At 40.9% G+C, this 144,179-nt stretch overlaps 1 protein-coding gene and 2 pseudogenes across 4 annotated transcripts; 2 read left to right on the top strand and 1 right to left on the bottom strand.

Annotated features, from left to right (window-relative positions):
- The first annotated feature begins 11,155 nt into the window (after positions 1–11,155).
- LOC148162154 (uncharacterized) lies at positions 11,156–23,691 on the top strand (annotated as a pseudogene).
- Positions 23,692–44,563: 20,872 nt separating this feature from the next.
- On the bottom strand, positions 44,564–143,010 carry IDE (insulin degrading enzyme). 4 transcript variants are annotated; one of them, XM_028098436.2, is made up of 25 exons: positions 142,859–143,010; positions 113,009–113,193; positions 111,794–112,001; positions 107,105–107,274; positions 96,824–96,946; positions 91,739–91,851; positions 90,858–91,020; positions 89,888–89,980; positions 89,382–89,473; positions 88,124–88,204; positions 86,194–86,297; positions 80,074–80,176; positions 77,729–77,851; positions 69,216–69,298; positions 65,789–65,933; positions 63,162–63,272; positions 62,114–62,234; positions 58,680–58,771; positions 57,124–57,235; positions 54,351–54,518; positions 52,672–52,944; positions 51,587–51,648; positions 48,277–48,349; positions 47,549–47,616; positions 44,564–46,895 (listed from the first exon to the last, which is right to left on the bottom strand). In XM_028098436.2, exons 1-25 carry the CDS (start codon positions 142,954–142,956, stop codon positions 46,800–46,802), a joined length of 3,060 nt encoding a protein of 1,019 aa, XP_027954237.1. In that variant the 5' UTR covers positions 142,957–143,010; the 3' UTR covers positions 44,564–46,799. The 4 variants fall into 4 exon arrangements, with proteins under 4 accessions (XP_027954237.1, XP_027954239.1, XP_027954238.2 ...); XM_028098438.2 differs by lacking the exon at positions 65,789–65,933 and adding an exon at positions 65,151–65,295; XM_028098437.2 differs by lacking the exon at positions 142,859–143,010 and adding an exon at positions 142,319–142,552.
- On the top strand, positions 134,709–134,939 carry LOC114205159 (small nuclear ribonucleoprotein G pseudogene; annotated as a pseudogene).
- Positions 143,011–144,179: the final 1,169 nt, after the last annotated feature.

The following is a 144,179-nucleotide window of genomic DNA, read 5'->3' as shown; positions in this document are numbered from 1 at the left end:
AAGGAGAAATACAATTCATAAAGCTATCATTCATTGATTGCTTGTCATGTACAAGGCACTTCACTAAGCAATTCACATGTATTACCTCATTAAATCTTTACAAAGTCCTGAAAACTAAATATAATTATGATTATACCCATTTTATATGAGGAAATGGGGCTGAGTGAGGTATAGTAACTCAGCCAAGGCCAACAAAGTAGTAAACAGAGGCATCAAGATTAGAACACAAGTCTAAGAGTCTACACTGTGGGTAGATTTTATACACAGTATTCATTTGCCTTTCATTCTTTGTGAAGGACCAACTCCAGGCCAGGCTCTGTATGTGGACTGGCTGTGATACACAGAAGAATATAGGGGGGCCCTGCTCCCAGAGAGCTATTTCTTGGGCTCCAACTAGAATTGTTGATCCTTTCCTTTAGGTTGTTACACATGCTACCAAAAGTGTCATATAGAGAATGCTCTCCTTAACATGCCATGTTTCCCAGGATCTAGTATAAATTTCCTAAGTTTTCAACATAAAGGTACCAAAAAGGAAGTCTTTTTGTACCCTACTCTCTCCTCCTAGTACTTCGCTTTCTTTGGTTACTGACAAATCTGACCCTTCCTGTAGAATACAATCATTGTCTAAAAATGCAAAGGAAAGAAATGGCCAAATTCTACATAGTTTTGTTTTTTTTATCAAAGAATACTTCATTTTGTCAACTTAGAAACAGTCTAAGAAGGTCCCCAAGGTACCATGGATTCAAAAACACCACATGCACAATATAAATATATCATCTCTTTTTTATAAAAATAAATTATTATAACTGTAATATATGCTATTCCTTTTAAAAATCCAAACACAAAACAACAAAATAAAAAGTTAAAGTCTGCCCTGGCCTCTCCTATTTTCCTCCCTAATTTCCTCAATATCATGTGCCTGTTGTAAAAACTTCAATTGATATAAAAGTATATCCTCAGTTCCATTTTCCACATGTAACTAACCTCTATTACTTTGTTTGTTTTGCCTCTATTAAATAGTTTTTGATATTTCCATCATCTCTTTAAAATAACTCACAGGGGGCCCCTGGGTGGCTCAGTTGGTTAAGTGTCTGCCTTGGGCTCAGGTCATGATCCCAGAGTCCTGGGATTGAGCCCGCATCGGGCTCCCTGCTTAGCGAGAAATCTGCTTCTCCCTTTCCATCTGCCTGCTGCTCCGCCTGCTTGTGAGCTCTCTCTCTAATAAATAAAATCTAAAATAAAATAAAATAATAAAATAAAAATAACTCACAGGAGCCTAAATAAATAAATAAAAATGAAAATAATTCACAGGAGTCTTTGGGATTAATAACTAGGCATTGCAGAGCATGCTTCAGGTACCACTAATTGTGTACGAGCCAAGAAGGGCCACACTTCACTTCAGCCTTAGGGGATTTGGTTTCTTTTGTTGTTGTTGTTTTATTTTTTTATTTTAATTCCAGTAAACATACAGTGTTATATTAGTTTCAGGTGCATAATACAGTGATTCAACACTTCTATACATTTTGTTTTGGAGTCTGGGCCCCAGTAAAGGATTCCAATTGAAGAAATGTCCAATTCCTGCAATCTGAACACAGTTGATCTCAACTATAGGGTGATTTTTAGCAAATGAAATATCACCTTCATTTGAATAACAGTGATACATGGGAATAAAGAATTATGTTGCTGGGGGAAATGCAATTAGGACTCTCAAAACAAGATGCCATGGATTTCTTATCAAGTCTCCTTACCAAGGCAAAATACCTTTGGTAAAATATATTTATTGTGGCTTTCACTTTATAAAATTAATACATTCCCCTTGTAAGAATGTTAACATTATGGAAATATGTAATAGAAAATAAAAATCATCTCACTCTCCAGCCCCCAGAAATGACAGCAGTTAATAGTTTGGAGTACATTCTTCCAGGATTTTTTTTTTTATATATACATAATAGAGCAAACGATTTTTTTAAATTTCCTTAATTTCCTAAATATTATGTGCTTGCTGTAAAAAAAATTCATGGATATAGAAGTATATCAAAATTTAAAGCAAAAATTTCCACCCTTCCACATCCTAATTCATAAAGTTAATTTGGTATGTACTTTATTTTCCAGACCTTTTTCTACTTAGATACAAAGACATCTATATATTTTGGGTTTTTTGAAGACATAATGAGCTTATTCTGTAACATACTTTTTTCATCAACAATATATCTTGGACTTATTTCTATGCCTGCTCATGTAGGTCTGTCTTGGCTGTTTAATAGTTGCACGGTGTTCTATGGTATTGGATACATCAGGTTCTATTGATTCAATCCATTTTGGTTGTTTCCTTTTCACACATTTGTGCAAGCATATATCAAGTCTAGCAGTGGTTACCGGGATGCACTCTGGAATCTAAACTGCCTGGGTTGAAAATACCACTTCCAACTCCACCATTTTGTAATCTCAATCAAGTTGCCAAATTTTTTGTGCTTCCATTTCCCCAGCTGTAAAATGGGAATCATACCACATCTTGCATCATAGGGTGTATTGTAAGAATTAAATGACACAGAATATATAAAGTGCTTAGCTCATTACTTGGCACACCTAAATACTCATTAAACATTGGCTCCTAATTTTTATTATCAATAAAAATAATAAATAGTTCCTATTATGATTATCATCACTTTTCAAGAAAGCAAAAACAGGGTAAATTGAGAAAGTAGTAATTAGAAAATTAGATAGAATTAAGAAAATTCTATCATTACCACCTTGAGAGAGGTCAGTTAATGGAAGTACATTTTCATATGTGAAGAATTTTACATTAAACTATTTACATGAGAAAATCCAAACAATTTATATTTTAAATAAGAGTGAACAGGCCTTCTGAGGCCCAAAAGGAAAAAGATTAACTGCTAATTAGAAAAACATCAATCCCTTACCTGAAAGTTTTAATAGCTTCCTTTGTTCTTTTATCCTACTGTGTTATCTGGCCCTAAGCAGAGTCTGGAGGGAAGGCAGGGCCATGAGAGTCCTGGCAGAGCCTCCACTTGGGCCTCCTAGAGACTAGCAGCACCTCAGGACAGGGCCTGCATCTGGATCATTTTAATATTATGAATATTTTCTCGCTACGGATTTATAGCTTGTACTTATAGTTTCTATAAGGAAGCTTATAGCTTGGGAAACTCTTATAGCTTGGAAACTGAGGCTCCGAGACTGTATCATATAGGATTTCTGGTTCACATCTTTCAGAATCCAAGGCTGGCTGACTGAAGGGAAGGGGGTTTTTAGGCAGGGATATTGGGAGCTCAGAGGGTGGGAGGGGTGGCTGGAGAGCCCGGACCAAAGGCAGACAGGATCCTGCCAGTGACAAGGGACATAGGCAGGAACCAAGTCTAAGAGCAGGAAGGTCTGGGCTGGGCTATGCCAAGCTTTTCAACACTCAGCTCAGATTCTAATTCCAGAATCTGGAACCATCTGACTGCCAAGTGATTGAGAATGGGTACTTAGGCCAGCAGCTATAGCATCACTTGGGAGCTTGTTAGAAATGCAGAATCTCAGTCCGCACCCTGGATTTCCTGTATCAAGATCTGTATCTCAACAAACGGCCCAGATCTGTGTGTGCCACAATTTGGGAAGCACTGGGCAGAGCCCCTAAAGAACATCTCATCCCTGATCAACTTCCCCATGGGAAAAGATGATTTCTCAACAGGAAACTTGGGGTGCTGCTCACAGAAGGATGAGGAATGGACTCTAGGAAATCCATAAGAGGCACCCCTGGAATTCCATCACAGACTAGTCTCCACACATTGACACCTCCTATCCATCCTCAGGGCATGTGGACAGATAGTTCCTGGTGACAGTAGGTTAGGGTTTTTTACTCTAGCTTGGCTTTCTTGGGGGCTGCTGACATCTGAGAGATCTGAGAGAGGCCTCTGCTCTAACACCCTTGATCTTTTTAAACTGATGAATGTTAAAACCTTTGTCCCACTCTTACACAACTTTTTGGACAAAGATGGACTGTTAAACCAGCAGCTGCTTTCTCCTTTTCTCTGTAGTGCCTCTTTCACAGGGAGCAGCTATAGATTTATTGCTATATTAAGAGAATGAGGAAGATTAAAGTTTTGTAAGGCCTTGAATCCAGGTGCCAAAGGGACAAAACAAGCACTGGGCTTTGCTGGCACAAAGGCTCTGAACAGTAAAAGCAAGATCTGAATGGCAAAGAAGACCACTTTCACATCCTTTCATCTGGTGTTGCCTTAACAAGGGGCTTTTATAAGGGAGGCCCTCTTTGGAGATTTTCTCCCCCTCCTTTTCCCCAGGCCTCTACTGCAAGAGCAGAGCAAACTCACCACAGTCTGTCAGGAGTAGGGCATGTGGACCGCTATCCTTGGTCCTGAACTAACGTTATAAATGCAGCAGTAATTCACAACCTGGCTGCAAATTTGAGTCAACGGGGGAAGCTTGATAATTCTACCGATTGCAAAGCCCCACCCCCAGATGTTCTGACTCAGTAGGTCTCTGCATCAAACAAAACAAAACAAACAAAAACCAAGAGCACAGGTGAATCTGATACTCATCCCATAGATTACAGCCTGGAAATCACTTTTGTAGGATAGGCTTATTGCTTCTAAGCCTATACAGTGGGTCTCTGTTGTTTATTTCCTGTTAGTTTCATTCCCCAATCTTCCGAAAATGTACCCGGGTTCTTATTAGGAGAGCCATTCCCCTCCATTCTCAGGTTTGGGCCAGGCTGGCCCAGCTCTAGGGCATCTAACTTATCTCAACTTCCTGACCACAGTTACTGCTGTAAGATGACACAGTGTGAACCAAGGATGGAGTTGGAAGGTGTGAGGTGAGGCCCTTCATTTTAATAGGGCCAACTCAGAGGCAGGTAGAGCTGAGAGATAAAAGGAGGCCAGGTTCAAATGACCTTGTTTGAGCCTCTGAATCAAGAGGTTTTGTAGTCACACATTCCCCTGGACTTTTAGATAGGTGAACCAATACATTCTCTTTGTTGTTTAAACCAGTTTGGGTTGGGTTTCTGTTACTTGCAATCAAATCTGACTACCTTTCTGGGGACTCCGGGGTCTCTTACACAGCCCCTCCTAAAAATTCTCTTCTACAAATTCTGAACCAAGCAAGAGAAGAGGCAGTGTGGAAGAGAAGAGCTGGGGCCAGAGTGAGAACAAGGAAAAGAAGCTGAGGGGTTGCCAGGAAGGAATGGCTCTAATTTGTTTTCAAATAATCACTGTTTTCAAATAATCAGCTAACAAGAATGAAACCTCAACCAACCATGGCCAAAAGATCACTTGACTGAAGAAGAGTCAAAAGCATGGATAGGTCCAGGGGACCGGGCAAGACAAATATTGATACACCACCAGCAGAATGTCCTAGGTTCCTAGGTTGAGTGTCACCAAAGTGTTAACAGATTTCCTTTGTTTTTATTTTCTCTCTAAAAAACAGGTATTTTTTATTTATGCTACATGGTTTCCATGGCTGATTTCACTGCAGCTTTTTGTGTGACATTTACAATGTTTGTCCTCTCTGAGGAGCTGGGCAATGTGAACCCCTCCATCAGCACATTGAATTCAATTTGCTCCCACCTATGGCACTGCAGGGTAGTGAATGTGTATGATATTTACACTCCCAGGAGCATTAGATCCATAAAAAAAAAAAATACTGAAGGATCAAAAGGACTTCAGGACTGGAGGTAATGACCCCCAGTGGTATAATTCCAGAGCATCATTTCTCCAAGTAGGAGGCACTTATGGGAGTAGGGAAGCATGACAAAAATGCCTGTACCCTTTCCATGTGGTTTTGAGAGTATCCCTGCCTGGCTAGGGTAAGAAAAAAATTCCAATTAGTGGATGCTGAAGTGGGTTAATATTTGCATTACAGGAGAAGGGAGAATTGCCTGGCAGAGGTACTGGGACAGAGGTAATTAGACAAGAAGCAAGGGCCCAGATGAGAGACCTCTAGGGAGATCTGAAAAGCCAGGGTAAAACAAAAGAAAGGTATTTTTAGGCATGCAAGATTGGATTGCGAACAAGCAGATCTAGGCACCTGGGGATGGTCATTAGAAATGGCTTGAAAGCCAGTGAGTCTAAGCAGGAAAGTGTTAAGGCAAAGTTATGGTGTTTGAATGACTGTCAAGAGAGGTGCAATTTTTAACAAATTCTGAGGATCAGATGCCTCTGAGCTATATGCAAAGCCCAGGAAAATAATCTGTCCCTTTTTGGACAAGGGTTGCCCCTCTAATGTGGTGCAAAGTCATTAGATAATGAATATCTTTATTATACTGACCTTTTAAGATGTTGTAGCTGTAAGTCTGGAGCAGAGAGGGAGACACAGTGGATTCTGGGGGCTGCTTTTTGTCTGATTCTCGGCTTGGGAAGTTGTTATGAGAGCTTACCTTTGATTATTTGTTAAACTATACATTGCTGTTATTTGGACTTTGCCATATATTTCAAAATAAAACAGTAAAAAATTATTCAAGTGCTAAGAGAGAAATAGTCTGAGTCATTGAGAGAGACTGAGGATCAGGGAAGAGGGAGCATCCTCCCAGGAGATGTTATTATATGGCCACTAGAAATAGTGTCTGAAAGTTTTTATATGAAAAAATACTAATTATATGGTGTTAAATAAGGAGGCTACATATCTGCAGGTATATCTATAAAAATATAAAACATGTATATGTACAGGGAAAAGATTGGTGCTACCACCACACCACTTGCCACTATTCCCTAAAACTAAGGAAGGTTGCTTTGGTAGGGTACTGGCTTGTTCCGGCACAATAAATATAGTGTAATAGTTAAGAGCATGCTTAAACTTTAGAGATCCCACTTATTAGTTGGGTCCCTTGGACAAACTGCTTACCCTCTATTATATTAGCCATTATAATAATGCTGTTGGGGAAATGGGTTCGGGGCAAAATGTTTAGACAGTCCACTTAAAATCTCCCTACCCTGCCACCATGGCTTAGGGAGAGCTGATTTATTAGGCCCACTCCAGCCCAACATTGAGGAGGTTTTCACAGTCTGAACCTTTTTCCTTATTTCATATGAAGCTAGAGATGATTGTGAAGGGTTCCGAACCCCCTTGAGATCATGGCTTGTTGCTCTCATCTCTTTTTTTGTTTTGTAATGATGTTATTTGGTCCTATGGGGGAAGTTGAGAGGGGTGAATTGGGGCTTATGCCATGCCTGGGACATTAAGATGTACCTCACTGGAGCCTGCCTACCCAGCTCCCTGTCCCACAGGCATCAGGACTGGTTGGCAGGGAGCAAATTCCATTGACTTTAATCCTACTTAGGGAGACAATCTTTGGCAATACTAGAAATCAAAACATTTCTCTTGGTAGATCACCAGTATAGAAATATTTTGGACCTATCAAATTTTTTTAAAGATTTTATTTATTTATTTGAGAGCAAGAGAGAGCATGAGCAGGGGTAGGGGATGGCAGATGGAGAGGGAGAGGCAGAATCCCCACTGAGCAGAGAGCTGGATGTGGGGCTCCATCCCAGGACCCTAGGATCATGACCTGAGCCAAAGGCAGATGCTTAACTGACTAAGCCACCCAAACCTCCTGGACCTATCAAATTTTTAAAACCAATTTTTTTTCTCTCGACCTTGATAATTAATATGATCCATGGTTGTCTTTTGGAAGTAAAGAACATTTATGATGAGATTTAGCAAAGGAAAATTCCCAGAGCATGGGCCAAAATGCCTTTCATGTTTCCTCATTCCATCCTAGGTTAGAGGAACACAATGAGAACTTTAAAAGTATTGTAAAATACCACCCTTGAAAGTTGTTTTGGAGATTTGCTGAGAACAGAGCAGCAGTCTGGGACTTGGGTTCTAGTTCTGTAGCCAATCATCTGTGGAATTTGGGACATACTCAAGGCCTGGCTTTCCACTTTAGAATGGGTTTGTTCTATTCCTCAATCTTCCAGATATAAGAAATCAAGGTTTACTCAAGTCACACCAGGTCAAATGTGCATGTGCAGATACTGAGTGGGAAGGTGGAGAGATCACAAAGAAGCCAAGCACGGGAAGTGAGGTAAAGCAGGGCTTCATAGGAACATTTTCTGTCTCTCCTGGGGGCAGTGTGAGTGTGTCTCTAGGAGGGTTTCTGCTTCTCCCTGTGTTCTGCCCTTCTTTTCTCTCGGAGCCCCTCATCTTCTAGTTTGAGTGCCCCACAACTAACTATAATGCTTTCAGTCTCTTAAGTGAACTCCAGAACAGGATATTTGATTGACTGTTTTGTGTCCATCAGGGCAAGGATATAATAAGGTATAAAATATTAGCTGGTCTTTGAAATGGCTGTTTGAGTAGAGTATCCACCCCTAGTCCAGTGGACTGTGGTTGGGGGTAGATGGGTGAAGACCCTGGATGAGGTTTGGTTGGCACAGGCAATTAATTCTATCTTGTTCTGAAATAATATAAGCCTAATCTGACAAGGATCATATGACATAATGGTGAAATTGCTTTAGAAATTGTCAAGTGTAGGGGCGCCTGGGTGGCTCAGATGGTTAAGCGCCCAACTCTTGGTTTTGGCTCAGGTCATGATCTCAGAGCTGTAAGATCAAGCCCTGCATGAGACTCTGCACCCAGCATGGAGTCTGCTTGAGATTCTCCCTCAGCCCCTCTCCCCCGCTTGTGCTTGCTCTCTCTCATTCTCTCTATAATAAACAAATAAATCTTTAAAAAAAGAAATTGTCAAGTGTAAATTTAAGATATTCTAATTATAATTCAAAATTATTAAGGTACTTAAAACAGAACAAAGAATAAGTCAGGAGATGACTTGAGGGAGCTCCCAATGGCCAAATCTGGTATAGTTTGAGCAATAATAATGGTGGCAAATATAGTAACTTTACAGTGGAGAAATCTGGCAGATAGCACTTAACAGCTCAGGTGAATATCACTAGTAATACGATGTATTGGCATCATATGCCTCCTGATATGTGACGAGAAGGATACTAATTAAATTCTGTGGTATTCTTTTTTAAAAAAGAAATGTATAACCTGAATGTAACCATGAGGAAACATCAAATAAACTCAAATTGAAAGATACCCTATAAATCACTGGACAGGGCTTTTCAAAAGTATCAAAGTCATGAAAGACAAAAAAAGTCTGAGAAATTCTTCAAGACTGGAGAAAATTAGGAGACATGAAAACTAAATGCAATGTATAATCCTGAATTTGATCCTGGGCCAGAAAAATATAATTCAAGAGATCATCCGAAACACTTGAATAAGGTCAGATTACGAATAGTGTTGTGTCAATACTAATTTCCTGGTTTTGATCATTGTTTTGTGGTTATAGATGATGTTAGCATATGGGTGAACTGTAGAAGGGTATGCAGGAATTCTTGTACTACTTATACAATTTTATTTTTTAAAGATTTTTTTATCTGCTTAGACCTTGTATCCATTGTGAAGCAGAATTCACCAAGTGTTGGATTATTCACCCACTAATCCAAGAATGAAGCAAACTGAATTGAGTCAACTTCTGAAGAAGATAAAACTTGAAGAAGTTACTGGGAGCTGCTATTTTATATTATGACTGCTTTTTAAAATTTTGTTCATGGATCTGATAAAATCTAGATCTCTAATATTTTTAAGCCCAAGCCCCTTGGACACTGCAGCTCTTTTCAGTTTTTGCTTATACACAACTCATTCTTTGCAGCTAATTAAGCTGAAGAAGCCTGGGAATAAAGTTTGAAACAAGGTTAAAAAATAAATAAATAAAAAATTTTTAAATCAATCTCTACACCCAGTGTGGGGCTCAAACTCACAACCCCAAGATCAAGAGTTGCACGTTCCACTGACTGAGCCAGCTAGGTACCCCTACAATTTTATTTCTTAAGCCTGAAATTATTTCAAAATTCAAAAATGTTCAAAATTCCAAAAAAAAAGTTGTCTTTTGTGTAAAAAAGTGATACATACACTCACATTCTTGAATCTACATAGAATACGTCTTAAAGAAAATGCAAACAATTGGTAAGCTTAGTTGCCACTGGGGTGGGGAACTGGGAACCTGACAGGGTTGGAAGAAAGACTCTTTACAATATACATTCATCTTTTGGTATTGTTTGAGATTTTAAAAACTATTATGTGTGCACTGTCTTTAAAATATCATTAAACTACCAAAATCAGTTTGTCCTGTGAAATCTGGACTTTCATCAAAGCTTAGTAGGGCCAGATATGCCCTTTTCAAGATACTTCTTACCCACTGTCCCTTTCTGTCTAAGAACATAAGCCGAGGGTGCCTGGGTGGCTCAGTCGTTAGGCGTCTGCCTTCGGCTCAGGTCATGATCCCAGGGTCCTGGGATCGAGCCCCACATCGGGCTCCCTGCTCCGTGGGAAGCCTGCTTCTCCCTCTCCCACTCCCCCTGTTTGTGTTCCTTCTCTCGCTGTGTCTCTCTCTGTAAAATAAATAAATAAAATCTTTAAAAAAAAAGAACATAAGCCGATGTGATGAGATTTCTTCCCAAACCCATATCCCCACAGAAACTGAGGAGATACAGAGCAAGGGGGGAAAAAAGCAAAGAAAGAAACAAAGAATATTTATATGCAACTATTTGAAATTCTTTAGGTCACTCTCCGATTTCTGTTTATGCTCCATGAAGGCTTGAAAAAATGCTAAATATATAACTTAATTCTGCATTAAAGAGTATGAGTTTTACTACTAGAACCAAGTAAAAAGCCCCCTTTAGTGTTAGGCAACATCTGGATAACTAGGACTAATATAAAATGTAAAAGTCTATTTTTTTGTTTGTTTTAAAATTTGTTGGTAAAGCCTTCTTGAGAGAAGTTTGACTACAGGTATTAAAAACTTTAAAATGTGCAGAAATGAGATTTCCAATTAGGACAGTATGAAGAAGTAGGCAAATCTTCCCTCCCAAAACACAAGAATAAAACTGGACAAAATTATCAAAATCCAATCATGCCAAGGTTGTGGAGACCATTCAAAGGCAAACAACAAATTGAGAGATATTTATTCCTAAGAAACTGCAAGAACTTTGTCTAAGAATACCAGAGTCTGCTTCCAGCCCACCACCCAGCTCGGCAGCTGCGGTTGTCTCAACCAGGGCAGGAGGGCTTGGCTGCAAGTAGGGGCACACTGGGGTTGGTAGGGAAAGTGGAAAGTCCATGCCTGATAACATCGTCAATGAAAGCAGCAAGCTCTGTAGAAAATGAAATTAGAAAATTCACAGCTTCACCAGTGTGCGGCTGTGGTCCCCCTTTGGGGCGAGGGCTGGGTCAGCCAGAAATCTCATAGGTCTCTGTACGGAAATGATAGAGCAATAAAAGTCCTAAATAAGACCTCTACATCTCTCTGGTTGGCTGGGAAACTACACACATGTTCAGGAAAACAAGAGAGGACCCAGGGAAATGGAAAAGCCCCAGGACCCTGAGATCATGACCTGAGGGGAAGGCAGACGCTTATTAACTGACTGAGCCACCCAGGTGCCCCAGCATGTGATTCTTGATCTCGGGGTCGTGTGCTCAAGCCCCACAGTGGGGCTAAATATTAAAACAAAAAAACAAAAAACAAAACAAACAAACAAAAAACGCATTTAAAAGAAGCATTCAGGAAAAAAAATCAGAATCTCTAGGTGTTATAATATATTAAATGTTCTTTAGCTTTTGAAAAAAAAAAAGGAGACATACAGAGAAAAAGGAAAATGTGCTCCACACAAAGAAAAAAAAAGCTCTCAATAGAAACTCTGAATAAGCCCAAATGTTGATATTAGCAGATAAAGATTTCAAAGCAAGAATTTTAAATATACTCAAAGTATTAAAGGAAACCATTTAAAGAATTAAAAAAAAATTTTTTTAAGATTTATTTGACAGAGAGAGAGACAGCGAGAGAGGGAACACAAGCAGGGGGAGTGGGAGAGGGAGAAGCAGGCTTTGATCCCAGGACCCTGGGACCATGACCTGAGCCGAAGGCTGCGGATGCTTAACGCCTGAGCCACCCAGGAGCCCCAGGAATTAAAAGAAAATATAATGACAGTAATTCAGGGAATAATGAATACCAATCAAAAATATTAACTAGAGGGCGCCTGGGTGGCTCAGATGGTTAAGCGTCTGCCTTCGGCTCAGGTCATGATCCCAGGGTCCTGGGATCGAGTCCCGCATCGGGCTCCCTGCTCCTTGGGAGCCTGCTTCTCCCTCTGCTTCTCTCTCTCTCTCTCCCTCTCTCTCTCTCCTCCTCTGTCTCTCATGAATAAATAACTAAAATCTTAAAAAAAAAAGAATACTTTAAAAAAATATTAACTAGATTAAAACAGAACAAATGGAAATTCTAGAGTTGAAAATAAAATAACCAAAATGAAAATTTTGGTTCAATGGATACGGTTCAACAACATATTTGAGAGTGCAGAAGGATCAGTGAACCAAAAGATAGATCAATAAAAACTCCCCAATCTGATGAACAAAGATGGGGAGGAATAAAGAAATATGAATGGAGCCTCAAAGATTTGTGGGAAAAACTTCAAACAAACCAACGTATGTGTAATGAGACTCCCAGCAGGAGAGGAGAGAAAGACATAACAAATATTTGAAGAAATAATGGCCAAAATCACTCCAAAGTTTATGAAAAGCTCAACAACCCCCAAAATAAACACACAAAAAATCCATATCTAGACACATCATAGTCAAATTGCTCAAAGCCAAAACAAAGAGAAAATGTTGAAAGTAACAAGAGAAAAAAGACTGTGTACAGATGAACCACAATACATCATCAGAAACAAGGCCAAAAGGCAGTGAAGTGCCATAAAGTACTAAAAAGAAGTCAACAAATAGAGATTCAGCAAAATTACTCTTTAAAAATGAAAACAAAAGGAAGACATTCCCAAAGAGAGAACATCGGAGAGAATCTGTTGTTAATAGACCTGCATTTTAAGAAATACTAAAGGAAGTCCTTCAGGCTGATGGGAAATCACACAGGTAGTAACTTGAATTCACAAGAGGAAATGAAGAGTTCCCAAAATGTAAGTATATGGGCAAATTTAAAAGAACGTATAAATATAAATGCTTCTCTGTTCTCCTCTTCTTACAAAATAAGATTACATAATTTAAAAAACCATTGAATTATACACTTTGAACATGTAAACTTTATGGAACATAAATTATACATCAATAAAATTATCCAAGAAATAAAAAAATATGTAAAAATGCATAAATAAAATATACATATGTATATTTATATACATAAAATGTATATTTTATTTATACATATATTGTTGGATTCATAATATATAGAGATGTATTAAAAATGACAATAGCACAAAGGAGGGGGAGGAAATGGAGCTTTACCGGAATAAAGTTTCTTTTTTTTCTTTTTAAAGATTTATTTATTTATTTGACAGAGAGAGGGAGAGAGTGAGAGAGCACAAGCAGGGGGAGCGGGAGAGGGAGAAGCAGGCTCCCCGCGGAGCAGGGAGCCCAATGCCAACTCCATCCCAGGACCCCGGGATCATGACCTGAGCCAAAGGCAAACACTTAACCGACTGAGCTACCCAGGCACCCCTCGAATAAAGTTTCTATATTTTGCCAGAATTAAGTCAGTATTGATTGTAAGTAGACTGTGATACATAAGATGTGTATTGTAGTTGTTGGCATTATTGACATTTTGGGCCAGATAATTTTTCCTTTGTGGTAGGCTGTTCTTTGCATTGTAGGATATTTAGCATCATCCCTGCCTCTTCGTGCTAGTAGCATTCTCTCATCCCCCTCCACCCAGCTGTGACAAATTAAAAGGTTTCTAGATATTTCCAAATGTCCAGGTTGAGGGAGGAAACCACCCCTAGTTGGGAACCACTGTCCTAGAGCAACCACTGAGAAAATAATCCAAAGAAATAGATTTTAAAAATTGACAGGAAAAAAAAGTCAACAGAAGAATTAAAATGATATGATACACCAAAAATATTTAATACAAAAGTCAGAAAATGAGCAAAAGACATAATATATACAAAAAACAAATAGTAAAGTGGCTGATTATAAATTCAACTATATTAATACTTACATTAAATATGAATAGACTCAACAGCCCAATCAAAAGACAAATTCTCAGACTGGATTACAAAAAAGCAAGATCAACTATGTACTCCATCAAGAGACACACTGTAGTTTTAAAGACACAAATAATTTTAAAGTAAAAGGATGGAAGAAGATATACCATGCAAACAGTATCCAAAAGAGAACTGGAACAGCTGTATTAATGCCAAACAAAATGAACTCTATGAAATAATACTAGAAACAAAGGGAGACATATCATAAAAGGGTCACTACATCGAGAAGACAGAATGATTGTAATTGTCTATGCATCTAATAATAGAGACTCAAAATACATGGGGAAAAAAGGTGACAATTGAAATGAGAACTAGAACAACTAGACAGGACATCAGGAAGGATATACAGACAGCACATTCCAACTCGATCTGGCAATTATAGACTACTCCACCCAATGATAGCAGGATATACATTCTTTTCAAGCACAGTTAGAACATTCTCCAGGATAAAAACAACAGAATAAAAAAGGCAAGCCTCAAAAAATACGAAAGGATTGAAATCACAGGGAGGTTTTTTGACCACAACGGAATGAAGTTAGAAAGCTAACACAGTAGAAAATTTAGCAATTCCACAGATAGTTGGAAATTAAACAATGCACTTTTAAATAACTCACAAGGGAAAACTTTCTCCTAAAGGGTCGCTGCATCTGTAACAGGTGCCCTGGCTAGTGAGCCATTGATCCAGGATTCACATGGAGGTCTGGCCCAGCCCAGAGACCAGAGCCTTGAGCACTTAAGTTCCCTATGGAGGGTTAGGTCTTAATATTTGAGCGAAAATCCCCTAACAAGATTCTGTTTTTCCTCCTATTCCCCGTAAGATTGGCTTATTAATGACCAAAAAAAAAAAAAAAAAACCCAAAAAACAAAAAACCTGTGAGGGCGCTTGGGAACCTCTGCTTTCCAGGGAAATTCAGGATTGTTTTTTTCCCAAAGAGAAAGCTAGAAAGGGCAGAAAAGAATGTAATGTCATATTTAATGGAATGTTCCAATTCACAAGAAATAATATTATTCTATTAGAGTCTAGCTTTCAAAACGCCTCATATCAGAGAATGAATTATTTAGCTACGTGTTCAAACCATACTTCAGAAGGACCCATTCATAATACATCACAATATTCTCAAACTGCAAATGTGGGTCACCTTGGCATTTTCCTTGCCCTGCTTTTCACTGCAGCTACTTCCCAAATCGGTGCACTAAGTGTCAGCACTACATGTCCTCATTCAGAGTGGGAGGCATAGGCCCCCATTCGGCATATTTACGGAGTCAGGCCATAACCATCTTCCCCACTAACCCCTTGATTAGACCCCAGCAGGTCAACGTCAATATAGGATTCAGGAGGCAGTTTTGCACCTGCTCAGGGGCTCGGGCTTTGGAGTTAGATGCACTGGGTTTGAGTCCTGACGTTTCTGCTATGTGCCCCCACGGAGCATATCACTAACGTCTTTGAGCCCATTTGCTGTCATCCGCAAAAGAGGGATGAAATCTACCTTCTCCGGCTGAGGCGGTGAGGAGAATGGGAGGATGTGTGTCAAGGGCTTAGAAGAGGGCCTGGTATATATAAATGATTAGTAAGTGCTATGCCTCCTATGTGGCAGAATTGGGATCAGGACTTTGATTTCTGGATTTCCAGTCCAGCGGCTGGAGCTCCTAGTCTTCTCCCCACCCCCATCCCAACCTGCTCCTCCTGTTACCACCCCCACCCCCCCGCCACCGTTAATCTCCGCCTTTCAGTTGCTCAGTCCCCAAATCTTGAAGCCTTTTTCTTTCACTCCCCACAGCTGATCCATCAGCAAATCCCGCTGGCTCTCCTCCCGAAACACATCCAGAATCCAACCCCATCTCACCACACTGCTGGCCCCGCCCGGCCCAAGCCAAATCTAAGGCGCCATCATCCTTCGCCTCCTGGCGGGTCTCGCCGCTTTGCCCCGCCTCCCTTGCGGACCAGCAAGCAGGGGGCGCCTATGAGAACGTGACGTCACGTTCTGCTTTGGCTCAAAGCTCTCAGAAGAAAACAGTTTGATAGTTCCGGAACCTGTGGCCAGGGTGCCTCCCGAGGCAATGTTGGTTCCTTGACCCAGAAAGAATGGGAGAGACTACAGGTCCAGGGAGGAAGCTGGATTTGATCCTGAGCCCTGGGCCACCCGCTACTTTCAGGGCCGCGAGATCAGCACTTACTTCCCGCAGGCTTAAAGGCCAGGAGTGAGCGCGGGGCTTATCTTTCTTCTTAATCGTCTGCTCCTCCAGCTCTAGTGTCCTCTGCAGCAGCCGCCCTGCTCTGCGCAACACCAAAGACTAGAAAACGGGAAACCAGCTTCACCGGTCTCCTAGGAACCAACAGGCCGATTTAATCAAAGCCCACAGCATACAATCGTGCCCTAAAGGACTGGCTTCACCTGTTTCATGGGCTGTTGCTTTTTTTTTTAACAGCAACATTGAGGTGTATTTGGCATATAAAAAAGTTGTACATATTTAATATACAACTTGATGAGTGTGGGCCTATGGGGACACCCACAAAACCGTCACCACAATCAAGGTGATAGACATACCATCACCTTGTGTCCCTTTGTTTTGTTTTTGTGAAAAGAACTCTTTTTTTTAAAAAAAGATTTTATTTATTTATTTGACAGAGACACAGCGAGAGAGGGGACACAAGCAGGCTCCCCGTGGAGCAGGGAGCCCGATGCGGGGCTCGATTCCAGGACCCTGGGATCATGACCTGAGCGGAAGGCAAACGCTCAACAACTGAGCCACCCAAGGGCCCCCTTGTGATAAGAACTCTTAACATGGGATCTTCCATCTTAACAAATTTTTAAGTGCATAACAGTCTTGGGGACTATAGGCACTATAAGCCGTATGGCACAGCTCTGGAACTGATTCATCTTGCAGAAGTGAAACCTTATTACCAATTGAATGACAACTCCTCATTCCCCACCTCGCCCGCCTCACCCTCTGGTAAATGCCACTGTACTCTCTGCTTCTATCAGTTTGACTATGTTTTGGGTACCTCACTAAGTGGAGTCATTCAGGATTTGTCCTATGACTGGCTTTTTTTTTTAAGTAATAGTTTTTATTTATTTTAGTTTTTTAAGTAGGCTCTATGCCAGTGTGGGCTTGAATTTATGACCCTGAGATTGAGAGTTGCAGGCTCTACTGACTGAGCCAGCCAGGCGCCCCAATGACTGGCTTATTTCACGTAGCATAATGTCCACAGGTTCATCTGTGGAATCCCAAAGAGGTGTCTGTGCTTCCATGTTCATTGCAGCACTATTCACAATAACCAACTTACGGAGTCCATTTAAATGTCCATCAGTAGATGAATAAAGAAAACATGGGATATACATACAGTGGACTATTATTCAGCCTTAAAAAGAAGGAAATACCATGGGCTTTTTTTTTTTTTCTTAAAGATTTACTTATTTGAGACAGAGAGCATGAACAGGAGGAGAAAGGGAGAGGAAGAGAGAATCCAAAGCAGACTCTGTGCTCAGCATGGAGCCTGGTGCGGGGCTTTATCTCACAACCCTGAGATCGTGACCTGAGCTAAAACCAAGCATTGGATAGTTAACCAACTGTGACACCCAGGCACCCCTTATAGCCATGGGCTTCTGAGAGGAGAGCAAGCTACTGTGGAGCAGGAAGGACAGGCAGGCTAACAAGTAGGGCACAGAAAGACTGGAACATTCATCTCAATGGTGGGGCAGGAGGGGGTGGTGAGGACAGGGTTATTTTTGAGTTGGAGGAGAGATGGTATAAAGGAACAAAGAGAAGGAGAGTGTTAGGAGCCCAGATGAGAAATCAGAGGACTAAGGATTTTAGAAGTTCTCTCTGCTCTAAAAAATTGATGAACCTTGTAACTAGTTTTCCTCATATTTTAGTTATTGCAACATAACCAATCACCCCAAACTCAATGGCTTCAAACAGTAAGAATTTATCTTTGCCCACAAGTCTACAGGTCATTTGGGTAGTTCATTTGTTCTTGACTGGGCTCATTTCTGCAACAGTTATCAGCTGTGAGATCTGCTGATTGTGGCTGAATTTTCTCCTATGTTTGGGCAGGTTTGCAGGCTGATTTAGGATGGACCACGAGCCTTGCGACTGGTTTAGGATGGGCTGCCTCCCATGTGCTCCATTATCCTCTCTGGAAGGTGGTGAAAGACACCCGAGAGAGAGAGAGAGAGAGAGAGAGAGAGAGAGAGAGAGAATACAAGTATGTAAGGGCTTTGCAGACGTAGGCTTGAAATTGACAGACCTGTCACTTCCACCACATTCTATTGGCCAAAGCAACTTGTGAGGCCAAACTCAGAGTCATTATGGAAGGACACTACCCAAGGGGTGGATACGGAGAGGTGAAAACTGGGGGCCATAATCAATCTACCATACCATACCAGCCCCAATTTCAAGTCCGCTACCCCATTGTCAAAGAGGCCCAAAAACCAGCACAATGAGTGATTAAGACTTTGGGATGCACCAGACTTGAATTCACGTCTACTTTTTTGTCTGTGTTTGGGCAAGTTGCTTAACCAATCTGGCCTTAGCTTCCTCATCTGTAAAATGAGAATAATAATCTCTCTCCCTCAGGGCTATGAATATGAAATGATGTGAATGATGAAAAAACTCTGCCTGGCCTGTAACAAGTGCTCAAGGATTGGTAGCAGGTGTTAGAATATGCAAGACTTAAAGCCTGGCTCTGGAGTAGTGGGGGATCCCAGGGGAAACCTCTTTCCCCAGACTTTAAGTGAGATGTGGAGGATGAGCAGGAGCCTGAAGAGAGAAGATAAGGGGGTGGAGCTGGGAGGGTTGGTGTGGTGCAAACCTCTGGGTAGGGCCTCAGGAGGCACTTGGAAAGTCACGAGGGCCCTGTGGTCCCAACATCTGCAGACATCTGTCAACACTCGAAGCAAACACAGCTGACTCTCTCCAGGAACAGGGAAGAAGCGATTCCTTAATTGATCCGGTCAGCTCAACTGCTCCAGGAAGTTGGTCTTTTGTTGTCTTCACCTAACAGTGAAGGGGTTAAGGCCTCTCACTTGACTTGGTTTCTGCACACCTGTGTGTGTTTGTGTGTGAGAGGCAGAGACATATACTCCCGGAGAAGAAAAGAACTTCATTTAACAACAAAGCTAAAAAGAACCAAGAGACCATTTGGTTTACCCTCCTCATTTAATGGATGAGCAACCTGAGGCCATGGAGGCCAAATGGCTCGTCCTAGTTCACACAGCCTGTCCATGGGCTTGGACTAGAAGCTAGCTGTCCTGCTTCCCTTGATACCAACTTCAGGTTCTGGTTTCCAGAACCACCCTCAAGTTGAACAATTGCTTGAAGGAATCACAGAACCATTGAAAGCTATTATACTCATAGATACAGTTTATTTCAGGGAAAGGGTACAAATCAAAATTATCCAAAAGAAGAGACACATAGGGTAGAGTCTGAGAGGGTTCCAAGTGTCCTCAGAATGCATTCCCTTCCAGGTATGGATATCGATGTGTGGCAATATGCACAGAGACTGGCCAACCAGGGAAGCTCACCCACACTTCCGTGTCCGAAGTTTTTATGGGGAGCTCATTACATAAGTATGAGTGACTAATTGCCCATGAGATGTGAGCTCAGACTCGAGCCCCACGCCACTCCCTGGAGGTCAGGTTCATATCACCTGGCCTAAGCAGCCTACCATGAGTCACCTCGGCATAAACTTTCAATCGGGGTGGTTAAGGGGCCTACCATGAATAACCCTTGGGAAATTCCAAGGGTTTAAAGGTTACCTCCCAAGAACGAAGAAGAAAGCCAGACCTCTTTGGCCAAGGCCAAATTCCTTATACACACCCTTCATCTGCTTACCGTCTTATAAAGGAAGTTACAGTTAATGTAATACCTTTACTGAGAGCATACCGGGTGCCAGACCCTGTACACATACTTTGTCTAATTGCCATAATAATTCCGCAAAGTTGGTATTAGGCCCATTTCACAGATAAGAAAATTGAAGCTCATGAAGTCCAAAGTTTTAGAGCTGGAAAGTAACAGATCTGACCGAGGTGACACAGCATACTCTTTGGGCTATTGGGCCCATGCTGCGAACTTTCTTCATTCATTCATTCTACATTTATTCAAGCCTACTAAGTGCTGAAGAATTAGCAAAGAACAAAACAAAAATCCTACTCTCTTAAAGTTGATGTTCAATTGGGAGAGACAGACAATAAGCAAATAAATGTGTAAAATGTATAGTATTTTGGATGGTGATATTGCCATTGAAACAATTTAAAGCAATGTACATACTTTGGACCTTAATTCAAACATATCAACTAGAATAAGACATTTCTGAGACAACTGAGAAATTTGAATATGGGTTAACATTGTATGATACTATTAATTTTGTTAGATTTGATAATGGCATGGTGACTGTTCCCCAAAAAAGTACTTATCTATTAAAGATGCAGAGTGAAGTATTTATGGACAAAATAAGATTGCAAAAATGATGCTAATTATTGATGCTGAATAATAGATACATGAGGAAAGGCCTTTATACTATTCTAATTTTGTGTGTTTGAAAATTTTGTTGTTAGAAAGTTGTTGTTTTTTTTTTAAGTGATGGATAAGGGTGGCAGATACAGTGGATGAAGGGTATTGTGAGACCAAATATGTAAATCAGGGAAGGCTTCACCAAGAAGGGGACAGTGGAGCAAAGACTTGAAGGAGATGGGGAAGAGATCCATGTGGATCTCTGGGAAAGAACATTCCAGGCAGAAATGGAAGCTAGTGTAGAGCGAGAGTGTGCCTGGCAGGGCATGTACAAGGAATAAGAAGTCAATGGTGGGAAAGGGATGATCAATGGGTGAAATAGCAGGAGATGGCATCAGAGAGTCACAGGCATGAGTGGGGAGGAAAGGAACTGCATACAAGACCATAGCCAACAAAGAATCCATACCCAAACTATATAAAAATACTTAGAAACCAATAAGAAAAATGTAGGCAACCCAATAGAAAAATGGGCAGAAGACTTGAACAAGCACTTCACAGAAAAGGAAATGGCCAAGGAGCATATGAAAAGGTGCTCTACTTTCTTAATCACCAGGGAAATGCAAATTAAAACCACAATGCTACACCACCACACACCCACAGAAAAGTTAAAATTAAAAGGCAGGCAACACTAGGAATTAGTACTGATGCATGTGTAAGTTGGTACAAATTGCGGTGCATACTGAAACTAAAGATACGCATACCTTTTAAGCAATCAGTTCCATTCCTAGGTGTATGTCCAACAGAACCATGTAAATGTTCACCAAAGACTGGAACAAGAACGTTCAGAAAAGCACCATTCTTAACATCTGACAACTGAGAACAACCCAAATGCCCAGTAACAGCAAAATGGGTAAACCCTGGGCAACTCTACAGCATTTAGAATAACAAAGTAAACCATATGGATGAATCTCACAAAAACGGTGAGCAAAGGAAACAGACACAAAGAATACTGTGATTCCACTTATGTAAAGTTCAAAAACAAGCAAAACTAATCTATGCTGTCGGAAGACAGATCATTGGTCACCACTGTGGAGAAAGGCACTGGAAAGGAGGATGGGGTTTTGGGGATGAACTGGTGATGTCCTGTTTCCTGATCTGGATGCTAGTTAAGTACGTGCGTTTGATGTGTGGACAGCCACCAAGTCACACACTGATGATGTGTGCACTTTTCTGAATATTATGCTTCAATAAAATGTTTTTTTAAAAATCATGCAGGGACATCTTGGTTTCCCCCTCCACGGTGAGCAATGACAGGTTCTCCACGCAGACACCCCTCTCCCCCATCCCACGCTGAATAAGAGCAACACCGAGCACGGGGATTCTTGACTGAAAAAGAAGACATGCCTTCTCAGCTCACAGCTGCAACCTCTAGGGTTCTGGGGATGCTGAAACTGGCATGGCAAGTTCTCTGGCTCCTGGGTGAGGATCTACTCCAAAGAAACAGGGCAAAACTGTAAACAAGAAATGAAAATATGAGGACAGTCTCTTCCCCTCAGCATTAAGAATGTTGATAAGGGGCCTTACTGTATCTTACCCAACAGAACATTCTTACACAGGATCACGATGCCAGTTAAGTTGTGGTATCATTTTGAGATCATTTAAAGAAAAAAGTTTGGATATTTTAAACAGACATTATAAGCCCTTTAAAAGCCAAAATTAGTACAGCTTTTCAATCTAGAAACAAAAAGGCACTGAAGCATCCTGCAGGTTTTAATTTCTAATAAGACAAATATCGATAGTCATAACCCATATAAACAAAAAGCTCTTTGGGGTTCTCAATAATTTTGAGAGAGTAAAAGGTCTCACTTGGGACCAGAAAGTGATAAGACCACTGTAGATAATCCCCACCCAACCTTGTTGATCGGTCCGTTTCTTCCTATGACCTCAGACTGAGGTATTGTTTTTGTGATTCCAACAACCAAATAAATCCCTAGGTGGGCCTAGGTTATCATTCCTTCTAGCTCAGGAAGCTGTTTTTCAGTGACCTGAAGGACTTTGACCAAAGTTAGCTTGCTTCTGCCTTGGCACTTTGGTCTATTTTGGTTGTTGGGTTCCTCTCCCCCACCCCCACCCCGCTCTATTCTTTTTTCTTTTTCTCATTTTTTTAACTTTTACTTTTATCTTTTTTTATTGTTTTTCACTCAATTATATTTTAGTTTGTTGATATTTGCTTTTTGTCTGGCATTGTGTTTTGATTCTGTTACAAAGATCAGTTCCTCGGGTGAACTTTGAACCGATTTTCTTTTGAGGTGATTTGGGCCAAGCCTCTCCCCAGCTTTTCCCAAATGTAAGCCCACCTGAGGACCCCTTGACTCCAAGCGCCGCAGCAAGGCCAACACGCTGCGGGCCCTCTCGGCCGCCTCTGCTGAGGACAGACTCACTCGGACTGACGACCGTCTCCTCCAGGCCACTGGCAAGCGGGACTCAGCTGGGGGGACGCTGGCCCAGCACCTCCTGACCGGGAAAGCGATGGCCGTGAACATCACTGAGGAGACGCCACGGAACCCGTCCAGCCTCCAGAGACTCCCCGCCCAGCAGGCACCGTGAAGGCGCGGATCACCCGCCCTCGGGGAAAAACTGGAAGCGCGGAGGCTGAGGGAGCTCCCGGGCTCGTGAGGAAGGCGCTGGCGGAGGAGGGGTTCGAGTCCCTAGTGGCTCAGGGCAGCGGGAAGGGGAAGAGGCTGAGGCAAGTTCCATCAGACTGTGTCCTCTGTGCCAACCGTCCCCAGAGGCGTGCTGTCCACGGAGACCTGAAGGCAGAAACCCCGCTCTTGGAAGCTGACAGGAACACCACGATTGCAAACTCTGGCTTCAGCAACAAATCCGCCTTTTCCAACAGGCTGGACCCCGTCTGCGGCAGTCCCCCTGTGCCGCCCCCAGCTCTCCCAGGGGAGAACCGAGGGAGGCCTCCTACACGCTCTGGTCAGCACATTCCTGTCTTTTGAGGGACAGAACGTCAAGGAGCTGTGGGGGCCGGCGCCGAGCAGAAGGTATCACATTCCACTGCCGTCCACGGCATGTTGGAAATCTGCTGGAGAAATTGCCCATCCCCATCCCAGTAAGAGAGGCAGGTGGAGGATACTGGGAGGGCTCCATGCATTGCTGTGGGTCATGACTCCGAGGACCTGAAGGCCTCCGTGGAGCCCGTCTGTGCCACAAGGACCCCTGGCGGACTGGAGGCGGCCGGCCGCGGGTTGCACACGGAAGGAGAGCTCCAGGACTCGCTCCCAGGCCGGAAGGGCAACGAGGCAATGGCCACATACCTGCTCCCGGCTTCTAGGAGACCCGAGGGCCGCGGCCCGCCTGAAGCCTGAGCCTTCAGCTGATCCGCCCCCCACCCCAGGGCCAGCACCGGGTCTCTGCGCACCGCAGGCTGCTACCCCAGGACCGCTCGGAGGAGCCACGCAGCTCCCGAGGACGACCAGGGACAGCGCAGCCCGCGTGCCTGCCAGCCCTCTAGCGGCCTGAGGGGAGGACCGCCGTGTCCCCGCTGCCCTCCCCAGCCTCTCCGCCAGCACAAAGCCGAGCAGGAATTCCTCCCTTTGGGAGAGAACCAGCCTCGGCCAGGCCTCCAGGCAGAGCGGCAAAGACACGCTAAGCCAGCAGCCCTGCCCCCGCCCCCCCCCCCCCCCCCCGCTTCTGCCACCGTCCGCCGGGCCCCCGAACCAGGAACCCGAGGCCTGGTCAGACCTCTGGGCTGCGCCCTGGCAGAGTCCTGGCGAGGAGCCACCGCCCGGCACGCCACCCCCCCCACCCCCCCCAGCAGGTCCCTGGGGCCTCCCCTCTCCCCACCCTGTCCCCGGGGGGAGGAGCCCCGCGTGTCCACAGGGAGCGCCTCCCGCCGGCGGCCCGGCAGGTGCCAGACCCGGAGATTCCGCCCTCGGGGAGACCCCGGCCTCTCCCTGCGGCGACGGCCGCTGCCCGCAGGGCCCCTGGGAGCGTCTTCGGGCAGCTCCAGTTCGAATCCCCAGGCAGAATCTTCGTCCGACGGCTGCCGGCAGGAAGCTGAATGACCCTGCGAGCGAAGGCCGAGGGACGGACACCCGCGCTCCGGGGCGGCCGCGGAGCCCCTGACGCCGAGGGAAGGAAGCGCCGGCGGCCGCGCTGCAGGTGGACGGAGGTGACGGCGCTGCCCGAGAGGACGGAGGTGACAGCCCCGCGGGGCCCCGAGCTGCGGCGGGAGGCGGCCGCCGCTCCACCCAACAGCGGCCCGGCGCCTCCGCGACCGCCGGGGACGGGAGGGGACGGCCACACCGCCGCCGGCGACACCGCTCCTGCCGGCCCTGTAGGGGGACAGACACAGTGCCAGGGAGAGCACACGAGGCTGCGGGAGCCCCGCTGGGCCGCCCCGTCGCCACCCTCCCCGCGTTTAGCGGCGCCTCCAGCAGCCAGGGCCGCGGGAAGCTCCCCGGTGCAAAGGGAAGGCTCCCCTGTGCGGGCTGGAGGCTGGCGGGCCAGCCGCCACCTTTCCTCCCGGCTCCACCGCGAGCTGCGGGGGTTCCTGCCGGTGGCCGGGGCTGGAGCCTTCTCAGGGCCCCCCAGGCCCACTTCCACTCCCACCCGGTTCTCCCCGTCTTCCCTCCCAGCAGACCACCCGCCGGTCCTGCCCCGACCTCAGGCCCCGGGGCGGGTTCTGGGGCTGCAGAGGTGTGGCTGGGGGGCTCTGGCCACCTTCCACCCCCAGCCCTCTGCCCTCCCTCCTTCCCCAGAGCCCGGCACTTCTCCACAAGGTGCTGTGAAAGGGGAGCTTGACCCCTTCCTCCAGCCTGCGCCATCACCTCCCCCACTTCCCTCCAGGGCTTGGAGTGCGGAGGGGACTGCCTGCAGAGCTCCTCTGGGGTCCACTGGGCTACTCGTCTCCCTAGTGACAGGGACACTGAGCATTCTCCACTCTAAGAGAGACTCTGAAAGCACCCACTGCCCATCACCCTCTTCCCCTTGGTTTGCACTGATCTGGACACTCCCTAGGTCCACGGCAGTGACCCTGTCTCAGCCCCCTGCTACCTCAGTGTGTCTCCCTAGCTGTCGCTTCCGGACAATGTGGTCCATCCTTGGGCTGGGGGACAAGCGGGGCAAAGTGTCTCCGTGTCTGCTAGCCTCGCTGCTGGCGTGGGAACGGGTGGTTACGGGAGCAGGCGGGTGGGGGCCGCTGCATCCCTCAATTACTTCTCTGCGGTTTCTGTTCTTGAGAAGTAAGGCTCAGATCGAGGGCTCCTCTTCCCTCTACTGCCTATTCCTGCCGTGTAGGACTGTCGGGATGCTCCAGGGGGTCCAGGAGGGCTTGGCTTGGCTCCCGAAGGGGGTGGGGCCAGGGGCACCCCAGCCAGAGCCCCGCCCCCGCCCAGCATCCAACCTGCGCTTAATTTTTCCTCAGGATCAAACACGAAGTAAAAAGAATGTTTGGGTGGGGGAAGGGAACCTTTAGGCCTCTATACGACTTTTAATCTGAGAGGACCGGAGAGACATTGGACTTCTCACAGAGAAGTGACATAAGCTGACTGATTTGTTGTTGGGGTTTTTTTAGGGGGCAGGGGAGAGGCAGAGGGAGAGAGAAAATCTTAAGCAAGCTCCAGGCCCAGCGCAGAGCCCATCGCGGGGCTCGATCTCACAATCCTGAGATCATAACCTGAGCTGAAATTAAGAGTCATTCGCTTAACCGACTGAGCCACCCAGGTGCTCCAAGCTGATTGATGTTTTAACAGAATCCTTGTGTTTGGTAGTGTTTAGGGGACCGGGGCAGAAGTAGGGAAACACCAGGAAATATTGCCATCATCCAGGGGAGTGGTGATGGTGGACGGGACCAGGGTCATGGAAGCGGAGGTGAGGAGGAGCGCGTCCCTGTGGCCGGCAGCTTGCACCTGTGGAATTGGCCGGCAGGGCCTGATTTCTGAGGGGCCTCCGGCCCAGCTCTCTCTGCCTCCCAGGCCCAGGATGGCCTTCTGTCCTCTTCTATCTTTTCTCCCAGACCCCCTCTTCCAGCTAATATCAGAAGATCCAAGCATAGGGGCCAAAAGAAGTCATCTAAGATGCAAATTAATAAGTATAGAAAGGAGAGGTAACACAGAGGAAGAGAAGGCCTTCAGTTCATGGGATCCATTGTAAGCAACAGAAACCAACTCAGATTGATCTCGACAGGAAAGGAATTTCTGATAATGTTATTGGGTAGATCACCACATTGCCAAAGTGCACGGAGAGCCAGGTTCCATGGAACACAGGATCAGTGCCCACGACCCCTGGCACAGCTCATCGAGGGTGGGCATCCCCAGCAGCAGCAGCAGCAGCAGCAGCAAGCTAAAGGCCCTACAGCTTGCACCATCCACCTCTCCAGCACTGCACCCTGCATCCATCCCGCCCCAGCCCCACTGCCAAGACTGCTCTAGGAACTCAGTCCAAGTAGAGGCTCCCAGTCCCTACCTCTTTGAGTCACAGGCTCCTGCTCCCAAGTCCATGCAAGTCACTTGACCATGTGATAGCTGCCAGGGAATCTGGGGAAGCAAGCGTTTGTCATTGTCATCTCCCATGGGGGGGCAGCCTCTGCATCCCACTATGACTAGTAAGGCTGGGGACACACCAAACATACAAGGGATTGCAGATGCTAAGCAGACTTAAAGGAATACACACACAATTGTCCAGAAGATAAAGTTTATCAGATGGGGACCAGCAAACGTCACAGGATTATAAAATTACCAGACTGATTTCCTTCTGTGGCTCTCATCCACACTACCAGAAGGAAAATCCGAGAGAAAAATTAATTTAATTAATTAATTCCCTGAGGGAACCACCTTAAATGAAAACACTTGTTCAGATATTTGTTTAAATATTGTCAACAGCATATAAAATTTTACAAAACAATATTTGTGATAGAACACTCACTCAAATCCTGACAATGTCATTTGACCCACCCCCTCGCTCCTACTCTTACTAGAGCTGAGTAGACCCTTGGAACTCCCAGGTACTCCAGCAAAGCACCTTTTCAACTCCAATTAGTTTGAGGTAAGTTTCTGTTACTTATACGCAAGAGAATCTGGAATAAACAAACTATATTTAAATAAAATTGGCACTTACCATTGATTCTATTTGTTTGGACTACAGACATAAATGGACTTAAGTACTTTTAAGTCCTATCAGAAGGAAATGGGGAATAAAAATGGAAATGATTATAGATTTATTTTTGTAACCCTCCATCTGTGAGAGCTTTGGTAAATTTTATTTACAATTTTTTCTTAGTTTTTAAGGTTTAGTTTTTCTTAAAGTGGGACAAAAGCATGTTTAACAAAAAAAGAAGAGGTTCTACTGTCTTCTGAAAACATTTTAAGTTCCAAGCAAGACAGGTTCTATTTGTTCCTGGAAAGAAACAAACTTTGACATAGATTTTATGTCAATATGTAAAAGAATAGCTTTTAAAAACTATAATATATGAGGGGAAAGGAGTAGGGGAGATTCAATCTGTGATTAAGTAATAGGATAAAATTAAGGCTCAACTAAGCACACACACACAGTAAAATAGTAAATAGTAAAATAATGACTTTGCTCTAAGCATTCTAGGACACTAGACGAAGCTTAAATAATGCATTAAAACGTAAGAATTTTGAGACACTTTCCATTAATCAGAAAATGAACATGGATATCTACCTCCACTCCCTCCTATAGGAAAGGGGTTGGAGTAAAAGCTTGAGCCACAAGGATAAAGAGAAGTGGCAGAGACAAGAGGGAAGCAAGTCTGCAGATGTAGGCGGAGTGACCCTTTAGCAAATGTGAGTGAGCCCAAGCCCAAGCCCCCGGGGTGGGGGGGCAGAGCTGCTGTGAGCAAGCTTCTTCCTGCCTTGGGCCCCTCTCAAGCTCGGAACTGTAGGCATCAGGGACCCTGGGGGCGGGGGCAGCATGTGGGTGAAAAGTCCGGGGAGTCCCTGGAAGTGTGAATACAGAGTGGTTAGAAGCCCCTATGCGCTCCCCACTGGCAGAAGATTGAAGGTTTACTCTCTGGAGATGTTCATCCAACAACCCTCTGGACTTCAGGGCCCCAGGCCCCACATGCAGGCAGTAAGCTGTGCTGAAAAACAGGGGACAAAGTGGGCGTCTGCACACCAGACAGTGGGACCCCTTGGCCCCCTTGTCCACTGGGCTCCCTGAATCCTGCTGGCTAATTTAGGGTGCAGCTTTCAGACTGCCTTTACTTTCTTCTCTCTGATTATATTTATGTTTTGAATTCTTTACAACGACATGTATTATTTATGTATATAAGCAAACGTTCAGGAGGTGAATTATTTCCAACTTCGATATACCAGGCACCAAAGAATGTGTTCATTTGTTTCAACAATGAAAAGACATCTGCAACAGCAGCTAAATTGGGTGACCATCTGATTAACTCGATAATAATCCACTATTATTCACCAAGATCCATCCGCCCTTTGCATAAATATAATTGAGCAATCCTTTAAAGAGGAAGAAATTGGCATTAAGATAGCACAAGTAATAAATGGCTGACCAGAATTCAAGCCCATCTGTCTGGCTCCAAAGTCTAAGCCCACATCCAGCACCTTAAGACCTCAGTGCCTCTGTAAATCACGTCAAGTTGCCACCCACAAATCTGGACTGGCAGACTCATTACTGGGAATTAGTTTTTCTCATTTTTATGGTAAAAAGAATACATTTTAAAAATTCAACCTCTTTCCCCAATATTAAATAGATTGCAAGATAGGTACCCAAAATAAGATCCAGTCCTGCAGTAATTGAATGATTTCTGGTGGAAATCCACAGGGTGACTGGCTTTCCAAACGGCGGTTTCGTAACGTAGTACAATATCCTTAACCGCCACAATGCTCAGGAGGCTGGTCCATCCCCGCCTCCGCTCGCCCAAGGCCGACGCCCGGATGTGGATGTCTTCGTGGCCCCAGCTCTGAGCCCCAGGTCCCAGGACTGGGAACGCAGGGCAGCCAAATGTGGCAGAGCTGTAAGAGGTGTTGAAGCGCCAGGAGAGACATTGCACAACAGAAAATTCATTTGCAAGTTGCCCACGGAGAGTGAAAAGACCTTAGACTCTGGGCAGAACTGCAGGTGGTTGGTACAGAACGTGAAGAGTATAAGCCAAGGTGAAAGACCACTGCGGGAGTGGATGTGGTCGCGGAGAACGCCCGGAATTCTGACAGTGATGCTTGACATTTCATGACTGGTTCCTGACTGTTCCTCTGTTGATGACAGCAGGTCATCTAAAACAACCTCACAGAAAGAGGGACGATCCATTCCTTCACAAAGGGATGGAGAGCCTTCCGAGGCCAGAGTGCAGTGGCCCAGCGCAGGGCGAGGAAAACGATCAGGGATAAAAGGGGCATTACATAAAGAAAAGAGAGTCAATTCACTAAGAAGACATAATAATCTTTAATAATCAACAACAGAGCACCAAAATATGAGCGAAGATTTGGTAGAACTGCCAGGAGAAATAAACCAATCCACTGTTAAAGTTGGAGACTCCAACACTCCTCTATCAGAAATGGACAGATCGAGCAGGCAGAAAAGCAGTGAGGATAGAGTTGAACTGAACCGCACTATCGACCAAAGGGATCTGTTGACATTTATAGAATACTTCATCCAACCAGTGCAGAATACACATTGTTCTCAAGCTCATGTGGAACATTCACCAAGATAGAACACATTCTTGGGCATAAAACACATGTTAACAAATTTACAAGAATAGAAATCAAACAAAGTATGCTCTTAGAACACAATGCAATTAAACTGGAAACCAATAACAGAAAGATAGCTGGAAAAACCCCCCAAATAGTACAGAATTAAGCAACATACTTCTAAATAACACATGGGTAAAAGAAGAGGTCTCAAAAGAAATTCAAAAATGTTTTTAACTAAATGAAAATGAAAATACCACTTATCAAAATCTGTGGGATGCAGCAAAAGCAGTGATTGGAGGGATATTTATAGAACTGAATGCATATATTAGAAAAGAAAAAAGATCTAAAATCTATCATCTAAGTCCCATCTTAATAAACTAGAAAAGAAGAGCAAATTAAATCCAAAGTAAATGGAAGAAAAGAAATTTTTAAAAATTGGAGCAGAGATTTCTCTGCTTCTTCAGTGAAATTGAAGACAGGAAATTAATAGAGAAAATCAAAGAAACCAAAAGCTGGTTCTTTAAAATGATCAGTAAAATCAATAAACCTCTAGCCAAGCTACTGGCTCTTTTCCAAGAAAAAGAGAGAGAGGACACAAATGACTAATAGAAATGAAAAATAGGTCATTACTACTGACCCCACAGACATTAAAAGGATAACAGAGGAATGTTATGAACAACTCTGTGCCCACAAATCTTGTTGATCTTTTTAAAGGACCAGATTTTGGATTTGTTCATTTTTTTCTATTTTTCTATTCTCATTTCATTTATCTCTGTAATCTTTACTATTTCCTTCCTTCTGTTACTTTTGGGTTTAATTTGTTCTTCATTTTCTAATTGTTTAAGGCGTATAGTTAGGTGATTGATTTAAGATCTTTCTTCTTTGTTAATATATGCATTTACAGCTATTAATCCCCCCTCAGCATTGCTGTGCTGTACCCCATAATTTTTGGTATATTGTATTTTCATTTTCATTTGTCTCATAGTATTTTCTAATTTCCCATTGTGATTTCTTTTTCAACCCATTGGTTGCTGAAGCATATGTTGTTCAATTTCCACATATTTGTGAATTTTCCACTTTTTCTTCTGTTAGTGATTTTCAGTTTCATTCCATTGCTGTCAGAAAAGATATTCTGTATGATGTCAGCCTTTTAAAATTTTTTAAGATTTGACCTGTGAATTAACAGATGGTCTATTCTGGAGAATGTTCTTTTTGTACTTGAGACAAATGTATATTCTGCTATTGTTGGGTGAAATGTTCTGTATATATCCCTTAGGTCTAATCGGTTTATAGTCCTCTCTTTCCTTATTGATCTTCTGTCTGGTTGTTCTATCCATTATTGAAAATGGGATATTAAAATATCTAACTGTCATTGTAGTTGGATATTCCCCTTTAGTTCTGTCCATTTTTAGTTCATATATTTTGGGGCTATACTATTAGATGTGTATATGTTTAAAATTGTTACACATTCTTTGTCAGAGAGAGAGTGCGCACAAGCAGGGGGAGCGGCAGGCAGAGGGAGAAGTAGGCTTCCCGCTGAGCAGGGAGCCCAGTGTGGGACTCAATCCCAGGACCCTGGGATCATGACCTGAACCGAAGGCAAACGCCCAACCGACTGAGCCACCCAGGTATCCTTTGTTACACATTCTTGATGAACTAAAATTTTAACAATTTGAATTAATCAATTTTGTCTTATAATAAAATAGCAAACCCAGCTCTCTTTTGGTTACTATTTGCATGGAATATCTTTTCCATCCATTAACTGTCATGCTCTTCGTGTCTTTGAATCCAAAATAAGTCTCTTGTAGACAATATAGGGTTAGATTATACATATTATAAAAATATGTACAAAATCTACCTGAGGAAAACTACAAAACTTTGATGAAAGAAATCAAAGAAGTTCTAAATAAATGGAAAGCTAGTCCATATTCATGGACAAGAAGACTCATATTGTTAAAATATCAGTTCTTCCCAACTTGATCTGTAGATGCCTCACAATCCCAATCAAAATCCTAGCAAGTTACTTTGTAAATATCAACAGACTGATTCTAAAGGGTCCTGGGATCAAGCTTCATGTCAAGCTCCCTGCTCAGAATGAAATGACAATCTATAGACCAGGAGAAAATATTTGCAAAACACTCATCTGGTAAAGGACTTGTAACCAAATTATACAAAGAACTCTTTCTCTCTTTTTTTTAAAATATTTTTTTATTCATTTATTTGACACAGGGAGCGAGCAAGAATGAGACAGAGAGAGAGAGCGAGACAGAGAGCAAGCACAAGCAGGGGGAAATGGCAGGCAGAGGGAGAAGCAGGCTCCCCACTGAGCAAGGAGCCTGATGCGGGGCTCGATCCCAGGACCCTGAGATCATGACCTGAGCCGAAGGCAGCCACCTAACCGACTGAGCCACCCAGGCGCCCCTATACAACGAACTCTTAAAACTCAATAATAAGGAAACAAATAACCCTATTAAAAAGTGGACAAAGGGGCGCCTGGGTGGCTCAGTCGTTAAGCATCTGCCTTCCGCTTGGGTCATGATCCCAGGGTGCTGGGATTGAGCCTTGCATCAGGCTCTCAGCAGGGAGCCTGCTTCTCCCTCTCCCACTCCCCCTGCTTGTGTTCCCTCTCTCGCTGTGTCTATCTCTGTCAAATGAATAAAATCTTAAAAAAAAAAAAAGTGGACAAAACATTTGAACAGACACCAAAGATGGCAAATAGCAGATCAAAATATTCTCAACATCAAATGTCATTAGGGAATTACAAATTAAAACAATGAGATACCACCATACATCTTACTAGGATGACTAAAATCCGAACACTGACAATACCAAATGCTGGCCTGAAACTAGAGTCAAAGGAACTCTCATTCATTGCTGGTGGGAATGTGAAATAGTACAGTCACTTTGGAAGATAGATTGGTAGTTGCTTACAGAGCTAAACATAGTTTTACCAGATGATCCTGCCATCATACTCCTTGGTAATTCCCCAGATGAAAACTCATTCCACACAGAAACCTGCACGTGCACATTTAGAGCAGTCTTATTCGTAATTCCCCAAATTTAGAAGCAACAAAGTTGTCCTTTAGTAGGTGAATAAACTGTGGTATATCCAACAATGGAATATTATTCAGCAATAGAAAGAAATGAACTATCAAGCTAAAAAAAGACTTGGAAGAAAAGTAAATGTATATTGTTAGGTGAAAGAAACCATTCTGAAGACCACGTACTGTATTATTCTTACTATGACACTCTGGAAAAGGCAAAACTATAGAGACAGAAAATGATCAGTGGTTGACAGAGGTTCCAGGGGAGGGACAGATGAATAGGTAGAACAGTATTTTTAGGGTAGCGAAACTACTCTGTTTGGTTCTGTAATGATAGACACATGTGTTTGTACCAAAACTCTTTGTACAAAGGATATACAACACAAAAGAGCAAGCCCTAATGTTAACTATGGACTTTAGTTAATATTAATGACTCAATATCGATTCATCAATTATAATAAATGTACCACAGTAATGTGAGAAGTTAATAATAAAGTAAATTGTGTTGGGGGGTAGGATGGGGGAAAATGGGATATTTTAGAATCTGTACTTTCTGCCCGGGTTTTCTATGAACCTAAAACTACTCCCCCTAAAATAAAATCTGTTAATTTAAAAAAAAGTAGGTGGATTTTTGACAAAAAGAGAGAAACCTCTAGGAAAGCTTTAGGCAGAAGAGCAGCATGGTCAGATAGAGGTTTTGGAGAAAGCTGCCCGCAGGCTGTCAGGGCAAGGGGGACTGTGTACCAAGTCTGGCATCAAAGAGTAATGCATGGTCCACACAGACGATGGAGACATTCTCACGTAGGCTAATGAGGAAGGGAAAGAGGATCTGGGTTTGAGAAATATTTACAAGGCCAAACAGGCGAGATGTGGCTGGCTGTGAATGAAAGGAACGAGGGAAAGGACAGGACAGAGCTCGGTTTTCCAGCCTGGGTGAACAGGTGGGTAACAGTTCTGTCAAAGGAGACACAAAGTTCCCTAATCTCAGATAACACCCTGTGTCCATCCCTTTGTCCTCACAGATTGAAATAGGTCCTTACTGTGTGTGTATTTGTCCCATGGCAGCCTGCCCCTCTGGACTGAGAACGCAGGGGCAGAACCACGTCAGGTCCGCAGGCCCTCGCAGCCCCGGCGCTGGCGCCGAGTCAGCACGCCATAAATAGTTGTCAAAATATAGAAAGAGAATGCGAAAGGGAACATGAAGGAAAAAAGACACCAATTTAACGAGTTCCTTTCTGGACACGGTGAGTCTGATATGACTGCACAAAAACCCAGGCGTGGATAATCAGGAGGCAGCAGGAATCGTGGGGGGCAGAATAGGTTTGGAAATAAAGATGTGGAAGTTTCCAGCAAGTGATAAAAGCATGGAAATGAGGGGGCGCCTGGGTGGCTCAGTCAGTTAAGCGTCTGACTTCAGCTCAGGTCATGGTCTCAGGGTCCTGGGATCAAGTTCTGCGTGGACTTTGACGGGCTCCCTGTTCAGCAGGGAGTCTGCTTCTCCCTCTCCCTGTCTCTCCTCTTGCTTATGCTCGCTCACTCTCAAATAAATAAAGTCTTTTCGTTTAAAAAAAGCATGAAAGTGAGAAGAGCGTCAGGAGCGAACCCTAATGAAAGTCAACATTTAAAGGAATTTAGGGGAGCACCTGTGTGGCTCAGTCGGTTAAGCGTCCCACTCTTGATTTCAGCTCAGGCCATGATCTCAGGTTCGTGAGAGTGAGCCATGCATCAGGCTCCACGCTGGGCATGGAGCCTGCTTAAGATTCTCTCTCCCTCCCTCTCTCTCCCTCCCCCAACCACCCCTCCCCCGCTCATGTGTTCTCTAAAAAAAATAAATAAAGGGATTTACTTCCTCCTACTTCATAGTCTATTGCCTTTGCCTTCTAGAAGTGCACCAATCCCCACCCCTTGGGCTGCTCTCAGAGCTGACATGACACAACTCAGGAACACACTAGTGACTTAGTGTGCACCCTGAAGAAACCACAGGCTTTGTCAAGCAGTGTGACGGGACATCCTGGACTTTCCAGCATCAGTCTGTTGAAATCACCCTATAACCAGGTGATATGTCAAACTATGCATTTAGAAACTCAGATAATGTTCTTCAAGGAAGGATCCAGGCTCCTCCTGCCTGTCCTCCTTACTTATACTGTCTTTGTCCTCATACTTGTCATCCCATGGACAGTTTGTGTCTCCAGGGAAAAGGGGGCAGGAGGAAGGGGGAAGAAGGGGTAAAGAAATTCCTTGTACTAAGTCTTTGCCATTTTTTCTGGACAGGAAGCCCTCCCGGTGGTTTCTACCTACATCTCATTGGTCATCTGTGTCTACCAGAGGGCAGAAATCGAGCCTGTAGCTTTTACAGCTTCTATGATAGAGCTTAGAGATGGGAGAGATGAAAGCTGAAAACTGCCAATCAAGTATTTCAGACTTAGGAATAAATGTAAGTTACATTATTATATCTGTATATTTCCTAAAATCCTGTGAGCGTATCTTAAGCTAATTTACTCATACTGATGTCAATTTCTATTTGCATGGTTTTCGGAGTGATCATATTTCCAAAATGTCCCCTCTATATATTCCCACCTTTTTTATTTTCAGTCTTAATGTCAGTTTATATGGTCTATTTTATCAAAGTGAACTCAGAAAGGATAGAAAATATTTCCAGATGCTAGCCCAGGTAGTTGGGGGAATAAAATATATTTTTAGCCACATGTTATTTTTTAAATTTGTTCCTGGAATTTTCCCCAGTGGTGGCAAGAATATCTGTGGTTGGCAAGCAACAGTGCCATGGATAATTTTACCTATCTTCCCACATGTTTGCCCTGCTTGGTACATGACATAAATTGGAGTTGGTACAGATGTAAAGTCAGAGAATGGGTTGTTTTTTTTTTCAAGCATCTGTTTTGTGGTTGAAGATTTTATTTATTTATTTGACAGAAAGTGAGCGCGTGTGAGAGCAGGGGGAGCGGGAGAAGCAGGCTCCCCACTGAGCAGGGAGCCTGAGGTGGAACTCGATCCCAGCACCCTGAGCCGAAGGCAGACACTTAAGGACTGAGCCACTCAGGTGCCCCAGAGAATGGATTTTGTTTGTATGGAGCCTTTTCCACAGAGAAGTGCTTTGTCTCCATCTGGTGGACAACCTCATCTCTGCAATATCAGCGGTGGTCCTCAGGCCTGGCTGCACCTGACGATCACCAGTGGTGCTTGGAAACAATCTGGATGCCCAGGCCCCTCCCCAGACCCTTTCAATCAGGTCTGAGAAAGGATCCAGGCAGCAGTACTTTTTAAGGATATGTAGGTGGGGTCTCTCTGGCTGACTCATTAGGTAGAGCATGTGACTCTTGATCTCAGGGTCATAAGTTCAAGTTCCATGTTGGGTGTAGAGATTAGAAGAAAAATAAAATCTGGGGCACCCTGCCTTTGGCTCGGGTCATGATCTCAGGGTCCTGGAATCGAGCCCCAAGCAGGGGTCATTGCTCAGCAGGGGAGTTTGCTTCTCCCCTTCCACCTGCTCATGCTCTCTCTTGCTCACTCTCTCTCTTTCAAATAAATAAATAAAATCTTTTTAAAAAATTAAAAAAAATAATGATATGTAGGTACTTTCAATGTGCAACTAAAGAGCAGGAGAAGCTCTAAATTGGTGAATTTTGGACAATCATTCGTCAAGTAAGATTTCCATAAAGGAAGAAGAGCAATCTATTCAGGTAAATTCTACAATTATCCTGAGGTTTTTCCCTACCTTCCAAGAGGGGAAATTGGCAAGTGTTGCTAAGAATATAAGAAATCTAAATTACTTCCTGCGTGACTCTGTGTAAGAGGCTGGATGTGCTGGGCGCCTGGGTGGCTCAGTTGGTTAAGCGACTGCCTTCGGCTCAGGTCGTGGTCCTGGAGTCCCGGGATCGGGTCCCGCATCGGGCTCCCTGCTCGGCAGGGGGTCTGCTTCTCCCTCTGACCCTCTCCCCTCTCATGCTGTCTCTCTATCTCATTTTCTCTCTCAAATAAATAAATAAAATCTTTAAAAAAAAAAAAGAGGCTGGATGTGCTGAGCAAACACACACACACACACGCGCGCACACACACACACACACACACACAAAGATCAGACTGGTTCCTGGTAGTTTCAATCTGATTTGGATGTTATGTATTTGCTGAAAACTTTCTTACATATTTTATTTCATTCTCTCAAGAACTCGTTAAAATGAGTAATTTTTCTTCCCACAAGTGATAATACTCCCCTGAGAACACAGAGCCCTAGAGTATCCTAGGTGCCCCCTCAGACCCTGCTTTTCCTTTCATCTTTTCGCTTAAATCTTACATTGCCAGAATCAGCTTCCTTTTCAGCTTGTGATCTTTGAAAAAGCTTCTCAAACTAATTCCCATTGACAATGGCTCAGCCTTCCTCATGCTACATGCATTACTGATATACAATTCAGTTATTGAAAAGAGGAAGTTCTGGGGCATCTGGCTGGCTCAGTCAGAAGAGCATGAGACTCTTCCCAGTGATTCTTATGAACAGACACGTTTGAGAAGCCCTGGACTAAATGAGTCCCAAGTTCTCTTCTTAAAGGTGTAATGTTTCTAATCCCTGGCTTTGCTGAATCATTGCGGGGATCTTTACAAATACCACCGCCAGGACCCCATCTGTAGAGACTGGGATGTGTGTAACTGGTCATTCTAATGTGCATCCAGAGTTGAGGGTCACTGTTTGTCGCCCATCATTCACAGTCTCAAGCCTATTTGAGGAGAGTTGCACCCTCTGAGATCAAGGGGAAAACTCTTGACCCCAAGTTACCACCAGGACGTGGATGTTGGGAGACATTGGTAGTGTTGTGGCTTCTAAGGTATACCTGATTCTTAGCCTTTATTGAGAGAAGCTTCTAGCACACTAGGAACCAACCTCTAAATGCTTTTTTAGCATCTTTCAGCCTGTAGTAATCACTTTTTGATTTTATTTGATCGAGCTATTTAATCATTTCGATTGCATCTATGACATAGCAATTTCACTCCTAGGTACACCTACAGAAATGCACGCAAGTGTGTACCCAAAGACATGTTTAAAGAATGTTTGTACCCATGTATAAGTATCCCCAAACTGGAAACCTAAATGTCCTCCAATAGAATGGATAAGTAAATTATGATATCTTCATACAATGGAATACTGTATTACAATAAAAGTGGGGGGGAACGATGGCTACACATAACAGATGCACAAACGTGACCAATGTAATATTGTACAAAGTCAGACACAGTGCATTATTAAATTTTTTTATTTCTGTATATAAAGCTCAAAGCGAGCAAAACTAATCCATGCTGTTAGAAGTCAAAATAGTTGTTACTTTAGGTAATAGTGACTGCCAAGGGGAAAGAAGGGATAATGATTTATTTATTAATTGTCCTGACTTGTCATTACATAGGTGTGTTCACTTTGTGATAATTCACTGAACTGTACACAATTTTGTGCAATTCAATAAAAAAGTTAAAAACAAATCAGGATATTCAAAATTATTTTGTAAAAATTAAGTCTCCCTTGTATTTTTCACCTTTGTGGGAGAGTTTTAATTGATGAGAGGTAACGGGCAGTGCTCCTCAAACTTCATTGTACATATGACTTACCTGGGCTTCTTGTTAAGAGGCAGATTTGCTCCAGTATTCTAGGGTAGGACCCAAGATCCTTACATTTTTAGCAAATTCCCAGGTTATGCCCATATTTTGAGTAGCAAGGACCTAGGGCAGTGCTTACCAAAACATTTTCCACAAATAGTAATATTTTCAATTGTTAATAGATGTAACCATCGGGAGGGATAGACAACTTTAGGAGATAATGCCAAACAGTTTCTCCAAAGTGGTTGCACCAACTTACACTTTACCAGCCAGGTATGAGTGTTGCAGCTGCTTACCATCACTTGGTATTGTTAGTCTTTCCATTTGGGCCATTCTGATGGGTGTGGAAGGTGCATGCACTGCAGCTTTAATTTTTATTGCTTCTCTTGCTCTTAACTTCAGTTGCACATTGAAAGTACCTAGTTATTTTTTTTAAAGATTTTATTTTTAAGTATTCTAATCTCTCCACCGAACGTGGAACTTGAACTCACGACCCTAAGATGAAGAGTCACATGTTCTATCTACTGAGTCAGGCAGAGACCCCACCTACATATAAAATAAAAAGTTTTTTAGAACCAAAGGACCAAACTGACCAAGCTTTTTAACTAACCCTTAATTAGGTTAGGCTATGCTAGCTCAAGCCTTAGGTTCAGAAAGCCATAATGAAGGCTCACATTTATGCAAGTTTAGCCTCTTTGGCCGTGAAACAATCTAAGCAAAGCCCAAATTTCCTTAATGAGTTCCATGTTTTGGGAAATTAGGGACTTTACTGTGTGTGTGAAACTTTGAGACAGAGTTCAGATACTGGTTCAAAACTGGTCCTAGTCACCTGTAATAAATTAAAGGCTTTAACGAATCAGATTAGCCAGTAAAATTCATCTAGTCATCATTCTGGTCACTTTTGGGGATTTGGCCAAGGGTGACATACTGACAGCCTCTTTGCCTTACAAAATACACAGAGGGGTGCCTGGGGGGCTCAGCTGGTTAAGCATCTGACTCTTGATTTTTGGCTCAGGTCATGATCTCCAGGTGTGAGATAGAGCCCTGCATGGGGCTCCACACTGGGCATGGAGCCTGCTTGGTATTCTCTCCCTCGTTCCCTCCCTCTCTAAAAAAAAAAAAAAATACAGAGGAAGGGAAATGACCATCTTTTTTGGGGGAGGGGTGGGTGGGGAGAGGGAGGAAGAGAATCTTAAGCAGGCTCCATGCCCAGCACAGAGCTCCACAGGGGCTTGATCTCACAACCCTGAGATCATGACCTGAGCAGAAATCAAGAGTCTGATGCTAAACTGACTGAGCCACCCAAGCGCCCTGGGAAACGGCCATCTTGATTAAACTGTGATTCTTATATATAAGTCCTTTGTCTGATTTAAGTGTTGCAGGTATTTTCTCCAAATCAGCAGCTTTTTTTCTTTATGGGTATCTTTTATTTTTTTTAAGATTTTATTTATTTATTTAGAGAGAGAGAGAGAGAACACAAGCAGGGGAAGCAGCAGAGGGAGAGGGAGAAAGAAACTCCACATTGAGTGGGGAGCCCGATGCGGGGCTCGATCCCAGGACCCTGAGATCATGACCTGAGCCGAAGGCAGACACTTAACCGACTGGGCCACCCAGGCGCCCCTATGGGTATATTCTAAACACTAGATATTTTTAAACTTGAAAAATTTGATGGTGCCTTTTGCACTCTAAGAAACTTTTGTCTACCAAACTTCAAAAATATTTCCTCCTAAAAATTTTATAGTTTTAGTTTTTGTTTAAATCTTTTTTGAGTTTTGTATATACTGTAGGGTTAGAGTTGAAGTTCAATTTTTTTTTCCCCACAAGGCTATCTATTTATTTTTGAACCATTTGTTGAAAAGACTGTTTTTCCCCCATTGAATTACCATAGCATTTTTGTCAAAAGTCAATTAAAATCAACCCGGGGATCTACTTGTGGACCCTCTATTCTCTTCCATTGGTCTGTATCTATCCTTAGGCCAATACCACACTATCTTGATTACTATAGTGTTTGTTTGTTTTTTTTAAGATTTATTTATTTGTGGGGGGAAGGGCAGAAGGAAAGGGAGAGAATCTCAAGCAGACTCGCCACTGAGTGCAGAGCCTGAAGCAGGTTTCAATCCCATGGCCCTGAGATCATGACCTGAGCCAAAATCAAGAGTTGGACACTTAACTGACTGAGCCACCCAGGAGCCTCTTTACTATAGTTTTATATAAGATTTGCTATCAGAGTAACTTCTCTCTTTTCAAGAATTATTTGAACTATTCAAGATTCTTTGTATGTCCATGTAAATTTCAAAATCAATTTGTAAATATTTGCCAAAAAATCCTGCAGGGGATTTTGATAAGCATCACTTAGAATCAACAGGGGAGAACAGATACCTTAAAAGCACTGTCTTCCAATCCCTGGATATGACACAACTATCCTTTCATTCAGGTCTTTAAAACTTTCAGTAATGTTTTGAGGTTTTCAGTATACAGGGTTTTTCACATTTAAAAAGATTTATCCTGGGGCGCCTGGGTGGCTCAGTCGTTGAGCGTCTGCCTTCAGCTCAGGTCATGATCCCAGGGTCCTGGGATAGAGCCCTGCGTCGGGCTCCCTGCTCGGCTGGAAGCCTGCTTCTCCCTCTCCCCCAGCTTGTGTTCCTGCTCTCTCTCTCTGTCAAATAAATAAATAAAATCTTAAAAAAAAAAATAAAATAAAAAATAAAAAGATTTACCCCTACTTAATTTTTGGTGTTATGGAAAATTATATTTGAATTTCATTGACAGTATACAGAGATGCAATTGATTTAATGTTGATTTATCTCCTGCAACCTTGTTAATTATTAGTAGTAGCATTTATTTTTTAGTTCTTAGGATTTTCTTTGTATGTGCTCATGTCATTTGTGAATAGACAGTTGTACTTCACCCTTTCTAATCTCCTACACTGACTAGGGCCTCAAATACAAGTCTGAATAGTGGTAAAGGCATACATCCTCATTTCAGTGTAGATCTTGGGGGGGGAAGTGTTCAACAGTATATCCTTAAATATGTTACCACTAGGTATTTTATAAATTTCCTTTATTATGTTGAAAAAGTTCCCTTCTATTCATTTGCTGAGAGCTTTTATGAACCTTGTAAAATGCTTTTAGTGAACTTTGTAAAGTGATCACGTGGTTTCTCAATTTTGTTATTATGGTAAATACTACTAATTGATTTTCAATTATACCAACCTTGCATTCCTGAGAAAACCCCACTTTGTCATCAGCTAAGTTTTATACATTGCTGGATTCAAATTGCTAATATTTTGTTAACAGAGTTCCCTCCTGTTTTCTAAAATATTACATAAGATGGTCTAATTTCATACTTAAATGTATGATAGAATTTACCAGTGAAGCCATCTGGGTCTAGAATTTTCTTTGTGGGAAGAACAGTAATTCAATTTCTTAAACAGATACAGGAATATTCAAACTCTATTTCTTTTCATGTCTGTTTTGGTAATTTGTGTCTTTCAATAAAGTTATCTATCTCATTTGTCAAATTTACCAGTATATTGTATCTAAACAAAGACAAAGGGGACAAAGGCTGGTCCTTCCTTTGGGTGAGGCCAAATTCCTTACCACACATGGCCTTTGTTATTAGGAGAGCCTTGATGACGAATGTAGGGGTAAGGAGTCATGCAGTCTGCGGCCGACCTAAAAGAGGAAAAGAGCAGTATGTAGCAGACATAAAACCAGTGAAGACATATGGGAATTTATTATACTACTTTCACAACTTTTTTATAGATGTAAAATTTTTGAAAAAGGTTAAGTGATATATTCATATTCTATAACCCAGCAATTTAAAGAACCAGAAAATCACACACATATTCAGCACAAGGAGCTTTATCACGCATCAAAGTTTGAAAACAACCTAAACATCCAAGAGGATCTGATAAACAAACGACAGTACATGACACCAAACACCCAACAACAAAAACAAAATCACATTTTTTCCTCAAGAGTATCTATGTGGAAAAATTTCAGTATAGACGATTGAAGGAAAAGGTTGCAACACTGAATATAGGACCCCATCCTATTTGCACAGGAAAAAGACTGCAAAACAACCCCGTGATCTAAATGTGGTTGTCTCTGAGTGCTGGTGTCACAGGTGAACTGGACTCTTCCTCGGACTCCTTTCCTCAATTTCTTAAAGGATCCGAGACTCTCATCACTCCAGCGGCACCAGAAAGGAGAGCCTGCATTTACTTAAGGGTTTAGTAGGCCAGGTGGCATGGTCTGGATTAACCCGAGCACAGGGAAGTTCTAACTGGCCACGAGACAGCGCAGCAGAGCAGAAACCACCACGGACTGGACAGATGCCTCCACTGTGAGATCTGGTCTCACTCCCTCCGAGACAGGCAAAGGTTGGGAGACTAAGACGGTACGTGTGAAAATGATGAAGTTTCATACAAATGCAAAAGCAAATGCTTTTCTACTTTGTTCCATGAGTACATTCATGGACTTGGTAGCTTTTATTGTAGGAAACTCACATGGAACAATGAAGCCTTGAGTTCAAAGATCAGAGTGGAGACTTCAATCTGTGCTCCCTGCATGGTCCTGGGCCAAAGGTTTAGCCTTTCTGAGCCTATTCCCACCCTTGAAAAACTGGCATGATGAAGGTAATTTGTAATCACTGTCCTTCTGTATCAAAAGATTTTTGTGGAAGAAGTCTGTGAGGGCGGTCTGCAATCTATGAAGTACTTTGTGAGGTTAATGTTCTTTTAGGGCATGAGTGGTCAACATGCTGTAATATTTTTGAAGAGTTGGCCTTGGGTGAGAACAGCATTTCAGGACACCAACGGGCGCTGACACAAGAAACCTCGGGGCGGACAATGTTCAGGTTGACAAGGACAATCAACTTCATTTGACAGGCAGCACTGAATACCTGGGATCCAGAGCCGACTGGTCAAAGGCCCTGTCAGGGAAAGTTGAGGAGGGCAGGAACCACCCCTACAAAGGGGAGGTGAGCATGTGAGAACCCTTTGTTTGTGAGAATCCAGAGACCTAAACATCCTGCGAAGCTGTGTTAGAGAATATGGTGAGGAGCTCACATGATACCCCCATGCACCGTGTGAGGGGAACACTGCCCCACACCCTAAAACCTGGGGCCGCCCTGGGCCTCTGGAGAGGGCTGCTGCATCATCCCTGAGCACAGTGCTGACTGTGTGGGCTGCACCATTGTCTAGGCTGCAAAGTGAGGAATGAGCACATTTCCTCTTGAAATGCCCACGTGAGCCAGCTGACAACCACATCAGTAGAAAGCTGATCTTGGCAGGGCGTCAGAGGCCAGCGATTGGACAAGATATCTGCCTAACCTGCTGCTGGACATGTGGCAAGAAGATGCAAAACTAGCTGTAGAGGAAATATTTTTGTTTTTCTCTACCCTTTTTATTTCTCTCCCTGGAATGCCAAGGACAAATCTTTCTGGGTTTGGGGTCAGTGACAATACGCACAGCAAGGAGCTCAGCCTCACACCAAGATCCCTTTGACAAAAGCGATCTACTCTTATGAGTGTGAAATCGATACATTTATTTGACTAAATCAGTCACCCAGATACACTCAAAAAAATTTTTTTTTTCCAAAAAACCAATTCACTGCTTTCTGTATTAGGAATAATGAAAGCAAGAAATATTGTCAAATCGGGATGTTGAGAGGTAGGCTGACCACTAAATCTGTAAAAATAATACAAATACAAACACCAGAGGTTATATTCAGGCAATTTATTGTAAACAGGATTACCCTAGCACTCCACCATACTGGCTGTGTCACATGCTCTCCCTTCCACATCAACTAGGCAAAAAGACTTTTTTAAAAAGTCGTTAAGTAATAACTTAGTTTGTTTCCCACAAATCTCATTTATTAAGCACTGAGTACAGCAGTATTCGGGATAGTCTGTTATTGCTCATGGACTGCAGCTTGGACCCATTTCGATGAATCCATTAGTATGCCTGAGTGATCCAACAGCAGCTCGAGATCCAATGTGGCAACCGGACAATGCTGGAACACCTTGCACAACAATCCAGGTTCCTGGAAGACTACATGAGATTCCTTTCAGATTTCTTCATGTGACTTTCTCATAAAAATGACACTGTTAAATTTCACCCATTTTTTTTTAAAAAGAGCTAAAAATTACTCCATAGCACATAATTCTCCACAGAAAAGGTAGGTGGATTATTTACTCTTACAGTGGTGGATTTAAACACTCAGGGCTAATTTTAGATCCCTCTTGTATATATTTGCAGTTTGATGAAAAGCTGCATAGTCTACAAATGCATAAAACCAGAAGGAAGTGATGGCTCACGCACCTTCTGATGGACAAAGACAGGCTTCCCACAAGGAAACTCCTGCAGGTAGGGGTAAAAAGACAGGTACAGCACCACGTTTATCTGACAGTGGAAATGGAGCCCTGCTTTCGAAAGCAGCCTCCACAGGTATGATTCTATCATTCTTGCCCCAAATGTAGATTATCTGGGAAATGGCAAATGTGAAAACCTAAGGTGTGAAAAGACATGACTCTACAGAAAGAAGTCCTGGCCAATCACTCCCGTGGAGGTAAGATGTCATCGGAGAATGCCATCCTGTTCTTTGCCTGAGTTAGTGGATGATGGGGCCACGTACGGACTGTTACTAGTGCCTGGGTGTAGAAGGATATTCACAATTTCTCTTGAAGCAAGGTTGAACAACAGTAAATATTTCAAAACAGCTGTTAAATCTACAGTAACAATTCATCTAAAATAGTATCTCATGAAAAAAATAGTTTTTAAAAGTCCACTCCAGTCTTCATCTGTGTTTGTATGTTTATATTTATATATTCAAAAAATAACTTAACACTTAAGGCAATATTAGACTGGTAGCAAAAAGGGATTTTAGAGTCTTCTGGAGATCACACTATTTAAGAATCAAGGCTTTATTTTTTTGTACCTTCAAAAAGGTGGCTTTGTACTTGTTGTCTTTTAAATTCATAATGGGGCAAATATTTCGGTTCATACACTGACTGCCGTATCATGGCAGTAAAAAGTTACAAGTGTTTATAATAGCTGATGTTGGAAAAGCATGTCACACACTCAGTGGGATCTGAAGTTGACCCTATTTGTACTCATTAAATAAATACAATAAATGTTATTGATGGGAAAAGGTAAAACTGATGGAACACTGCAAACCAATTATGAACAAGAATGTCAAAATAATTCAATCAGAAAGAAACAAATCACAGTAATCCTGAGAAATTCAGTTTGGGACAAAATTGATGCAAGGTAAGTCTGTATTTCTAACATTGTAAATAAGTAGGGTGTTCTAGGTTTTCCAGCATTTTACTAGTTTGAATAAAAAACATGTTCAAATTTTATAAAAAGATTAAAACCATGCCTTATGTAATCAGCAATTTCACCAATAAAAGAAAATTATTTTAGCTTTGTTCATTATCTGCCCAATGTTAATGTTCTCCATTGATTTACATGAAACCACCAAGTAGAAAGCAAATTTGAGGATCAGTTTTTAAAAAGGTATCACACCTTTCTAAAGGTTTTAAAGCCTTTTCTGTCAACTTAGGAGGCTTTTAGGGAAAAAAAAAACAACTAACACATTGTCTTCTGACAAGTGACTATTTTACAGAATAGGGAAGGGAAGATTCTACAGGAATATCATTCATCATTTTAAGTACTGTTATAGAAGGGAAATTTCTCTTAGTAATGAAAAGAAAAATTTTTAAAATATTTAAGAGGCATGTATTTAAAAATATTCTACATCTATAAGATTTTGTAATTTAATTACTTTGGATTTTTAATATTTCTACATAATGACATTTGACAAACTCCTTTTTTTTTTTCCTGTTTGTCTCTTGAATAGTGAACCAAAAACTATTAAAGTGGCCGAGGTTGTTTTCCTAGCCCCTGGAAGACTCAGGGATGCATGCTCCTGCACTTTCCCACCCTTGAGGAATCTTCAGAGTTTTGCAGCCATGAAGTTAATATGTGGTTTCACAAGGGGAAACAGTGGCAAACCACGCTTGAACTCAGTCATGTTCTGAATCACTTCAGGCTGCAAAGAAAAAAAGTTCTCTTAGTGTTTATAGTCTAAAAAAGCAGACTTAACTAGGACTTTTTTTTTTTTATATACACACTAGTTTCTACCGCACCCACTATGATCTGATCTTCCTCGATCACTAGGGCTGGAGGGTCTATGCAAACCTACGGTGAGCGTCCCCAGTGGGACCCAGGGCCAGAAAGAAGACGCTTGGCTTCCCTCTGGGCACACAAGGCTCGGACACAAGAGCCGGCACGCAAGTCTCCAGCAGGACGCAGGGGCTGGCGTACCTACTCAGCAAGGGCCTGGTCACACTGCCAGTTTCCTCCTCCTACCAGTAAATGCCAACCCCTCCAGATGATTGAAATATGATGGCACCATGGAAGGGTCTAGGTACTGACATGGCTGGAGATAACTCTCTGGAGAGCAACATAACTGTTCAAACTAGAAGCAAAGGCAAACAAGGTCAGAGGCCCAGTCTGTCTGCAGATGACAAAGGAATGACCCCTGGAAGCTGTCAGAATGGCGACCCGGCCTTTAAGGGGAATGCAGAGGCTCAAACGCCTGGTGACCTGAAACCTCTAGTCTTAGGTGTCCTGATGAAAAAGCTCCTTCCAAGTAGGAAGTCCTCTAACCATGTAATCTAACATGACATTTGCCTTTCTTACTTGTGGCAAGGCTGGTGCTTGTGACAAATTTATATCATTTTGACATGGGAACTCTCCAACCACAGGACCTAGAAGAAAATGAAAGGTTTACTGCTTACTTAATAAATACTGGCATACAAGAGCAACTCGAAAAAAAAAATTTGAAACCGGACTTGGCTCATTAAGAAACTGTACCAGGCCCATGTCCTCTCAGGCTTCCTGCTCCCTAAGACCTTGACTGCTTGTCCTACTTACTATCCAGACTGTCCCCAGTGATGGTTCATGATGTTACTGTGGCTATAAAGCCTTGCCCACAGCAACTCTGGGGCCCATATCTGGCCTCACCGGACCCTGAGACTCTGACCACCAGGAAGGATCCAGTAAAACAACTAAGAAGGCCAGGGTAGCTAATGGTTGTGGGGTAAACCTTGGCCACTCAGGAGACAGAAGATGGGGAGGACTGAGCGGATAAAATGCATGCAGTGGTCCCACACAGCTTCTTCAAAGATATCCTGTGTTTTCCTGAAAAGCTATGACCAGCTTGGCCACCTACTGCTGGCTCTCTCCTTCACTGCGTCATTTCCCTTTGCCCCTTATTTTTGCTTTGATAGTGCAGACCCTGCCTCCAGTTAGTCCCCTTCTCCACCTCTTTACTCTCTGATGCTCTATTAAGGGATGTGCCTATGGCAAAGGACAACCATCATGTGCCTAAAAATATACTTTAAAAAAAGTCAACATTCAATACTTACAAGAATCCATTTCTCTGGCAAGAACATGGACAGAGACCTTATGTCTCCTTGGGGCATCTACTGCCAACATTTCCTAGGGAGAAAGTACAGCAGGTGACCCTTCTTTCCCACTAAAGAACTTAAAATGAAGTACTCTTACGAATATGAAGAATCAGCTCTCACATAGCCAGAAACAGAAAAGATGTTTCCCCCCACTTAAGAGTATTTTCTTTAGGGGCGCCTGGGTGGCTCAGTTGTTAAGCGTCTGCCTTTGGCTCAGGTCACAATCCCAGGGTCCTGGGATTGATGACTCCCTGTTAGGCAGGAAGCCTGCTTCTCCCTCTCCCACTCCCCCTGCTTGTGTTCCGGCTCTCGCTATCTCTCTCTGTCAAATAAGTAAAATCTTAAAAAAAAAAAAAAGGAGTATTTCCTTTAAACTCTACAAAGATTAGGTACAGTAGGCAAGAATTATTATTAACCCCATTTTGCAAATGAGAAAATGGAGTCCACAGAGATTAAGTGATATACTCAAACTCCTGTAGTTAGTAAGTACCTGGGCTGGAAATGAAAACCTAGCCTAGTACTCACTGGGGTGTGATGCAGGGCTATATCTACTGATCTTAATGACTCCAGAGGCAATGGCCTGAGCTTAGTCAAGGGACGAGCACAACCTGCTCCTCTAAGAACCATCTTAGATTCTGCACCAGGGCACTACCATGGTTCCTCATCTACCAAAAGAGAAAGGAAACACATTTCTCGAGTCTCACCTTGCATCAGGCCCTCTCCTGCATTAGCACACTTGATTCTCTGTAAGCTAAGTGTCACGATGGTCTGATTTTAGAAACACAGACTCTGAGACACAGGGCGGTATGATGACGTGCTTCACATAGCTCACAGTGACGGTATGAGAGAAGCAAGCTGGTTCTCTCCACTCCACCAGGCTGCTTTGAAGGACTGCCCTAGGTCATACCATGAACACCAGGACTGGTGAGTTGGTAGATCCTGTGGGAAAGTGTCTCTTGACCTTTTCCTTAATGCTGGACCATTATCTATCTTTTCCAAAGGGAAAAGCAAGTTGTGATGAAGCTTTCCCTGATTACAGCCTCAGAGGGAGAGGTCATGGACAAAGCCACAGCAGCTCACTCACTGTTTACGGAACAGTTATGACAAGTCCTGTGCAGCTGCAGTGGAAACCCTGCTGCCGGTGCACAGCAAACACGGCCGTGGCTCCTTCCTGTGGCTCCCTCCCACTGGCAGGACGGCCCAGATTCGCCCACAGGCCTGCCCTGGTCCCTTCAGCCTCTTTTAGGAGCTTGGCCCACGTTTGCCTCCAGTAACACACAGTACCTCACCTAAGATTGTCTCACCTACTGAGTAAAAAGTTTGCTTCCAAAGATCTATTCACCATCCCTTTTCACCCAAACCTTCATTGCCCTCTTATCAACCTTTATCAGTAGAGCGTTAACACCCTCTTCAGTTTCAGACTAGTCTCAATTTCCCGACCAACACTAGACAATCTCCATCTATCTTTCTATCTTCCTTCCTTCCTTCTAAGATTTTATTTATTTATTTATTTGAGAGAGAGAGAGAGAGAGAGAGAGAGAGAGAGAGTGCGAGCCCAAGAGCAGGGTGAGGGGCAGAGGGAGAAGCAGACTCCCCACGGAGCAGGGAGCCTGACAATGTGGGGATGCCATCCCAGGACCCCGGGATCATGACCTGAGCAGAAGGCAGACGCTTAATGGACTGAGCCACTCAGGTGCCCTAATATCCATCTTTTTAAACACAAACCAACCAATAAACAAATTGCATTTTCTTGCAAACTGTATTCTAACGAACACTGGAGTCCCAGGAGATACTTAAAGGTATTTGTGGCGAGGAGAAAAAAAAAAAGAAAAGAAAAAGGATGCATGATGAATCAATTTAGGAAGTTTAGAGTCAGGGGAGCCTGGGTGGCTCAGTCGGTGAAGAGTCCGACTCTTGGATTTCGGCTCAGGTCATGATCTCAGACTTGTGAGATCAAGCCCACGTTGAGCCCTGTGCTCAGTTGCTTGGGATTTTTCTCTCTCTCCCTCTGGCCCTCCCCCGGCTCACACACACTCTCTCTCTCTCTCTCTCCAGTAAATAAATAAATAAAATCTTTAAAAAAAAAAAAGTTTTGTTAGTCAAAATTAAATGCTAGGCTAAAGAAATCTTTATTATGGGGTTTCTTAGAACTTTTAAAATGCTAACACACTCTGTGATTCTCCAAAAACAAGAATAAAGAGTGTAGTCTTTCCCAAACTTACATGGTCATGAAACCCTTTTTGTAGGGGCCCCTACTAATATCTTGCAGAACATTAGTGTACCATGGAACACAGCAAGGGAAACGATGTTCTAGACTTAGCTTAAGCTTGGTAATTAAACTCTCATTTTTTAAGACAAGAAAGACTCAGTCTTTTAACTGCTACTCTTACAAATTCAGTAATTAGGTACTACTTGTAATTTCAAATGAATAATAGAATTTGTGGAGGGAAAGAGAAAAATCTTCACTGCTTGTGGAAATGGTAGAGTAAGTTATATTAGGACATCACTCTTTTTAAACACCCCCAACTATTAATGCCTTAAATGAATGCCTTAGAAACCAAAGAGAGCTGAACATGATCACCCTTTCTTATAAGCCACTGGGAACAGAAACCTAACTTCACAAAGCAAACAGTCTGAAGCAATAAATAAACACAACCAAAACTTATTTTATAATATCAACGAGGAAAACATATTGATTTAAAGCATTCTGATTAAAACACTTAAAACACTCAGGCTGAGAATTACTACTGAAGAGCTAACAGCAACAGAGACCATTTATTTTGTATTTTTTTTTAAAGATTTTATTTATTTGACAGAGAGAGAGAGCGCAAGAGCAGGAACACAAGCAGGGGGAGTGGGAGAGGGAGAAGCAGGCTTCCTGCTGAGCAGGGAGCCCGATGTGGGACTCGATCCCAGGACCCTGGGATCATGACCTGAGCTGAAGGCAGACGCTTAACGACTGAGCCACCCAGGCGCCCAACAGAGACCATCTATTAAATGCTAAGCGCACCTCATTTCAATTAACACTCCTATTAATCTCTATTTTGTAAATAAGGAAACTGAAGCTCAGAAGCTCTAGGCCCCGGGTCTTCATTCAGAAGCCACACATGCTCCTGCTGCTGCTTCACGGGTAAAAGAGCTTCAGAGAAGGTCAGCTGACCGAAGCTGCAGCTCTAAGCAGGGCAGTAGGTTCAAAGCAGTAACATACAACATGGCACAAATAACAGTTGCTTATGAGTCAAAATCTAAACATGTAAGTTCAACTTACCTTGTAGAATTTGATGATATCTTCCTTGGTAAGTGTCTTTAAATATGCAACTTCTGTATTGTCTGAAAAAGCAATCAAACAATAATTTACTAATATTCCATCTTAAGTAGCCCAGAATACTACATTAAATGACAGTATGCTTCACTCCAGTGCTCTTAGGTATCCCTATTTTTAAGCGATCACCTGCTTCTGCAAGTAGTAAGGGGATAAATAACAATGAAGAGTAAGAAGATATCCTGGCTCTCTACTTAGGAGCTACTGGATCTGTAGCCTGGTCACATCAACTTTTCTGAGCCTCAGTTTCCTCATCTGGAAATTGGGGATAATAACTACTTAAAGGGGCAGTCGTGAGAACAAAGGAAAATGATGAATGACGGTAACACGATGCTACCTCCATGGCAAAGGCTCAAGAAATGGGAGGTACCATTACCAATGGCTAAAACAATGACAGGTAAGGAAACAGAGACCCAAAAAAAGGTGTCTTGGCCAAGATCTTCAGCTTGCTGGTATCAGAATGAGAATACAACCCAACCCCCCTGACTTCCAGGGCAGCTTAGTGCCCCACACTGTTAATATCTGCTGTAGAAGAACGAAGCCGATGAGTGGGAGACTTCAGGGAGCACGGCAGTCCCAAATGTAAAGACACTGACACACTTTTGGAGATCCCTGCAGGCAAATGTTTAAACCCCTGTGCCTCAGGGCAGCACTTATCTCAGAAGAGTTCAATCTGCATATTTTCCTTTTTCTTTTTTTAGTGTTATGGGAAATAGATAACTATGTATCTGTGCTCAGCACCTCAGGGGCACACTAATTGAACACAAAAAAGTGAAATTAGATTTATTATTACTGCATTATTATGAGATACAGGTAGATCCAGCTCTAGTTTTAGAGAAAAAAAGATAGTTTCTAATAAAAACTGTTACTACGTTAAAAAATGGTTCTTTAGAAGCGCTATGCTCCACACCCCCACCAAATTAGCACTGGAACATCACCTACAAGACGAGTACCATTTTGTAGAACAGCTTCCATGTCCTCAAACATTACACTTATATGCCATAAATGTCGGGGCCCTAATTTTGCCTTACCTCTGTCAAAATTGTATTGCTGAGAGATGATTTCCCCCCAATATTTAGCACACTCTGCGGATAGTTTCTTTGGTTTGTCTAGTCGACGAATTGCTAGTGCTTGAATGTGTTTCTGAAAAGCCTCTTCTGTCATGTCCTCTATGGACTTCTCCATGGTGATTAGGAAAGCTTCCACTCTGCTCTCTAGGTAGTGAGGTGGCTTTTCTGACTGGATGATGAATCGTAAGCCCTGAATGCCGTTGGCTCGACGAGGCCCACTGAAGACGATGTAGCCTGAAACACAAACACCAGCCAGTCAGGACCCTGGCATTTGAGCTTGGGTCACTTTTAATCCTTCAAAACTTCTATCAGAGCAGTAAAATCTTTCAGGTTTATTTTTTCCACCTCTGAAGAAATATAAACAACTAGGATATCCTAAGTTCCTAAGGATAGAGCAAAAGAGCTCTCTGAAGAACAGTTAGAAAGTTGGGAGAGAATTCTTTCTTCCTAAAGAAAAAGAAAAAACCCTCTTCATTATTCAATCTCACATACCATCCTCACTGTGTGCTAATCATCCTCAATCTATGTTAAAGTCATTCCCATCCCTAGGATAGACTGAACTCATTTTCCTCCCCTAACCATGATTCCACCTGTTTCCTTTCACATCCAAGTTCCTTATGTGAATCCATTCCTGGACCAACTCTATTCAGACTAAAAATTTCAAGAGACCAAGTAACAGAAGGTCCCACTTCCGTTGTCATCTTGTGAGTTCACGCACAACCACTCTTCCACGTCTTTCTCAAACTGGGCTTGTGGCTTGTGTAACTCGGCTGCTCTGCTCTGAACCACATCTCTGACAGCTGTGGTGTCTTTGGGTCCCACTTTTGAGGAAGTCACTATCTTCAGCATGACCTTCAGACTGAAGACTCTTAGCAACATTGACCACACTGCACGGTAACTCTTCCTTTATAGTTTGTTCATGGTCTGTCTCCCCTGCCATAATGTCAGCTCAGAGAGGGCACAGACTTCACTTCTGTTCACTGCTGATCAGACAGTGAGCTCCTTGAAGGGAAGGGCCATCCATAGCTTATCCATTTTCCTTGACCAGCATCTAGTGTGGTGGTTGTTTAAAAAATGAAAATACTCGGAAAGACTCACCCAAATCCTCCTTCATTGGTTCTTCCCAGTCATTACTGGGGCTTCGCTGTTTTCTCATTGATTAAACCTGCCAGGATCTCCAGGACTTTTAATGGTGCCTAAAACTCTGCCTGAAACATTTTCTCAACAAACACTTACTGAGTAGCTTCTATATGCCCCAGGCTTGGGATAAAAAGATGGATAAGAGATAATACCTGCCCTCAGAGAACCCAAAGTTTCATGAATCTAAGCTTCTCTACATGGCTTGCCTTCCATAATAAATAATCTGCCGTTAGCATCCTCTCTCCCTACCCAAAATGTCCTTTATTGACGTGTATGTACTGTAAACGCAAGGTCTTCTCAAGAACTGCTTTAATGTCCATAAGATGTTAGTTGCATATTTTTTAGAAGCAGATTCCCCATAAACAAAGTTTTCACAAGCCTTTCTCAATACAGCAAGGCTGCAGCACCATGCAAGGGCACTGTCCATGTGGAGCATGTTTTCTGAGGACAACGGCTGCTCAAAGTCTACGGTATCCCGCTAGTACCCGCCTCCCTCTCACCCAGCTGCTCCTTGGTGCGCAGGGTGTTGAAGCAAGGTTCAGAGATGATTTGACAGAAGAGCTCTAGAAACATATTCTCTGAGGTGCTCTGCATGTCTGTCTGGTAGTATATCTCGATGCCACAGTTATTGTGAACTTCATTCCTCTGCTGATACACAAACCATCCTCCTAGGAAGTTTCAAAAAGAGAACAGGTTCAAGAACTTACTTGGGGTTTAATAAAGCCAATGTTTTGTCTGGCTTTTTAAAGTTGTTCTATTTGGTTGGTGTTTTTCGGCAATTCCAAACTGCAATTAATTTATTAAGAATGTGAAACTCAACTAACTTACCTAAGGGAATCCTTAGGTAAATATAGCGATTTGAACTTGGCAGGCCCCTCAATAAACATTCATCAAATTTAAGGGACAAAGAACTTACAAAAGACCCACTTTATGGCTGAGTATTAACTATTAATTAAGATCCACAGTTAATACAATATACAAGTTAGTGTATGTACTACATTAGAAGTAGCTAATACAGATAAGAACCTCAACGGAAATACCACTTATGTTTTAATAAACATGCAAAAACAATTCTTTCAAAATTACTAGTCGTGCCTTTATTATTTATTATTATTATCACTGCATTTCTATTCAGTATTTTATTCTCAATATCAACACCCACACTAAAGATCATTTCACAAATTCACACAAATGTGTACAATGCTTGGAGATGACTTAGCCTGACAGCTCCCGATCGAGAGAGGAAACTAGGAACCTGAGAAGCGGGGGACGCATCTACGGACCCCACACTGGAATGGTGGAAAACGGCGAAGACTAAAACTCAGACGTGTTGTCAAATACCTCCTCAGAGTTACGAAGAGATGATCATGCTTTAGGATTAAATAACTTTACTTCATGAGCCATCAGTGAGCATATATAGTGTTGAGTACTCAGTATAAGACTCCCAAAGAAAATTTCTCAGAGTAGTAATGATATGTTTGTTCACTTACAGATGGTGATTTAGACATCAACAGTGAAGGGAGGCACCAAGCTGGAGTCGTATTTCACCGATTTCATTTTTCCGACCAGATCCAAGTTTGACCAACAGTCACACTTTCTGATCGTATACTGGCAGCACAAAGTTTCCTCTCATCACAAGTCACTACTGTGACTTACCCCCTCCTAATTTCTAGCCTTTTCACATATATCCCAAACAGTCTCCTCCTTCACAATGCCTGAAAATTGTCTTTTTAAATTATAAATATTGTCTTCTGGAGAGTTAACTGAAGGACTGTGTAAGACAGTCACACCTGGTCAACTGGCTAAATTAGAATGATTTCCTAACACCTAGCATTTGGAGAATGGGATGTGAACTGAGCTATTTCCAAGCATGAAACAACTGGGGAGTGCACTTGGAAAACAAAAGAGATAAAGCCCTAGAAGAGGAGAGAGAAAGCAGGAGGTGTGATAAAAAGAGGTGTGAAAGACTGATTTCAATTTGAAAAGCGGTTTCTGGACTGGCCTCCCTTTGCCCAATGCCCAAGTGCTATGGTTTCTGAGTGGCAGATCCTGATTCTTCTTGTCTGCCCCGCGGCTGTGAGAGAGAACAGACCAGCATAGGTTTGACACGAACTGTTACCAGGTCTGTGATGATGCAGAAGAGTAGAGCTGTGTTCAAGGTATCTCTGAGTGTTCAACAACAATATCCTGAGGTAACACCATGTTGGAGTAGCTTTAGCAGCTTCTCAAAGGAGCCAGACACAGCCCCCGACCTTAAGAATTGTATAGTCCAACAACAGAGATGGAGAGGCACCTCAATCCCAATGCAAGAGAAGTACTCAGTAGCTTCAACAAGGAAAACTTCAGAAAACCTGTGCTGGGAGGTCTGAAGAGGAGGACTACTTCCAGCTGGGAGTTTTGGGAAAAGTTTAGTGGAATGGGTGGCTTGTAAGATGGGGCCTGGAAGGAAGAATAGAGTATAGATGTCTATAAGGAAGAGAGAAGGAAAGGGAGCACAATTTCAGGCAGATGAAATAGTGTGAGTGAGTGTGTGTGTGTGTGTGCACAGAGGGGGCTGGCTCAGAGCACAGATCACACATGCATGAGGAACAGCCAACAATCACATTTAGCTAAAAACAACAATAAAAAGAACACAAAAAAATCAATGCTTCTCATCCTTGGTCTAATTTACTACCTATTATATAATTTTGAACAATAACTGAAAATAATGCTTAATGAGTTTTTCTATGAAAAGAAACCATTGTTAATACAAAAGTAATCCAACACTGCAAACTCCAGTACATTAATTATTACCCATTCTTTTATGCTAATTCCTTATGAAATATGCATGTAACGAATACATGGTGTTGTCTGCACCTGTGAGTTCCCTAAAACTATTTCTGCCAAAGACTCCTATGGGCTTCCAATTCAGTATGATGATTCTAGTGTCCATTTTTCATAAATAGATTTTATTTCATGCTTCACAGTCAACATTTCTTTAGCTCTGTACCTTTTTTACTTCCTAACTCTTCTACATTCAACTACCAGTCAATCCCGATGTCATTCTCTTCAAAATAATTGCCTACCTCCAATTTCACCTCTTTGGCCTTCCTACAGAGAATTTTCTGGCAGAATTACTTCTCTTTAACCATACTTCTATAAATAGTAGAGGATCCCAGTAGATCTTTACCATAAAACTATACGTTATCATCCAAGTGACTTCAACCCACCTGTAATCACCCACAACATTATGTCAAAGTAGTCTGTTACCAAAGTTAAGACATTCCAACTTACTGTCAGGGAGCTGAACTTCTCTATACCGAACCAGCTGACTTGGAAGGAGAGGTTTTGTATGAGCATGTTCAATGAGGGTGTCTTCAACCATCTGCATAATTCCTAGTGCAGCCTGTGGGAAAAGGGCATAGCACACTTACAAAACTACAACTGTTATCTTGTCTGTGAAAATAAAAATAGTATACTGGCTGGTGGCCCATGCAATATGAAAACAACATGCTTGTGAAATACACTAGTTTATCATAAAAGTGGATTTTTAAGCCTTAAATATATTTGATCCTATTCAAATGGATAAAAATTGTATTTGTCAACTGGCAATACAGTCAATATGGTAGAGGTGAAGAAAAACAGAGACCCAGACCAGCATCGACAATGATCTCAATGCTGCAGGAAAAGGTACTGCCAAAGCTGGAGACGTACTGGTGATGGAAAGTTGGTCCCAAGTGAATGACCCTGACAACAGACACTTGGGGTTATAGCAAAGCAAAGGAAGTGAGTGAGCATAGGCTTTTTAAAAAAATAAAACTGGGGTGCCTAGATGGCTCAGTCGGTTGAGCGTCCAACTCTTGGTTTCAGCTCAGGTCATGATCTCAGGGTTGTGAGATCAAGCCCCGCATTGGGCTCTGTGCTCAGCAGTGAGTCTGCTTGAGATTCTCTCTCTCCCCCTGTGCCCCCACCTCCACTTGTGTGCACTATCTCTTAAATAAATAAATGAAATTTTTAATAAATAAATCTGACCTTAGTAAAAAAGTCCTGTCTCTGCCACTTATTAGCATCTGACCTTGGGCATACTGTTTTGGAGGCAGTATAGCAGAGTAGTAGGGAAAGTGTGGGGTCTTTTTTTTTTTTAAGATTTTATTTATTTGTCAGAGAAAGAGAGAGAGAGAGAGAGCAAGCACAAGCAGGGGGGAGTGGTAGAGGGAGAAGCAGGCCTCCCGCTGAGCAGGGAGCCCGATGTGGGGCTCGATCCCAGGACCCTGGGATCATGACCTGAGCCGAAGGCAGACGCTTAACTGACTGAGCCACCCAGGCATCCCGAGAATGTGGGGGCTTGAGAGACGCTGCCAGAATTCCAGAATGGGAATTCTAGAAAGCCTTCCATGTGCTAAACATTTGGCATGTACCATTTAATTTAATCTTTAAACTCTAATTTACAGATGAAAAAAACTGAGTACTGAGAGGTTAACACATTTCTCGCAAGAATAAGTCTCTAGTATGTGGCAGAGTCAGGATTTAAATGCAGGCTGATTCCACACCATGTGCCCTTATCCACTACACAGTCCTGCTGTCCTACACAGAGAAGGGATAATTATTTCCATTTCCTCCTGTGATTGCACAAAGCAGGCAAGAGCAGAGGAGGCAGCCATGAAAGTAGGTCCGCAGTTAGCCACCATCATTCTATTCCCTCATACGCTGTCCTATCTTCCTCCATAGAGCAGAGAAGTCAACACTAATGTGCTTATAATCACACTGTGGTGGTACACAGTCTTAGGCCAGGGTAAAGAAAATCTCTTTACACTGATCCATAAAAGTCTGCTAAAACCCCAACCACGCACCTGCTTTGTTATGTTTCCATGGAGAAGGGCTTCAATGTGCAGCCGTGACAGGAGCTGAGGTATGAAGGCCTTAAGGCGAGGAAGGGTGACATCTATAAAGGTGTAAAAAATAGTGAGCTCTCTCTACCTATGAGTTTTCAAAGGAAACCAACCTGAGCTAATTGAAGACTTAAAGAAGAATTACAAAAACAGTACAGAGTTCCATATACCCTTTACCCAGTTTCCCCGAGGATTAGTATCTTTCCATAGCACAACGGCCAAAACTAAGAAATTAACACTGCTACAATACTAGTCACTATTTGATTTTAGTTTTTCCTAATATTCCTTTTCTGTTCTGCGATTTAACCCATGATTCCACCTTGCATTTAGTTATGTGTCCTTAGTGCTGTAGGTTTCCTCTAATCTATGACAGTTTCCATCTTTCCTTGTCTTTTATGACCCTAAAATTTTTGAAGAGTACTGTTCAGTTACTTTATGGAATGCCCTGTGAGTCTGTCCAGTGTTTTCCCATGACTAAACTGAGCTTAACTACTCAACTACTAGGAAGAATACCACAGAGGTAACGTGATCAATGCATCACATCAGGGGAACATGATGTTGATATACTGCTGTCCTGGTGATGTTAACACTGACCACTTGGTTATAGTGGTGTCTGCCAGATGTCTTTACTGTAAGTGCACTGTTTTTATCTTTCAGTTATAACAGAGTAACTCATTCTACAAGCAATTAGGTAAAGCCATCTGCCCATCAAGACTGACTTTTCCTATTGTGATTAATAAATATTTATTTGGGAGAAAATATATTTTGAGACTATACAAATATCCTGTTTTCCCTTACTCATTAATTTTAGCATCCAATGGTGCACAATGCCTGTATCAATTAGTATTATGGCACCATAATAGTGATTTTTCTGTTCCCCTCTTTCCTTTTCCGTGAATTGATTTGATTTTTCTATAAGAAAGAGTTGTTCCTTCTCCATTAGGACATCATACTAGTAACTGCTGCCATGGATGCTAAAAACAGTAACAAAAATTCAAAGAGAGACAAGGGAAGGGAATTAACCTTACTTACTTACTCTGGGTCTGTCATTTTATATGTGTTATCTTATAAACCTCAAAGTATGCACTACTATCACAATTTTAAAGATGAGAGAACCAAAGTGAAGGAAATTTAAGTTTCTTTCCAAAGGCATCAAGCTAGTAAGTTGCAGAGCTGGCACCTGATCCCTGGTTTGACTAATCTTGAAGTGCATGCTTGCTCTCCAGACCCCATGAGCTCTCTGTAGATCTCTACCACACCTACTCTCTTCACCTGTACTGAAATGACCTGTTTACCTTCAGGTGTGGCCGCTAGACTGGAACTCCTTGATCCAAGAAACCCCATCTATAATTGATCACTGTTTATCTCAAGCAACTGAAGTCTAGGGCCTGGTGCACAGCAGGCGGTCAGTAAATGCTGTTGAACCAAACTGGACTCTGAGGTTCCTGCTACCCTGGTACCTGGACAGCCGACTGACTGGCAGCCACGAGGGAGCCAGCCTCTCACATTGAAGTGTTGCCACATTAAGCCACCTTGACATTACTGGATTATTCTATGTGTATATACATACACCACAGTAGAAGAATTATTTATTTGAGCAGAGAATGTAAACCAAAAAAGCGCTTTCTCTATAAAAAACACATTTTAGATTTCATATGCCTATGATATACTTTATAGAGCTATTTTGCTTAAAATTTATATACCAACTGACCCAGAATCTAACGAAGGGAAAAAATGCAAAACTTTTGCTTTTTGATTATGCTGAGTACAGGTTCAAGTTTTAAAATAGTTTTTAAACCAATTATGTGATTTAAAAAAAAAAGGTAAAATTCTCGCTGTTAACTACACATGACTCAAACATTTTGCAAAGTCTATTAACTGTCTGGATTAAAAATGCATTAGTTCTGGGGCACCTGGGTGGCTCAGTTGTTAAGCATCTGCCTTCGGTTCAGGTCATGATCCCAAGTCCTGGGATTGAGCCCCACATCGGGCTCCCTGCTCTGCAGGAAGCCTGCCTCTCCCTCTCCCACTCCCCCTGCTAGTGTTCCCTCTCTCACTGTGTCTCTCTGTCAAATAAATAAAATCTTTAAAAGAAAAACGTATTAGTTCTAGCTAATGAATTTTATAATCTATATGCCTACCCAATGTCTGAGGCAACCAAGAAAATGATTGTCAATACTCTGCTCGATTTGTCACTGAAGACAGCAAAAGTATTATACTTACATAGTAAGCATAAGGACTTGTCATAAAATGTCATTAAAAATTCAATAGTATTCTTTTACTGCTGAGCATGTGGGGGAAAAGATTAGTTGGTAAAGTAATGCTGAGAAGGGAGAAAGATAAAACAATAAAGGGTACTATCAGTCTACATTCTTTCTAATAAAACAATCCTGAAGTAATTTCATTCCATTCAGTAGGCATTCATTAGATGCATACTGAGGACATACTGTACACTGGATAACAAATAAAGAGAATAAAAAGAAGCCATAATCACTGCCCTCACGGAATTTAGGATTTTCAAGAAAACTTCTGAAAACTAGATTTAAGATTTTAGAAAAAAGCAACAAAGGATGACTCTTTAAGCTTTACACGTTTTCCACTTTTTAACTGAACAAATCCAAAGATGCCTGAGCATGCTTCACTATATGATAAGACTTTCATCCTCTTCTGAAACCTTCAATATTAACAAGGTAAGTGTTTTGGTCAAAACCTTTAGTCACCCACAGAAATCTATGAACAGCAATAACTACCTGCTATGGGTCCAGGTTGAAAGCAGCAAATGTGGCTACACTGCCTGAATACCAAAGCCACTTTGAAGGCCACCACTGTTTTTATATTTGAAAAAAAAAAAAGTATGCACAGCAGGCTTTTTTTTTTTAAGATTTTATTTATTTATTTGAAAGAGACAGACAGCGAGAGAGGGAACACAAGCAGGGGGAGTGGTAGAGGGAGAAGCAGGCCTCCCGCTGAGCAGGAGCCCGATGTGGGGCTCGATCCCAGGACCCTGGGATCATGACCTGAGCCGAAGGCAGATGCTTTTTTTTTTTTTTTTAAAGATTTTATTTATTTGAGAGAGAGAGAATGAGAGATAGAGAGCACGAGAGGGAAGAGGGTCAGAGGGAGAAGCAGACTCCCCGCTGAGCAGGGAGCCCGATGCGGGACTCGATCCCGGGACTCCAGGATCATGACCTGAGCCGAAGGCAGTTGCTTAACCAACTGAGCCACCCAGGCGCCCCCCGAAGGCAGATGCTTAACAACTGAGCCACCCAGGCGCCCCAAAGCACAGCCGGCTTTAGTAAAACTACAAGTTATTAGAAAGCATAAACACTAGATATCAGGATAAATTAAAATGATTTTAGAAAAAAATGAAGAGTGTTATAGAAAATGAGCCTTACCATCCAGGGCTTCTTTTAATTCATCTTTAGTCCAGGCCACTTCAGTCATCAGCAGGCGGAGGTAGTACATGGCGTGCTGGTGAGGTTGCTCAGCTCGGAAATTGTTAAGAGATCGCATATACTAGTGAAGGGAGACACAGGTTCATTAATTTTATAAGTCCTTTTAAAATCATTTAAAAAGATCAACTATAATCAAACTTCATTCTGCATAAATCCTGTGTTAGCGGGATGCAGGAATACCTGTTTCTTTCTCCTTTTTGAAGTGAGGTAATTTAGAATGGGGCTTACTCTAATAGTCTCTGATTCTTAAATTAAAGGGCATGCTTTTTCTTTGGGCTGCTGCTTTATCCCCAGCGTCTGACATGTATTCTAAGTGTCCTCACTATGGGACATCTTTCACTCCTCAGAAAGCCATCTCCAGTTTTGAGGGCCTGCATCTCTTGGTATCCTTTGATTCTGTACCATAAGGCCATTCCCAAAGTCTTTATAAGCAAGTGGCTGTCCACTTACATATACAAAATATTGCATCTTCATCTGAAAACTACATTTGAAAATGGTAATTTTTCTTCTGGTATACAATTAAGGTCACAGTTTGGCTTTTAAAACTGCTATCCCTCCCATATTTCCATTATCAGGCCAACTGTGAGTTGAGTTTAAGTGGAAGACACGTCAAGCCTAAATAGTCTGCCCTACTGTGACAAGGTTCTCATGGCAGGCAGACCTCAGTCACAGAATCATGTGTCCTTCTGAAGTGGAGGGTGGATAAAACTTTCAAGGGGTCCCTCACAGCTACTAGGTCTACCTCAGGCTTCTCTCTGAAAGTCAGTGCTGCAACCTGCCCAGCTCTCGAGGGTCAGGTGTCCCCAAGTCACCCAGGGTCACTCTCTGAGGAGAGCACAGGACTTAGCAAAGACAGGGTGAGAGGACTGCCAGAGGGGTAGTAGTGCTTCTCCTCTTCTCCTCTCAAGAATGTTCACAATAAGGCAAAGTTACCACCTTATGTTTATGAACAGCAACAAGATTACAAAAATGAGTTCAGAAAACTTACTGCCTCTTTGATAATTTCAAATCTTTTTTCATCAATCTCAAAGGTAGCCATTTTCTCAATAATCTTCTTTAGCAAAATCGGCTGCTTGTCATTGTAACCTTTCACCGAGAGCTACAAAGAAGAGTTCAGGGTATTAGAAGTCCAAAAATATCACGAAAAAACCCTCCAAATAAACACCTTAAGCTTGATTTTTAAACACTGAGAAAATCCCAAAGCCAGGTATATTAAAATAAAAGTGAAGAAGAAATTCAACTGATTCATCTTCTCGTAAATATAATTTAACTCAGGAAGAGAACATTAACCATCCTTATTTACTAATAACCCAAAAGCCTAATTTTGCTATTCCTAAACAAAGTCAACAACAGGAAAACTCACCTGATGCCAGATTACAGCAGAACATACCACATCATCAAAATTCAAGCTCTCATTAAATCAAAATTAACTACAGACTGTGTTTTAAGTTTTATCTTCCAAAAATAACTTCTAAGGAATGGCAGGTTTAAGGTTTTTATAGACGTGGTAAGAAGGTGAAAATTACCAGAGTATCATCTAGCCAACTGTTAGGTATGTCTCAAAATTGTTTCTATTTAAATATTTTTTAAAATTCCTCTTTGGCAAAGTCAGGCAGATCCAATTTTGTGTGTGGGTGTGTATATTTTTGTGGCATTTTGCCATTTTTGTCATTCAATGTTGCCCAAAAAGGATCCACACATCTCATCATTGCTTGTTTGAGGAATTCGGATGTATCAAAGCCAATGGCACAACAGATGTACTGTGAAGACACACTGTCTGTACTATCAGGATTTTTGTCTCGGGACAATTTACTTTAATAGTCTCCAAAACCTAACACTGGGAAAAGCAGGGAATGCCTATTATTATATTTCCACACAGTGGCACCCACAGCAATAGAGGACACACTGCAACTAGAATACTCAAGAAAGCCTCTACCTTATACAAAATGATAGGTAAGAACCTCAGGTCATTATTGGCCATGGACAGCACATCATGTACCATGGGAACTAGACTGACAACTAGCAGAAAGCTCATTCTGTCATAAATTAAAAATTACCTATTTTAATGGTAATAAGCTACTAAAACTCAATAGCAAAAAATAAACAACAGATTATTACTTTTCTATTTGGAGTTTATTTTGATCTCTGAGCTTCAAATTTCCCTAGACGCTGAAAATGGTTAGTTATGTACACACACATTAAATGAAAACTACTGGAAATTTCACTTGTGGGGAAAAAAAAAAAGGCACTGCAAAATAAAATTTTAAAACCCTAAAACCTTTTGTATAAGAATTCACAAAGAGGAGTACAGAGTACACAGCACATGCTCTCATTTTAGTTGTTACTAAAATGTACAATATTTTTTCAAGAAAAGTGAAGATGAATGTGTGCCATAGAAGGGATGTTAATTTGGAAATGAGATAAAAGTTTGGAAACACATCAGAAATAGTTTCAGGAGAAAAAAATCTAGTTATTTCTTGGGATGTTTTTAGTAATGCTTATTTTAAAACACACTTAAAAGTAGTTAATGGTGCATGCTACAAAATAAATTAAATGAAAACATCAAATATATTTGAACACAGGAGCTTTCTACTGCTGTCAGCAAAAATAAAGGAAGCTTATATAGGAGAAAAATTCAAGCACCACAACAGTTAACTACAGTTATTTTTCACTTACAGATGTTAATACAGTCAAGCACATGGAAAGAACAACATGTTTTCAGAATATGTTACACATTTCAAGCAGAGGAACATGCAGATAAATGTAGCACACATACATGTTCACAAATTGCACTAAACTCTACTGAATCATTCATTAGTGGAACGCCTACTAATTTGAGCTTTTCAATCATCAAAAAGGTGCAAGGAAGAAACCATCAACCTTCCTGTTTAAAAAATGCAGAAGTTAATAGTTTTCCCAAGCTCAACATAATGCTTAAAAGGTGTGGCACCTTTTCTTTGGTTTTCATTTTACTTACAAGTATTGCATTCATTCCTGATGCAATGCCATAGCTCAAACCTGAGAGGCGTGCTGCATATGTATACTCTTTTAAATCATCCTTCAATAACCTGATAAACAGGTATGTCATGTTGCAATGGAGAGGATCAGCATAAATGTAGCGACTAACAAAAAGAAAAACAAAAGAAATGCTTTGATACCTCAAGCAGTGGCATGGTAATGAAGAAACATGACCGAAGAGTATGGATATGCAGCCTCATGATCTGATTTTCTAGGGAAACAGAATCAGCCAACCTTGTTTTACAATGCCAGGAAGACATCGTTCTGTTGTCAAAGACCAAGATTTCACATAGAGAATGGGTGAGATTTAAACCTCAATCAGGGTCCCATTTTGTTTGAGGAGAAAAATATGACAATCTGATGAAAGATGTTAAAAAAAAACAAAAACAGAAATCAAGGAAAATTTGCATAATGTGAATGTAATCACTGAATACTTAGAATAAGAGCTAACTGAAAAATTAAATGATGAGAAAATATGATTAGCCATAAATATTTTTTTAAAAGAAATTAAACTCATACCCTCAATCAAAAATGCTTCCATCAAATCAATATAAAAAAATGTTGATGAGTGGAAGGCTCTAAGACGTGGGTACTTACATACATCCCATAGATGGTATTTTGGAGGTCATAGCTCAAGCCTGCTAGCTCTGCTGCATATGCATACTCGTTGAGTGAGTCTTTGAGGAGCTCAAGGTACAAATAGGCCATGTTACAGTGCAAGGGGTCCACATAAGCAAATGGGCTGGAAGAAAATGTTGACAGTAAAATAACTGATTTATTACTTCCCAATGTGATGTGGCCTTTTGAGATGGATCAAGAAACTGAACATCAGTTAATACCATTTCCTGAAGATATGGTTTGAATTCTTGAGTCTGTTCTTCTCGGGAGGCAAAAAACCACAAGATATCTGAAAAAGAAGCCCAAAGTACGCCACATGTGCTGGTAGTGGTGAGGAAGGAGAAGCAACTGTTTGCCCCAGATGGTGTGTGGCCAGACTGACAAGTTAGAAATTCAGGGCTGGGGAGCCTGGGTGGCTCAGTCAGTTAAGCATCTGCCTTTGGCTCAGGTCATGATCGCAGGGTCCTGGGATCGAGTCCCGTGTCGGGCTCCCCCACTGAGCAGGGAGCCTGCTTCTCCCTCTGCCTCTGCCTACTTGTGCTCTATCTCTCTGTCAAATAAATAGATAAAATCTTAAAAAAAAAAAACAACGCAGGGCAGGTAAGGAGTGGGAACAGGCTAAAAGGCATGCCTGCGTTGAGACTAAAAGGAGGAGGCATGGTCAGGCACCTGGCAGGCTCAGTTAGAAGAGTACAAGACTCCTGATGTTGGGGTCGTGAGCTCCAGTCCCACACTGGGTGCAGAGATTATTTAAAATGAAAAACTAAGTTAAAAAAAAAAAAAGGAGGCATGGCCGACAGAGCTCATCTAACATTTGCATGTCTTCCTCCCTCTAAGTAAGCCATACCCTGGGTGGACCTAAGTATGAGACTGAGAAGTTTGTGAGCTGTAATTTTTGACCTTAAACAAGAAAAACGGAGACCTGTGAAATGTTAGCTCATCTCTGAGTTTCCCCCCAAACCAATAAAGCTATAGCACTGTCAGTAAAATAATTGATAATTCCTACCGTATAACTGCAGAGAGAGCTACGAAAAAATACTAAAATAAAAAAAAACAATACTTAAGGGACGCCTGAGTGGCTCAGTTAAACGTCTGCCTTTGGCTTGGGTCATGATCCTGGGATCCCGGGATCAAGTCCCGCATCGGGCTCCCTGCTCAGTGGGAAGCCTGCTTCTCCCTCTGCCTGCCACTTCCCCTGCTGGTGCTCTATCTGACCAATAAATCAATAAAATCTTAAAAAAAAAAAAAACTTAAGTGAAAAAGAGCAACCAAAATGAGGAAACAATCAGAGAGTACAAGAACTAAATAGGACCACAGAGATCACCTAACTTAATCATTTCTTGACTAAGAAACACAGCTTTCCGCGTGTAACCTGGGCTAGTAGTGGCAGAATTCAGATTCAAATGCAAGTCGAATGACCTACTCATTGGATTATATGACCTCACTTACCTTTATGACAAACAAGTAAGAGTCATTCACTCAACAAATGTGTATCACGCGCTTACTACTATAATACACGGAAGCAGGTATGGTTCAGAAGAGCCTAGTGCTAGGCCCTTCTCTAGGTACTGGGAATAAAATCAGGTAAAGTCACTGACCTGATAGAGTTTAATAGTCTAGTTGGAGGAGAGAATAAATTTTAATATATCAAGTGGGGATAGTGCTTTGAAAAAAATTAAGCAGGGTAAGAGGAACAGGAGTGAAGGTGGTGGTAGTAAGAGAAGATTGCTAATTTACATAAGATAGATAATCAATGCCTCTCTCATAAGGTGACATCTGGGCCTAGACCTGAAGGAAGCAAAGGAGCAAGCTCTGGGGATATCTGGGTGGGACTGGTTGAGGAAATAGCCAGTGCAAAGGACCCAAGGCCAGGTGCCTGCTTGGCTTGTTTGGCAGCAAATTAAAGTTTCACTCTATCTGGGAGCTCAGAGCCATATGGCTGAAGCTTAGAATGCAATTCCAAGAAGTGTCCTAAAATGCTGCATGCACAGCAGCTGTGCTGGTGAGCTGTAAGAGAGAACATGATTCAACCGCAATGCTTACATTCTGGTTCATTTGTTAATTAAAAAAAATTTTATTTTGTATTCAAGTGCTATATGCTTAAATATGGATCAGAGTTTTTAAAACTGTAACTAAGTATGCATAATATAATCCTATTTCTGAAAATACTAAAAGGGTGTACACACACAAAATGTCTTAAAGAATATACAAGAAACCTAACAGTGTGAGCTCTAGGAATAGCAGAACACGGAGAGAGGGACTTTTGGGAAGTAGATGTTTTTAGTTCTAAGAACTGCGCTGGGTAGTGTAGAGAATGCAAAAATATCAAATGGTTTCTCAAAAGGTAGAGAAATTCATAATCACAGAAGTCAAATGGGAAAATGGTGACAAGCTGCTTGGAATGTTATAAATATCACTCTGAATATCAAAAAATAAAACCAGCTTTGTAATACTCTCTACCAACAATAAGCCACAGCCAGACAGTTCATGTTTAACGTGAAAAGCAAACAATCTCAGCACAGCTCCAGATTAAGTCCATGAATCTCATGCTATAAAACACAATGTTTACATCCCCCTATAAGCTCATCCGTACGTGTTAGTGAAATACTAATTTTCTACTTAGAGTTTCTTTTTCCCTATTCCAAAACATTTAAAATGCATTTAGTTTTAGTTTCATGTCAAGTCAATCAATAAAAATTAGTGAACATTATTATATGATGCTAGGTTTATTTCATAAACACACACCACTGAATTTTAAATAAAAATTATGAAGTATAAACTCAAAGTAAAATCTGAACTGGATGATATACTTTACTATACAAATAAATAAAAGGAGACAGAGATGAACTGCAGATTTATATTGAGAAATCATTCCAACAGTAGTATTCATAAACGTTACTAAACATGTTCTTCCTTTTTAATTAAATCATTTTTAAGTGACCACGCCAAGAACAGAGAAAACAATATCTAAGGGCTTCAGATGTTTAAAGGCTGGAAAAGACTCAAAACCATTTAGTAACTACTACCTCCTCCTCTGGGCAAGTTTCAGAATACAAAACCGAAACTACAACAGAAAACACCCTCAATTATTTAATCTTTCCTGAATGAAATTTCTGCATGAGTCTATAGCCTCCCCAGACTCCAAAGTCCTGAAGGCTAGGAAGGTCCTCCTAATGGCTAACATAACTCATGTCAGTTAAAGGGTGTACTCATCAATGCGAAGGAAGAATTGACAACCTTGACTTTTACAATATCCCTTACCAGCAGCAGCCTTCCCTGGTCCAGGCTACATAACTCTAGTTCCTTTCATTTCTACACATGGGTCATCCCGGAAGCTAAGACAACTTTTAGGAATGGGATCATTGATTTTTAAAAGAAACTTTGTAGCCAGATTCATTTTACATACCTGAAAAATTCAAAGTTGAGACAAGCCTTTGGCAAGAAAAACTTATCATCCTGTTTGAACCAGAGTTTGCTCATAGCTGTATCCTGTGATGGAGAAACAATCTGGTTAATAAAATATGGGCACATTTGGCAAAAAGCTCAATCAAACCACTCTTCAAGAGGAGTAGGAGAGGCAATGTTGAGAGTTTCATGGCCTTGAGGCATACTCAGAGGGTCTCCAGGTGGGAAGGTAAAGAGAGAAAACTGCTGATTCTGGTAGCAGAGAAAAATCACCCTTCTGTCTCCCCTGGGTGAGGGATATGGGGGACACAGCAGAGGAAGAGATAGACTGGAGAAGCCAATACCAACTGTCCTATCCCCGTCCTTCTGAACACTGAGAGGCAGATGCAGGAGTCCTTAGCGGGGTGCGGCAGCCAGCCTCCAAGGGGGGCTATAGCAATCCCTACCTGTTGGCATTCACATCCCTGTATAGTCATCTCTCCCACAATGAACCAGGATTGGTCTATGTGAGCAAGACTATGACAGAAGCGATGGCATGGTACCTCTGAGATTAGATTCTAAAAGACATTACGGATTCCATCTTGATCACCCACTTTCTCTCTTGAATCACTCACTTTGGAGGAAGCCAGCTTCCATGTCAAACAACTCTATTTATGTGGAGAAGAGCTAAGGCCTGCCAACAATCACACAACTGAATTTAGAAGAAAATGCTTCAGCTCTAATTGAGCCTTCAGAGGCTGAAGCCCCAGCCAACAGTTTGACTATAATAAGAGACCCTGAGCCAGAATTACCCAACTAAGCCACTTCCAGATTCCTGACCCTCAGAAACTGCATGGAGATAAATGTTTTCAGTTCCTAAATTTTGGAGGAATTTGTTATGTGGTAATAGATAACACAGCCAGAGATGAACAAATAAGCCACTACTTTAACTCTCCACTTCACTCATACTGTATTAAAAACTCTTGAAACTCTGACAAGAGATATAAATGTTCTCCTTAGTTTACTTTGAGAAGACCTATTTAAAACAAACTACAAAAAATAGGAGAGGTAAACAAGCTTTCTCTTTGAATAACCTAACCTCTAATTCATTAAAATGTCAGTTTTTTCTTCTCAAACTTTTAATTTATATTCTAGTCAACGTACAGTGCAATATTCGTTTCAGGAGAATTCAGAGATTCATCACTTACATACAACACCCAGTGCTCATCATAACAAGTGTCCTCTTAAGCCCCATCACTCGCCGAGCCCATCCCCACCCACCTCCCTCCATCAACCCTGTTTGTTCCCTGTCTTTAAGAATCTCTTATGGTTTCCCTCTCTCTTTTTAATTTTTATCTCCTCCCTCCCCCATATGTTCACCTGTTTTGTTTCTTAAATTCCACATATGAGTGAAACCATATGGTATTTGTCTTTCTCTAACTTATTTCGCTTAGCATAATACACTCTAGCTCCATCCACGGGGTTGCAAATGACAAGATTTCATTCTTTTTGATGGGTGAGTAATATTTCATTGTATATATGTGCCACATATCCTTCATCCATTCATCAGTTAATGAACATCTGGGCTCTCTCCATTGTTTGGCTACTGTTGATAATGCTACTATAAACACTGGGATGCATGTATCCCTTCAAACATGTATTTTTATAACCTTTGGGTAAATAGCCAGTAGTGCAATTGCTGGATTATAGGGTAGTTCTACTTTTAACTTTTTGAGGAACCTCCATACTGTTTTCCAGAGCAGCTGCACCAGTTTGCATTCCCACCAACAGTATAAGGGAGTTCCCCTTTCTCCACATCCTCGCCAACATCTGTTGTTTCTTGTGTTGTTAATGTTAGCCATTCCCACAGGTGTGAGGTGTTATCTCATCGTGGTTTTGATCTGTATTTCCCTGATGATGAGTGAGGTAGAGCATCTTTTCATGTGCCTCTTAACCACCCGTATGTCTTCTTTGGAAAAATGTCTATGTCTTCTGCCCATTTCTTAACTGGATTATTTGTTTTTTAGGTGTTGAGTTAGTTTGGTAAGTTCTTTACAGATTTTGGATACTAACCTTTCATCAGATATGTCATTTGCAAATATCTTCTCCCATTCCATAGGCTGCCTTTTAGTTTTGTTGATCGTTTCCTTCGCTGTGCAGAAGCTTTTTATCCTGATGAAGTCCCAATAGTTCATTTTTGCTTTTGTTTCCCTTGCCTCCTGAGATGTGTCTAGCAAGAAGTTGCTGCAGCCGAGGTCAAAGAGGTTGCTGCCTGTGTTCTCCTTTAGGATTTTGATGGTTTCCTGTCTCACATTTAGGTCTTTCATCCATTTTGAGTTTATTTTTATGTAAGAGAGCAGCAGTCCAGTTTTCCCAGCACCATTTATTGAAGAGCCTTTTTTCCATTGGATATTCTTTCCTGCTTTGTTAAAGATTATTTGACCATATAGTTGTAGGTCCATTCCTGGGTTTTCTATTCTATTCCATTGACCTATGTGTCTGTTTTTGTGCCAGTATCACACTGTCTTGATGATCACAGTTTTGTAATACAGCTTGATGTCCAGAATTGTGATGCCTCCAGCTTTGCTTTTCTTTTTCAGGGTTGCTTTGGATATTTGGGGTCTTCTGTGGTTCCATACAATTTTAGGATTGCTTGTTCTAGTTGTGTGAAAAGTGCTGGTGGTGTTTTGATAGGGATTGCATTAAATGTGTAGACTGCTTTGGGTAGTCTAGACATTTTAACAATGTCTGTTCTTCCAATCCATGAGCATAGGATGTTTTCCCATTTCTTTATGCCCTCTTCAATTTCTTTCATAAATGTTTGGTAGTTTTCTGAATACAGAACTTTTATTTCTTTGGTTAGGTTTATTCCTAGGTATCTTATGGTTTTTGGTGCAACTGTAAATGGGATCAATTCCTTGATTTCTTTTCCTGCTGCTTCATTACTGGTGTACAGAAATGCAATAGATTTCTGTACGCTGATCGTATATCCTGTGACTTTGCTGAATTCATGTATTAGTTCTAGCAATTTTTTTGGTGGAGTCTTTGGGTTTTCTACATAGAGTATCATGTCATCTGCAAATATTGCAAGTTTGACTTCTTCCCTGCCAATTTGGATGCCTTATATTTTTGATGTCTTGATTGTTGAGGCTAAGACTTCCAGTACTATGTTAAATAGTCTTGTTCCTGACCTTAGAGGAAATGCTCTCAGTTCTTCCCCACTGAGAAGAGCTGTGGGTATCCCCACTGACACCAGCTGTGGGTCTTTCGTATATGGCTTTTATGATGTTGAGGTATGTTCCATCTATACCTACTTTGCTGAGGGTTTTTATAAAGAATGGATGCTGTATTTTGTCAAATGCTTTCTATGCATCTACTGAGAGGATCATATGGTTCTTATCCTTTATTAAGCTAATGTATCGCATTGATTTATTTGTGTATACTGAACCACCCCTGCAGCCAAGTAATAAATCCCACTTGATCGTGGTGAATGATTCTTTTAATGTACTGTTGGCTTCAATTTGCTAGTATCTTGAGAATTTTTGCATCCATGTTCATCAGGGATATTGGTGTGTAATTCTCCTTTTTAGTGGGGTCTTTGTCTGGTTTTGGGATCAAGGTAATGCTAGCAGTGTAGGAGTTCGGAAGTTTTCCTTCCATTTCTATTTTTTGGAACAGTTTAAGAACAGGTGTTAACTCTTCTTTAAATGTCTGGTAGAACTCCCCTAGAAAGCCATCTGGCCCTGGACTTTTGTTTGTTGGGAGATTTTTTGATCACTGATTTAATATCTTTGTTGGTTATGGGTCTGTTCAGATTGTCTATTTCTTCCTGTTTCAGTTTTGGTAGTTTGTATGTTTCTAGGAATTTATCCATTTTGTCCAGATTGCCTAGTTTTTTGGCATATAATTTTTCATAATATTCTCTTATGATTATTTGTATTTCTGTGGTGTTGGTTGTGATCTCTTCTCCTTCATTCATGGTTTTATTTATTTAGGTCCTTTCTCTTTTCTTTTAAAAGAAGTCTGGCTAAGGGTTTATCAATTTTATTAATTCTTTCAAAGAACCAGCTCTTGGTTTCATTGATCCATTCTGGTTTTTTTTGTTTGTTTCTGTATCATTTATTTCCACTCTAATCCTTATTATTTTCTTTCTGTTGGCTTCAGGCTTTATTTGCTGCTCCTTTAGGTGTAAGGTTAGCTTGTGTATTTGAGACTTTTTTGCTTCTTGAGGAAGGCCTGTATTGCAAATATACTTCCCTCTTAGGACTGCCTTTGCTGCATCCCCAAAATTTTGGACTATCGTGTTTTCATTTTCATTTGCTTCTGAGTACTTTTTTATTTCTTCTTTAATTTCCTGGTTAACCCATTCATTCTTTTAGCAGGATGTTAACCTCCATGTATTTGTGGTCTTTACAAATTTTTTTCTTGTGGCTGACTTCAAGTTTCATAGCATTGTGGCCTGAAAATATGCATGGAATGATCTCGATCATTTTGTACTTGTTGAGGGCTGATTTGTGTGTGACCCAGTATGTGATCTATTCTAGAGGATGTTCCACGTACACTCGAAAAGAATGTGTATTCTGCTGCTTTAGGATGAAATGTTCTGAATATATCTGTTAAGTCCATCAGGTCCAGTGTGTCATTCAAAGCCATTATTTCCTTGATTTTCTGCTTAGAAAATTTTCTGCTTTTCTGTCCATTAATTTAAGTGGGGTGTTAAAGTCCCCTACTATCATTGTATTATCAATGACTTTGTTATTAATTGATTTATATATTTGGGTGCTAAGCTGGGGGCATAAATATTTACAATTGTTAGATCTTATTGATGGATAGATCTCTTAATTATGATATAATGCCTTTCATCTCATTGTTACAGCCTTTGTTTTAAAAATCTAGTTTGTCTGACATAGGGGTGCCTGGGTGGCTCAGTCATTAAGCGTCTGCCTTCGGCTCAGGTCGTGGTCTCAGGGTCCTGGGAGTGGGCCCTACACTGGGCTCCCTGCTCAGCGGAGAGTCTGCTTCTCCCTCTCCCACTCTTCCTGCTTGTGTTCCCTCTCTTGCTGTGTCTCCTCCGTCAAATAAATAAATAAAATCTTTAAAAAAAAAAAATCTAGTTTGTCTGACATAAGTATGGATACTCTGGCTTTCTTCTGACATACATTCACATCCCCTCACTTTCAATCTGCAGGTATCTTTAGGTCTAAAATGAGTCTCTTGTAGGCAGCATATAGATGGGTCTTGCTTTTTTTTTTATCCATTCTGATACCCTATGTCTTTTGATTGGAGTATTTAGTCTGTTTATATTCAGAGTAATTATTGAAAGCTATGAATTTAGTGCCATTATATTACCTGTCAAGTCGCTGTTCCTATAGACTGTCTCTGTTCCTTCCTAGTCTTTGTTACTTTGGGTCTCTCTTTCCTGCTCAAAGGGTCCCCTTTAATATTCCTTGCAGGGCTGGTTTAGTGGTCACGAATTCCTTTAGTTTTTGTTTTTCTGGGAAACTCTTTATCTCTTCTTCCATTCTGAATGACAACCTTGCTGGATAAAGTATTCTTAGCCGCATAATTTTCCCATTCAGCACGCTGAATATATCTTGCCATTCCCTTCTGGCCTGCCAAGTTTCTGCGGACAAATCTGCTGTGAACCTGATTCCCTTGTAGGTTAAGGACTTTTTCCCCTTTCTGCTTTCAGGATTCTTTCCTTGTCTGTGTATTTTGTGAATTTGACTATGATATGTCTAGGTGATGCCTGGTCTTTGTTGAATTTAATGGGAGTTCTCTGGGCTTCTTGGATTTCAATATCTGTGCCCTCCCCTAGATCAGGAAAGTTTTCAGTTAATTTGCTCAAGTAAACTTTCTGCTCCTTTTTCTTTCTCATCACCTTCTGGGACTCCTATGATAAGAATGTTACTATGTTTTAAAAAGCTGCTGAGTTCCCTAAGTCTACCTTCATGATCCAATACCTTTCCCTCTTCTTTTCAGCTTCATTTTTTCCCATAATTCTATCTTCTATATCACTGATTAATTTCTCTTTGTTCATCCTCATTGTTATGGCATCCATTAGGGTTTGCATCTCAGTTATAGCATTTTAATTTCGGTCTGACTAGATTCCAGTTATTTTATCTCTACAGTAAGGGATTCTCTAGTGTCTTCTATGCTTTTTTCAAACCCAGGTAGTATTCTTATAATCATTGTTTTAAATTCTAGTGTAGAGGTACCTGGGTGGCTCGGTTGGTTGGGTGTCTGCCTTCAGCTCAGGTCATAATCCCGGAGTCCCAGGATGGAGCCCCACATCCAGTTCCCCGCTCAGCTGGGAGTTTGCTCTCCCTCTGCCCCCTCCCCCCCCGCTAATGTACTCTCTCTTTCTCAAATAAAAACATCTTTTAAAAATAAATAAAAGTAAATAAATAAATTCTAGTTCAGACATCTTACTTATATCTGTATTGGTTAAATCCCTGGCTGTTACTTCTACTTCCTGTTCTTTCTTTTGGGGTGAATTCCGTCTCGTCATTTTGTCGAGAAAAAACAAAACAAAACAACAACAAAAAATTAGATCCTAGGTGTGTTTGGGTCTGCTTGTCAAAAGAAGCTAGATCCTATTTCCCTTAGAGCTAAAGCTCTGCAGCACTTTATGATCAGTAGACTTGGTACATGCAAGGGGTTTGTGCTGGTCTGGGGGAAGGGCCTGCTGCACTGATTCTCAGGCCTATTTGCCTTGTAGAGATGGGGGGTGTAAGTGGCTCCAATCTCTACTTGGTGGTACTATTTAGCTCACTGAGGTCAGTCAGTGTTGAGGGGGTGGGGGTGGGGGGGACAAACGGGGGATATAGCTCCACTCTGCTCTCTCATCCCTGCAGTGGAAAGCTTGTGCCCACCACTATTCAAGGAGCCCTTACAGAAGAGCAAACAATCACCCCTCTTGTGCCTCAGCTTCCATCAAATCCCTGCCTTCACCCTGTCTGTGTCCAAGCTGTTTTATCTCAGGGCGCAGCTGGGTTTCTAAACTCCAAATTTTAGGGACTCCCACAGCACCACCCTGCGCTGATCCTCCGGGAAGGATGTCTCCCCACTTTTGCTGCTTGCAGCCAGTCCCAGGAAAGTGGTCATAGGACTGTGAAGTGGTTCAAAGTTTATGGCAAAGCAGAACCAAAAGCAGGCACTAAGACTCCCTGCCCTCAGCTGGTGTCCCCGCTCCTATGCCTGGGAACAGTACAGCACACTGGTGCCACCCTTTCTTCTGTCCGTGGAGAGGTCTTGCTGCCACTCCTAAATGCACTCCAAACAGGGGAACTGTTTACCCCTGCGACCCAGGGGATCCTCAGACTATACTGCCCACTCCCAGGTATCCACCCTTCCTCCCCACAGAAGCACCACTAAGCCAGGCATGACCCTGGCAGTAGGAGACTTCTAAAACTTCAGATTTTGTGTTCTGCTGCTTATAATACCTTGCAGTAGTCTCTGTAAGTAGGGCTCCCTCCCTTCCGCAGCCCCGGCAGTTCTTATCTCCCCCAAATCAACTCTCCACAGCTCCAACCTTCCACAATTCTACTTGTAGACTTGCAGTTTTGTTCTCTCAGTGCTCAGATTGATTTCTTGGGTGTTCAGAATGATTTGATATTTATCTAGCTGTGTTCGAGGAATGAGGCAAGCTTAGGTCCCCCTATTCCTCCGCCATCTTAACTCCTCCCTTAAAATGTCATTTTTAAAGAAAAATGGTCGTCTAGTTAATAATATAGTTGCTTGAGATAAATTTCAAGTTTCTAAACACTACGTCATCTCATTGAGTTGATCTGAATGTTAGGTCCTTTGAAGAAAATAAAAAAAGATGTATGTCTACAATGGTGAGTTTAGAAAGAGAATTTAGGAAAGAGGATGTGCAGTAATAATTTGATCCATTTTTCTACACAATTTACTCAAGGTGTAAATAATGACACGAAAAGAACATTCTGAAAAAGGAAAAGAAAAAGCTCCATTTCTCCTCTGTATCGTTCCAATTTTAGTATGTGCTGTCGAAGCGAGCACAAAAGCTCCATTTCTCAATCACCGTTCTCAATGGCTTATTAACTTCCTAACTTCCTTGTTCTCATCAACTTCCTAAAGCCACTCTAACAAACTGAGAATTATTTTAAGGGCAAGAAATCCAAGCGCTTCCCTTGGATATGCTTTCTTCCAGGGTTTAGAAATTCTCTTTATCTCTAACTTTCATGATGCAGCACAAATCAACTTCCTTAGTCTTCAGTGAATATGGAAAGTAGGCTGATAACTTTCAGATCTGTGGTTGTAGCCCAGAATTAATTTTTTTTTCTGTGAAGAAAACAATACCCTAGATTCTAAACTGTTTAGTAGTTTGTCTGCTTTAACTTTTCTAGCCTTTTAATATTCCTTGCAGCTATTCTTTCTACAAGTTTCTGGTAACTCTTAGGATGTGAGCCCCCAAAACCAACACAGTACCAAATGAAGAAATCATCTCTCCAGTCCCTTCCGTGTAATAGGTGTATCCCCTAAATTTAAAAATCACCGATTCTAATATGTTACCTTAATAAGAGAAGGGTACGGTGTTGCTTCTTTTTCTAATGATAAAATCTCAAAATTCGTAGGAATAAATTCATTCTTCGTTGGAAGTTTAAATTTACCATTGAGGTCAGCATTTTGCCATTTCTGGATGAATAATGAAAAACACAAAAGCAATTAAAGTTGGATTCAGAAGTTTAAAATAGTCCTTTTGCTTAATATCTAGGCAAATATTAAGAGGATAAATGTCACACAGCTTTTCTTTTCCACTCCCAAGATCCACTGATGGCTTTTTGTGAAACTTGAGTTGGTCTCTCTGTTACTAATGAAGATTTTGTACTTATTCATCTTTCCTCTTTACATATTTCCAAAATGACCAGCTGAGGTTAAGGGGCAATCTGCGACTACAGAAACCTGAGAGACTACTTGGTCCATATGAAGATCACATTGGCTCTAGCTCCTTAAAGAAGGAAGAATAATATGTACAGGGATATATTCCTGCAACTGGTTGTTTACAGAAGAATTAAACTTTCAGCTGCACTAAATTACTTCCATGTATGGCCTGAAAGCTAGACTAGAGGGGCTTCCTTCACTTCAGTACTGCTCCTTAAGGCCTGGTCCACAACTGTCCCAGATGACCACATGAACTTCCAAGTGAACCAGTAATTCAAGGTCAAGAACAAAGAGTAGTCTTAAGCCTGCACTGTGCAACAGGGTTGATACAACCTGCAGACTGGATGTGCTTGATGGGCTAGTTCCAAAAGCTAAGTGGGACAGATCACAGGTCAGTGATTGTTGGACTCTTACTTATAAGACTTCATTATTTAATAAAAAAAAAAAAAAGCAGCCATGTGCCAATAATCTAGGGTTCAGTAATTTGGTCTCCAGATGATCTAGCACAGCCTTGCAACTTCTGCAGTTCTATTTTGGTCCCTGACTTTATATTTTTTGGCACTGGGATGGTGGGGATGTTGGCCACATTATTTATGAGTAGCAGCTTAGGTCTCCCGAATGGCTAAATAGTAGGGACTAGGAAATACGTAGTAAATAATTTCACTGCTAAACTCCCAGATAAATTTGGGTTGTTTTGTTTTTAATTAAGTCAGCTCTACCCCCAATATGGGGCTTGAACTCACAACCCTGAGATCAAGTCTTATGCTCTACCAACTGAGCCAGCCAGGTACGCCCCAGATAAATTTGTTTAAAAAAAAAAAATCCCATTCAGGAGGTGCCTGGGTGGCTCAGTCAGTTAAGCATCCAACTCTTGGTTTAGGCTCAGGTCATGATCTCAGGATTGTGAGATCGAGCCCCACGTCAGGTTCTTTCCCTCTCCCTCTCTCCCCACCCACTCCTCCCTCCACTTGTACACTCTTCTCTCTCTCTCTCTCTAAAATAAATAAATAAATAAATAAAATCTTTTAAAAAAAATTCCCATTCGGGGCAGGTTTGTTGTCATCAGAGGTTGGTGAACAGGGGTTCTCTTTTGTTTTAGGATTAATTCATGGGAGATCAGTATTCCTCACAGTTTAGCTAGATGGATATTTTCATACACGAAAGGGCTCGTGATCTCCTTCTGTGCTGTGAATAGGTCAGAGAAGTACCAGCAATGATTTTCTTAAACTATTTCTTCTTTTTTCTGTATTACACGGGTACACTTAAGAAATGTCCATTACTCAAGTTTAACTAGACTCTAGTCAGAGCAAGGCTTTCTGGTGTCTTCCCATGAATAAAGGATACAATCTCAAAGATATAGTGACAATGAAAATCAAAAAAGAAAAAATACTAAACAAGTAGATAAGACTCAAAAACAAAATCTGGACTACTGATGAATGGGGTAACATACTATCTAAACACACCTGTTTTGAAACAAATTCTAATTCCCTTACACAGACAAAAGGAGCAATGAGACAATATGAGGCATAAAATACAGCATCTCCTAAAGTGAAGACAGTGTGAATCTCAGAGACTGTTCCCACCTGTATATACAGCACGACCGTGAGGCCTTTGGAGCCCTTGTATCTGTCTTTCATGCTCTCTACTTCCATCTCTTCTTGCCTGTTTTGGTGCCTTTGCTTCTCTGTGTACTTTGGACTTCAGTGATCTTTGACTGCATGAAGCTGGGAGTCTGGGAGTCTGCTTTCAGCCCTGCTGATCTAACAGACACATGAGAAGGTGGCCACAGTGCCATTTCTTCATGCAAAAACCTAAGCTCTAGCTCTCCATCTCCTTGTTCACTTTGCTCAGGACAGTACAGACAGCCGTGGGCCATCCCTCTCCATACTCTGGGCCGTGAGTTGGTTAATGTAGAGAGCTCATGCTCTTGTGTGTCCCTCACACATCAAGTTTATTCACAGATGAGCAAATCCTACCTTAATGACTTCATCTGGTATAGCTTCTTGCTTGTACTGGGTTCCGTACCACTCTTCTGTGCAGTCAGTTTTTCCTTCAAAGGACTTGGAAACTATTGCAACCCTAAAGGTAAGTGGAAAAAACAGACACCATAAACTCACACTGGATACATGCATTTATAGAACATTACTCATGAAAATATAAATAATATCCAAGAACATGGTGGGCCTCTAAGACCCAGTAAATCCACTAACACTTAGTCAAAATAGGCAACCAAGTATAGAGGTTTCTGCTTGTGGTCTCTGTTACCCTTTGGTTGGAGCCCTTCATTTTTAATGTGAAAAACTGCATGCAGGACTCTTGTGGGTAATGCTACTGACTAAAATTTTAAAATAAGAGTAGCTAGGGAAAAAAATGGAACAAAGTCAGTTGTAAAATAGTCTTTAAAAAAGCAAAACAAAGTACTCCATCCAGGAACAGCCAAGGCCCAGGGTTAACAAAAATGGTTACCCACCCCCCCACCGCCCCAAACCTTGTTGGCTCATCCAGAGATCCAAAAAACCAAAAACACGCTATTATTATTTGCTAAGTTTGTGCTCTATGGTTTTTTTCCTGACAGAGACTACCATCAAATACATCTAGTACATGTACATTGGCCTTCATGCTTCTAGAGGTAAAGGAAACAAGACCAAGAAACACCTCTCTATCTTCTAATTTGCCAGTTTTTTAACTGTGTGTGTGTGAGAGACAGTGCTATTCTTTAATTCTATCTACAAAGAATTGGCTGCTGATATGGTATTCCTGATCTGGCCTAGCTGCCTCTGACCACTTAAGAATATATTCCATAGAAACAGAGGGAGGAATCATAGGGCTTAATGGATGGAAGAGTTATGTTATCGTGTCTAGAAGAAGTGATCCATGTTGGCATTTTGAGAATTCCTTTTGCAGGGTATATATACATGGCGTGTGTATAGAACTCACGCGGCCACATGAAGGATATATAATGTTTGTTAAGGACATTCATTCAATACATGACAGAGCCTGCTAAGACTCAGCCCAAGAAAGTGCTTCTACTCTTGCTGACTTCCTACAAAACGAATGGACTGATTCTCAAGGAGAACTCTGAAAACTGTGTTAGGATGTAAAATAACCTGGCAGACAGATGGTATTCCCATCTTCTCTTCCATGAGGTGCCTGATTTTGGACAAGTTTGTTACATAGGGGGCTTTGGTCTCCCTGAATGATGGCCCACACATGAGAATAATGTACAAACTACTGATGACTGTGAACACTGAAGCATTCATGTGGCAGTGGACACGACCCCTGAAACAAGAGCACCTTAAACTCTGTCCTGAGAGAGAAAATGAATAAACTCAGGGAAGGCTGCCAGGTGCTTTGGAGGATGACCTAGGACACAGAAAGCAACAGACACTGGAGGCTGTTCAGTAATGCTCAGGTTAAAAAGGGGGAGGAGAGAGGCGATTGGTTAGGTACAACCCTAAAGGATTTAGACAGCTGTATACCAAAGTAAAGTGGATGGGTAACATTTGAAGTGTTACGCTAGTAAATATGAAATAAACATAGTTCCCTCAAACAAGGCAAACATCAAATACTGGCCTGACAAAGAGGGATACCTTTGCAGAACAAGAACTAGTATACCACTGAGGAATTTAAAACTGAAACATACAGTGAAAGACTATTTAAAAATAAATTATAAAAGGTAAGCAAGGGGAATAACAGAAGAGACAGAGTATATACACATCAGACCTACATAGAAATCTACAAACCAGAGTGTGAAAGCACAAGAGACTTAAGTTAGGAAAAAAAGAAGAGAAGGCACAATAATCTAAGTATGCCACGGAGAGCCGCAATATATTTAACTGCAGACAGCTGAGAAAAACTAGCACAGGTACTGTTACATCCTTAGACTATCTGCTGGAAATCTAATTATGCTTAAAAATAGTCTTGAAGAGTTTTTTTAAGTGTGTGTGTGTGACAATGCTATTCTTTAATTCTATCTACAAAGAACTGGCTGCTGATATGGTACTAACATGGTCCTTAGAAAGAAGACAGAAAAAGAACTTTTCTTTGTATACCGAAACTTGCAACAGTGAAACAGTGGGCTAGACTGAATGCCCACCACTGGCTTCAAGTCAGCCATTTAGAAATGTTCAGAGGAAATGAACAGCTGTTGAAGCTCTACAGGACTCATTCAGAAACATAAGTATCCTGACTATAGACATTAAAAGGGAATACAGCTCCCCAGATATGAATTCTCATGAGATTTTTGCAAATAATCCCTGAGAGAGCAAAGGTGGAAAGACATCCAAGAATGAGGAGAGGCTTCACAGGTAATTGTGATGAATTCAAACAATTAATAGAGAGGGTACAGATCTGGCCATCAGAAACTTGGATTCTGGTCAATACTCTGACTTATTTTCTTCGAGATCTTGCCAAAATCACAGTTAAGATCTAAATTAGGCAAGTCTCTGGGCTTCAGTTTCATTACTTTTAAATAAGGATTCTAAGTAGATGAACTCTATCCTTCCACTAGAAGAATTCTACAATATCATGATATCAAATCATATTTTCAAAAGACATGCGTCAAAGAAGAAAGAAGGTACAAAAAAAATCTATTGATGAGACCCAAAGCCAAACTTAAAAGAATTGTGACAGGAAGGTCACAGTGCTGAAGAAATTGAGGTTCATGAAAAATGCTAAAAAAACACTTTTTAAAAGGGTTTCTTAAAGAAAGAAGGAATCAAGGAAGATTAGGCTAAAAGCTTAGAGAAGTCAACCAACTTTTACTGAGCCCTTGGTAACTTGAATCTGAAAAAAACATTCTTACCTGGAAGGACCTCATAATCCAACAGGACACACGACCTAAAGCAAAATGTGATACACATTTTGGTCTCAGGTTGGCAGATGACAGGACCACTGACCTCTTATTTATATTGTTTTTAGAAAAAACATGAGTCGGGGTGCCTGGGTGGCTCAGTCCATTAAGCAGTTGCCTGCGGCTCAGGTTGTGATCCCAGGGTCCTGGGATCGAGCCCCACCGTCGGGCTCTCTGCTCAGGGAGGAGCCTGCTTCTCCCTCTCTCTGCCCCTCCCCCCACTTGTGCTCGCTCTCTCCCTCAAATAAATAAATAAAATCTTTTAAAAAAGAAAAAAACATGGGTCTTTAAACTGCAAAGATGAACCAAACAACAGAAAAAAAGGGGGTTGAAACCCAGGCCAGGATTAATGAGTGAGCCAACCAAGTCAATGAATTCACATCTCCAACGCAGATCATTCACATTCTCTGATGCTTAGGCAACCAACAAATCCCAGGTAGGATCACTGCCCACCAACTTTTAGAAACACTGGAGGACAGGAGAAGAGGCAGAAGATGGAGATGGACAAATGCTCTAATTTTCAGAAAGGGAAAGGAGTGGAGTCTAAAAAAGCATAAGCCAGTGGTTTAGGCACTGACCTCTCACAAAAGTCTAGTCAACTGTCAGACTACCAAACATTTAGACAAGAAGACAATTATCCTAGGACCTGCATGGATTCAGCAAGAACTCCTCCTGAACAAAGATTTACTTATGACTTAAGCAGGGGATGTGGCCAAGACTCTATAGCTGTATCTGTAGATTTAATTTGGCAAAACGGAAATCCTGTCACATGGTACAACACAGATGAACCTTAAAGACATTATGCTAAGTGAAATAAAGATACATTGTATGAGTCCACTGATATTAGGTATGTAAGTAGTCAAATTCATGAAAACAAAGTAGAATGGTGGTTACCAGGGGATGGGAAGAGGGAGAAAAGAGGACTTGTTTAATGGGCACAGTTTCAATTTTATAAGGTGAATAAGTTCTGGAGATCTGCTTCACAACAACATTAATATATTTAACAATATGAATATAATACTGAACTGTACACTTAGAAATGGTTAAAACTGTAAATTTTATATTATGTGTTTTTTTTACCACACAAAAAAGACATCCACAGAAATGTGTGGGCCTATTTCTGGACTCTGTTCTATTCTAATGATTTCTTTTTGATCCTCAGGCCAATGAACATCATAATTAACATAGCTTTATAGTTAGCCTCCAAATCCAACAGTTTGAGTCCTCCAACTTTCGTTTTTATGTTCAAGAGTGTTACAGCTGGGCACCTGGGTGGCTCAGTCGGTTAAGCATCAACTCTTGATTTCAGCTCAGGTCATTATCTCAGGGTCCTGGGGTCGAGCCCCCTGTCAGGCTCCAGGCTCAGCATGGAGTCTGCTCGAGATTCTCTCTCTCTCCCAATGCCCTCCCCCCCCACACTTGCTCTTACTCTCTCTACAATAAATAAATAAATCTAAAAAAAAAAAGTGTGTTATGGATAATCCAGGTCCTTTGTATGCCCATAGGTATTTTGGAATCAGTTTACCAATTACTAAAAGGAAAAACGGCTACTAGGATTTTGACTGTGATTACACAGAGTCTATGAATCAGATTGGAGAGAATTTAATAGCAAGTCTCCTAACAAGGTCTTTAATTTCTTTTGGCACTGTTTTGTAGTTTTGTGTGTTGAAGTCTTGCTTATCTTTGATTAAATTCATTCCTAGTTATTTTACATTTTTGCTGCTATTGTAAATATTTTTTCTTTCAATTTTCAAATAATTACAAATTCATAGGAAGTTACAAAAATAATAGAGGGAGGTCCCATGTATTCTTCACCCAGTTGCCTCAATGGTTAATTAACTCTTACATTAATTATAGTAAAATACCCAAACTAGGAAAATGGCATTGATAGAATGTGTACGTAGAGTTAGTTCTATGTCATTTTATCATATTTATCACCAATAAACTACCAATAATACTTCTTTTAATCTTCCCATCGTTTGTTGCTAGTACATGTCTGGAAAAGTACAATGGTAACTAGGAAAAAGACTTTGGTGGAATAGTTCCTTCAGAAGGATTTTTCTTCTTCAAAAACTTCTACCAGATTGTTTATTTTATTCATAAAATGATTGTTCCAAAAAACATATTTAGTCAATCTCCAAGTTCCCAGGAGAATTTTGGAAATACGTGCTGGACAGAGGAGAAAAATAAAAAAATGCAAAATATGTGCCCCTTAAATATATTCCTAGTATTATTTCACTTTGGAAAAATTGGATGAAATTCAATTTTGAGGCAGAAATATCATGGGATAGTTCATCAGCTCTTTAGGGCTGAACCTCCTCTAATAAGAATATCTCTGTCACTATAAGAGCTCCTTCAACTTTTCATCTCTTGGTTAATCACTGGTCAGTGAGAAGGATTCTGAGACTGTAATACTTCTACTTAAGAAAAAAGAGGGTGTCCCTCACTTGTTTAGGATTATGAAGCCAGATTTGTAATCTGACACCTCGGGTATTTGAGTTAGGATGAAGTCAGGTTAAGATGATCTATTATTACATTTTAGTCATGATAATGAAATTATGATTATTTTTTTAAGACTGATTTATTTTAGAGAGAGAGAATGGGAGAAAAAGAGTGAGAGAGAAGGAGAATCCTCAAGCAGACTCCCTTCTGAGCATGAAGCCCAATGCAGGGCTCAATACCAGGACCCTGAGATCATGACCTGAGCCAAAATCAGGAGTCAGATGCCCAACCGACTAAGCTAACGAGGCACCTCTTGTTTTGTTTTTTAAAAAAGTCTTCATGTGGGCGCCTAGGTGGCTCAGTCATTAAGCGTCTGCCTTCGGCTCAGGTCATGATCCCAGGGTCCTGGGACCGAGTCCCGCATCGGGCTCCCTGCTCGGCGGGAAGCCTGCTCCTTCCTCTCCCACTTCCCCTGCTTGTGTTCCCTCTCTCACAATGTCTCCGTCAAATAAAATCTTAAAAAAAAAAATTAAAAAATAAAAAAGTCTTCATGTTTTAGAGATCCTGCCTCAAAATCATCTAGAGTGGAGGGAGGATGAGTGAGGAGAGGGGTGGTTAAAGATAAGGCTGGTCACGTACTGATTTGCTGATGTTTGGTATTGCTTCATTATACTATTCTTTCTACTTTAATTATGTGAGATAACAAGTTTAAAAGCCTTTTATTCACAATTCCAAATTTCCAGCTTCTAATCATTATTGAAAATTTAGTATGTAGCAGTAAAATCTATGTAGAGTGACTCACCGGACATTTTCTGGTCTGAGTTTATCGAGAACCATCTCTATTAAGTCAGGTCTAAATTCTTCCAGTAAATATTCAGCCGTGAGCACTTCTTCTAGGGGATAATACTTATTGAAAGGAAAATCGATAGATAAATAAAATATGCAAGGCTACTATAGAGTCTAACTTATTAAAGCAAACAAATCTCTAACGCATTAAATCCATTATTTTACACACACACCCCACATCCTCCTTCAATTAAATTTTACTCCACTGGAAAAATTTTTTTCTTTCTTACCACACTTGAAGCAGTTTCCTGTTGTACAATGTTTTGCAGTTAATCCCCAAATACATTTACATGATAGAGAGCAAAATCACATTTTTTTTTTTCAGGGAAAAGTGTAATATTTCTGGCTAAAAACTGAATACTTGTTAATGAAGAAAACTTGATAGTGAAATGCTGACACCTATAGGATTCTTAATATAAAGTACATACATTTTTATAAACAGAATTTCCTCTCAAATTTCTATGAATGAAATCAGAAAAGCATTTAGAAAGTTGTTGTGGGGGTAATGGCTTTTATTTTTGGGTAGGGAAGAAAAATAATGTCGAAGATGCTTTTTATTAGTAAAAGCAACCTCCAATACACTGAGACAGACTGATTCATTCATTCAACAAATATTTAACGCGTATCTACTCTGTGCCAGGCAAGACAGATCATGTCCCTGCTCCCTAAGGAGCTTATATTTTTATTTTTGCATACAATAATACATTTAGTAATAACAGTAATTCATTTGGGGATTAAGACTCAAGGCTGAACTAAAATACTAAACAACAATGAACATGTAAGTTAGGAGAGGGAGTGACCAGAGTTTTAAAGTTTTTTGTTTTTTGTTTTTAATTCCAGTATGGTTAACACAGTGTTATATTAGTTTCAGATGTACAAATACAGTGATTCAACAATTCTATATTACTCAGTGTTCATCAAGATAAGTGCACTCTTAAAAAAAAAAAAAAGATAAGTGCACTCTTAATCCCCTTCACTTATTTTACCCAAGGAGCTTATACTGTAATTGGGAGGGAGGTAGACAGTAAACAAATAGTGTCATTATAGTGATAGGTGCTATGAATTAAAAAGGGGCGGGGCACGACTGGGAGGTCAGGGAAGGTCTCTGTGAGGAAGAAACACCTAAGTGGAAAACCAAATGGTAAGAACCTAGTCATGCAAAGACAAGAGAGAAGAGAGTTCCAGGTAAGGAAAACAGCAAATGTAAAAGGTACTAAGAGGGAGGAACAAACTTAATGCTTGAAGATCAGGCAGGCAGCCAGTAGAGCTGGAGGGGAATGAGAATGGGAGGGATGAGCTAGGGAGTTATATAGAACACGGTTAGAGAGACAGGCTAGGGCCAGATCTTGTAGGCCAACGTGACATTTTGGATTTTATTCCAACTCTGACAGGAAACTACTGAAGGACTTGACACAGAGAAGAGAAACAATCTGATTTTGGTTTTCAAAAGATTACCAAGACTGGGATAATAAACTATAGTGTGGAACAAGAGGGAAAACCGAGATCCCAGGTAAGAGATTATAATGATAGTCAAGGCAAGAAATGATGGTAGCTCAGACTAGGGTGGTAGCAACAGAAATGGAGAAAAGTAGATGATCTGTACAGCTTTCACATAATTAGCAATTGACACATTGTAGAATTGAAAAATATTTAAATCCAAGAAGCAAAATGCCTCTGTATGAAAAATATTATAGATGATAATTTTTAGGATGATGAAAATTAAGATTTTAAGCATTGCTTGGCATCAAAGTTTGCCTGGTTGCTACAAAGTCTAAAGTTTTATACTGCAGCTTCAATTTTTATCATTCATGTAGTAGTAAAGGTAATATATGCAGGATCACGAAAATACTCTACATATCAATGTATGCATAAAGTAACAAACTTACATGCAATATTCCTGCAATCTTAGAGGTATAGCCCCGTGGCCTCTCCTTATCTTTAAACCTAAATGCAACAGCATTCAAGTCCTAAAATGGAAAATTAATCCAATTATACATAAGTCAACTACTATTTAGAAATACATTAAAGAAAAAAAGGTTCTTTCTTTAGTGTTTAGTCTGCACTATAGACTTTCTACTCCACATTTATCAGAAAAAATAGGCTATGCTTGATTTAGAAATGTACGGAACATGAATGAAAATAACCAAAACAGAGTATGATTCTTTAGCCTAAATTATTGAAACTATTAGTCAAAGAATTAGGAAAACTGGAAGAACCTGCAAGATCAACAGTCGCACAGATGATCATTTTGTTGATCCATTCAGAGAACTGCACCCAGATTAGAAGTTCCTGTCCTAGGTTCCACAAGCAGAGTATCCCTTTAAACTTTTACCTAAGTAAAAAGGATTTCTCTCATCCTCAAATACATTTCAGAATCTCAATAGGCCTTAAATATAAAGCACACATTTTTATAAAACATTTAAAACAAGGCTTTAAAATTCTGGAAGGGGCGCCTTAGTGGCGCAGTCAGTTGAGCATCCAACTCTTGGTTTCGGCTCAGGTCGTGTCTCAGGGTTGTGGGATTGAGCCCTGTGTCTGCTTAAAACACTCTTTCTCCCTCTCCCTGTGTCCCTCTCCCCTGTGTGCTCTCTCTCTCTCTCAAATCTTTAAAAATAAAAAATAATAATAATTATAAAATTCTGAAAGACAGAGAACTTTTGTTTTATTAAAAAATAGTAAGGGACAGCCAGGCTTTTCCATACATACAACAATAATAAAATCACTTTTAAGAACCCAATCATATATAAAACAATTCACAATTTCTTTGAAAGTTCATTGTAGATTTTTGTCAGCAGATCTGAAAACAACAGAGGCTCCTGAAGCTTCAGGCAAACAGTAAGGTCCACCCTGATAGATATAAGCTCAAGAAACTGCTGGCTTTCTTCTGAGGGACAGAAAAGCAATTTCTTTTTCCCTCCGAAAAAAAGGTTACTTGATGCCTTAGCCCTAATTGTGCCCCAGATAGCCAATCAGAGTAGTACAACTAAGCTTTAACTAAAGCTACTACGCATTGCAAGATTTTAGAGTTTAAATAACAACAAAAACCCCCAAACTTTTAAGTTTCACCGAGCCTTACATTTAAATTAATTCACATATGTTTTCTGAAAATTTTCCTTAAGAAAAATTTTGGTGAAACAAAATTACCTTGCATTCTTGGAAAACCCATTCTTGAGGTCCTTCTGCACGTAACTTCTGAATGTACTGAAACATGTGCAAAATTATATCTTCAACGTGTACTGGAAAAAAAGGGGCATACTTAAAAACCATTCAGTCCTTGAATCCATGAAAGCAGTGAGCTCACTCCTAAGGTAAAGTCAGGTGAGTAGAAACCAGAGACTGGTTTTAGGGTCCCCCACACAGGGCCCTCCAGGGTCTGGGATATGTGACAGAAAGGACTTTGGGGAAGTTAATGAGCCAATGAAAAGCCAAGTACACATTTCACAAGTGCAACGTAATGACAGGTCATTAAGAAGGAAAAATCATTCATGAAATGAAGGCCAAGTTGTGCATGAAAAATAAAATGGATAATTATACGAATTAAAGGTTTTATGGCTTTACAACATAAAACAGATCCACAGCATGAAGAAATTTTAGAAAATGTATCATAAGAAGTCAATTTTCATTAAAAAACCAAAAAGGTCAATACTTACATAATCCTTCCTCAGTCAGGTCCACATTAATGATAAAAAACATAAAACCTCGGGCTCCTTCCTTCTGTCCACCAACAAGAGTATTCACCCAGCCTGTAACATTCAAAGGAAATCAAAACAGGGCCGTATGTGTGGCTTCTTTTAAGACAAAGAATGTTCTTTTTAAGGCGCCTGGGTGGCTCAGATGGTTAAGCGTCTGCCTTCAGCTCAGGTCATGATCCCAGGGTCCTGGGATCGAGTCCCGCATCGGGCTCCCTGCTTCTTTGGAGCCTGCTTCTCCCTCTGCCTCTCTCTCTCTGTCTCTCATGAATGAATAAATAAAATCTTAAAAAAAAAAAAAAGAATGTTCTTTTTAATTTATACTATATGTTCCCAAGATATTAGAATGGACCACTTGCAGAGAAGAGCAGAAAAAATGGGTTCAGAAAAACCATTTCAGACACTGTGGAAGACTGATGGGATTTTTTTCGGTTGGGAGGTTCCTCAGGACTCTTCAAGTCAGTTCCCAGGCAAGAGTAGACTACCATGCTTAAGTGTTACATAAAAGCAGAGCCTCAGTTGAGAGGCGCTTTGGAAATTATCTGCTGACTAGATCCTAGTACACCCTCTGGTCTGAAGGATAAGAGCAGGCAAATAAATAACGTATACTGTTATTTCAGAGATGGTAAAGAATATCTAATGTGAGCTTTTACTTTCGAACCTCTCTGTTATTTAAAACATGTAGCACAGTATCTTGAAAAATCTAAACTTCACTGCACAGTTCTGAAGGGTAAAACAAATTATGGGGGAGGGGGAAACCCAAAGCAAAAAGAACAAAAGCACACTAATAACTACTACCTCACTCTCCCACAGACCCCAGACCAACCTACCCAGAAATGCTCCTTCACACACAAAAATCTAGGAGAAAATGAGAGCCAGAGTAAAAGGATGTGGGGTACTACACTCAGAAACTGGTACCCAAAAGACTTACCCTTTGACTTCAGTTCTGATAACAGACTTCCAGGACCTTCATGACCAATGAGATGACCAAGATAATGGCCAGGATTTGATTTGTAGTATTTCTGAAGGTCAGGTATGGGAAAAGTCACATAAAGATTCCTAATATCCTTAATGGGCACTATTTTGTAAAGTTGCTGGAAAAAAAAAAATCAAGAAAGATTAGCTATATCAACTCCTACTGAATAAAATATTTATAAACTATGAAGAATACAGATTTTCATGGAAAAATCCCCAAATCAAAAGAGAATCAATTGTCAGAGAAAACTGTACTGACCACAAAGAGTAACTGGCCTGGGCTCTCTCTAAGTGGACTTTCATTACCGTTGGTGCACAGCCCATTTCTGGTCCCCTCGACCGTGCAGCTCAATATGCTTGCCTTCTGGCACTGGAGAACAGCTTCTACAGTTTATCAAGGCTCTAACTATCAAAACTACTTTTAGCATGCAAAGATCAGGTATCTGTTGATATCTTTTCAGTGAAACATTATCCCTAATAAATGTGAAACTGATTCAATTATTCAAACAAATATTAAAAATTGTATAAATAGGGGAGCCTGGGTGGCTCAGTCAGTTGGGTGTCTGCCTTGGACTTGGGTCATGGTCTCTGGGTCCTGGGATCAAGCACCATATCAGGCTCCCTGCTCAGCGGGGAGTCTGCTTCTCTCTCTCTCTCTCCCCACCACTCGTGCTCTCTCTCTCAAATAAATAAATAAAATCTTAAAAAAAAAAAAAGGATGAAAAAAACCTGTATAAATAAGCCTTTCAAAATTTTTCATCTACATTTTAGTAAACTAGGCATATATTATGTCCATGAATTAAAAAAGAAAAAAATATTAGAAATACATGCATTTACTTTAAGATGTTCTTCTTGGAAAGGGTGTTCAGGAAATTCTGGCAGTGGGACATTTTTGTTCTCAACTTCAGAAAATAACTTTACCACCAGATTAGTCAAGTCATCTAAAGATTCTGTAAGAAAACAGACAATGAAAACAGAACTTAAACTATCATAACATGACAGGTAGTATTTAAAACCTTAAGATCATATATACATATATAAAATCACTATAATTTTTACCTTAAACTTACACAATGTTACATGTCAATTATATCTCAATAAAGCTAAACAAAACCTTAGGATGTCCTGAAAAACCTTCCGACTATTAAAAAGAAAATCTACGAGTTTTTTAAAGCTCCATCTGATGAAGTTGAAGCACTTGGTTCAATCCTGTCAGTGCCTGTGTAACTTCTAAAGCTAAGCAATACCAATAATGATGATAACTCACACATGTCTAGCTCTTTACAGTTTAAAAACTATTTCACAAATGTTGTCTTGCAATAAATTTAAAACACGTATTAAAGACAGTAATAGAATAATTGGCTTCATTTGGAAAACTATTTGATCTACAATTGCCAACAGGCACATACTGAACCATCAGCTGATAGATTATAACATATTATATAACATTATAAATAGACACAATCTAAGCCCATTGTTAAAAGTCAAATGTTAGAGTCTGTGAGTGATGCTGTGGGGAAAGAGTACAAAATGATAAAAAGCATCTTGGATGGGGAGACTAGAGGACCTGGATCCTAACCCTGGCTCCCCCAACCATATCAACTGACTACCTGGACAACCTGGTTAACCACTTCAGGTTCCGTAAAATGAGAACACTGCGTGAGATAATCCCAAGTCTCTTCCAAGGTCTAACATTATAGGATTCTGTATCATGATGTGCCAAACTCATTCAAAGACTTGTAATTGTTGTTAGAATGATATGGCCACTTAGGTTATTCTATGTTATTGCCTACCTATATTCTTTTATAAAGAGTTATACTTGAAAAGCTTATAAAGATGTATAATATGTTCACTGCAGCACTGTTTATAACAAAAACTGGAAATGACCTAAACATCTATGAGCATGTGAATATTATGAAATGTCTATCCATTAGAATTTTATGCAGTCATTAATAAGGGAGAGATCTCTATGTGCTGATACAAAAGTATCTCAAAGCCCTATGAAGTGAAAACTGCAGGCAATCTCAATTTTTTAACAGGCACACTTGTAATATACTTACTATGTAAGTATATTAAGTATATTAACAATATCCCACTTTTGGAAGTATAACAAGAAATGACTTAAGGTGAGATTTTTGAGGAGAGGGCATTGTCATCACAGGATGGGAGGAAAGAGAAAAACTTGACTTCTACTTTATACCTTTCTATGTGGGATAAATTTTTTCCCTGTACACATATTTCCATCATTCAAAAAATTAAAAAGTGAAAAAAGGTTTGTTGGTTTTTTTTTTTAAGTAATCTCTACGTCCAACAAGGGGCTCGAACTCATGGACCCTGATATCAAGAGTGGCATGCTCTACTGACTGAGCCAGCCAGGTGCCCAAAAGGTTATCTTTTTATAAACAAGATAACCCCTTACCTTGATTCTGTCTCCTCAAGAACAGGTTATTTATAAATGGTATAAACATTCATCACCTGTTACTGTCAGGAAGCATTTGGATCAAGTAAGAAATTTCCCTTGATATTCTATGACCCATTTTGAACTTTTCCATGAACTCTTTAGAGAGCACTTAATCACTATTTGAGATTTGCCTTTATATAGTATGAAATTCTCCTTTAGGCCTATGAATATGGGCATTTGCACTTTACTTATTAAACATACATATTTTTCCTTCAATTTTTTTGATATGTACGCAGGACCTCAAAATGTCCAGAGCCAAATATGAGGCAGACCAGTGGCTGCTTGTTAAATGACAAGTAAACTCAGGAATGGAGTGGGTGTATCTGGAGAAAGAGATGGCAGAGATATCTTTATACACAGATGGAACATGTGACTTGAAACAAGGTAGGCAGTAAACAAAGGTTTATCAACCTGAGGTGCTGGCTACAGTGAGGCCCTTTAGAGCAAGGTTCTACCAGGTGTGCCTTTCGAGTATTTCTACCCTAAAAGCGTAAGTTCGCAGTGTAGCTTTTCAAAGGTACAGCAGCTATCTGATACCGCAGTCTGTCTTCCCCACTAAGCAGTGCGCTACTGGAGATCAGGGGACTGAGTCCCTTTCGTCGTTACATTGTGAGGACTTGGCAATCCCAGTGTCTGTACTCGATAGTTACCTACTTGCCAAGTTTCCAGGTAATTAGTGCTGCCACAACTAGAGGGATGATCCCGTGGGAGAACAGAGAAAAACCTTTTTGTCCCTTTGTGACAGAGATCCTTCCACATGGTTATTCTTTCTCTCCCCTCATCCTAGAAGAAGGAGCGGATTTTCTATTAATCCTCTGAGAGATCCTGTTTCCTCCTCATACCTCTTGTGCTGCAAGGACACCTCTCCCAGGTCCCTCATCAAGTCCACTGAACTCAGCACAGGTCAGTCACTCTAGGAGAGTGATGTGTATGCAATCAGGGAACTCAAACATCTGTTTCTCTTAGACACTTACTCTGTCACTTCCAGTAAACAGGGAACAAGGAAGGCAGGCCTGCTGCCTGAATCATCTGTTGTCATTATCACTTGCCCAGTAAGTGCTTACTGAAATCAAGTGTTTTTCATCTCAATACAACACAGACAAAAATATTCCCAGGACTAGGCTCTAAATACCAAGTGATATTTAACACTCTAGAACTAGCTACTGTTAGCAAGCACAGAGAATTATAGAAACACTTTTTATTTCATTGGCTTCATTCCTTGGACCCATTTTATATCCTGGTTCCTATTACCAACTTAAAATATATATAGTTGTTTATTTTCTACTTACAAATGTAACATTTTCCAAAAGTAGAAAACTAACAACAAATGTAAAAAGAAAGAAACAAAAGTCATTCATAATCTTATGCTTATGGGATGCTTAAAAGTAGCTACTGTTTATGGAGCATTTGCTATGTGCCAGGTACCATGCTAAACACTTCTGCATTATCTTGATTAAACCTCATAACAGGTTATGAGGTAGCATACCTCCATTTTAAAAATGTAAAAACTAGAGTTCAGAGATCTGAAGTAACTCTGTTAGCTCAAGGCCACACAGCTAAGTAGGTGGTATATCTGGAATTCAAACTCAAGCTGTAAGAGTCTAGAGCATGAGTTCTCAACTACTATATCACATTAAATTTCTAGTATGTTTTTCTATTTTATCTTATGTTTATACCATATATGTCTATTATAATTTTTTATAAATCCCCAAATGGATCATATAGCACATAGTGTTTTAGAGTGCTTTTGCTTTCCATTGGACATATTAAGAATATTTTCCCATGTTATTAAAACACTGTCATAGAATTATTCATTCAATATATATTTTACCATGTGCCTATGATGTGTCAAGCACTAACTCAGGCACTGGGGACAAAGCAGTGAACAAAACAGCTTCTATTCTCAAGTAAATTACTTTCTAGTATGGTGGGCAATGATAAATATTTAGTATTTCAGGTGGTAATAAATGTAAAGAAAAGTAAAGGAGGTAGGAGAATAGAAAGTGAGAGAAGAGATGCAATTTTCTATAAGATGCCCTATTACATAGCTATAACATCATTATTTAACCCATCTTCTATTAATGAACAATCAGATCGTTTCTAACTTTTCACTAATACTATATTGACAGAAACATCCTAGTGCATCAACTCTTTGAACTCTGGTTATTTCCTTAGATTGCATTTCCAGAAGTAAAAACAAACTTTTTTTTTTAAGATTTTATTTATTTATTTGACAGAGAAAGAGAGCAGACGCAGGGGGAGCAGCAGAGGGAGAGGGAGAAGCAGGCTACCCGATGAGGGGCTTGATCCCAGGACCCTGGGACTACGACCCGAGCCGAAAGCAGACGCTCAACCGAATGAGCCACCCAGGTGCCCCAAAAACAAACTTTTTAAGGGTGATGCACCATGTTAACCTGTTCTCCAGAAAGTCTAGAACAACTGCATAAATGGTATACATCATCACCAATACAAAAGGGCACTGCTCCACCATAATGAGTATTACTTAAAAACAAAATTATGGTAATTTAACAGGAGGAAACACTATATTGTCTTACTTAATTTGCATTTAAAAAGTCAAACCTTTATATGGAAGCAGCCCAAGTGTCCACTGACAGATGAATGAAGATGTGGTGTATATACACAATGGATTATATTACTCAGCCATAAAAAAGGATGAGATCTTACCAACTGCAACAACACCGATGGAGCTAGACAGTATAAGGGTAAGTGAAATAATCAGAGAAAGACCAATACTATATGATTTCACTCATATGTGGAATTTAAGAAACAAAACAAAGTGGGGGGGGGGAGGAGAGAGACAAATCAAGAAACAGACTCGTAATGACAGAGAACAAACTGATGGTTACCGGGGGAAGTTGAGGGGGATGCGTGAAATAGGTGATGGGGATTAAGGAGTGCACTTTTGTGGTGATGAGCACTGGGTGATGTACAGAATTGTTGAATCACTATACTGTACACCTGAAACTAATATAACACTGTATATTAACCAACTGCAATTAAAAACTTTAAAAAATAAAATTAAAAAATAATAAAATAAATAAAAAGTCAAACCTTTGTTTATATTGCAAATCATTTTTCCAGTGTCTCGTCTGCCTTTTTTTCCCCCGTCATCTGCCTTTTAAATCTTATTCCTAGTTTTCTGAATTGTTACAAGGTCAAATCTGTTAATCTTTCCCTTTATACTTCCTTTCTTTGCTTTTATATGTTTATAGTACCTACTAGTAATTTATATTTTTCTCAGGTCTCCATTTTAAATCATCTATATTCCTTTTTAGAACAGAGTTAAAAACAAAATCCCTTGTTCCTTCTCCAACAAGGAAATCATTTTCAAAAGCCTCTGAGCAGATAAAAGGCCATATATCCTTCTCCCAATACTTTGAAAGAGCCAAATGGAAAACCTAAGATTATCCAAGTCTATGAAAAATTTTAAGGATTCTTACCTCGACCTAACACACAAATAGCCATTAAGTTGGATGAATAATAAGTAGAATGGAATTTCAGTAGCTCCTGTCTTACATCAATGCCTTCTTGGTTTGGTCTAGTCTCTAAAGTATATTTGTTACCTGAAAAGGAAGAAAAACACTTCTTAGAAAAAGAAAAATATGTGGACTTTAAAGTTTTAAAGTCATTGCTATAAAGTAGAGTTCTAGCTAACATACATAATGATTAATTACTATGTCTGAACATAAGCTGGATAAACAGGAAAGAAGAATACAAATTAATAACATTTTAAACTACAGAGAATGTTCCCTCAGGAACTTAAAGGCCTTTATGAAAATTATACACCTTAAAATCCCTATGAGATAGTAGGTATTATGAGCACTTATAGGACAAAATGAGATCTACATGGCCTCCATTCACACTTACTTTAATTTTTAATTCCCTATGTGCTCCATAATTAATTGAAGAAAGTCACTGAGGGATCTGTTTGGAACTTGCCAAGTTACTTGTGGAAAGAAATGTACTATTCTTGGCTGAAACATTAAATTTGTGATGTGAAATCTCATGGATTTGATCTAGACTGGTAAAAATAGGATGCAATGCTATTTTTATAAGTCTCAAGCAATGTGTATACATACACACACACACACACACACACACACACACACACATACATTCATACATACATACCACGGAGATCTCTTAGGAAATTTAATAACTCAATTAGGGTAAACTAGGCAAGTCAAAAGCAAATGGTCACAATCTCTAAGTACTACCTTGCTAATAAAAACCCTGCCATTTAGAGACTCGGAGATGGAATTCTAATGATTGGTGTCTCCCCAAGAATGGCATCTTGACTAGAAATATCCTAAAATCCTCATATAACAACCTTTATTGTTGTTCCTGCTTACACTACTAAATGGGTTGCTGTATTTAATCTACAGAGATGAAACTGTGGCAGAACACATTCTTGGGGTGCCTCAGTGGCTCAGTCGGTTAAGCGTCTGCCTTCAGCTCAGGTCATGATCCCAGGGTCCTAGGATGGAGCCCTATGTCGGGCTCCCTGCTCAGCAGAGAGCCTGCTTCTCCTTCTCCCTCTGCCTGCCGCTCTGCCTACTTGTGCTGTCAAATAAATAAAATCTTAAAAAAAAAAAGAACACATTCTTTATATATTTTCTTTCCTTGAGTCATTATAATGGCTGTGCTGAACTGGCATCGGAAGAGTCCCTTTCATTAAGTTGGGTAGCTAGAGAGAACCACCAGATAGCATTCTTAGATCCAGTCTTTAGCCCCATACAGATGCATAGTCCTGATCAAAGATGTCATGCCTCAATGCCTGAATCAGACAGACCTAGTGGAGTGTGCAAGCAACAGCCTTGAAAGTGCTTGTTAAGTTTTTTCTAGTCACAAAGCGATCAAATGTACTCAATATTCACTAGCAATAGCCTCCTAGCCAAGTTTTCAGGTTCTTAACTAGTCCTCTCAGTTTCTTACTTAAGATGCAGTTCAATTCCAGATTTGCTTTGCTTGGGGTCCTGAGACATCCCCTCACTCTACTTGAGGGATTCAGGTGCTCTTAAAAGTATCCAGCAGAGGGGCACCTGGGTGGCTCGGTCAGTTAAGCGTCTGCCTTTGGCTCAGGTCATAATCTCAGGGTCCTGGGACCGAATCCCGCATCAGCCTCTCTGCTCAGCAGGGAGTCGGCTTCTCTCTCTCTCTCTCTCTCTCTCTCTGCCTCTGCCCCCCACTTGTGCTCACTCTCTCTCTCTCAAATAAATAATCTTGAAGAAAAAGCACTTTTTGCTGGGTAAAAAGTGACCTTCAGGTCACTCATATTAAGGTAAAACTTGAGTACTGATGGTGCCTTCCTTTTCTACTAATTGAAGATTCTAAAAGCCTCAATTCCAGAGGTACTAGTCCTTACAGTTTCCTTAGTTATTTGGACTGCGAAGCTCAGATTTCTATAATATGTGAACTAAATGACACACCGGGACACTCAAGTTTGGAGAAATTAAGATTTATTTCCATAGACTATAAATGTGAGTGTGAGATCAAAACCAGATTTTTAGTCTAAATGTCATCTGATTTGCCTACTCACAATCAGGTCAATATTCTGGGTTTAAAAAAACAGCCCTCAGATCAAAGATTATGAAGACTAAGATCATGGCCTCCATCTAGAACTTAAAAGTTCCCTCAGGTTAGCCAGCTCTACAATATTCTGCTTTAATTTTAATGCACCTGAATATCCTACCACTCTAGTTCCTATCCTTTATCTTTAGCCCCATTTAAAAAATAAGAGATGGGGTGCCTGGGTGGTTCAGTCGATGGAGCATCTGACTCTTGGTTTCGGTTCAGGTCATGAGGCTCAGGTCATGATTTCGTGGCTCTGTGCTCAGTGGGGAGTTTGCTTCTCTCCCTCTGCCTCTGCCCCTCCCCTGTGCCCACATGTGCCCACTCATGTGCACGTACTCTCTTTCTAAAATAAGTAAATCTTAAAAAAATTTAAAAAATTAATTAAAAATAGAGATAAAGTAGGAACATACACAAAACACGCTAAAACACAGATCATGGCAAAACACTGACAATGCTATATTAAAATGAACCAAAGAACCGTGACAGAATACTAGACTAGCAAAGAGAATGAATAATCCATTGTTTATATGCAACAGTATGAATGAAGTTCACAACCTCAAGGCAGAGTGAGAAAAGTCAGACACAAAAGAATATACACTTTTTCATTTCATTTTTAATAAAGCATAAAAACAGGCAAAACTAACTTGGGTTACTATTAGTCGGACAGAGGTTACCCTTAGTGGATGGATAGTGACTACAAAGGGGCACAAAGAGGGCTAATAAGGTGCAGGTAATGCTCTGTTTCTTCCCTGCTTCCATGGTGTGCTCAGTTTTCGAAAACTCAGTGATTCATACATAAATAATAACAGAACATTCATCTACTTGATTCTTCAAATAGCAGCAAAAGTAAAAACAACAATAATCTATCAGAACCACACACACACGCTTTTCTGCCTATTTGCTATACTTTACAACACAAAGTTAAAAGGAAAAAAGAGCCAAAGGAGTCACTATCAACAACAATCTAGCTCACCTGAGGTTCTAAATCTAATGATATGGGATCTCTGGCCAAACTGCTAAACAGAAGCTCAGTCACATTTGCTCTGAAAAGTGGCTTTTAGCTATAAAGAGATACTATTCTATGAATCTACATATTCCATGTCTTTGCTGCCTAGATGTTTTCATTCTTTCATACATGATGACAGAAGGAAATTACAGTCCATTTGGGAACACAACCCAGCATGGCAGTGCCATATCCTCAGAGGTACTTGAATCAGAAAGAGGAAGAGGTTCTCCACTATGACTCTCTTGGGATCAGGATAGTCAACTCTCAATCCACTGACAGAGAAACATGGATACTAGGTATGAGCCAACCAAAATATTTTTTAAAATAATAAATCTATATATATACAAAGCATTTTCCCTGCCAAGTGGCAGAGGAAGAAGTCAAAGATTCAAAGAGTAAGAAAGAACTGACCAGCACACCATCACGGCCAGAGGGGACCATGTAGCAAGGAATGCAGGTGACATTTAGGAGCTCAGAGCAGCCCCTGGTTGATAGCCAGCATGGAAATGGTGATCTCAGTCTTATGGCTAAAAGGAACTGAGTTTTGCCAATGATTAAAAATGACCTTGGAAGATGTTTTTCCCAAATGGGAACTTTATGTAGTCAATATCTTGGTTTCAGCCTTGTGATACCCCGAGCAGAGAATTCCACGCCATGCCAGACTTTGGACCTATAAAACTAGAAGCTAATAAATGGGTATTGTTTTGTAAATATAACAAAAATTTTATTTTATTTTTTTTAGGTTTTTTTTTTTATTTATTTGATAGAGAGACACACAGTGAGAGCAGGAACACAAGCAGGGGGAGTGGGAGAGGGAGAAGCAGGCTTCCCGTCAAGCAGGGAGCCCGATGCGGGGCCCGATCCCAGGACTCTGGGATCAAGACCTGAGCCGAAGGCAGATGCTTAACGACTGAGCCATCCAGGCGCCCCCCAAATTTTATTTTTTTAAAAGACTTTCTATTTATTTTTCTATTTCTTTCTTTCTTTCTTTCATTCTTTCTTTCTTTCTATTTATTTCTATTTCTATTTATTTACTTAGCACACAGAAGCAGACTCCCCACTGAGCAGGGAGCACAACACGGGGCTCAATCCCAGGACCCTGAGATCACGACCTGAGCTGAAGGCAGATGCTTAACCGACTGAGCCACCCAGGCGCCCCATAATAATTTTAAAAATCCAAAAAACAAATGGGCCAAACAGTCAGGCTTGCCGTTAAGTTTATTAATCCTTTTGTAACAAATCCTTTAAAAGAGTTTACTAAAAACAGGAAGGCTACTGATGGAATTTCTCAAGAAACAGTGAGATGAGGAAATGAAAGGAAAAGCAGGACATAAAGCGCAGAACTCCATAATTAGTCCTTACATCAACTGGGCTCTGCTAGTGTTGGTGGCAAGACCCTTACGCAGAGAGCTGCAAAGGAACAGGTACTGGCTCTCCTAATCCAATCCTAATCTCCTAATCCAAATCCAGCCTCAGCCATCTTCTGGTTGCATGACCTTAAACAAGTTATTTTACTTCTCTTAGGCTCAATCTCGATTCTGACACTGGTAGGTTTACACCAAATTAGAAAAAAAAATTCATATAAAAAAGCTTACGAGTAATATTTAACATTCAATAAAGAGCAAAAATACAAAAGTCTGATGACAGCAACTGCTGTTTAGGGATGCAGAGAAATGAAAACTCAGCCACTGCAAGAGAAAGTATAAGCTGAATCAACTGCTGTAAGCAACAATTTGGCAATATCTACTGAATGTGAACATGTACATACTCCACTACACAGTAATTCTGCTGCTGGATACATGTACCCTAAAGAACTCTGTGCAGAAGGACACATGTACAAGACTGCTCACAGCAGCACTATTCTATTAACAGGAAAACAGATAAACAGTGATACAGTCAATGAATTTTTCAAATAGCAGCAATGAAAATCTAAAAACTCACCAGAGGTACATTCACCAACTCTTACAAATACAATGGTGAATGAAAAAATACAAGTAGCAGAGATTACTCACAATAAAATACCATTTTTGTAAAACTATGTAAATATGTAAAACATATTCCTTAGAGGTAAATATATGACTAGCGATATTAAAAAAAAAAAAACACATAAGACTTGACAGTCACCAAACTTAAGGTGGTTATGTCCCAGAAGCAGGGGGGAGAATGCAAGTGGAGAAGAGTACATCAGATGGTCAAGCTGTATTTATAATGCTCCGTGTCTTTAAGTACTATGTAGAGAATGATCTGGCAAATGCTTTTGAACCTCTTTTATGACATAATAAATCTGTAAAAATGTTAATGTATTCAACAGAATACTTGATGTATAACAAAATAAACACACAATAAACAGCAGCTACTGCTGTTACGACGTGAACTGTAGGAAGGAAACCTGGCTTCTGAGAATATCACAGAAACCATGGCATTGAAGTAGAGAAGAAAGCTCAGTAAATGGTCTAGAAGACTTTCCTCTACCTAAGAATCCATGCATGGAGAACAATGTGAATATGGCTGGGTTACCAAATATCAACCAGTTCCAGTCTCTAGACACATACTGTCCTAATTTAGTGCTAACTCAGCGAGGTCATTCCTAGCAAACTGAAATTCCATTATCCAAATCCTGACTCCTACCTTTCTGGCTCTGTTACCATTCCAGGGAGCTCCAGCAGTGGACTGAGGACATCAGGGCTGCTGACTGGGACACTTCCACTCTGGGCCCACTGGAGAGTGCATTGGCTTGGCAGATGGGAGAGTCAGGGTTTCTTGTCCTGACTCCATCATGTATCAATTAAGCAACTTTGGAAAAGTCTCTCAATATCTCCAAGGGGTCATTTATTTGATCTGCAAAATAGGGGCAATATGGATACATGCCCAGTTGTTAAGAGCTGGGGCTCAATCCCTGACTCCTCTGTCTCCCAGCTGTGAGACACAGGCAAGTTTCTTAACCTCACTAGGTCCCAGCTTCCTTATTTGTAACTAAGAATAATAAGAGAACCAACCTCATGGGATTGCTAGTATTAAATGAATATTCAGTGCGTGTAAAGGCTTAGCATAGGCCCCTGTCAGAACATAATTATTTAATATTAACCTGGGTTGTTGTGAAGCTGATGAAAAGTGATAATGGAGATGAAAAAGGTTCTGTAAACTATAAAACTCAGTAAATACGATCTTATACTTTCACTGTAACAACTACTTTAAATTCTATTAAAAATAGAAAAGCTTACAAACTCATACTGATACAAATACTGAATTTATTTTCCTGGAAAATTCTGAAGCCAGGAATATGTTCCTTACATTGTAGGAAAGACTGAGTTTGAAGTTTTAGAAAACTGTTTTAGAATCTAAAGCTGTCTCCAACCGTATGTCTGATAAGGTTTTCAAGGAAAGGTCAACTTGACAGTTATAACCATGAAAATCTTAAATGTTCTCTGAAAACCCAAGATTCTAAAAGTTAGTATTATCTGAAGCTAGTTACTTGAAATTACAGTTGACCCTTGAACAACATGGGTTTGAACTTCACAGATCCACTCTTATGCGGACTTTTTTCAACAAATACAGTACGTGTGTAAATGAATACAATTAAATACTATAAATGTACTTTTATGATTTTAACATTTTCTTTTTTCTAGCTTACTTTAAGAAAACAGTATACAATACATACAACATACAAAATCTGTGTTAACTGATTGTTTATGTTATTGGTAAGGCTTCTGGTCCACATAGGCTATAGGTAGTTAAGTTTTTAGGGAGTCAAAATTTACACAAGAGGGGCACCTGGCTGGCTCCGATAGGGGACTGTGCAACTCCCACACTGTTCAAGGATTGACTGTATTATAAATCTTTTTTTCTAAAAACATTCTTTCCTCCTGCTGTAAAATCTTCTAAAAATCCTGGAAGAGACTAAAGCCTTTTGAGACACACATGATTTTTCCTGTAGAATTAAAAAGGGCAATTCTCCTGCCCCTGGGTTAGTACATTCAAGTACAAAATGCAAGTTATGAGACAGGACTATAAGTGAAAACCTCACAAAGGCCCTAATAAAGCACCTGTACACTTGATTAATCCAGTTCCGGATTTCCCTAAATTTCTAGTTTTCCGGAGACACATATCCTAGCAAGGAAAAAAACAAGACAGTAACAACATCCATGGAAAAACTTAGGAAATATTAAATGACTTAGTGGGCTGAAACATATCAAATATTTGTAATGTCCAAACAAATGAGTCATCATTCAAGGATGCTAGGGAACCAACTCATTATTTTGAAAACTGTAAATGAAGGGAATGAATCAAGCATTTGTCCTGCCTTTCCTACAACAACTACTATTCAAATAGTAGGAGAAATAACCAAATTAGAATTAGGGAGGCGATGCATTGAGGATCAATGGTTGCAACACTACAAATAGAGAGACAACTAGACCTTATATGCCCCTGATGGAAGAACACATAACCACCTATGAAGTCTTGTCCAAAAAAACCCCAACTGCCAATTTGTGGAAATTGTGACAGAGGTCAGAGGAATATGTTAAACTACATTGTTGGGATGCATGAAGGAAAATCTGGGCTATGAAAAGTTCTATACAGCAACCAACCTAATCCAGAAGAAGATAGCAGGAGGGGAAGAATGAAGGGGAGTAAGTCGGAGGGGGAGACAAACCATGAGAGATGATGGACTATGAAAAACAAACTGAGGGTTCTAGAGGGGAGGGGGGTGGGGGGATGGGTTAGCCTGGTGATGGATATTAAAGAGGGCACATTCTGCGTGGAGCACTGGGTGTTATGCACAAACAATGAATCATGGAACACTACATCAAAAACTAATGATGTAATGTATGGTGATTAACATAACAATAAAAAATTTGAAGTAAAAAAAAAAACAAGCATGCCCTCAGAATCCATCCACACATTATTGACCATTCAGTGTTTCTCTTTGCCCATCACTCCTAAAACCTTCCTCTAGAACATTTAAGATTGTTCCTTGCTTGTGACCAGAAGTAATATCACCCGCCTTATTCACCGGATTTATTTCTGGAAGATTTGTGGCTGCTTCCTGATTATGCTGATTATGATTTGTCACCAGTGAGGCTATTTAAAAGAAAGCAACTCTCAAAGAGGAGCTCCAACATGTTCTGCACAATAGCAGCATTGTTGGTGTAAGTCTAACCTACCAGAGAGACTACTTAAAAGACAACAACCATTTGGATGTAATGATTTTGAAATTTGTTTTTTTTTTTTTTTTTACAACTCACATCCCCTTCTTGATATACCATGCATGCCGACATTCTCTACAAAAGCCACCTTTCTTTCTTTCTTTTTTTTTGGGGGGGGCAGGGGAGGAGCAGAGGGAGAGGGAGAGAGAGAATCTTAAGTAGGCTCTACACCCAGCACAGAGCCTGACATGGGACTCAATCTCTCCCAACCCTGAGATCATGACCTGAGCCCCAAAATCAAGAGTCGGACACTTAACCAACTAAGCCATCTAGGTGCACCCAAAAACCACCTTCAAACAACTCAGCATTACATAGACATTTTAGGGACCACAGTATTCCTCTTACCAATGATGTTGACATTGAGTGCCAGGTAAGTCTAAAGAATATAATATTACTGCTTCTAATCACAATGTTTAAAAACTCCTATAATTCTCTCTTCCTCTCCCTCTGCCCCTCCCCCTGCTTATTCCCTCTTTCTCTCTCTAAAATAATAAACCCTTTTTAAAAAATAAATTAATTAAATAAATAAAAACGCCTAATGCAGGGCACCTGGCTGGCTCAGTCAAAAGAGCATGTGACTCTTACTCTTGGGGTCATGGAGTTTGAGCCCGTTGGGTGTAGCATTACTAAAAAAAATAAATAAACTTAAAAAAAAAAAAACTCCTTCTAATTCTGCAAAGCTATGCTAATTCCCTGGCTGCTGTTGGGATATACTGGAATGGTATCCAAACTGAAAGAAAGCTGTCTTTATAGTCTTAAAAAAACATTCCCAAATTAAGTTATATAAGATGCATAAATTTGTAAGTGCACTGAACAATCTATTATTTTTATGCCATTTTATAATCCCCAAAGCAGTATTTTAATCATAGCAACCTGTTAACAACGATTACATCTGGTGAGTGGGACTGGCAGGAGTAGATGAAGAAAAGAGTTTTTGTTTTTGCTTTTTTTTTAAAAGGAATTTTGCACTGTTTAAATATTTAAATTAAACATGTACTTTTTAATGAAAAATTGAATAAAGAAAAAGGGTACAAATATGAAATCAGAATCTCCACACTGATGTTATTCTACTTCCTGTCATTCCCACCTCTAATCTTTCCAGGAGATTGCAGCACTCTGAGAGCAGGGACCTGGTGTGTCTTCTACAGCGTTCAAGCTCCCACAGAACCATCCCCATGAGGGATGCTAAGCATGTGTAGGGGGTAGAGGTGGAGGTGAGGGGAGCAAGACAATTCGACAAGCCTTGAAGTGAGCATTAAAAAAAGCACTTCTATTTGGAAGGTAGACTTCAGAATACAAGGATCTATTCTCTCTCTGAAATGCTACTTAACCTCTATTCACATCTCTAACCGCTGTGCTCCTTAAATATTCAGACCCCTGTTTGAATGATGGCCAGAGTAGTCCTCTAGAGGGTTAAATAATTGCTTAGGTCATTATTACCATAATTTTGAGAATTTTATGTATGAGGTCCATTGCCAAGAGCCCATTTGACATCTTTTTGAATTACCAGCCAAAATGCTAGTCACCTGTTACACTGACTTCACTCTTACTGCTTCTAAACTCTGAATTCCATTTTATATCTTCTTATCCATCAAACTTACTTCATATTCAATCACTCTTCTTAATAACCCATCACTTTCTCCATGAAGCTCATACACCTAAGCTTCAGCCTCATTTCAGGTCACAAGTCACAAATATAAATGCCTACACAGGGACCAGAGAGATAACGTTAAGTGTAGGGGTACGGTAAGCAATAACAGAGTAGCAACAATAGAACAACCTTTTCTCAGGACTGTGAGTTTATAAAGAACAGGGAACTAGGAATGGGGAGTTCCAAAATCCTCTAACCTGAACTGTAAAATACAATACTGTGAAAAGAGGCCATGGGTTTAAATGAGGTCAGAGAAACTAATGCATGAAAGCCGCTGTTGACAAACCTGTCCCAAATTTGCTGAAGGGGTGTTTGGGATTCCCCGTAGCTTTTTCCAACTGAAACAGTCTCCAGGCATCGTTCATCACATTCTTCTCATGTTCTGAATCAACTGCATTCACCTCTCTGTCTTTGCAACTCTCATCAAATAAGGGGCACAGGAAAAACTGTGCAAACCTAAGGGTGTGAAACACAATTAACAATTCAAAAGCTGTTATTTTAAGAGTGGCCTTTAAAAAATGTTTGAAACTTAACAGATAAGAAATATGAATTCTACAGAACCAAAAAAACTACTATTGCTACCAAGAGAAAAGAAATGTGAAATAAGTTCCAAGTAAAAGAAAAATATTGGACATATGTAAATTCAGAGAAATCAACCTACCCCAGGGATATTAGTGAAAACATACTCAGTGGACACACTTCAGATGCCAATCCCAAGTCCACGTTGTACCCGGGCTTCTAACTAACTGATTACAGATCAGAGGTTCCCACCACCCCCTCTGGTTCAATTATTTTGCTACAGCAGCTCACAGGACTCAGAGAAACCTCTTACTTACTAGATCACCAGTTTATTATAAAAGGATGTAATTCAGGAACAGCCAGATGGAAAGGATGCACAGGTCGAGGTACACAGGAAGAGGCATGGAGGCCACTCTCCCCAACCTCCATGTTTTCACCTACCTGGAAGTTCTGCAAAACCTGTCCTCTTGGGTTTTTACGGAGGCTTCATTACGTGAGCATGACTGATTAAATCACAAGCCATTGGTGACTGAACTCCAGCCCCTCCTCCCACTCCTGGAAGGTCTAGGGACAGGAGTGAAAGTTCCAACCTTCCAATCACAGGGCTAGTTGCCCTGGAAACCAGCCCCCCTCAGGTTACCCAAGGGCTTCCCCAAAGTCACCTTATTAACATACCAAAAGACACATTTAATACTCTCATCATTTAGGAAATTCCAAGGGTTTTATGAGGCATGGGCCAAGAACAGACAGAAAAACCAAATACATATTTCTTAATATAAGTCAAAACATCACAACAGCAAAAAGTCAAGGCAGACTTACGAAGACTGTAGCAATCTATTTAAGATATGCAATTTGGCAAGTCATGAAAATCCTTATGTACGGCTAAATCTCCAAAAAAGGAAAAGGCAGGTGACAGTTCTTGGGCAAATCAATCTTAAATTTACAGTTTTAGGTGCAACTGCAATAAGATTCAGACATTTTTAGGACAAACTAAGTGACCTACATTTTTAAAAATTTCTTTTTAAGTAGGTTCCATGCTGGGCGTGGAGTCCAACATGGGGCTCAAACTCATGACCATTAGATCAAGACCTGAGCTGAGATCAAGAGTCGGACACTTAACCAACTGAGCCACCCAGGCACTCCAAGTGACCTATTTTTTAAAGGCTCTATTTGAATATCCTTTCTTCTTATGGAGAAAAACTTTAACTAGTGGGTTAAAAATAATGGAATGAAAATCCTATCACACAGTAGTTTGACTAAGACACAATTATGGGCTTTTACAAAATATTAAGAGAATTTAAAAATTTTAATAACCAGTGATTCAACAAATAACATAGCATGTAACTCTAACATAAAGGTAATCAAATGCTTCTCTTGAGGCTATCCTTTATTAGTAGTACCAAAGTTTAAACTAAAATAATGTTGGGGGGGCGCCTGGGTGGCCCAGTTGGTTAAGCATCTGCCTTCGGCTCAGAACATGATCCCAGCGTCCTGGGATCGAGCCCACATCAGGATCCCTGATCAGCAGGGAGTCTGCTTCTCCCTCTGCCTCCCCCACCCCACCCCCATTCATGCTCTCTCTCAAATAAATAAGTAAATACAATCTTTTTTAAAAAATAAAGTAACTTTAGTTATAAGTTAACTCTCCTGTATCAGGTTGCAATTTAAAGCATGATTTCATAGAGTAAATCTTAAGAAACTTTAGACCTCATCCTATAAAAACAAGATCCAGAATTCAGATGAAGCCACAAGCAGAGGCTGTCTGAATAGGGCCTAACAGGCTCCTGGATCTATAGACATCTCAGCAACTGCACTTCACAGTTCAGCTGCCAAAGAGACTGTAATCACTACTTGATACTTATTTTATGCACACAGTAAATACGATACTGTGCTAAGCACTTTACACATACCAATCCAAAGGAAAAGTCCATCTGTCTGGAGTCTATAATCAAAGATACAGAGAAACAGATATTTCTGGACATGCAAGCTCTTTTACCTATCTCAATATGCTTAAGCTGGGAAAGTGCCTAAAAGCTACATATCATAGCTGGAGAGGTCCATGTGAAAGGGTCATGGTAACGACACGGTATAATCAATATTTTAAAAAGATGCTCTCATGAGGTGCCTGGATGGCACAGTCCATTGAGTATCAGACTCTTGGTTTCGGCTCAGGTCATGATCTCAGGGTCGTGAGATGGAGCCCCATGACCATCTCTGCGCTGAGTACAGTGTCTGCTTAAGATTCTCTCTCCCTTTCCCTCTGCCCTCCCTCCACAAACATGTTCTCTCTCTAAAATAAATCTTAAAAAAAAGATGCTCTTATACAAGTGTTTTTGTTTTTTTTTTTTAATCCTCTGAGTCAAGTAACAGACATCCTCCATCATACAGAGATTATAATGAACATCTGCTGTAGCATTTGTAAAGCAGGAAATTAAATTCAGTGTATGATCCCAGGGAACTCATTAATGGAAGTCTTCTGGGAATACATACAAAAGATGATTACACCTCAAAGCTGCTGCCTAAAGACTGAAACATAACTAGAATTAAGAAACAGGCTACTATTACCCAGCCATGTATCCCAAACCCATGTCTCTTCCCTGTTCATGTTCTTTCCACTAAGGAATAAATTCAAACTACTAGGTTTTTTAAAAAATGTGATGACTATTATTAATATAAGTAAGCAAATAAAGCTATTACTAAAACTGCTAAGTCAAAATTCATTACAGACCCATCAAAAAGCTGCAGAATTATACCTTCTTGGCAATACAGAAAACTATAAAAAGTTATCAAGGAAAAATTACACTTTGGATAATGAGTCAAACCACTAATATGACAAAAAATTATAGACTGTTAGCTGTGTAGAAAGTTGACCAAGAAATTAAATCGGCCTAATGGAGCTTGCTCCAGAAAATACTTTCACAAAATGTCCTCAGGGTTGAAACAGCTGGTCAAAACAATCTGTGTCACACAATGAGATATCACCTCACACCATCCAGAATGGTTATCATCAAAAAGACAAGAAATAACAAGTGTTGGCAAGAATGTGGAGATAAAGGAACCCCTGTGTTGGTGGGAATGTAAATTGGTGCTGCCACTGTGGACAACAACCCTCAAAAAATTAAAAATAAGGGCACCTGGGTGGCTCAGTTGGTTAAGCAACTGCCTTCGGCTCAGGTCATGATCCTGGAATCCCTGGATCGAGTCCCGCATCGGGCTCCCATCTCAGCGAGGAGCCTGCTTCTCCCTCTGACCCTCCCCCCTTCATGTTCTCTCTCTCTCTCTCTCTCATTCTCGCTCTCTCAAATAAATAAATCTTTAAAAAAAATTAAAAATAAAACAACCACATGATCCAGCAATTCCACTTCTGGGTGTATATCCAAAGGGGGAAAAAAACACTAATTTGAAAAGATATAAGCACCCCTATGTTCACTGCAGCATTATTTACAATAGCCAAGATATGAAACCAACCAAAGTGTCCATGAATGGACGAATGGATAAAGAAAATGCAGTGAATATACACAATGGAATACTACTCAGCTGTTTAAAAAAAAAAAAAAAGAATGAACTCTTACCATTTGCAACAACATGGATGGACCTAGGGGTATTATGCTAAATGAAATAGGTCAGAGAAAGACAAATATCATCTCATGTATAGGTGGAATGTAAAAAAACAAAACAAAACTCATAAATACAGAGAACAGACTGGCAGTTGTCAGAAGAAAGGGGATTTAGGAGGTGAGTGAAAGGAGTCAAGAGATACAAACTTCCAGTTATAAAAGTCACGGGGATATAACGTATGGCATGGTAACTATAGTCCATAATAAGGTATTGCAAACTTGAAAGCTGCAAAAGAGTAAATCTTAAAAGTTCTCATAAGAAAAAATTTTTTGTAACTTTGTATGATGACAGATGGTAACCGGACTTATAATGGTGATCATTTTGTAATGTATACAAATATTGAATCATTATGTTATATACCTGAAACTAATACAATGTCAATTATACTTCAATAAAAAAAAAAATTCTATATCCACTAAGTATCCCTGAGACTAGAGTAACTAAAGGAGAACAGAATAGTTAAGTTCTAGCATTCTGGAATAGGAGCATGTTTGAAAAGAAATCCATGACACTATTACAGTTTATTCTTCATGACATGCTTCATATGGAATACCAGTTAGAATGGGGAGAGCTGGTGAGAATTTTATAAGTCAATAAAATATTATGTAGGGCTAAAGACTGGTTTAAAGTCATGCCATTACTTTTCCTCTACCACAAGATATATAATATCACCCATTATTTTTTTCTTTTTTATAAAACACAGGGGAAAATACTGGTTTAAATACTTTTTGTTAAGCTATAAAGCTGTGAAGACATCTTTGTAAAAATACTAACTGTTACTACTATTAATGTAATAAAGTGCACAAAGTTGGATAATTCATACAGTATTCAGCATTACCTGTCTAGGGCACCTTCTAGGTGTTCGTGGGAAACATCAAAATAGTAATTGGTATGTTCTCCACTAGTAAAGGCATTTGAACTTCCTGCGTGCTCACTGAGAAACTGGCTGTATTCATTTTCTTTAGGGTATTTCTTTGTTCCCAAAAATAGCATATGTTCACAAAAATGACTTAAGCCAGCAATATTTGGAGGATCTGACAATGAACCTGAAAGAGAAGAAAAAAATACATACCACAAATCTTTTTTTTATGTTGAAAGTTATAAAATACAGATGGATTGCAGATGATCTGCAACTTCCATTAACATGACAACTCCAATCATATAGTCAGAGAAAGTTAGGCACAGGCTGCTCTAAAATGGTACTGTTTCGATTCTAGCCTCAGCTTTTGATATTAATTAATTGGTGACTTTGGGCAGATTACTTAACCTCTCTGGACATTAGTTTCCTCACACATCACAATGGAGGAAAAGAAAGAGTTGAATTTACTGTTTCATAAGAGCTAGAACTTTCTAGCTCTGACATTTTATTGCAGGAGATAATACAGGGTAGTGGTAAGAGCACAGGTTTAGGGTTACCAGCTCTGCTGACTGTGAAATTGTGAGCACAATACCTTATCTTGCCGCAGTCACTTTTTCTATATATACCTAATCTAGAGAGCTGTGCAAACTCAAATCAAGTATTTGCAAAATGCACTATGCTGTACTTGGCAATAATTATTTGTTCAATACATGATGGTTATTACCTTATTTCGTCAATTTTAAAATGCCATTGAGTCAAATAAAAGCTTTTCAGAGAGGAAAAAAAGAAACACACCTATGTACATATGGGGTAAGAATCAATTGATTAAAGCCACATTAAATTTAAAGGGAAAGGTGCACACAAGAATCTAGAAAATATGATTATTTCCTAGTGTACCAAAAGTGTACAAAAGTGAAAGCATTACCACTGCTAATGTAAAGGACTAGAATTAATTTCCTTGCTGCTAGATCACCTTAGCTGAGAATCTAACAAAATGTCTTGGTAAATAAATGTAAGATTATTTGATTTTGACAAATGTAGATTGCCAATAGCTGTACAGAGCTATTGTACAAAGTAGGGTAGATCAAACTGTAACTAGGAGGTCTTTATTTGCACACATATGGAAAGTTCTAATAAATGTCAACATTAGATCAAGAAAACAGAACCAAGCTCAATTCACAATTTAAATTGTACCTATGTGCACATCAAGTGCTGCTGATGACTTATCCGTGGTCGGATCACTGATGAGAAGTACTTTGATACCATTGGCCAGCTCTAGCCCACGGTATTCTCGCTTGTCTTCGGGAGATTTGATAATGTGATTTCCTAGTCTCTTGATAGCTGGATTATTCATCTTGCTGTAGGTCTTCTCTTGAAAACTAAAAAGAAAAAAAAGTATTAATTGTTGCATTGTGGCTTAATTTTTTTTAAAGAATAAAGAATAATATCAAGCAAACCCATATAACACATCATCAGATAAAAAAAATATCTGGAGGAAACTTTTTCTATAGCTCATCTACAGGGTATTAATTCCTCTCTTCTCTCTTACCCCTCATTCTTCTGTTAGAGAAATGCTAACAATATTGTTTTTGTGGAGTCCTATTTGATCTAGGAGAGCACCTGGGATGGATGGGTATTTGAGACAGGATAGGTTGGGTGATGAGCTGGTCAGTGGGCTGACCTAAAATGGGTTTTTAATTACGAATGACCGCTTCCCCACATATTTCAGAAATATTTACTAAAGTAAGATGTGAGGCTGTGTAAAGGTTATTATTGGATCAAGGAAAACACTGCTCAACCTGATGATATTCAAAGATAGGACAGAGCTAGAACTCATGGGTCTGATACACACATGCTCAGGACATAGGGGACGACAATCCCCAATGAGAAAAAAAAACCTGTGAAGTCCTGATACAAATAAGAGACCTGGGCTAAACTATGAAGGTAAGGGAAAAAAAAAAAAGAAAAAGTATATACAGGGCGCCTGGGTGGCTCAGTTGGTTGAGTGACTGCCTTCGGCTCAGGTCATGATCCTGGAGTCCCGGGATCAAGTCCCGCATCGGGCTCCCTGCTCAGCGGGGAGTCTGCTTCTCCCTCTGACCCTCCCCCCTCTCACGTTCTCTCTATCTCATTCTCTCTCTCAAATAAATAAAAAAAAAAGAAAAGAAAAAGTATATACAAACAAATAAAAAGTGGGAAAGATCCCAAGTAATTTTTATAATCTGGTGAAGTAGTCCTCTCCTTTCCTCTCTAGGAAAGCTGAGTTACCAAGATGGGAAGAAGCTGTTAGCACACAGAATTCTGTAGGAGTACTGTCTGGTATTAGTGCAAGGAAGAGATGTTCCAGAGTCTGGGATTATGTATATTTTTGAGAATAAGAGTATATGCTATTTTTGTCTATGTTGGGGATCATACAAAAGACAAAAATGAGCCTCTTATCATCAACAGGCCAATAGACTAATCGGGTAAAGCCCAAAACATCTGAGACTACAGAGGAAAAATGACCCTACGCTAGCATATTTTCTTCTCACCTGGAATATAAAAGTAGATCTGTCTGCTCCTTAAAGACTGAGAGAAGTCTAAGATTTAAAGGTAAATCAGAAGGGGCATAAATAGGCATAGTATTATCTCCAATAAAACCTTTATTTTTTGTGTTAAAATATATGGAAAATAAGGGAAGGAAAAATTCAGTTTGCTTTTATCAGAATACCTTCCTCTCTGAAATTATCTAACTATTCTTCTGAGTAACAACTGATAAAAAAAGAGGTTTGCTCCTATTAAGATTGTTGTCTAGATCTCCTTTTAAGAAGACTCTTTGGAATTTTAAAATACTGTAAGTCATACTAAATATATAATACTGTTTTTTTAAAATCACATAGTGCTAATAGTCGTGCCCTATTTATAGTAAAAATTATTTCTTGAAAAACAAAGCATAAAATATAATGCTAACATTTTTGGGATATAAGATCACCATTGGAAAAATCAAAAGCAATTTGGAAGCTATAGGTATTATTAACAATTCCTTTCTATTTCATTAGTCACAAGCCAATTAAGTTCGATGTTCAGGACAGATGAAAATATCTGAGTACAAAGTCTTAAAAAAGGTGTTTTGTGGTTAAAAAAAAAAATCACAGGGTAACAGAAAATTATCTACCTGAGCCTCCAAAGAGGGGCACAAGGATAATAATCCTGGCTAAGGTATTTCCCAAAGGACAATCTGTTTGGACTACAACAAATGCCTTCAGTACGTATCTGATTTCAAGGACTTTAATCTGGGTTAAGATTAAATAAGACATGAGACAGCCTCCATTAAGACCCTCAAGAAGAAGGGCAGCATTAAAAGAAAATAGGAAAGCTTAGTGTGTACCACAGAGAATAACCTACGCTCCTTCCTGTAATGCTCTACTAGAGAGAGGGGTTGGGATTCTTGTAATGGATTTCACGAAGTGGGAGCAAAAACCAAAAGCTATGTATTCTTATTCCATTGCCATTGTTTCCACCTAACTCCCTCTACTGTGCTTGCCTCAGTTAGTCTGGCCTAGGAGAACCAAGGACTACAAATGACTAAAATGTAATGACGATGATGATGGAGCTCTAAAAAGTCTGTCCAACCCACAGCTGTGGTGGGGAGATGAAATACAGCTCACTTTCGTAGGACGGATGGTCTTATTCTGTGGGAGGTGAAAAATTCATCAGAAGTAAGATAACCACCCTCCACTACAGGCTACATTCCCCTTGTCCAGATTTTCATTTTTTTCAGAGGAAAAAAATATGTACCATCAGAGCTCATCACAGGCATGTACAGAACTCATTTAGATATTGAAGGCATGCCTGATTGATATCCCTGGTGTGACTGAGCACAAAGAGATGGATTTATTCTCTAAGTCAAATATAAAAATTAATCCAACTACTTTTAGCCATTTGTACAAGAAATCAAGGACAACTATAAATTTCTACGCTGGCAATGCTACCAAATCAAATATCATGACTTCTTGAGGAAGTAAAAGCCAAAAGAAACAGTACCAACATCTTCAAACAAGATCCATCCCCAGCAATCTATATTCAGTAGGCACAGTCTGGATCCCTACAGCCTATCTATCAGCACATCCTACAACAATTTGATTCTTACCTTCTGGAGAACTGAAGGAAATGATTGGGAACTCCTCTGACAATGAATTCATCAACAGCTTGCCTGTCTCTGTATTTATACTCATGAGATCACATCCCAGCTCCCTCATTAGCATAAATCCTTCAGGAGTAATTCTGACCTTCAGATGACAGGCTGGTGCTAACTCAAATGCTTTCCCAGACACTTATTTGATATTTTTAACCTAAGTCAAAAATCTTAGGAGCAATAAAACTGCTTTCCATTTTGGTGACATTATCATACATTGGAAACTTCATAAGGCACAACACCGTCAGTGTTCAGCATTCTGATAAACTGGAGAGAGATTTAATAATTACAGCATATTTTGTAGTTCTGTTCAGAATTTAAAACAATGACTAAAATCACAACAGGTAAAAGCTGGAAGAGTCATTACATGTTATCTAGTCCTTTGCAGTACATGGACTGGCAGCACTGGCCCTTCCTGAGAGCTGGTTAACAATGCAAGATATCAGAACCCACCAGAGACCCACTGAGCCAGAATCTGCATTTGAACAAGATCCCCAAGTGGGCTAGTCCCCTCATCTTACTTATACGGACACTGAAGTTCAGAGAACTTAAATCGCTTGTCCAAGATCATACAGCAAGTTACAATTAGAACTCAACTCTTAACTTCCAGTCCTGTGTCCACTCCAGCTCCCTCACAGCTAAAGGAACATTTAAGGAGGCCTCTTAAGGTGCAGACACTACATCATATATGTTAGCTATAAAGATGAGTGCCCCCGAGCCCTTGCTCTGAAGGAACCCAGACGAGTGAAAACAGGTCATTATCTTTTAAGTAGTGACAAAGTTGTTCCCGGGGCACTATGGGAATAATGAAAAGGGGACACCTAACTCTAAGAGGGGAGAGAGGAGAAAGAGAGGAAGTAAGTGGAAGCGTGCCAAATAAAAGGAAGGATATACCTGAGCAAAGGACTGGTGGTGAGAAAAAAACAGGAGGCATAAAGCAGAAAAACAAGAGCTTGGTGTTAATAGAACTACAACCAGAACTTCCCCTGAAAGGTCACGGATTTTTATCTAGACAAGTAAAGACCTAAACTGCAGGTGTGCAAAATCAAATTCCCAAACAGGTCATTTCCAAATTCCCATACCAAGAGGAAATTTTTTGTGCAAATAATCTTTTATTCAGATGACCTTTTACAGTCTTTTTTTCTCATATCTCTTTAAGTGTTTCACAGACTATTTAACAGGAGATTGAGAAATTTTACTTTGTGTTTTGCTCCCTACCCACCCCCATAGCTTCAGACATATTTAAAGGTAGATCTCATCTATTTCTAATTTCTAAATGCATGACCTATAAACTTGAACAGGTGAATGACCATGCTAATAGCAAAATTATAAATCAAAACCTCCCTTCTGTGGAATCCATCCACCCACTCCTAAAACCATAGGCAGAAGCTGAGCTTGCCTACGGCGCTCCTGAATGGGGAGGAGAAAAATGCCTGAAATCAGAACCACACCATAAACATCCTTTCTTCCCTGAGGAAGACAGAAGAGAGACAATATCAAGGTAGTGATGGTATAAGCCCTAGGATGCTTCAGTATAAGATCACGTATTCTCAAATACTTGACCTAAAAAAAAATCACAACATCTCTCAGGGAAGCATATACTCATGGCTCTTCAGTTATACGGACCACTATACCTCACTTTTTATACCAGCTCGATCATAAAGGTGGGTATAAACTAAAATCCTGTCAATTAAATCTTATTTTCCTGTGATGAGATGCTTTGTCTTTCTTTGTTCAAGGCAGACTGTCAACTGTTCTAACTCTGCATCCTCTGGAAAGAAGTTTACCATGAAAAAATGAACCTTGAACAAGTAAGGTGGTTATAATGAAAGGACTCCTACAGGGGCACCTGGGTGGCTCAGTCGGTTAAACATCTCTTGATTTCAGCTCAGGTCATAACCTCAGAGTTGTGAGATCAAGCCCTGAGGCGGCTCCCCACTCAGTGTGAAGTCTGCTTGAGATTCTCCCTCTCCCTCTGCCCCTCCTCCTGCATGCGTGCATGCACTCTCTCTGAAATAAAAAAAATTTTGAAAAATAAATAAATAAATAAAGGAATCCTATAGCAGCATCATTTTAGAGATAAGTGCTTTTGCAAAATTTAGTTTTGGTGCATACATATCAATGGCTGTTCATTTCAAAAGCGACAGCTTAACATGGAACACTTTATAGGGGCTTTATGGAGGTTGAAGCAAATAAACAAAACCTCCATTTTATACCTCTTGCCACACAGTTACTTAACTACAGGTTTCTTAGAATTCCAGTTTGAGGACTGAGGGTGTTTCACACCTTCTTCCTTCTCCCACAGGTAGCCTTCAGGCTGTTAGAAAATTTAAGATGCCACAGTACAAACCAATACTAACAATTACTCTCATTTTTAAAGTGTCATATGCTTTATAAACTGCTCATTTAATTTTCCCATTCTCCCTAAGTGACAGGTCACAGCAGCTGCTGATGGTCATTCTCCTCAACCCCAGAGGAGGAAATAAAAGCTCAGTGATTAAGTGACTTGCCCAAGGGCATTTACACAATTGATCTGTGGCAGAGCTGGAACTACCGAGAAAGAGGAAGCGTGGGAAGGGGAAGAGCAGAAGGTGGTACTTAAGGAAATCATATATGGCTTTCTTCCTCAGCTCCCAGTTACCACCCCCACAGCCCTTCCCTGATCTCATTCCCCTCCCTTACAATCCCAAGTAACAAAAACAAGGAAACCAAAAATTAATATAGGTCAAAATAAATGCTCCAGTTCTTTTACTCCTTTCCCTCCACAGGAAACAGAGATAGGTAGTGGAAAGGAGCCTGGAAGAATGCTTCTAATCTGCCAGAGTCCCTGGGCTGAGAGCCATATTATCTCATGATACTTCAATTAAAAAATAAAAAGGAAAACGTATGGCAGGATTAAATATATAGCAAGTTTAAAGAGAGAGAACTGTATGTACAATTGTCTCATGCATGAAAGGGACTATGATAATTACTACAGTATATATGGTAGGGCTATGGCTATTTTTCAGAAGCATACAGTGAGCCACGTGAACAGATAAAAAGGTGAAAAAATCACAATCATCTGAGTAGATGCAGAAAAAGTAAATTCAACAATTTTTAAGTCTGCAAACTAGAAATAGAAGAAAATTCCTTCATCTGAAAAACAGCCACAAAACTACAGCAATCATCATACTCAATGGTAAAATAATGTAAACACCTGCAACCCCCTTCCCCACAAAAAGGATGTCACTATCCTCTCTTCTATTCAACAAGAGACTGATGATTCTGACTGGTCCAATAATGCAAGAAAAATAAAACACATAAACATGAGAAAGAAGGGGAAGAGCAACTAACATTATTCATAGGTGACATAACTGTGTATGAAGGGGTTCAGAGCAAGTCTCCCCAAAATGTGTCACTTTGGCATGTGGGCTATTTTGAGCTGAAGGCAATCAAGACCCTGCAGGCTCAAGAGAAATTTTGGCCCCTCCCATAACTACCTACAAGAATCTGAATTGGGGGTCTTCCCCGGAAGTAGTTATTACCAGAAATAAATTGTATCTGAGTGACTCGTGTATGGGAGGCGAACAGCTAGTTATCAAACATCTGTTCTTCTCACTGCCCTGGAACTGCCCCCCTGCTCTTTGCAGCCCCAGGCCTCATCCTTCTCCTTAGCGCGGGATGTCATATATACCTCATTTTACCTTTCTGTCTTTGAACCTCTCCTCTGTGTATGGTTCCTATACACACAAAATTAATTTGATTTTATTCTGTTAATCTGTCAATTTAATTCTTAGACCAGCCAGAAGAACCTTTGAAGGATGGAGGAAAACCCCAAAAATCTCTGACAACTTCCATTTCTGGATGGGATAATAGGCTATGGCAACCAGATTCAGCTTCAACAAACAGAAAAGGCCATGATAAATTAGAAAATCACATTTTCAAAGATGTTGGAGAGTTGTGGAAGAAATGAGGATTGGATCAACTGCAAATCCCAGAGATGGGAGAGCTCTCTGGGTGAGCTGATGATCATCATTTGTCTTCTTCCCTGGGGGTATTTGCTAATTTTGAATACAGACTGAAGATCACACTTGGCCTAAGAAGAAAGACTCTACTCAGCAAAGATAATCAAGGCTTTGGTGGGTGCCTGAGTTTGGTGTGACAGATTAAAGGCTCAAGATGCCCCAAATCCATAGATGATATTTGTCAGAGATTTTCTGAGCTATCACTACATATCCACCAGAATGGTTAAAATGAAAAGGATGGAAAATACCAATGATACAGAACTTATAGGGTAACCCAAACTCTCATACACTGCTAGTGGGAATGCAAGTTGGTACAACCATTTTTTTAAAAACTGGCAGTCTAGGGGCACCTGGGTGGAGCAGTCAGTTAAGCATCCGACTCTTGGTTTTGGCTCAGACCTGATCTCAGGGTCGTGAGATTGAGCCCAGCATCAGGCTCCACACTCGTTGGGCTCCACATTCAGTACAGAGTCCGCTTGGGTTTCTTCCTCCCTCTCCTTTTGCCCCTCCCCCCACACGGGAGCGCTCTAAATAAAACCTTTAGAAAAACGGCAGTCTACACTAAAGCTGACAATATGACATAACAATTCATAAATCAGATACATACCTGAAATAAATGCATTTATATGTTCATAGCAATACAATTCACAATAGCCAAAACTAGAAACAATCAAATGTCCATTAACAGTGAAAAGATAAGCTGTGGAATATTCACACAATGAAACAGTATACAACAGTGAAAATGAAAAGCTAGAACAAGGCACAATAAGGATGAATCTCACTAACATAAGGTTGAGTGAAAGAAGCTTTATGCAAAGACTAAATACTGTATCCTCCCATTTATATAAAGTGCAAGAACAAGTAAAATCAAGCTAAGCCTTTTGTCAAGATAGTGGTTTCCCTTGGGGGCATGGAGCAATGATTAGAAGGAAACATGAGGGAGGCTTCTGGGACACTGGTCACATGTCGGTTATACAGATATGTTTAGTTTGTGAAAATTCATCAACCTGAACACTTATATTTCAATTAAAAGTTTTTTTAAAGAGTTTTTAAAAATAGCAAACATAATAAAATAAAAGAGGAAGGAGATACATGAATTACTCAAGGCTAATATTATCATGCACAAAAAGTCATCTTGGAAATGGTGCCACATGGAAACTGAGAAGTAGCTGTCCAAAAGCAAACAAGTGCTAAACTAGGAAGGCTCACCAAGAAACAACAGTCCAATTAACATAATTATCTAACCCTTCTCAGGTGTGTCTTGAGACAACTATTTCTGTTGATGTCATCTTGGCCAGAAGAAACAGGAGGCCCATATAAGTACAACATGAGTCAATTTAACTAAGTCAATAATAAAGTAAGATGTTAAATATTTTAACTCAAGTCTTCAGTCACTAAGTATGATATGAAAACTAGCTTTGGAGTAATTACTTACTTTAGACCTCAGTTAAGATTTAAAAATAAAACTTGATACTCCCGGCAACCAACCAAGTTTTGCCAATCAAGAGTCACGTGAAGGAGCACCTGGGTGGCTCTGTCACTTAAGCATCTGACTCGTGGTTTTGGCTCAGGTCATGATCTCATGAGTCATGAGATCAGGCTCCCTGCTCAGAGGGGAGTCTGCTTGGATTCTCTCCCTCTGCCCCTTCCCCCCACTCACTCACACTCTAAAATGAATAAATCTTTAAAAAAAAAAAGTTATGTGAGGTGGGGGTGCCTGGGTGGCTCAGTGACTTGGGTGTACAACTCTTGGTTTCGGCCTGGGTCATGAAATCAAGCCCCACATTGGGCTCTGTGCTCAACAGGGAGTCTGCTTGAGATTCTCTCTCTCCCTCTCCCTCTATCCCTCCCGCCTAGGCCCTCCCTCTCTCTCTCTAATAATAAATGAACAAATCTTTAAAAAAAAAAAGTCATGTGTTCATATGAGTCTGTTAAACTTGACAGAGATAACTACAAGTCCATCAGACTTGAGCAGCGTTTATAGCATTTCTCTTGTTAAGACAGGTATAAAACAAAACAAAACAAAACTTCATCAAGGCACAGTGTCTGGTACACAGTAGGCACTCACAAATGGTAACCTTGTATTATAATCATCATTATTATGGTCCCACGGGAGTGATATGCAAACAGACCCACCTCAGTAACCACCATGTTATTACCAGCGTTCTTATTATATACTCATGCAAATTCCAGTTGTATGTTGTCATCTCTAGAGGTCAAAAACATTCACCGGACAGGCTGGTAATAGCACGGTACTTTATAAGACTATCAGAAAAACAGGTAAATAATTATCCCTTTATAATTGCTATAGGCAAGCCACTGTTTCTGTCAGTGGTTCTCAACAGGTGACAATTTTGTGGGACATCTGGCTATGTGTCACAAATGAATTGTCCCAACTAAAGGGTGAAACTGGTAGTGAGTAGAGGCCAGGGATGCTAAGCATGCTGCAATGCACAGGACAGTCCCCACAACTAAGAATTACCCAGCCCAAAGTGTCAACAGGGTCAAGGGTGGAAGACACTATTTTATAGTTCTGACTTCATCATCCAAAAATAATGGATGTGGGGCACCTGGGTGGCTCAGTCAGTTAAGTGTCTGTTTTCTGCTCAGGTCATGATCCTAGGGTCCTGGGATTAAGCCCTGCATCGGGCTCCCTGCTCTGCGGGGAGCCTGCTTCTCCATCTCCCTTTGCTGCTCCCCCTGCTTGTGCTCTCTCTCTCTGTCAAATAAATAAATAAAATCTTAAAAAAAAAATAATGGATGAGAACCACTGCAACCAATTCAATCCACTTAAAATAAAAGCAGGAGATAGCCTCATCAAAACAAAGAAAGCTGGGGCGCCTGGCTGGCTCAGTCAGTTAAGCATCCAACTCTTTTTTTTAAAAATTTTTTATTGTTATGTTAATCACCATATATTACAGCATTTGTTTTGGTGTAGTGTTCCATGATTCATTGTTTGTTCATAACACCCAGTGCTCCAAAGCATCCAACTCTTGATTCTGGCTCAGGTCATGATCTCAGGGTCCTGGGATCAAGTCCACCTCAGGCTCTGTGCTCAGCCAGGAGTCTGCTTGAGAATTCTCTCACCCTCTACCTCTGCCCCGTCCCCGCTGCTCATACTCACACGTGCTCTCTCCCTCTCAAATAAAATCTTTAAAACAACAACACAAAGTGAGAAGGCACTGACATTTTAGCACAAGGAAAGAAAAGGAACCACACACCAGTAGAAGCCCATATTGCTCAGAAATCAAAACTTATTAGCACTAATAGGGATTTTGAAGCTACTTAGTTTGATGTCTAGTAAAAGGAGGCCCATGCAAAGTAACCCATTCAAGATAACAAAGCCAATCTGTGCCAAAGAGCGCTTTACCTCAGACCTTCTGACCACCAGACAGAGTGACTTTTCCACTACATCACAGACTCCTAAGAGAACAGAATTACAGAGCAAATAAGACATTCTGTCACCAGATGGCAGTCTGGAGTACAAACTCAGAACCAGGAGTCAAGTTCACTGCTATCTTCCCAGGACAGATTCTGAGCTCAAGAATGTTACCCTGGGGTGCCTGGATGGCTCAGTTGGTTAAACATCCAACTCTGGATATTCCTTCTTGCTTCGTCGAAAATTAGCTAACCATAGAGTTGAGGGTCCATTTCTGGATTTTCTATTCTGTTCCACTGACCTATATGTCTGTTTTTGTGCCAGTACCATACTGTCTTGATAACCACAGCTTTGTATAGAGCTTAAGTCCAGAATCATGATGCCTCTAGATATGCTTTTCTTTTCCAGGGTTGCTTTAGCTATTCAGGGTCTTTACAAATTTTAGGATGGTTCAATATTTGCAAATCAATCAACATGATATACATCATCAACAAAACAAAGAATAAAAACCATAGGATCATCTCAATCAACGGACGCAGAAAAAGTACTTGACAAAAATCCAGCCTCTGTTTGTGATAAAAACTCTCAACAAAGTGGACTTAGCAGGAACATACCTCAACATAATAAAGGCCATATATGAAAAACCCACAGCTAACATCATATACAATGGTGAAAAACAGAGTTTTTCACCAAGACTAGAATGTCCACTTTTTTTTTTAAGATTTTATTATTTATTTATTTATTTGACAGAGAGAGAGAGAGACACACAGTGAGAGGGAACACAAGCAGGAGGAGTGGGAGAGGGAGAAGCAGGCTCCCTGCGGAGCCAGAAGCCCAACGCAGGGTTTGATCCCAGGGTCATGGGATCATGACCTGAGCCTAAGGCTTAACAACTGAGCCACCCAGGCACCCCTAGAATGTCCACTCTTCCCTCTTTTATTCAAATAGTACTGGAAGTCCTAGCCACAGCAACACTAATAATGAAATAACAGAAAGAGAAGCAGTCCACAAATTCAACGTAAAACCCATGAAAATATCAATAGTATTTTTCAGAGAACCAGAACAAATAATATTAAAATTTGTATGGAACCACAAAAGACCCAAAACAGCCAAAGCAATCTTGAGAAAGAAAAACAAAGCTGGAGTATCACAATTCCAGATCTCAAGATATACTACAAAGTTGTAGTAATCAAAACAGTATGGTACTGGCAAAAAACAGACACATAGATCAATGGAGCAGAATAGAGAGCCCAGAAACAAATCCATGCTTATTTATAATGGTCAATTAATCTACAACAAAGGAGGCAAGAATATACAATGGGGAAAAGACAGTCTCTTCAACAAATGGTGTTGGGAAAACTGGACAGCTGCATGCAAAAGAATCTTCCTTACACGATACACAAAAACTCAAAATGAGTTAAAAACCTACTTGTGTGACCTGAAACCATAAAACTCCTAGGAGAAAACATAGGGAATAATCTCTTGAACACCGGCCTTAGCAAAGTTTTTCTAGCTATGTCTCCTCAAGCAAGGGAAACAAAAGCAAAAATAAACTTACCCCAAAAATAAAAAGCTTCTGCACAGCAAAGGAAACTATCAACAAAACATAAGGCAATCTATTGAACAGGAGAAGACATTCACAAACGATATGTCCAATAAAGAGTTAATACAAAATATAGGGACACCTGGGTGGCTCAGTCGGTTAAGCCTCTGCCTTTGGCTCAGGTCATGATCCCAGAGTCCTGGGATCAAGTCCTGCATCGGGCTCCCTGCTCAGAGGGGAGTCTGCTTCTCCTTCTGCCTGCCACTCCCCCTGCTTGTATGCACAGACTCTCTCTCTCTCGGACAAATAAATAAAATCTTAAAATATATATATACACAAAATATATAAGAAAGTATACAACTCAACACCAAAAAACCAAATAATCAATTTAAAAATGGGCAGAGAACCTAAACAGACATTTTTCCAAAGGAGACATACAGACGAAAAGATTCTCAACATTACTAACCATCAAGGAAATGAAAATCAAAATCACAGTGAGGGGGGCGCCTGGGTGGCTCAGCTGGTTAAACACCCGCCTTTGGCTCAGGTCATGATCCCAGAGTCCCGGGATCGTGCCCTGCATCGGGCTCCCTGCTCAGCGGAGAGTCCGCTTCTCCCTCTCTCTGTCTTTTTCTCAAATAAATAAATAAAATCTTAAAAAAAAAAATCCACAATGAGGGGCGCCTATGTGGCACAGTCAGTTAAGCATCCTGCTCTTGATTTCAGCTCACATCATGATCTCAGGGTTGTGAGATCAAGCCCCACATCGACTGTGCACTCAGCAGGGAGTCTGCTGGAGATTTTCTCCTACTCTGCCCCTCCCCCTGCTCTCTGTCTCTCCCTAATTAAAAAAAAAAAAACCCACAATGAGACAGCACCTCACATCTGTCAGAATGGCTAGAATCAAGTGTTGGTGAGGATGTAGAGAAAAAGGAACCCTCATACACTGTTACTGAGAATATAAATTGGTGCAGCCACTGTGGAAAACAGTATGGAAGTTTCCTCAAAAAATTAAAAATAGAAATACCATATGATCCAGCAATTCCACTACTGGTTAGTTACCCAAAGAGAATAAAAAGATATATGCACCCACACACACACACCAAAAAAGATACAAGCACTCCCGTGTTCACTGCAGCATTATTTACAACAGCCAAGTTATAGAAACAATCAAAATGTCCGCTGATAGATGAATGGATAAAGAAGAGGTGATGTGTATATATATATATACATATATATATGCATATATATATGGAATATAAGGGAATATTACTCAACCATAAAAAAGAATGAGATTTTGCCATTTGCAACAACACAGATGGACCCAGAAGGTATTATGCTAAGTAAAAATAAGTCAGAGAAAGACAAATACCATATGATTTCATTTATATGTAGGATCAAAAAATAAACAGCAGAAAAAGACCCATAAATACAGAGAACTGGTGATTGCCAGAGGGGGAGGCACGTTGGGGGATGGGCAAAATGGGTGAAGGAGAGTGGGAGATCTAGACTTCCAGCTAGGGAATGAACAAGTCATGGAGATGAAAGGTACAGCACAGGGAATATACTTAATGGTATAGCACTGTACGGGGACAGATGTAGCTACACTTGTGGTTAGCACAGCATAAGGTATAGACTTGTCCAATCACAATGTTGTACAACTGAAACTAATGTTAACATTGTGTGTCAACTCTACATAAAAAAATAGATGTGAATAATCAAATGTTAAATTATGCTTATTAAACTCTGTTTCAAAGTCTATAAAAATATCAATACTAAATTTAAAAAACTTTACCTCAAACATTTAAAAAATGTAGAATATACAGCAAATAACTTTCACAGGACAAGGTTTCACTGACGTGAAATGCTTTTTCTTTATAATGCCAGGAGCAAGCTACTGCTTTCCTCTAGAACTGACTAAATCTAAAGCTCTTCAATTCTATAAAATTAACTATCAGGATTTTAAATGCACTCAATTCCATGTTGCTTTAAGACAAATAAACATTTGCTTTACTTATCTAATCATCTGTCGTCTCCACTAGAAGAACTGGGATTTTTGTCTCTGCTGTTTACTGTTATAGCCACAGCACTTAAATTAATGTTGACACATATTAGTTGTACAGTAATTTTTACTTTTGATTTATAATTCATGAAAAATAGAGGAGCATTAAAAATAGATCTTGGGGCACCTGGGTGGCTCAGGCAGTTAGGAGTCTGCCTTCGGCTCAGGTCATGATCCCAGAATCCTGGGATCGAGCCCCGCATCAGGCTCCCTGATAAGTGGGGAGCCTGCTTCTCCCTCCCCCTCTGCTGCTCCCACTGCCTGTGCTCTCTCTCTCAAATAAAATCTTTAAAAATAAATAAATAAATGTAGATCTTGTGACCCCACAACAACTTTACTATTTAAGCTATTTTTCTTATCTATTTTTAGCTCACTAGGACCAGCTTCCTCAAAAAATCCATTCCTAATAAAAGACAAATAAAATGAAAACTGATGCTAATAGAACAGTAACAGAACTAATCACAGTGGGATTTCCAAAATGTTAAATAAAAAGAATTTTCCGTGAAAACAAACACAAGACTCAGTTCCAGTGGAACTGAGCCTTTGTTCTGCAGAGCTCTTTTCCACCACACTTTCCTGTCCCATATGTCCAGTCCCTTTTCAAACCACCTTAGTTCCTATGAATAACTCAGAAACACAAGAAATCTTTAAAACACACTTCTACCTCTAATTTCTTTATAATAAGAAAACACACACAAATCCTGCTTACTAGCTACACTGACAAATTGTGAGCAAAACTAAGTCAAGTTCATGACTAGGGCTCCCCCTACTTCCAGGAGCCCATGTCTCTGGACAGATTCGTCCAACATACACTAAACTCCTACGATGTGCCAGACACTGTGCTAGGTGCCAGCAATACCATTATAGGGAATCTTTGCATCTTCAGAGGTCTTGGCTCCAAATATAACTCTAGAGGTCCTAAAATAGCCTGTAGTGTTGGACAAAGAATCACCATGTTAACCGGACTGGAACCCATTCTGCCTACTAGACCCTGGGAGCATTCCTAAAAAATCCAGACATTCTTTTAGCTGCTGGTGTTAACAGCATAGAGAAAAATGGCAGAACTTAGAACTAGAAGGATCCCTTCTTCAAATGAGGAAACTGAGGCCCAGAGTTTTAAGGATCACTTACCTTTTTTAATTCTTTATAAGCACCTGCCCTCTTAAATCAAGACCTATCTTGAACAAATCTTTATTTTTCCAATGCTACCCTCTTCACCTGCATCTTCACATCCAGTTTCTCCAGGCCTTCCCGTAGGCATAATTCTCCTCCACTAGCTTCTTCCTCTTAGTCACCAGTACCAACTTCCCTATTTCTCCTACCACACTTCTGTTCAACCCTGCTCTTTCCAGCTACTACCTAATTACTCCAATTCAATACCAACACTTTTTTTTAAAGATTTTATTTGAGAGAGAGAGAGAGCACGAGCCAGGGGTCAGAGGAAGAGGGAGAAGCAGGCTCCCCACGGAGCAGGGAGCCCGATGTGGGGCTCGATCCCAGGACCCCGGGATCATGACCTGAGCCGAAGGCAGCCACTCAACTGACTGAGCCACCCAGGCGCCCCAATATCAATATTTTTTTCAAAGTCACTCTATAGGGCTCCATGAAACTTGGCTTCTATTCCTTCCCCTTTATTTGCAGGTTACCAATGAAATGGTCTTTGGTCTTTTCCCAAGGCCCCAGTCTGCTTAAAACCTCTCTGGCTGGGGGCACCTAGGTGGCTCAGTCAGTTGGGCATCTGCCTTCGGCTAGGGTCATGATCTCCAGGTTCTGGAATCAAGCCCCAAGACGGGCTCCCTGCCCAGTGGGGAGTCTGCTTCTCCCTCTCCCTCCCGTCCCTCTCCTGCTCTTTCTCACTCTCTCTCCCTTTTAAGATTTTACTTATTTATGAGAGAGAGAGAGAGCACAAATAGGGGGAGCGGCAGGCAGAGGGAGAAGCAGGCTCCCTGCTGAGCAAGGAGCCCGATGCAGGACTCGATCCCAGGACCCTGGGATCATGACCTGAGCCGAAGGCAGATGCTCACCTGACTGAGCCACTCAGGCGTCCATAAATAAATAAAATCTTCAAAAACAAAGAACAAACCAAACCTCTTTGGCTGGACACTTCTAACCATTCTGCATCTGATACCATCCTTCTGCCTCTCTAACCCCCAACCTCTCCAACTCTGTTTCCTCATCCCTAAATGTCAGCATTCCTCAGGGTGTAACTTGGGCCCTCTGTTTCTCTACAGATATTTCCCATATACCCATCCATCTCAGTGTCTTCAACCATCACCTCTACACACAACTATCTGATGTAGAAAATCTGCTCAGACCTTCTTATCAAGGTCCACCCATATTTCCAATGCTTCAAACCTCCCATTCACTATTCAGCAGTAGCTCCAGACTCAATATCACCAACTCACCATACACCATGCTTATCCCGTCCAAAACCTTGTTCTGACTTCCCCATCTCTACTACAGATGCCAAGCTACCTCTAAAGTAGTAAATAATATGATGACCAACCCCTGAGGTTCTTGAGTGAGCCCATCTGGATTAACTTCTGGCTAAGCCACTCACTAGTATATCCTTGAGCAAATTAATCTCTTTGAGCCTCAATCTCCTTATCTGAGAGAAAGAAAAGAAACACAGTATCTCTCTCACAGAACTATTGTGGCCATTAAACAACACATGGGAAGCTCAAAATACAAGGCAAAACACATAACAGGCATTTAATAAATATGAGCTACTAAATCTTTTATGGTTCACATTAACAGCAACATCAAGAGCCTCACAGCTGAGTCTACTTAGCCTTCACTGCAGCTTAGTCTTGTTCTAGGCTCCTTAAACAGTGGAAATTTTAGACACTCCCATTCAGGAATCATCAACCAGGTTGTGATCTTTAAACTGAACTCTTTCCTTAACTACAATCTGCAAACTGGATCACCATTTTGGTTCTGGGTATTTAAGGACTGCTCAATCTTGTCCACTGCCCTGAGGGACCCTGAGTCACCTATCTTCCCGATGGTTAAAGGCTGGCTATGAGACGGTTAACAGTGCCTACGAGACTGCCCCACCCCTGCACCTGACCAACCTGTTCTCTTGGCATGACTTTAGAACACCAGCCCCCCACCAGCCAGGACCAACGTCTCACCTAACTGGACTTCTCCCCACTGCCTGGAGGTGAATCTCCCCACAAGAGCCTTCCCTACCCTGGTGGCCCCCCTAATCAAGGCTCATCTCAGCACTAATCTGAAAGTCACTTAGGACCAAGACCTTAGGCCTCTGGGATTCCTCCATCTCCCCCCATACTCAATCAAAGCTGCTGAAATTTCTTTCACACACACCCTCTGCAGACACTCTCCTTTCCTTATTATATGTACTTTTTCTTTATCCTTTGTCACTGCCTGCATTTCAACTGTGCTTCCAAAAAACAGCAAGATTCATCAACAAAAATACAGTTTTCATATGTGACTGTACTGCTCAAAAGGCATTAGACTCTCTACTTCCTAGAGGATAAAATCTACTGTCCCTTGATTATATTGCGATTTTTCCTACTTCTGAGCTTTTCCTAACACTATTCCTTTAAAATATCTTCTCTTCCCCTTCTCTGTTCATCCAAATTTTTTATTTCTTTCAAAGACGTTTGCTCAAAACCCCATGCTCTCTGTGAAGCCCTCCCTGATATCAATGGTAGAAGAGCATTCTGAGCAGAGGGAAAGCAGTACAAATAATCTGAGTCAAGTAAATAGACCAGTGTGACTAGAATAGGGTGAGAGTAATTATTTTGGAAACAAGATTAGAGAGGTGATGAGAGGCCAGCTCCCACGGGGCCTTCCTGGCTATTATAAGGATTTTGTCTTTAAATACGAGCAAAATGGGGATCAACCGGAAGGTTTTAAGCATTCACTAGCGAAGATATGGGACTTGGATTTCAAAAAGATCATGCTACCTGTGGTGACAAGAACAACCTATACAGAGAGAGGCAAGGGCAGAAGAAAGGAAACTGATTAAGAGGCTATTACAGTATCTGGGTAAAAGAGTGTGATTAGAACCAGGGTGGTGGCAGGCAGAAGCGGTCTGAATCTGGATGTATATGCTGACTGATGAGGGATATGAAAACAAGAAAGGAGTTAAGGATGACTCCAAGTTTTTAGCCTAAACAAGTGGAAGAATAGAGATGTTATTCACTGAGATGAGGGAGAAAATCATGGGAGGAGCAGGTTTTGAACATGGTAAGTTTAAGATATATAGGTCATCCAAGGGAAATGATGAGTAGGAAGTTTATTACCTAAATCTGAAATTCAGGGGAGAGAGATACATTTGGGAACTACTGGAATACAGATCAGGTGGGTTTCACAAAACATTAGTGATGATAATAGCTCTGTAAGTGCTCTGCCTCATGTGGTAGCCATGAGTCACATGTGACTTGAAATGCAGCTAGGGTGGGCGCCTGGGTGGCTCAGTCGTTAAGCGTCTGCCTTCAGCTCAGGTCATGATCCCAGGGTCCTGGGATCGAGTCCCACATCGGGCTCCCCGCTCAGTGGGAAGCCTACTTCTCCCTCTCCCACTCCCCCTGCTTGTGTTCCCTCTCTCACTGTGTCTCTATCTGCCAAATAAATAAATAAAATCTTAAAAAAAAAAAAGAAAGAAATGCAGCTAGGGTGACTGAAAAAGTGAATTGTTAATTTTCATTAATTTACATTTAAATAAGTATATGTGCCTCATGACTACATAGTGGACAAAGCATATATAAATAATATTTAAAGCAATGTGATTGAATGAGAACCCTAATTGAGTGTAGGGAGAGAAGATGTCCAAAGACTGGGTACTGGGGCATGCCAACAACATGGATTATTCGTGGTAGGAGGAAAAAAAAAAAGAAACAACCCAAATCTCCATCAACAACAGAGTAGAAAAATAATCAGTGGCATATTCACATAAGACTGCCATTCAGCAGTGAATGGATATACCTATGTGAACCTCAAAACAAGGTTAAATGAAAAAAAAGTAACTTAGAGGAGAAAATTTTCTACAAAGATCAAAAGCAGAAAAAACTAAAAAGTATACTGTTTAAGAATATATTCACTTCCGCTTTTTCTCCTTTTCGCCGCCATCCTGGTGTGTGTGGATGACTGTTCCTCACCATGTCTTCTCACAAGACTTTCAGAATCAAGCAATTCCTGGCCAAGAGACAAAAGCAGAATCCTCCCATTCCCCAGTGGATTCAGATGAAAACTGGTAATAAAATCAGGTATGGGGCGCCTGGGTGGCTCAGTCGTTAAGCGTCTGCCTTTGGCTCAGGTCATGATCCCAGGGTCCTGGCATCGAGCCCCGCATCGGGCTCCCTGCTCCACGGAAAGCCTGCTTCTCCCTCTCCCACTCCCCCTGCTTGTGTTCCCTCTCTCGCTGTGTCTCTGTCAAATAAATAAATAAAATAAAATAAAAAATCAGGTATAACTCCAAGAGGAGGCACTGGAGAAGAACAAAGCTGGGTCTATAAGGCATCACACATCATGATGACTCACCTAATTGGCACACATATTTAAGCTGCATGAAGATCATGTGTTCCTATCCTATCACTCTTGTAAACATCCCTCCTACCTGGCCAACAGACATGTTTTATCAGGGAAACAATTTTTTCTGTTACTATGCCTCTACACCAGGTAGGTTGGTTCAGTAACAAATGTGAGACAAAAAAAAAAAAAAAAAAAAGAATATATTCACTTCCTCAAGAAACAAGAAAAGTCTCAAACACACAACCTAACCTTACACCTAAAGGAGCTAGAAAAAGAACAGCAAATAAAGCCTAAATCTAGCAGAAGAAAAAAAAGACTAGAGCAGAAATCAATGACATAGAAATCATAAAAACAGTAAAATAGATCAATAAAACTAGAAACTGGTTCTTCGAAAGAATTAGTAAGATTGATAAACCCCTAGCCAGACTTATCAAAAAGAGAAAGGACCCAACTAAATAAAATCATGAATGAAAGAGGAGACATCACAACACTGAAGAAATACAATTATATGAGAATATTATGAGCAATTATATGCTAACAAACTTGGCAATCTGGAAGAAATGGATAAATTCCTAGAAACATATCAATGACCAAAACTGAACCAGGAAGAAATAGAAAACCTGAACAGACCCATAACCAGCAAAGAAATTGAGTCAGTAATCAAAAATCTCCCAACAAACAAGAGTCCAGGGCCTGATGGCTTCCCAGGGGGATTCTACTAAACACTTAAATAAGAATTAATACCTATTCTTCTGAAACTGTTCCAAAAAATAGAAATGGAAGGAAAACTTCCAAGCTCATTCTATGAAGCCAGCATTACCTTGATCCCAAAACCAGACAAAAACCCCCTAAAAAGGAGAATTACACACCAATATTCCTGATGAACATGGATGCAAAAATTCTCACCAAAATACCAGCTAATAGGATCCAACAGTACGTTGAAGGATTATTCACCACAACCAAGTGGGATTTATTCCTGGGCTGCAGGGGTAGTTCAACATCTGCAAATCAATGTGATACACCACATTAACAAAAGAAAGGACAAAAACCATATGATCCTCTCAATAGATGCAGAAAACGCATTTGACAAAATAAAGCATCCTTTCTTGATAAAAACTCTCCGCCATGCAGGGATAGAGGGAACAGAACTCGATATAAAAGCCATGTATGAAAGACTCACAGCAAATATCATCCTCAACGAGGAAAAACGGAGCTTTTTCCTGAAGGTCAGGAACACAACAAGGATGTCCACTCCCACTACTGTTATTCAGCAGAGTACTAGGAGTCCTACCCTGAGCAACTACACAACAAAAAGAAATAAAAGGCATCCAAATCGGCAAAGAAAAAGTCAAACTTTCACTATCTGCAAACAGTATGATACTCTACGTAGAAAACCTGAAAGACACCACCAAAAAAACTGCTAGAACGAATACAGGAGATTCAGCAAGGTCTCAGGATATAAAATCAATGCACAGAAGTCAGTTTCATGTCTATACACTAACACTGAAGCAGAAGAAAGAGAAATCAAGGAATCAATACCATTTACAATTGCACCAAAAACCGTAAGATACCTAGGAATAAACCTAACCAAAGAGGTAAAGGATCTGTATCCTGAAAACTATAGAACACTTATGAATGAAATGGAGGACGACACAAAAAAATGGAAAAGCATTCCATGCTCATGGACTGGAAGAACAAATATTGTTAAAATGTCTATGCTACCCAAAGCAATCAACACATTCAATGCAATCCCTATCAAAATACTATCAGCATTTTTCACAGAACTGGAACAAATAATCCTAAAAATTGTATGGAACCACAAAAGATCCCAAATAGCCAAAGTAATGTTGAAACAAAAAACAAAACAAAACAAAACAACCAAAGCTGGAGGCATCACGATTCCAGGCTTCAAGCTGTATTACAAAGCTGTAATCATCAAGACAGTAGGGTACTGGCACAAAAACAGACACATAGATCAATGGAACAGAAAACCTGAAATGGACCCTCAACTCTATGGTCAACTAATCTTTGACAAAGCAGGAAAGAATATCCAAAAGAAAAAAGTGTCTTCAATAAATGGTGTTGGGAAAACTGGACAGCCACATGAAGAATGAAACTGGACCACTTTCTTACACCATACACAAAAATAAATTCAAAATGGATGAGGGGGGGGAGCATGAGGGAGGCCACGAATTCCATTTGGAGGCATCTTTGAGCTCGCTGAGTAGACACCATGAACAAAGCTCACCCTCCTGAGTTGAAAAAACTTATGGACAAGAAATTGTCATTGCAATTAAATGGTGGCAGACATGTCCAAGGAATACTGCGGGGGTTCGATCTGTTTATGAATCTTGTGATAGATGAATGTGTGGAGATGGCAACTAGTGGGCAACGGAACAATACTGGAATGGTGGTAATACGAGGAAATGGTATCATCATGTTAGAAGCCTTGGAGCAAGTATAAACAATGGGTGTGTTCATCAGAAGAAATCAACTGCTTGCACACGTCCCCTCCATAGTACCTGTTTTACTACAATATAAAAATCAGGTCGTGTGCATTTTCATATTGAACTTTTTTGTTAAATAAACTTTTATAATAGTAAAAAAAAAAATGGATGAAAGACCTAAATGTGAAACAGGAAATCATCAAAATCCTAGAGAACACAGGCAGCAACCTCTTTGACCTTGGATGCAGCAACTTCTTGCTAGACACATCAAAGGCAAAAGGAAATTACTGGGACTTCATTAGGGTAAAAAGCTTCTGCACAGCAAAGGAAACAGTCAACAAAACTAAAAGGCAACCTAGGGAATGGGAGAAGATATTTGCAAATGACTTATCAGATAAAGGGCCAATATCTAGAATCTATAAAGAATTTATCAAACTCAACACCCCAAAAACAAAAAATCCAGTCAAGAAATGGGTAGAAGACATGAGCTGACATTTCTCCAAAGACAACATACAAATGGCCAACAGATACATGAAAAAATGATCAATATCACTTGGCATCAGGGAAACACAAATCAAAACCACAATGAGATACCACCTCACACCAGTCAGAATGGCTAAAATGAACAATTCAGGAAACAACGTATGTTGGTGAGGATGTGGAGAAAGGGGAACCCTCTCGCACTGTTGGTGGGAATGCAAACTGGTGCAGCCACTGTGGAAAACAGTATGGAGGTTCCTCAAAAAGTTAAAAATAGAACTACCCTACAATCCAACAATTCCACTAGGTATTCATCCAAAGGACACAAACATACTGATTCCAAGGGGCACGTGCACCCCAATGTTTACAGCAGCAATGTCCAAAATAGCCAAAATATGGAAAGAGCCCAGAAGTCCATCAACAGAAAAATAGATAAAGAAGATATGGCATAGGGGCGCCTGGGTGGCTTAGTCGTTAGGCGTCTGCCTTTGGCTCAGGTCGTGATCCCAAGGTCCTGGGATCAAGCCCCACATCGGGCTCCCTGCTCCGCAGGAAGCCTGCTTCTCCCTCTCCCCACTCCCCCTGCTTGTGTTCCCTCTCTTGCTGTGTCTCTCTCTGTGTCAAATAAATAAATAAAAATAAAAATAAAAAGAAGATATGGCATATATATATACAATGGAATATTACTCAGCCATCAAAAAGAATGAAATCTTGCCATTTGCAATGACATGGACAGGACCACAGGATACTATGCTAAGCAAAATAAGTCAGTCAGAGAAAGACAAATACCATATAAGTTCACCCGTATGTGCAATTTAAGAAACAAAATGGATGAACATAGGGGAAGGGAAGGAAAAATAAGATGAGAACAGAGAGGGAGGCAAACCATAAGAGACTCTTAACTCTAGGAAACAAACTGAGGGTTACTAGAGGGGAGGTGGGTGGGGGGATGGGGTAACTGGGTGATAGGCATTAAGGAGGGCACTTGATGTAATGAGCACTGGGTATTATATGCAATTGATGAATCACTAAGTTCTACCCCTGATACTAATAATATAGTATATGTTAACTAAATTGAATTTAAAAATTTAAAAATAAATAAAATTAACATATTTCTATCTTCATGACAGAAAAAAAAGAATATATTCAGATTGATAAAGTATAAAGAAAATCAAGGGAATTATTATCCAAATACAGGATAACACCATCTTTCCAGAAGAGGGAGAAGGTTGCAACTGGGTAGGTAAACACAGAGAGCTTCAAAGTTACTGGAAATGTTCTATTTCCAGGGCACCTGGCTGGCTCAGTTGGTAAGTGTCTGAATCTTGACCCCAGCTCAGGTCTTAATCTCAGGGTTTTGAGTTCAAGCCCCCTACTTAAAAATAAAAAATAAAAAAAGGGAAATGTTCTATTTCCTAAACTAAGTGTTTATTATTTTTTATCCTATATACTCTGCCATGTATGATATTAAGAGTAAAAAAAATATGAAGTAGTATAGGGTTAAATGTCAATGGATGTTTCAAAATCTCGAATAAATCTTTAAGTTTAGAAAAAGGAAACACAACTGTGTGACCTAAATAAGTTCTAAAAAAGAATGAAAGATTTAGTCATATAAAAGAAAAGACAGAGGGCATTTGAGAGTTGGGAATGAACAGTTCGTGTACAAGAGACAGGGAATTGGTGGGTCTGACTAGAGAAGAGGAAAGTTAGGTTGAAAAGTTAGGCTAGGGCCAGCTTATGAGATGCCTAAATGCAGGGTCAAGAAGTTTGGACTTGATCTTTATTTTTTTAAAGATTTTATTTATTTATTTGAGAGAGAGCATGAGAGAGGGGAGGGTCAGGGAGAGAAGCAGACTCCCTGCTGAGCAGGGAGCCCAATGCGGGACTCGATCCTGGGACTCCAGGATCATGACCTGAGCCGAAGGCAGTTGCTTAACCAACTGAGCCAGCCAGGTGCCCAGGACTTGATCTTTAAATAGTGCAGAACCATTGGTGGTTTCTAAGCAAGACAATGGCATGGGGAAAGTGGTATATTAGAATTAATTGGTTGATAAGATCAAGTAGTAGGGAGACAGGAGTCTGGAAAAATCAGTTACAGAGATATATGTACCACTGTTTACTGCAGCATTGTTTCCAACAGCCAAGGTATGGAAGCAACCCAAGTGTCCATCCATAGATGAATGGATAAAGAAGACACACACGTATATACATACAATGGACTATTACTCAGCCATAAAAAAGAATGAAATCTTGCCATTAGCAACAATAGATGGATCTAGAGAGTATAATGCTAAGTGAAATATGTCAGAGAAAGACAAATAGCATACGATTTCACTCATATGTGGAATTTAAGAAAAACGAAGAAAAAGACTCTTAGGGGCACCTGGGTGGCTCAGATGGTTAAGCATCTGCCTTCAGCTCAGGTCATGATCCAAGGGTCCTAAGATCAAGCCCCACGTCGGGCTCCTGGCTTAGCAGGGAGCCTGCCTCTCCCTCTCCCTCTGCCTCTCCCCCCGCTCATGCTCTATCTCTGTGTCTCAAATGAATAAAATCTTGAAAAACAAAAAACAAAAAAACAAAACCAGACTCTTATAAGAGAGTGGTTGCCAGAGGGAAAGAGGGAGGAAAATGGGTGAAATAGGTGAAAGGGATTAAGAGTACATTTATTAACAATGAGCACTGAGTAATGTGTAGAATTGTTAAATCACTATAATATAACATTATATGTTAACTATACTGGAGTTAAAATATATATATACAGAACTTGTAGATGTGAGATGTCAGGGAAGATAATCAAAGCCTAAACTAGGAGGATAATGGAAGATTAAGTTTTACTCTAAGAAACTTTAGGATGAAAGACTGAAGAGTTTGGTCTTCAGAACAGACAGTGAGAGAAAAAGAGATACAAAGATTAATCCGATTCTGAAGCTAAACCAAGGAAATGATTAATACCAGTATTTGCAAAACTAGGGAAATCAACAGAAAAATGGTTTTGAAAAGAGACCATTCATTAATTCACGCAATAAATATGTCAGGCAGAGTGTGATACCTTCCCCTGAGGGAGCAGCTTGTGGGTCCCATCTTTTTTTTTTTTAAACAGTTGCACTTTTTTTTTTTTAAAGATTTTATTCATTTATTTGAGAGAAAGTGAGAGAGAGAGAGCACAAGAGGGGGAGGGCCAGAGGGAGAAGCAGACTCCCCACTGAGCAGGGAGCCAGATGTGGGGCTTGATCCGGGGACTCCAGGATCATGACCTGAGCTGAAGGCAGCTGCTTAACCAACTGAACCACCCAGGCGTCCCCAGTTACACATTTTTAATAGGCAAAGAGAAACTATACAGTTCTTTGAGGGGAATAAAAGCTTTTATAGGTTTTAATGCTACAACAATTTCTAAGTCCCACTTTTAAAAAAGAAAGAGTACTATACGGCACCTGGGTGGCTCAGTTGGTTGGGCTACTGCCTTCGGCTCAGGTCATGATCCTGGAATCCCAGGATCAAGTCCCTCATCGGGCCCCCTGCTCCGCGGGGAGTCTGCTTCTCCCTCCTCCTCCCCCCCTCATGCTCTGTCTCTCTCATTCTCTCTCAAATAAATAAAATCGTAAAAAAAAAAAAAAAGGAGGGCGCCTGGGTGGCTCAGTTGGTTAAGCGACTGCCTTCGGCTCAGGTCATGATCCTGGAGTCCCGGGATCGAGTCCCACATCCCGCTTCTCCCTCTGACCCTCTTCCCTCTCGTGCTATCTCTCATTCTCTCTCTCTCAAATAAATAAATAAAATCTTTAAAAAAAAAAAGGAAAGAAAGAGTACTATAATAAAAATATTGAGCTGCTTTTCAAAATAAATTGAAAGAGGCAACGATGCAAAAGTGGAGCTGATTAGTAAAAGATCTTAAGGAGTGGAATTACTATTTGACTGAAAGCTTCTTGAGGACGAATTTATCACTGATTCTTTGCATCCCTCACAGTGCTGAGCACACTGCAGTGAGTGATCACTACCAAATAGATATTCAAATGATGGCTAACGGAACAGAGAAGAGTGAGAGCGGACTCAAGAAAAACCAAGTAGGAATGCCCTACCCAAGCCTCCACCCAGCATACCTAGAGGATCTACCCCTGTGAAAGTGCGTTAGCCCTGTCACCCTGGCTGAAGGTAGGCTGATTATCTGGCTACCTCTTTAGGAGATTTAAAATACCAATAGAAAAACAGAAAGGAAATCAATTCTTATGAAAACATATATTGAAATTCTGCTCCCCACACTACTCCCTGGTAAGATTATCCCCAACCCTAACCTTAAAGGCAGAAAGACAGAATGTAATTTTTTACTGTGTAGGGTTTGGGCTAATGCTAATTAAAGATACTCAAGGGCATCCTTTCCTTTTAGACCATTAAAAGATATTTTTCTAGTTAAAAGTAATTTAAAAGCCTGGGGGCACATGGCTGGCTCAGTCAGTAGTAGAGCATGTGTCTCTTGATCTCAGGGTCAGCAGTTCAAGCCCTACGGTGGGTGTAGAGCTTGCTTGCTTACATACACACATACATACATACATACATACATAATGCTTATACCGTTAAAAAAAAAAAGTAATTTAAAAGCCTAGATCTTAATAGTCCATTTGGCATACCACTGTTACCTACACCCATAGAACAGAGAAATGCAAAGTAGAGCTGCCTGCAAAGTGAGAAGCCCGATGCACAGGTGTTCCAAGTAGTTGCCAGGGACTGGGCTATTACTTCTAGGTTCCCCCAACAGTTCAGATAATTACACACAGCCCCAACTTATCCAATATGGCTAAATAGAGGACAATGACCCGGCTTTTTAAATGACTAAATCTTACGCAAATGCTTTAAGACCATCTCTTTCTCAAAAAGTTAGAACAGGGATGAATGCCTCAACACTGGCAAAGGCAGTATTCCAGCTCAGGCTCTGGCTCCAGACGGACACGGGTTAAATCCCAACTCTCCCAGTAAATAGCCCTGTAACCATCTCTGTTACTATATCTCCCCACTCTAGGGCACCTGGGGTGGCTCAGTCAGTTAAGCGTCTGCCTGAGGCTCAGGTCATGATCCCCGGGTCCTGGGATCAAGTCCCACATCAGGCTCCCTACTCAGTGGGAAGCCTGCTTTTCCTGCTGCAGTTCCCCCTGCTTGCTCTCGCTCTCTCTGATAAATAAATAAAATCTAAAAAAAAAAAAAATACATCTCCCTACTTTGCACAGTAGAATTACCTTAAGATTTGAATATGGGGTAGATTTAGACGGTAGTTTTCCTTCCTATAACTATACCCTGATCCCTTTGACTGGACCTGTATTTTCCTGAATAGCCTCAACCACTAATTTTTAATGCAGAGCTTTCTAGATGGTTAAACTCATTCATTATCTTTGATTCTCCTGAATTTCCTTCTTCAAGAACAACCTTATCTTGAAGCTCTGGCAGTTCAACAACCCATGCCCTGAACTTCATCAGTGAAAGTGAAGAGCAATGGGAGAAAAGCACAGAGAAAACTGGATTGTAGGTAGAACGTACAAACCTCTTTGTTGTATAAAACTGGTGCTTTCTTTAAAATCCCAAATTCTGGAACAGCTGGCTGGCTCAGTTGGTAGAGTATTTGACTCTTGATATCAAGACTGTGAGTTTGAGCCCCACAATGGGTGTAGAGATTACTTAAAAATAATATCTTTAACAAAAATAAATAAAAATAAAATCCCAAATTCTGTACACTGGAGACAATATGGAGCTAAGCACAGCCTATTAGCAACAAATTAAGTACAAAAAAATTCTGACCTGAAAGAGGCCCACAAAGGTACCCAGCCTATACTCACCACTCCCACTTCTTTATCTAAACTCAGGGATCTTTATCCATGTTGTAGTGGATTTTGCATAGAGTGGGAAAGAGGGAAAACAAGTTCCAAGATTTTTCATTTGCACTTGGCCTTTTTAGCACCATTATTACTACCACCCTAGTTCAGTCAGGAAAGACTAAGTCCCAACCAATTTCTCTGCTTCAGGTCTCTCCACTCCCTTACAACCTGTGCATAGCACCAAACTAATTTCCTAAATTACCAGTTTCATTAGATCACTCCCCACCTCAAAAACTCTTAACAGCTCCCAATACTATGCACTGGAAAAGCCAACTAACATTCAAAGCCCAGGCTAGCATTATCCTACTTTTATAATACACAATTTGTTTTCTTCTACTTCCCACACAGAAATTCTCTAAGGCTCCAACTAGACTAATCTGCTCACTGTCCTTCCCCGACCCCAAACTCTGCATGCCTAGGCTGGATTACACACCACTGCTCACCCTCCCACCCACTTTCTGCTTTTCCTTCAAAGGCCAGCCCAGACCCCCTCCTCTATCTCCGCCCTAAATTGTGCTCCCAAAGCACGCACTGACCAGACTGACCATCTTCTGACCCTAGTCAAACACATCCTTTTTAGCTGACTATACTCTCCTGGCATCTTAATCCGCTCAAACGAAATCAAAGTTCCTTGGAAGGCAGACCACACACTTACACAGAGGGTCTATCACAGTGCCCTGCACTTTTTAGGTCCCAGATATTATTAAAACCAGAGGAGGGGTTCAAATGATACGTCTAAGTAGGGCAAGACCATACTGCCCATCTTTGCCAATTCCTCTCCATTCACAGTAAAGGGCAGCGCTCGCTACAAGGCTACGTATTTCTAGTGTACACTGAGCGGCAAAGTAGAGAGAGCACGCCACCGGATGGCAAAAAAAAAAAAAAAACACCCGCGTCCCCATCCTGGTTTTTGCCACAAGCCCTGCAATTGGGAAATCACACAATCTCTCTGGGCCTCGGTTATCTCAGGTGTAAAACAAGGGAGTTGCTTTGATGGATCCCAAGGTATCCTTCGGCTCCCGAATCCCCCCGGACAGGAAACCCAACACTCGTCTACTCACTAAGACGCGGGCAGGCAAACTTTTACGGTTCCTAATGCAGGCATTTCCATATAGTGGAAACTCCGTCCCCATGGAAAAAAGCAAGGCTGAGAGGAGGGTGAGAAGCGGTCTTCCTAGACTCGGATTCCTTTACCCCATGACCAGGGGCAGTGGGACTCAGGTTCCCGGCCCCTCACGGGCAGACTCCCAGGAGAGTGGCACAGCAAGGCTCCCGGGAGCCGGCCGGGGTCACTCCGTCCGCGCCCACCGCACTTGTGACACACGGCCCGTGACCCCGGGTCACAGTCCCCGTCCGCCCTCACCGGCCCGAGGGGCGCCCTCCTCTCCCGGCAAGGCCCCGCGCTCCCGCCCGGCTGGCCGCCCTTCCGGGTCCCGGGGCGGCCTCTGCGCGGGCGTCCGGGCCCCAGGCCGGCGGGACTGGCGGCGTAAGGGGCGGCGGCGGCGGCTTTAAGTGCTGAATCACCACTTTGCAACCCGAGCTCCAAACCACCGTGACCCGCGGGCCCCGAGGGCCCGGGCGCTCCGCTCCGCTCCGCTTACCCACAGAGGCGCTCCGGGGACAGCAGGCGGGCGCCGAGGACGGAGCGGAAGGTGCTGGGCCGCGCGGAGTGCAGCAGCCACGCTAGCCGGTACCGCATACCCCAGCGCAGCCGCCGGGAGCACCGCGGACGCTTCCTTCTTGCGCCGGGAGCCGGCCCTGCCCACTGCGCATGCTCAGTCCGCCGCGCCGCGCCGCCTCCCGGGAGCCTCTGAGCGGCCGGCGCTCCGGGTTTTGCCTGGAACCCGTCAGGGTTGGGGAGCCGGGCGTCCCAGGCCCGAGCCGGCGAGCGGGACGGAGTCTGGCCGGGGAGCGGCGGGAGCCCAGCAACCAGGCTTTCCCTGCAGGGTCACACGGGGCGCACGTGGGAGGGCGGCGAGGTGTACCTGGCTAAGTGTATGTAGGGGGCAGAGTCTCACGAATATTGTAAGAGCACGAGGGGCCATGTTTGCGGAGGCGCCCCCATTGGCTGTCGCTCTGGGCGGTGCAGGTGCTGGAACGACGTCCGAGGATTAGGCGGCCTCACCGCGAAAGATTCTGCGGTGGGCGCGCGGCCCGCGGGCTCCCTCTAGAGCGCGGTGGGCCCCGGGGGAAGATAGGTCACGGGGGCCACGAGAGGGAGGCGAGGACCTGGGGGAAGTTAGCAGCCCCTCACAGAGCAAGGGGGAGATGGGACTGGCCACGGCGAAAAAAAGCTTCCGTGGACTTTCAAATCCAGAGTAGAAAGTCCTACTCTGTACTAGTGCCGTATTAAAACACCACCACACACACATATGTATATAGTACTTCTATTGTCGGTTTACTTTAGTCACTATTTATAACACGAGACTTTTTCCCCCGATGGCTTTATGGTGTTGTGCATCCAAGAACAACCTAATAGTTGTTAGGGATCTGACTTTCGATTACATTTCCATTTTACGGGGGTCTTTAGAGGAAAGTGCCATTAGGGATAGTGACTCCCTAGCTTGAGTACCTTTAAGTCTCCGTCGTGGCGGGCCTAGGGCTGCAGTCATAATGCTTTGAATCCCATTATTGCTTCAAATAGGAATTCAGGAGGAGGTTCCCTTAATCAAATGGATGATTCATTAAAGAGCTACAGAGATTAAAAAAAAAATACAGTTTCAGCTAAAGGCAAACGTTGGATGGATGGAAACTGAGGTACCAGAGATGAGGAAGTACTCCTAGTGCAATGTAGGGTAAAATTCCACAGTATTACATTCTAGCCTCAACCCACCTCTACTAGTGTCCTGTAGCTGCCTGAACAAATTATCACAAATTTAGTGGCTTAAAACAATATAAATTTATTCTCTCACAGTCTGGAGG

This window comes from Eumetopias jubatus, unplaced genomic scaffold (assembly GCF_037043125.1).
Source record: "Eumetopias jubatus isolate StellerSeaLion01/CBP00866 unplaced genomic scaffold, mEumJub1_p1.0 scaffold_17, whole genome shotgun sequence".
NCBI classification, from domain to species: Eukaryota; Metazoa; Chordata; class Mammalia; order Carnivora; family Otariidae; genus Eumetopias; species Eumetopias jubatus.
The sequence above is the reverse complement of the archived record's forward strand: the minus strand, read 5'-3'. Positions and strand labels throughout refer to the sequence as shown.

What these genes read in the sequence shown, in the direction of transcription:
- IDE (XM_028098436.2), bottom strand. Translation starts at nt 142,956, where the DNA reads ATGCGGTACCGGCTAGCGTGGCTGCTGCACTCCGCGCGGCCCAGCACC. An exon ending in GCGCACCAAGGAGCAGCTGG is followed by an intron (nt 52,945 to 54,350) that starts GTGAGAGGGAGG and finishes TTTGTGTTTCAG; the next exon opens with GCTACATCGTCTTCAGTGGG. An exon ending in GCAATACAATTTTGACAGAG is followed by an intron (nt 51,649 to 52,671) that starts GTAAGGCAAAAT and finishes TTGCTTTTTCAG; the next exon opens with ACAATACAGAAGTTGCATAT.